A 126,893-nucleotide genomic window follows, 5' to 3' on the forward strand; every position below is an offset into this window, starting at 1 on the left:
CAGAGCTGGGTGACTAAAAAGGCCTACGCCCTGGTTTAACAACGAGACACGTGCTCTTAAGTAGGCCTGCAGGAGACTGGAAGGTAAATGGCGAAAATGAAAATTGGAAGTTTTCACCTATCTTGGCATTTATTGAAATACAAGCGTGCTCTATCTGCTGCAAAGGCAGCGTATCTCTCTTGCTCAATCAATATTAATAAACATAATCCCGGATTTCTCTTTGACACTGTATCTAAATTTACTAAAAAGCAGCCATCGATTAGCTGATCGCCATTCACGGCCCATGAGTTTCTAGACTTTTTCTGCAGTAAGTTTGATGAGATCATAAACAAGATTAGTTCTTCAACTCCAGCTATGTACTCCTGCAGATCCTCTTACCTAATTCATATCTATACAATGAGTCACTGACAGTCCCAGTTATTACAGCCTGTTATGTCTGCACACATCGACAGTGCTGCATTTGATTTGGTGCTGTTCTATTGTGCTGGGATCGATTGGTGATGCCTGCGGGCTCTGGGTTGTTTGATCGGGTCTGCCTGTGATGCTGTGTCAGTCTAAATAAAGAATGTAATGTAGCGGTTGTGTCGAGCGACAGCGCTGTGTCCTGACGTGATTTCTAAATACAATATTGGCTGATATCTCTCTCCCACCACCTGCCCCCTTCCTGGCATTACCTGGCGAGCCTCCGGTACCATGGACTCGCTGGCTACATAGTTTTGAAAATTACATCATCGCCTCAGGCCTCGACGACGTGAGCCAGGCTAGGAAGACGGCTCTGTTGCTACACTGCTTGGGAGCAGAGGGTCATCGTGTGCTCGGGTCTCTGGGGAACGTCACAAACTTTGACGAAGCTGTGGGACTTATGAGCACCCATTTCGCTGCTCCACAGAGTGCCCTCCTTCGGCGATTTATATTCCGTCAGCGACACCAACTGCCTGGTGAGTATGTGCAGCAGTACGTAGCTAATTTGCGAGGGCTAGCTAGCTCATGCAAGTTTGGCGCGCTTCGGGACGAGATGGTTCGCGACCAGCTAATCGAACACACCAACAACGCAAAGGTGCGTGAGACTCTCCTGCTGGAAAAAGATGATCTGCTGCTGTCCAGAGCAATTACCATCGCACTACAGGTTGAGGGAGCAGCTGAGTGTGTTGCTATGCTAAATACACAGCAAGTGGCCACCTCCGGTCAAGCTGCCAACGACTCCTTCCTCTACTCACGACTGCCCCTCGGGACGCAACCCAGCCAGAGCGAGGCGGGCGCCGACTCCACTGAGGACGTCCTGCAACTGCAACGACGGCGTTCTCGGCCCCGCCCTCAACAGTCCTGTGGTAACTGTGGGTCTCGGTCTCATGTTTCAAGGGCTCAGAACTGCCCTGCCCGTGGCCAGACATGCCGTAGCTGCGGTAAGCACAATCACTTTGCCAACGTCTGTCGATCTTCCCCGGCTGGGTCAGAGGGCCACACCCCCCAGTCTTCAACCGCCGTCATTCACAAGGTGAGCTCTGGGCCAGTGTCATTCAAATCATGCACAGTCAACATTAATGATGTGTGCATCCCCCTGCTGTTGGACACCGGTGCAGGCGTGTCTCTCCTGAATGTTGATACCTACAGTCAATTTTTCGGTTCACTGCCACTGTCCGCACCCTCAGCTATCCTCTGTGGGTATGGTGACTCCAAAATCGATCTGGTTGGCTCTCTCCAAGTGACTGTCCGCTATGGAACCAAGCTGGTGCCCAATGCAGTTTTTCATGTGGCACGCCGTGGGGCCAACCTGATGGGCCTGGACCTGTTCTCCGCTCTGGGGTTCTCCCTCTTAGACACAAGGGGGGCAGCAATCCTGACTGTTGCCACACCTTGGCAGCAGAAGTGGCCATCGCTGTTTATGGGGCTGGGCTGCCTCTCCGCCTTTGCCCATCAACCTCTCCTCAACCCTGCTGTGAAATCTGTCATCCAACCACTGCGCCGCATCCCGTTGGCTCTCCGTGATGGGGTCTCCGCCGAGCTGCAACAACTGCTGGAAGCTGGCATCATTGAACCGGTGGACGCGTCACCTTGGGTCTCAAACCCCTCGGTGGCTAAGAAGAAGTCGGGGGGCCTGCGTGTCTGCGTCGATCTACGTGCAGTAAATAAGGCCATGGTCCCTGATAAGTATCCACTGCCCACCTCAGAAGAACTCACTGCTCAGTTCTATGGCTCTGAGGTGTTCTCCAAGCTCGACCTCAGACAGGGGTACTTACAGGTGCCCCTCCACCCCAGCAGCCGAAACCTCACAGCCTTTGTGACACATGCAGGAGTGTTTCGCTACACCAGGATGCCTTTCGGTCTCAGCTCCGCCCCTAGCTGCTTCCAGAAAATCATGGTCTCCGTGCTGGCTGGCATACTGGGCGTGGCCATTTATCTGGACGATATAGTGGTACACGGGCCCACCAGTGAAATCCACGACAAGCGCCTCAACATGGTCTTCGCAGCCCTGTCCAAGCACAAGCTAACTCTCAATGCTGAGAAATGTGTCCTCTCTGTGCCAGCCATCGACTTCGTGGGGTTCCGGCTGTCAGCGAGCGGTGTAACTCCACTACAATCCAACGTGGATGCCATTCAGGCCATCCCTGAGCCCAGCTCGGCCGCCCAGGGCGCCTCCTTCCTGGGTATGACAAATTACTACCTGAGGTTTCTTCCCCAGTACTCTGCGACCACAGCCCCCCTGCGCCAGCTGCTGCGTAAGGACGAGCCATGGGTGTGGTCAAAGGCATGCAGTGACGCTGTGCGTGATCTCAAGACTCAACTGACTTCACCACCAGTGTTGGCTCACTTCGACATCTCCAGCTCCACCTTTGTGACCTGTGACGCATCAGCCACAGCGATAGGGGCCGTGCTGTCTCAAACCCAGAACGGTGTGGAGAAGCCCATCGCCTTCGCCTCCCGTGCCCTCAACCTGACCGAGCAGCGGTACTCCGTGGGTGAGCGTGAGGCGTTAGCCTGTATCTGGGCTTGTGAAAGGTGGCACCTCTACCTCTATGGCCGCTCCTTCACCCTCAGGACAGATCACCAGGCCCTGACAGCGCTGCTGTCCACATCTGGGACAGGCCACAAACCCCTGAGGCTGCACCGCTGGTCTGACCGCCTCCGCCAGTACAACTTCAGCCTGCAGTTCACCCCAGGCAGAGACAATGTTGTCGCCGACCTGCTCTCTCGCTCTGTCTCCACCCCAGCTCCACAGACGGACACCGACTGTGTGGAAAAGGACATTGTCCAAATGCTACACACACCCCTTCAGGCCACTGTCTCTCTGCAGAAGCTGAGGGCAGCCTCCGAACAGGACCCTGTCCTCTCCCAGCTCCGCACCTACATCCAGAACGGCTGGTCTCACAAGGTCCCAGAGGAGCTGGCTGCGTTCGCCCGAGTCAGACAGGAGCTCTCCTGCTGGAACGACACCTGCGTGGCACGTGGGTTTTGCACAGTGGTCCCAGCTGCTCTCCGTGCACGTGTTTTGAATATGGCGCATGAAGGCCACCTGGGCATTGTGAAACTGAAACAGCGCTCCCGAGATCTGGTGTGGTGCCCGGGGATAGACAGAGATATTGAGGCTCTGGTGAAGGACTGTTCTGCCTGCCTTGTGAGTGGCAAGACTGGCCACCAGGCTCCCCCACCCCTGCAACCTCTCGCCTGGCCCTCTCAGCCCTGGGAACACCTGCAGTTGGACATTTGTGGTGAGATCCATGGAGTTCCCCACCACCAACGCTTCATGGTGGTCGCCTACGATCTACACTCAAAATGGCCTGAACTCACCACTTCCGGCACTGTGACCTCACAGATCATCATCGACTTCCTGGACTCTCTTTTCTCTCGCTGGGGCCTCCCAAAGGCCATCACCACTGACAACGGCCCTCAGCTGGTCTCTGCTGAGTTCACTGCTTATCTCGAAAGCAAGGGCATCCATCATATACGCACTGCGTACTACCACCCCCAGGCCAATGGCGGCGTTGAACGTTTTCACCAGTCACTGAAGAATGGCCTCAGAGCACACATGGCCCAAGGGTGCTCTTTCACGCAGGCCGTCCATCACACTCTGCTGCACTATCGGGCCACACAGCACTCGACCACAGGCGTCTCCCCAGCCTCTCTCATGCTAGGCCGGGAACTGTGCATGCCCCTTGACAGGCTCCGCCCCTCCACACCCCAGGCACCTCCCTCTGGGGTCAGAGCCTCAGTCACTCGTCAGCAGACGCGGATGAAGCAACGGTTTGACCAGTGAAAACGAACCAGGGTGCCAGACATCAATGTGTCAGACTGGGTCAGGGTCCGCAGGCCCCACAGGGACAATAAAATGGCTTCATACTGGTCCTCTCCTCTCCAAGTCACCCGTCAGCTGGGCCCAGCCACTTACCTCCTCAGCGATGGCACTCGGTGGCACTCCAGTCGTCTACGGAAGGTGTCAGCTCCGCCACACACAGCTGGTGACACAACCATAGCCATTCCCTCAGCATGGCGAGACGCCCCTGGGGCTTCATGCAGCTCCTACACGGCCCCCAGACATTCCTGGGCCTCAGCTTCCCCTGCCATCTCCCTCCCCACCTCGGCCTGCCCAGCCTCAGGCCGCCCCGCGACCTGTTCGCACACGTTTACGCCCTGGCCACCTAGAGGACTTTGTGTCAACCTTTCATGTTTGAAATCCTGCCGGGGAGGGGGGGTGTTATGTCTGCACACATCGACAGTGCTGCATTTGATTTGGTGCTGTTCTATTGTGCTGGGATCGATTGGTGATGCCTGCGGGCTCTGGGTTGTTTGATCGGGTCTGCCTGTGATGCTGTGTCAGTCTAAATAAAGAATGCAACGTAGGGGTTGTGTCGAGCGACAGCGCTGTGTCCTGACGTGATTTCTAAATACAATACAGCCCCCCCCTTTTTCTCCCCAATTGTACTTGGCCAATTACCCCACTATTCTGAGCCGTCCCAGTCGCTGCTCCACCCGCTCTGCCGATCCAGGGAGGGCTGCAGACTACCACATGCCTCCTCCGATACATGTGGAGTCGCCAGCCGCTTCTTTTCACCTGACAGTGAGGAGTTTCACCAGGGGGACGTGGCGCGTTGGAGGATCACGCTATTCCCCCTCAGTCCCCCCCGAACAGGCGCCCCGCCCGACTAGAGGAGGCGCTAGTGCAGCGACCAGGACACATACCCACATCCGGCTTCCCACCTGCAGACATGGCCAGTTGTGTCTGTAGGGATGCCCGACCAAGCCAGAAGTAACACGGGGATTCGAACCGGCAATCCCCGTGTTGGTAGGCAAGGGAATAGACCGCCACGCTACCCGGACACTCTTTATTACAGCTTTTGAGACTATCTCTCTTGATACTTTGACTAAGCGCGTGTCAGCTTCTAAACCAACTACTTGCCTACTTTATCCGTTACCAGCAAAACTTTTTAAAGACCTCTGGCCTGCTACACATGGTTGATTTATCACTTACTGTTGGCACTGTCCCCAGCAATTTTAAGACAGCTGTGTTTAAACCTCTACTTAAAAAAAAAACGCACCTCGATCCATGGTCTCTTAATAACTATTGGCCAGTCTCTAATCTCCCATTTTTTCTAAACTACTAGAGAGAGTTGTGTATCAACCACTTTCGACCCATATAAAAGAAAACTATCTATATGAACCTTTTCAGTCGGCTTTCAGGGCCTGTCACTCCACTGAAATGGTTCTGACCAGAGTGGTGAACGATCTTCTACTAGTTATGGACTCTGATTCCACGTCTGGGCTTCTACTACTGGACCTCAGTGCAGCCTTTGACACCATTGATTACTGTATACTATTAGACAGGGCAAATTGTAATTTTGGTGTCTCTGGCTTAGCTCTCTCTTGGCTTAATTCGTATTTATATAGAAGAACAGATCGTTTCTGCTATAATAATATTGCATCAAATTTCTCTGACGTTAAATATGGTGTACTTCAGGGCTTGGTTCTTGGCCCTCTACTTTTGTCTCTTTATATTTCACCTCTTGGCCAAATTATATGCAGTCATGGAATAAATGTCCATTGTTATGCTGATGACACTGTGATGATACTGTATGTGCCTGTAAGGGCTGATGGTGATACTCAAATGACCAATTTAGAGGCCTGCTTGGCTGCTGTGAAAAATTGGATGTCACTAAATTCCCTGCTTTTAAATTCAGATAAAACTGAGATGCTGGTCATTAGCCCTAATAGACTCAGACACCAATTTGATCAAGTACCAATAACAATCGAAAACTCAATGATTTCACAAAGTGTGGCAGCAAAAAATCTTGGTGTTACATTAGATCCCAGCCTTTCCTTTGATAAGCGCATTAAATAAATCACAGAGACTGCCTTTTTTCACTATGTAACATTGCTAAAATTCAGTCTTTCCTGTGTATGGCTGACGCAGAGACTCTAATACATGCATTTGTCTCATCCCGACTTGATTACTGTAATGTTCTGTTTTCAGGTCTGCCTCATGCTAATACTAAATGTCTTCAGATGGTTCAAAATGCTGCAGCTGGAATCCTAACTAAAACTAGAAAAATTGACCATATTACACCAATTCTTGCCTCCCTTCAGTGGCTTCCTATCCATGTTAGATCAGACTTCAGTGTGCTTCTGCTGACTTATAAAATCCTAAATGGGCTTGCCCCATCTTACCTGTCTGATCTCCTTAAACCGTACATCCCATCTCGAGCTCTCCACTCTCAAAATACAGGGCTCCTGTGTGTATCCAAAGGTAAGACGAAGTCAGCTGGTGGCAGGGCCTTTTCCTATCAGGTCCCGTTCCTCTGGAATAACCTGCCTGCTGCTGTCAGGCAATCAGAGTCTTTTGAGGCCTTTAAATTCACATTCAAACCTCATCTTTTTGCCTTAGCCTACATTTAGTTGCCTTTAAATTGAATGCTTCACAACCTGTACTGCATGGTGGGTCGGTGTCTGTCTCAATGAATTTACCAAGAACTGTGCTGCCGACGAGCTTATATAGTACATATTGACTATTGTAAACTGTTCTCTTCGCTCCCTCTGAATGATGTCTTTTCCTTTCTCTTCTTCTGTGTATGTGAACGCGAGGGTGGGGGTGAATGTGAGGAGTGCAATGTGAAGCGCTTTGAGGGGTTGGTAGACTAGAAATGCGCTATATAAATGCAGCCCATTTACCATTTATGTGCATGGGGTGATGTGAGTCTCCCTTGTGTGCACATGCAGTTTGTCTTCCTCCCGGGTCTCCATGGTGATGATGGCTGCCACCTGGGCGCTGCTTGTTATCCCCCTCATCAAATTTTATTTTTATATATCTGATAAATCCATGTAATTTTGTTATCCTGTTTCAACGTTATGTCCCTCTCTCTCACTCAGACGTATGAGAATTTTTTCTTTCCTTGTCTCTTCTCCCATGTATATGTGAGTCTCCCCTGTGTGCATGTGTAGTCTGTCCTCCTGTCAGGTCTAGATGGTGATGGTGGTCATGTGGCTCAGGTCCTGGGCTGTTCCGGCGGCATCTGGACACTGCTTGGCATCCTCCTCATCATATTCTTCATTTATCTTATAATTCCATTATAATTCTGTTATCCTCTTTCTTGTGTACTCACAACATCCATTGCACGTCTGTCCGTCTTGGGAGAGAGATCGCTCCCCTTTTGCTCTCCCTGAGGTTTCTCCCTATTTTTTCTCCTTGTTAAAGGCTTTTTTTAGGGAGTTGTTCCTTAGCCGACGTGAGGGTCTAAGGACAGGATGTCGTGTTGCTGTCAAGCCCCCTGAGGCCAATTTGTAATTTGTGATATTGGACCATACAAATAAAATTGATGACTTGACTACTACTGCTACCACTACTACTACTACTACTACTACTACTACCACTACTACTACTATTACTACTACCACCACTACTACTACTACCACTACTACTACTACTACTACTATTCTTATTACTACTACTATTCTTATTACTACTACTACACTACTACTTACTTACTTATGTTTACTTACTTACTACTACCACTACTACTACTACCACCATTCTTACTATTACTACTACTACTTACTTACATTTACTTACTACTACTACCACTACTACTACTACTACCACCATTCTTACTACTATTACTACTACTACTTACTTACGTTTACTTACTACTACTACTACTACTACTACTAGCCTACTACTATTACTACTGCTACTATTACTACTACTACTACTACTACCACCATTCTTACTACTATTACTACTACTACTTACTTACTTACTTACTTTTACTTACTACTACTACTAGCCTACTACTATTACTACTACTACTACTACAACTACTACCATTATCATAGCTATTGCCACTGCTACCACTTCTATTACTACTTTTACTACTACTACTACTAAAGCTATTATTACTGCTCTTGTTACCTCTACTACTGCCACTAATACTGCTATTGCTACTAAGGGGTATTATTATTATCACCATCACAATACATTTTGTCCAGATTTCATTTTTCTCGTTTTTATTTTTCCTTCTCAAAACAGGAAAGCCAAGAATAACCAAACCTGAACAGTACAATAGAGTTTATAAACGATAGAAGGTTGTGTGTGTATATATATATATATATATATATATATATATATATATATATATAACATTGCATAAGAAAATAGGAAGCTTGGATGTGAATGGCATGTAAATAGATACAATAACATCGGCATTGATTTCAACATTATATGCCTGAAATGTTTTTGCTATAAAATCTCCAAGTTGTTTATCACAGAAATACAATAAAATAATAATAACACCCCACATGTAACGTGGCTCTTATAGACGAATTCAACTACAAACTTGTGAAAAATAAAAACAACCAATAAATGAACTTTTAGACTCATATTTGTTCCACCTTCCTTTAAAGGCGTGTCCATTTCCATTCACTGGGACTAACAGGTAATACGCCGCCCCAACAACGGCTGCTCCTTGTTGTTTCAGAGCCATCCAACCCACACCCAACATTACATGAGCCGCAGGTCCAGGACCGTTTACAGCACCCGGGACGCAGATGTACTTTTAGTGTGCATCCGTTTAACGTATGCCTCCAGATTTAGAGGATCCTGCGCCAGCTGCAAAAGAGGACGGTGTCCTCAGACGTGCCTGGGTGGGACGCCTGCCACGGGCCGCGGGCTGCAATAGGAAGCGTTAACACGCGGAACCGGGGGGGGGGCGGGGGCCGGGGGGGTGCCCGCCCGCGCACCCGCCGCTGGGACCCGCCACTGGCCCCGGTGCTTCCGGAGCGCAGCTTCCGAACACGGAGCAAAGCCGGAATCCACCAAGTCCACACACACACACACACACACACGCACGCACACACACGCACGCGCACACCCCCCGTGCGGCGGCGCGTGTATCCAGGCATGTGGTAGGGACAACCCACCGTACCTGCTTCCTGTTTTATCTCGTGTCCATAACTGTGTTTCGTAAGGCGCGCGGGATTTGCGCGGGTCAAGTGAAACCAGTGTTGCCGAGTCACGTTCAGCGTTCGGTGTTGTGTGCGTGCGTGCGTGCACGCGCGCGCGCGAGAGAAAAAAGGCGGAACCTGGTAGGCGGACGCATTCGCCATCGTGACAACCTCCGGAGGACTTCTCCTCTTACAACAACGGAAGAGAAATGCTGTCTGCTGCTCGACCAGGAGCGACAGGGGGGAGAGAGAGAGAGAGAGAGGGAGGGAGCGAGAGAGAGAGAGATTTTCTGGGGGGGGGGGGGGAGTCCTCCGTCGGTGTAGATAGAAACTGAGCGTGCGTGTGTGTGAGAGAGGGAGAGAGAGAGGGAGAGAGAGGGAGAGAGAGAGGGAGAGAGAGGGGGAGAGAGAGGGGGAGAGAGAGAGAGAGGGAGAGAGAGGGAAGGAGGGATAGGGAGAGCGAGTCTGACGAGGTGACGGAATAAGACGCGGTGCAAGGGAAAAGGGAGCGAACTGTCAGTCAGGAGCGGGACGAGGTCTCTTCGTGTTGCCAACGCAGATGGAGCGCCTGTGCGGACCGAACCTCCCATTCTGGGTAAGGCTTGTTGTGGACAGTCGCTAATGCCGTGGTCCGGGTCTCGCCCTCCAGTTCAGACCCACCCGACTGCTCTGGAGAGCTGGCCCGGCCGGTTTTACCCACTGGCCGTCCGGTCGTCTACTACTTTTTTTGTCGCCTTTGTTTAAATACACGGCGTGTGTGTGTGTGTGCGTGTGTGTGAGTGAAACCTGGCACCGTGTGACGGTGGCCGGGCTCTGGCCGCCGGGGCGACACCGCTCAGGCAGGGCTGGTCCGTCTTGTCGCGTAGAAGTCGTATTATTGACCCACCGCGAGGCGCATACCGTGCTGTGCTGGCGGACGATAACGAGGCTGCGCCACCTGAGAGTCTCCCTGAAGGACTTTCCCAACTGTTGGAGGGAGTTTAACGCGAACACCGGGCTGGGTCTGATGTCATGGTTTACAGTACCCAGCCATTCAATGTGATGAAATTATGGCTATTATTGTACATGTAAGAGGATATGGTGATACATGCCCGATGCCGTGTAACGTCCCCAGTTGTTGTTGTTGTTGCCTTTATTTAAACTCGAAAAATCATTGGGGCCTGGCCGCCACGAGCAGCGTATTAAAATGACTTAGAAAGATACAAAATAACAAAAGATACAAAACTAAACAATCGATTAAAACAAGTATATAATAAAAGACACAAGATGCAAAAACAACAACAACAAATCAGTTCGAACAGGTACAAACAGAAGCTGAATGGGTTGCAATCATAGAGTTTAATTAAGCAAGGGTTTCCAAAGTATTAATTTTTAGGGTGCATTGTAAAGAGTTGCAGGTGGTCGCAGCAGTGGAACATAAAGCAGGTCTTCCAAACTCAGTACAAACTCCAGGGACTTGAGAAAGCCAGTCATTAGACTCAGTGTGATGTGGTCTAGAGCAGTGGTTCTCAACCCAGTCCTCAAGGACCCCCTATCCTGCAGATTTTCATTGTAACCCTGCATAGGTAGCCCTGCTTGTACTTACTCGACCAATCACCTCGCAGCACTTAATTATGCAAGGTGTGCAACGTCTGACAAATGTCATTGCTGATTGGTTGAATAACTACAAACAGGTACCTATTCAGGGTTGCAAAGAAAATATGCAGGATAGGGGGTCCTTGAGGACTGGGTTGAGAAACACTGGTCTAGAGGACCAGATGTGATATAAGACGGCAGCTTCCCAATAAGGGTCTTGCAGATAAACAAATACGTACGGCCTATCACGTCTCTTAGACAGCGAGGACCACCCAACTTTTTCATACAGGATGCAATGGCGAGTGCTACAAACATCTCCAGTAATCAACCTAAGGGCAGGATGATAAACAGCATCCAAGTTTAGAGGTAGAGGCATGCCTATAAATGACATCAGCGTAATCCACAGCAGAGAGAAAAACAGCTTCAACAATCCTTTTCCTGTGAACCATAGGAAAATTAGTTCTATTCTACACAGAAAACCAAGTATTTCTTGTAACTGGTTTACAAGATTGTCTATGTGAAATTTGATACATGAAGTTTGAATGTGAGTTTGTCATCTATCCAAATACCAAGGTATTTATACTCCGTAACGCTTTCAATAATGTGTATCATTGTACGGCGCAGATATGAACATTTTATTTACCCTTACCCCTAGCTCCAGATAATAAAATAAACTTAGTGTTATGTGCATTCAATACAAGTTCAAGATCATTAAGTGCAGCTTGGAGAACGTCAAAGGAATGCTGCAGGTTCTCCACAGCTAGCTGAGCAGAGTCGGCAATATGATACAATACGATACGATATGATACAATTCAATACGCTGTGATACAGTATGATACAATTCAATACGATTCGATACGATATGATACAAATGATACGATACGATACAATACAAATATACGATATGATATATGATACAAGTGATACGATACAATACGATACAATACGATACAATACAATATGATACAATACAGTACGATACAACACTATATAATACAATACGATACAATACAACACAATATTGTGTAATCTGCGTATAAATGTGCATGGCAGTTAGTTAAAGATGAAAACATATTATTAATATAAATTGCAAAAAGGACCGGACCCAGACCTGAAGAATTGAACCTTGTGGCTCATCCTTAGTGATAATATTGTTTTCCATGTCACCATGTTATTTTCATGTGAAATACTATTTGAAATCGCCTTTTCTATTATTGTGTCCTTGTTTATTTTCTACCCCATACACACAAAGCTGCCTGATTCATGTGGTCAGGAAACTGGCTGTACTTTGGCTGAATTCATAGCGTATGAGTCCCAACATGTAGCCTATTAAGGTTATGCCCATCGATATTAATTGGTTTTAAAATGCCAGTTTGATCACCCAACAACGCGTCTTATGATCAAAAAGCTGTAGATCCAGTGTTTGGAAAACAATTTAGCATAACGGGCCTTTATCACGCCACCCGTCAATGGGACGTGGCGCTGGGACCAGTTGCAGCAAGTGGTTAAACTTGGCCTTGTTGATTTATTTATTTATTTGAAGTGTGAGCCCTGCACATCTATTAACAACTGACGTTGACTCATGGTTGTGAATTAGTTGTCTTTTGTTATGCTGCAGACAATCTTAATGTTATGGAATTGTAACACGTCTTCCTTTCAAATGAGATTTTGATCGGGGGTCCAGGTGGCGTAGCGGTCTATTCCGTTGCCCGCCAACACGGAGATTGGTGGTTCGAATCCCCGTGTTACCTCCGGCTTGGTCGGGCGTCCCTACACACACAATTGGCCGTGTCTGCGGGTGAGAAGCCGGATGTGGGTATGCGTCCTGGTCGCTGCACTAGCGCCTCCTCTGGTCGGTTGGGGTGCCTGTTTGGGGGGGTGGGGTGCCTGTTTGGGGGGTGGGGTGATCCTCCCACGTGCTACGTCTCCCGGCGAAACGCCTCACTGTCAGCTGAAAAGAAGCAGCACAGGAGGAGGCATGTGGTAGTCTGCAGCCCTCCACTGATCAGCAGACAAGGCCGGATTATGGACCGGGCATGCCGGGCAAGTGCCCCAGGGGCCCGGACCATGAGGGGCCCCAAAAAGTCAGGGGCGATGCTGTGAGCTGCTATTCTTATCTCTTGTTTGTTTTGTGATTCAAAATCTGCGTTGTACTTTGTAGTCGCAATGGGCGCGCATGCCCCGGGGCCCCCTGGTGGGTTAATCCGGCCATGTCGGCAGAGGGAGTGGAGCAGCGACTGGGACGGCTCAGAAAAGTGGGGTAATTGGCCGGTTACAATTGGTGAGAAAAAGGGGGAACACCCCCCGCCCAAAAAAAGGGAGATTTTGATCTCACTGCGACTTAACTGTATAAATAAATATAAATGAAAATTTAAAAAGCGGGGGAATTGAAAAATGCCCAAATCCCCCCCCCCCTCCTCCGTGAATAAGCTTTGTCCCCAATTTCAGAACCGTATTACAGAATAGCAGCGCCCAGCAAATTGAGGGATTAGCATGCAGCACCTGAATCGGACAGCTTTGTGTTTGGGGTGGAGAATAAACAAGCATGGTAATCACCAATGTCCTGGTTGTTTACCGGGTCACCTGAGGTGACCTTAAACAGTTACGCCTTACAAAGTCGTCTTCAAACGGACGGCCTGCCTGTAAATCCCTTGAACCCGGCAGGGCCTGCTGAGAGCCGATGTAGGTCAACAACTCGGGCTGGGCTCGACACGATCGCCCACGTCTGATACCTCGGAGGTGATGAATAGCTTGGTACTACATGGCTACCCCTCATTTTTCTTTCACTGAAAACCAGAAAAAGTCACACCCTAGAAGAGAACAATTGCTCTTTTTATTCAAGAGTTTTTTTTTTTGGTAAAATACCTCCACGGCCTATTCATCATGTTGTGTTAGTGTTATGTAAGTGATATTTCATCCACACTATTGTGTTGAAGGAATGCACTTTAATTTGGCCCCGTTCTATGATATCAAATGAGAAAGCCTATTAATAGTTGGTTGCTTATCACCCCCCCCCACACACACACACATACATACACATGTACACAAACACACAATGAGTCCACAATGACAACCCCCCCCCCCTTTTTTTCTCTCCACAATTGCGCTACACCAATTACCCCACTCTTCCGAGCCGTCCCAGTAGCTGCTCCACCCCCTCTGCTGATCCGGGGAGGGCTGCAGACTACCACATGCCTCCTCCCATACACGTGGAGTCGCCAGCCGCTTCTTCTCACCCGACAGTGAGGAGTTTCGCCAGGGGGACGTAGCGCGTGGCAGAATCACGCTATTCCCCCCCCGAACAGGTGCCCCGACACGGGACGGGGGCGCCCGATCAAGCTGGAGGCAACACGGGGATTCGAACTGGTGATCCCCTTGTTGGTAGGCAACGGAATAGACCGCCACGCCACCTGGGCGCCCCCACAATGGCAATCCTAAATAAGGGGGACCCGCGTGCATTGTGCGTCAGAACTTCAGCGTGCATGTATTCATGCAAACACACACGCACAGCACAGCTGTTAGCAACTAAAGCAGGGCCTTGGAGTCAGACATGGCCGAGCCAGCAGAGGCTCATGGGACGTGGAACCCCGACAGGCTTGCAGGGAACGTGGTGGCTGTCCCTGACAAGGTGTATTCGTCAGTAATATAGCCAGTAATCAGTTTAATCCTGTTAGCAGTACCGTTTAATGGAGTTGCGTTGTTGTTGAGGAAAAGCAAACCTGCGTCGATGAGAGGTGTGTAGCGTTTCCTCTGAGCGAATTATGAGCGAGTTCAGCCTGGTGACAAGAAAAGGTCAAATGGGGACGTCTCTGGAGTCATTAGACCTCATTTGGATTAGTTATTAGTTTTTTGTTTTGTTTTGGTTTTTTTTTGCCAATTTCGTTATTTCAGATCAGATCATTGCTCTCCAGGCGTTGCCGTGCATTTATCGAGGTAAGCTTTGTGACGTTATGTGGTATGATCCGCCGCCGCACTAAAGGGTATTAATGAGCTCATTCTTTAAATCCACTCTGTGGCTGACAACATGGTGCCGTGTGGGACTAAATACCCCCTGAACTCTTCAGGGGGCGCTTCCTGCACGGGGTCCCGTGTGAATGGGAGCAGGGATCGATATTCAGGGAGAAGCCGTACCGCCAATTTCCCACCTCAAGACCAGCCGACGTTTCAGGGGGAAAGCCAGTAAAGCTGTGTTGTGAGTGAAGCGGTGACGTTGCAGGGAAGCGCGCGCGTTAAGGGTCGCGTCAATCTGACGAAAGCCACTCTCGCGCGGAGCGAGCGAACCAATCACAAGACTCCGCTGATGACGTATGGAATCCGGCTGCGTTGCCTCGCGGGGGATTTGATAACTGCGACACAAGCATGGCTGGACACGGGTCAGATCCAGAAATAAGGGAACCGCTCTGGGCCCGTGCAGAGGATGACGTTGATAGGCGGCGGTCTGGAAGAGTTCGAGACCCCATAAAATAGCAGGAATTCTACGTGAGCGCGACGCAATGAGGCAGAAGAGCCGAGTCTCGGGTAAGCTGAAAAGCTTCCTGAACAGCTGCCGGACTGGACCGGCCCTTGCGCCGTCTATCCTGGCTTTGCCATGGCGTGGCATATGTGAAGGGGCGCAAGATTCGTGTGTGAATAGTGGAAATCACAAGCGGTGCCCGAAAGGCTGTCCTGTGACGTACCGGGAGCTGCGTGTGAGAGATCCTCAGTAGCGTCGAACTGGCGATGTGCTGACAACACATGAACAGCGTGATGCTCCCCAACAAGGAACAAACAAATCCATTATTGCCTGCCGTCTCTCTCTCTCTCTCTCTCTCTCTCTCTTCCTCGTTCTTTACCTGAAAAAAGGAAAAAGATGTGGAATAATATTTGTTATCAGTAAATAAAATTCCTGGTTAATCCTGCAGGCTTCCTGTTTGTACAGTGTTTTCAGACCAAACGTGAAATTTACAGCTGTAAACATGGTGGATTTTAAGAGACACTCTATTGTGACAGTGTACTTTTTTTTTTCCAAACCAAAAGGCAGCTGAGTCTGCAGAAAGCTGGAAAACTAGGAAACGAGAGCGGCACAACAACGCTCTAATTTTGATTTCGAAGTCAGGAGGAAATAAGACCTTCAGCTTTTCCCAGAGATAGCAGCCCCGTGATGTCTCCGAGGCGGACGCACGCGCGAACGCACCGACTACACTGGCAAATCTGGCATGAATCCTGTTCGCCGGTATGTTCCAAAAATGAAGCGGTCTATCGCTGATTGTTTTAAAAAGCAAGATGAGGAGAGAGAGCAGGAGGCTGGTGGTGAGGGGGAGCCAACGAGAGGTTCTGATTCAGACGCCACTGATGCTGAAAGTGCAGGCAGGGAGAGACCGACTGATCCAGCGAAGAAGAAGTGCTACTTTCAACCGACATGGCTAACACGGTAGCCGTGGCTGTGGTACGAGGGGAAAGCTATGCTTGTGTGTGTACTGTAGGCAACTCTAACCTGCGTGACCCGAAACACTGAGCCCCTCCTGACTCCTTTTCAGCGGTTAGATGAGAGTAATTGCTCAGTGGAGGAGAACGAAATGGCCACCAAGTCCAACACTGCCCGTTTCACGGCGGAAAAGAGGAACTCCCGGTCACAATCTTCTAATCTTGGCAGTCAAATTCAAATTTAATATTCAGATTAAAATATTTTGCAAATATCCAGTCACTGTCAATCTTTATGTCAATGCAAAACTAGGGTATGCAGATTAGGACAACTATTCATCAGCGTGCAAGATCATTGGTTATCATTGATTAATACCATGCTGTACCATAAAAAAAGAAGAAGAAGAAGAAAGGGTGTGACCAAATCAAGTGCTGGTGCGACCAGCTGAGAAAGTTGGTCGCACCAGTGCTACCAGTGGAAAAGTTGTTCTGGAGCCATGTCGAATGGTTAAGAGATAGGCTGAACCTTAGCAACGTGTGTTGTTCCCTATGTTCCGTGCCTGTATACTGCAGGCTGCTCTGTAATCCAGGACCCTCACAGTCTGCATGGCCTCCGGCACTTCCTCTGTTTTTTGCTTTTCTTTTATTGGGTGGTATTTGGTCGTAGTTGCTGTAGCCCTTGGTCACAGATTGCACAATATAGCCCTCAAATTCCCTCTGCACCATAACCTCATACCCACTCAGGGGAGGAATGCCTAAGAGCCTAACCCATAACCCAACACAACACCAGGATTGTAATGATGATGTGAGATAATCCCATCAATTAAGATCTGTTTGTTGTTGACCAATTGCCCTCACTGGGGTGTTTTACAAAGCTTTACATTCAATTCCAGTATTTATGTATGTGTATGTAATGGACAAAAATCCCTCAAGTAAAAGGGGGAAGCAGGACATGAAGGTCTTGTTGCTTCATAGCTGCCAAGTCTGAATAATGTGGGAAATATGGCTGCTAACAGTTTGACGGCTCCTTCAGTCTTCTCAATTGGTAGGCCTCCCATTGATATTACTCAAAAGCTAGGGGCCTAATGGAGACCATATGGAGTACAGCCTGCGTTGCATTATTCTTTCAAGCCCCCCCCCCCAAAATACAACAAAAACGGCAAAACTGCCTCTTTGCTGATACAGCTGTTTCTATTTCCTCTTTCTCCTAACTAGCTATTATGTGTGACCTTAAATCTAGATTTATTATTTTTGCAATGTCATCTATTTTTGCCAACATTTAAAGTCATGGATTTAATGTGATTCAGCAAGTGTATATTTGTATGCGTGTTGGTTCATTCATTACCATGTAACCGACCTCCGACCCTTTGGGAAATCATAGTTGTCTGGCAACGTTCCCGAGACAGCTAGTCCGAATCTTGTCCCCAGACCGTTGCTAATGAGCAGAATGTCGGTTTAACGTACAGGTCACAATGAAATAAGTCACGTAGTTGCATCAGAGCTGCAGTGTTTTGAACGAGGCTTCCGTCTCTGTTGCATTGAGGCGCTGCCTACCCTGCCAGCAGGCGTCTATGGGGGGGTACCTGTTGATCTGGAGTGGCTTGCGTGGCCTGAAAACCAGTCTGTGTGATGTCGTTGCAGCCCTGAGAGTATTTTGTCAGCGGAAATAGATTGACAAGAAGCGTCAAATTAATCCTTGATAACCCCGCAGGGTATGAGCTATACACTGACCCGTGCCATTAAAAGCCCCATCCAACCCGATAACTAAGAATCTATGTCTACATCAACAATTATTAAGTGTTGTTTGTATGTATTTTAAATAGTCATTTTCACATTTATGGTCTAAGCAGTGATTGTCTCCAAACCAGTAGGCTTTATATTATGAACAACCCGTCAAAGCCTAATGGCTCATAACGATCCCTGTTGGCTTCATTGACTAGCAAGGTGCTGTGCAACGACCCTGCTGAGAGGGGGGGGGGCGTTCACTGGGGAGAAAATAGTTGGAGATTCAAAGAAGGTTGAGAATCAGTTCCAGATGAACTAATTCAACCTCCTTTGATTTTCTTACCTGGATTATGGAGCATGCATTGAGACGTAGCTGGAGATTGTTTGCAGACTGATGAGGTCAAAGAATGTGACCGAGTTATTTATGTTTTCCTGCAGTTGACTTTTCTGTTCTTGCTCACAGCAAGAAGTTCCTGGGTTCGAGCCCCAACCTTGGGGGTCGCCTAGGGTCGTCCTCTGTGTGGAGTTTGCGTGTTCTCCCCGTGTCTGCGTGGGTTTCCTCCCACAGTCCAAAGACATGTAGGTCAGGTGTTCGGCCGTACTAAATTGTCCCTCGGTGTAAATGTGGCGGCCCTGTGATGGTCTGGCAGCCTGTCCAGGGTGTCTCCCCACCTGCCGCCCAGTGACGGCTGGGATAGGCTCCAGCATCCCGCAACGCAAATTCGGATAAGCGGCTTGGATAATGGATGGAATGGATGGACATTTTTGGTGGGTTAATAGGCTTTGTGTCGATGCAGTTGCCCACTGGGGACCGGGGTTCGCACCCCGGTCTCGTCGGATCCGACTATGGCCGGACTCGATGAAGCAGCAGTAATTGGCAATGCTGTCTTCGGGAGGAGGGCAGAGTCGGCTTGTGTTCGTCACATGAATGCGTCTCTGGGGTATGTGTGGGGAAAAAGCAGTGGTTTGGCCTGAAGTCGCCTTGTCACGGAAGTGGCGAGGCGTCTCCTTCGAGACTGCCGGCCGGAGAGATGCAGTTGGCAAACGCATGCAGTACGAGGGTGGGTGTTTGAACTAAAAAATAGGATCGATTGGTCACTAAATTGGGAGAAAAAAGGGAAAAATCAGAAATAAATTAAAAAAAAAAAAGAGTGTTTTCTTTGTCTTATGAGAAATAGGCTACAGCATGTGTTGTGTTGGGACTGTTGGTTGAATGATCAGTTTTAGACAAGTTATCTGGGGTTAAAAAGGCAATTTCAGGACAACAGGGAAAGTATGAGAAGTGCTGTTGTGCCGTCTCGGCCGCATCTTTTTGGAGGGCGTCTCGGGATCGGAGTGTTTTTTTTAGAAATAAATGGAAAACCACCGGAGCGGCGACACGTGAAGAACATTTGAGCGAGTGCCATTTCTCAGGAGCACCATCCGAGAAGCATGGGGACAGTGATCCAAAGCGCACATAAGTGCCGAACAGTATTTGGGATAAAGACGGCAGCTTATCTTCAATGTTCTCTTCCTATGGCTAGCTGCATGGCGCCTGCATTTAACAAAGTCTTAAGTCTGTTTGTAACGACCAACCTTTTTCTTTCTTTCGGTCTTTTTTTTTTTAATGGACGCCCCTCCACTTTTTTTCTCCCTAATTGTATCCAGCCAATTACCCCACTCTTTCGAGCCTTCCCGGTCGTTGCTCCACCCCCTCTGCCGATCCGGGGAGGGCTGCAGACTACCACACGCCTCCTCTGATACATGTCAAGTCGCCAGCCGCTTCTTTTCACCTGACAGTGAGGAGTTTCACCAGGGGGACGTAGCACATGGGAGGACCACGCTATTCCCCCCAGGTCCCCCTCCCCCACAAACAGGTGGCCCGACTTACCAGAGGAGGCGCTAGTGCAGCGACCAGGACACATACCCATATCTGGCTTCCCACCTGCAGACACGACCAAATGTGTCTGTAGGGACGCCTGACCAAGCTGGAGGCAACACGAGGATTCGAACCGGCGATCCCCGTGTTGGTAGGCCATGGAATAAACCACTTACCCTGACGAAACACCAAATAACAAATTCCTGACCAGCACATTGACTTAGAATACAAATATTTTGGAAAACACTGAAACTGACACCGAGTCACTTTTCATCTGCTTCAAAATACCACCGCATGTGTTTTGATTTTGCCGTTTCTTTGAAATTCGTTTATAATACTCAGACGGACGGTGTATTAACACCAGCGCCGTGGAACATGATAACCGAGGCCGAGGCCAAGGTCACCACTGGACTCACAGCACTGGAAGGCGGGGGTGCGAGGCGACCATGTGTTATATCATCTGGTGCACTGAAAATACGGGTTTTCAGGCGTGGACAGGCGCTTCGCAGGGAAGCTGAATTTAGTCGCATTTCATCAGCTGCAACCAAATCTTTGCAGAAAGAGTTTGCAAGACTATTCCCGGTCTGACGTGCAGCAGTTGCATCGGCAAGTCGTCTCCTTTTGACAAGCTGCAGAGAAGTGAATACCTTGCAGAGTATTTCCTCGAGCCTAGATGACGTGACGCACCCGTCGTCACAGCACGCGGTCCTTTATCTCCATTTTATTCCTCCTAGTCAGTGGTCTGGGAAGATACACCCTGTTCTGTAACCCTAATATCATATTGCGTTTATATGGTTTCCTGCAACCACCACATCGCCATCCTCCCGTGTACTTCCTCCTCCTCGCCGGCCTTCCCTGTACTCGCTCCGCCACATGTCCAGTTTGCATATAACCCAGGTGCAATACACCCCTAATGTTATTTGAATGCAATGATCAGTTTTCTCGTTGAGATTCACAGGGGCGTTGCTACTGAGTAGCATCAGGGGGGAATTTTTGTCAGAGTTGAAGCCACACGAAACCCAAACTCCCGTTCTTATTTCCTGTTGCTGAATGAACTGCACTTTGACGCGTCGGTAATGTAGGTCATTCAGCTGCCACTTCCTCTCTCACCATTGCCCCGTAGTTATAAAAAGCCAAATCATTGTGACAGTCTACTTAAAAAAAAAAACCCAAAACAAAGCTGTAAATCTACGTAGTGACACATTTTTGTACATTTCCCACAGTCCTCTTCTCATTTCCTGCATCAGCCGTGTTGTGTGTGTGTGTTGTGTGTGTGTGTGTGTGTCTGCGTGTGTGTTATGCAAAACTGTGAAGGCTGTGTAGTCGGGATTGAAATGGTAATGACTGGTGTCAGATATTTATAAAACAGAGAGCTATTGTAGTAAACCTGACCCAGCGCTTTTTACGGCGTACAGCTGTTTGACCGCTGGAAAAGCGGATTGTTATTGCAGGCCCGTCAGCTGTTGATGTTTGGTTTTTGCCCATTTTAACCATTGCCCAGTGTGCAGCTGCAGGACCGTGAAGCTTTTAAAATCAACCCTTGCCCCGTACTCCATAATCCTGGTCCATACTGCAGTTATAATGTAGCGCTGATTTGATACCTCTCAAGTAACATGATTTTATACGTATTGCAATCCAACGCTAGGTTTTGTTAGACTCTATCTGCTTTTGTTTGCACAATAAGATGTGAAAACTGCAATAATATGCAAAGAGAATCTGCAAAAAAAAAAAAAAGGTGTTCCTTCTCAGCCCTGACTGAACACTCGAGCAACTCAGATTCAGACAGTCAGAGATGCAGAAATCCTCGCATCTCCACGGCGTCCGCTCATAGTGCCTCCATGTCGCTTTTGAGGGGAAACGCTACGATGGTGACGTTGTCAATGCTTATTATCGCGACTGCAGGAAGGGGAATCAGTTCATCTGGGCACAAGGTTTATTAAGAGAAACGTTTCATCGCTCATCTAAGTAGCCATCCATCCATCCTTCCATTATCCAAGTCGCTTATCCTGCTCTCAGGGCTGCGGGGATGCTGGAGCCTATCCTAGCAGTCACTGGGCGGCAGGTGGGGAGACACCCTGGACAGGCCACCAGGCCATCACAGGGCCCCAGGCCCCCCCACCCCCCACCCCACCCACCCACACACACACATAGGGACAATGTAGTGCGGACGAGTCACCTGACCTACATGTCTTTGGACTGTGGGAGGACACCGGAGCCCCCGGAGGAAACCCACGCAGACACGGGGAGAACATGCAAACTCCACACAGAGGACGACGCGGGACGACCCCCAAGGTTGGACTGCCCTGGGGCTCGAACCCAGGACCTTCTTGCTGTTAGGCACCCGCGCTAACCATTGTACCACCATGCCGCTCTCATCGAAGTAATAATAATAATAATAATAGTAATAAATTGAGTTTGTGTAGTGCTTCTCATCTGGGGAGTGAGATCTCAAAACGCTTCGCAGATAAACGATTATCGTAGAAGACAAAAAGAAAAGATTATTAGGATGAGACACCCCTTAGCCAACCAAAATTGGGCGAGGCGTTCTACTACAACCCTGCAATCCTCAGGCTAACTCCCACCACCATCACTATTCTCCTCTAGACATTTTTTCCAAGATGAACGCAGGCAAAGACAGGCAAAAAATAGTGCTTTGTCTTTAATACTATGTGTTAATGGTTGACAGAGAAAATCTTATGGAAAATGTAGTAAATAAAAGTTACACAGTTATTACAAACAGAGAATTTGTACATTTATTTCAAACAGAAATCTAAAGAATTTGAGTTCAAAAAGTGAAATGCCAGAGCAAACATTTACAGACGTGATAAAGGGCTTGTGTAGTACAATAGTAACGCTTCCGAAATCAGAAATGATCACTCGTCGCTCACGTCAAGAAGAAGATGAAGAAGTCACTTAAGAAACCAACGATCGGTTTCATTCAGGGGCCATTAACTAGAGTTTCAATGGCCGTTGTAGCTCTAGTTAGTGGCCACGCTTCTGCGAAGGAAACCGATCGTTGGTTTCGGTCGTTGAGCCACTGTATTGTTTATAAGGGTGGGGATACCTGCAGTCAGTTGAGACTGAAGAAGTCACCTATGCCCCTTTTCCACTACATGGTACTTGCTGAGCTGGACTCTACTCTATTCGACGCTACTCGCTTTACTTTTTGGGATTTCGTTTCCCACTGCAGATAGTATCCCCTCACGGTGAGGCCCTGCGGGTCATTTGTGGGCGTGTTGACTAGTTTTTCCTCCCTTCTCTATTTATATTTAATATATATTTATTTATTTATAGTGGTATTTTCATGCCACCTTTAAGTATCGGCTCAGCTCACTTGGAACCTCGACGGAGGTGGTACCAAAAAAAAAGTACCTGGTACCAGGTACTATCCCTAACTTTTGCTGGGCTGAGTCGAGCCGGTACCATGCAGTGGAAAGGGGGCGTTAGATAAGTGACGGAACGTTTCTCTCAATAAACGTTGTGTCCCGATGAACTGATTCACCTTTCTGTGATTTCCTTACCTGGATTATTGAGCATGAAGACATTATTATCACGATACTGGACTGACACCCCGTGGACCCAACACCCACGGGGATGAGCACTGGGCTAAGATGCAATACAAGCCGGGTGGCAGGCAAAGGTGGCGACTCGGGTCTGCCGACTTCCGGCATCGCAGATTGGCCCAGGAGGACCAATTGGGAGCAGACCCCAGGGTAGACCCAGAACTCGCTGGAGGGACTACATGTCTGTTCTGACCTGGGAACGCCTTGGGATCCCCCCAGGAGGAGCTGGAGGGCGTTGCTGGGGAGAGGGACGTCTGGGGTGTCCTACTTTGGCTTGCTGCCACCGCGACCCGACCCCAGAGGAGCGGCTGATGATGAGATGAGAGAAAACGATATTGGACTGAATCGATTCCCCGCCAACCCCTTGCTGATAATGTTGAGAACTGCAGATGGGACATGGCATTCCTGAGGCCTGTGTACTGCTGGCTGCATGGACTGAGCTGGTGTAACCACGGTGAAGGAGACAGGCTGTAACCGAGGACACAGAATGTCTTTCACCATGCTAAACAACCAAACTCATTATGTAGATTATGTGCAGAATTTAGTTCTACGGCCCAAGCTATTGCTTCTCTTTTTTTCAGATGGGCTTCAAAATGAAGGCAGACGGCCATCTTTTACAGAAATACTGCAAAAATGTTGAAAAATAACCAGGAAACGCTTGAAAACCTCAAATATTTTGGCGTAGTTTGACGTTAAAGTAGAGCACAAGTAATGGCACAATTTGGAGGTAGCGAGAGGCTCAATGTTTTCACAACTACATTCCTCCATTTGAACTCTGGCATGATGGTTCATTAAGATGTCTTGATGCATGCGCAATAACCAGGGAAGGCTGTGTCCAGACGAACTGATTCGACTTCCTGTGGTTCATTAAGATGTAACCCTCCCTTCCTCCGAATTATACTTTGCTAATCACCCCATTCTTCTGAGCCATCCCGGCCTCTGCTCCACCCCCTCTGCTGATCCGGGGAGGGCTGCAGATGACCACATGCCTCCTCTGATACATGTGGAGTCACCAGCCGCTTCTTTTCACCTGACAGTGGGGAGTTTCACCAGGGGGACATAGCACGTGGGAGGGTCACGCCATTCCCCCCAGTTCCCCCGAACAGGCGCCCCGACCGACCAGAGGAGGTGCTAGTGCAGCAACCAGGACACACACCCACATCCAGCTTCCCACACACAGACACGGCCAATTGTGTCTGTAGGGACGCCCAACCAAGCCGGAGGTAACACGGGGATTCGAACCGGAGATCCCCATGTTGGTAGGCAACGGAATAGACCGCCATGCCACCAGGACACCCTAAGATGTTAATTTTACTCACCAGTATGAAGTATATTGTTGCTGAGTGACAGCAAACCGTATCTTTTACATACTCTAACCCATAAATATATATCTTCCTTACCACCCAGGGTAGAAGAAGACAGCATATCAATAAGACAGCATATCATAATGGCTGCCACTCTACATATATTGGTGCCTTTGTCCATTTGCACAATTTCATGATATTGATGGACCGGCACTATGGAGACTCAACTGCCAGTAGTTCTTGTACTTAAATAAATAAAAAAAAATGGTATTATGTTTGGGTCATCTGCAAAAGTTGATCAAATTTGATGTCCAGTCATTTGTAGCCCCTAAATGCATCTATTCTGTCGGCGGTGGCCACAGCGATACGTACAGGCTGTGTGAAAGGAATTAGGAGGAAGAGCATTTCCAAAGTCTCAGAGGAAGCGGGGGGGGGGGGGGGAGGATGCACGTGCACGCTTTCTCTGAAGGACGCATGGCACAACCTGGAGCCCGCTGAAATATTTACGCTCCAACATCACGGCGTTCCAACTGGTCAGTTCACCTCAACGCAGACTCACACTGACAAACATGATATGCATGCACACTGCTTCAGACACGGGGGGGCATACATCCCTCACCTCGAGCACACGCGCACAACCGCACGTGAATACACACCCGCATGCTCGCTAATGGGTGTGGCGATGTCATGTGTGCGGCCGGGTCCGTGCAGCTGTGTTTATCTTCTCTAGTGTCGGCGGGGTGGGCCTCCGACTGTATTAGTGTTTGTCCACGGGAGTAACGTTAACCACTGGCCTTTCGCCGCGCACAGTTTACATTTGCTCTCCCGCCCCGTACATACGTGACGCTTATCTGCTTTACTTACAGCGATGTTGCTGCCACGGCTGTCACCGCCCAGCTGTGGATGTTTGATCTGCTCGCAGCAGAAGGGCCTTAAAGCCACTGGGAGCTAGATAAGCTATATTAGCACTGCGCTGCGGCCACTTGTCCTCCCCGAGTTGCATCGCTCCGTGTCCTTCACCGGCTCTCTGACGCGTTCGAGTCCTTGACATTCATTTAGCCTCGAGGACTCGCCCCAGCTGAAAAACTGCTCTGACAGCAGGTGACATATCGACGGAATGAGCTGATTTAAGCCCGTCAAAACTACGTAATTGCAAGTATAGCTGCAAATGTCAAAGGAGTCAAGGGGCGGATGAGGAGGTAAGATGAGGAGGTAGGATGAGGAGGGAGGGAGGCAGCAACTCTCACTAGTCAGGACAGATATCAATAGGTACAAATGAGACTTATAACTGGCCCAAGAGTCAACTGTGTGTACCCCCCCCCCTTTTCTCCCCAATTGTATCCGGCCAATTACCCCACTCTTTTTCGAGCCACCCCGGTCGCTGCTCGACCCCCTCTGCCGATCAGAATCAGAATCAGAATCATTTCACGCACTCGAACACATGAAATGAAATGAAACGTGGTTTCCCCCAGCCCACAGCAGTGCAACACAAAGACAGAAACACACATCCAAAAACTACAAGAACACATATATCCAAACTAACACATATATCCAAACTAACACATATATCCGAACTAACACATATATCCAAACCAACACATATATCCAAACTAACACATATATCCAAAAAAAAAAAATCACTGTCCAGGAGAACGAACGCCAGCCAGGATGACTGTCAGAACTGCCAGTCTGCATGGGCTAGCAGTTAGCTTAGCCTGACCCGCTTCTGGGTCCTGCCCCGCGGTGTTTCCTCTTCGGGCGCAGCTCCGGTCAGGGCCGTGGTCTTTGGGCCCACAGGAGGTGGCAGACCAAGCTCCCTCAGCCGATCCAACTCCAGTGGAGTTGGATGTGGAGTCGCCAGCTGCTTTTTTTCACCTGACAGTGAGTTTCACCAGGGGGACGCAGCGCATGGGAGGATCACGCTATTCCCCCCCAGTTCCCCCTCCCCTCTGAACAGGCACCCCCAACAGACCAGAGGAGGTGCTAGTGCAGCGACCAGGACACATACCCACATCCGGCTCCCCACCCGCAAACACAGCCAATTGTTTCTGTAGGGGACACCCGACCAAGCCGGAGGTAACACGGGGATTTGAACCGGAGATCCCTGTGTTGGTAGGCAACGGAATAGACCACTATGCTACCCGGACGCCCCTATATGTATTATTATTGTTGCCTCAGTCACCCCCTCCCCCCACCACCTCCACCGATTTATCATTTTACATGTCTTTGGTCACATGGTGCAGGGTTTCCCATGTAAGTTTAATGTGTAGGCGGCCACCCTGGCCCGTTAAGCTCGGCCTGAATAGACGTTTATTATGTATTAGTTTGCAGTTTTGTTTGAGTTGTTGATAAGAAAAGCAGCCGGTACGAGGCTGTGTGGGCATGTGTTGGTGTGTGTGCCGGTGGGGGGGGTGAGGCATGCATGCACTGTTTTAATAGGGAATGTGTCACGGAAACAGAATTTGAAACAGTGCTCTGGAGATGGGAAAGCCTACTTCCACTTGTAGGAAGGCCATGGCATCGTTTAGCTTATTTTTTTGTTCTTCTGACAGGCACGGGTCGATCTAACCCTGTCTCTCCTGTAGCCACAGGCAAACCAAACCATCCACACAGACAAGCCCGACCTGCCGGAGTGTTTCCAGCTGTCCGTCCTGTCATGGCTGCCGTGCATCTACCTGTGGGCGGTGTGCCCCATCTACCTCTTCTACCTGAAGAAGAATAACAAAGGCTACATTATGATGTCCGTCCTGAACCGCTTCAAGACGGTGAGAGGAGCGCTGTGTCAGTCACTCTGACCTCTGAGATCTCCGTCTGTGCCATGCTCCCTTCTCTCTCCTCAGGCTCCCCGCATTTCTCCATTTGCAACTGTTTCTCTCCATCGCTTTCTCTCGCTCGCTACCTCTCTCTCGCGTGCTTGCTCGCTACATATGCTTGATACCTCTCTCTCTCGCTCGCTACCTTTCACTCGCTACTGCTCTCTCTCTCTCTCGCTACCGCTTTGTCGCTCTCTCTCTCTTGCTCACTCGCTACCTCTCTCTCTTGCTACCTCTGTCTGTCTCTCTCTCTTGCTACCTCTGTCTGTCTGTCTCTCTTGCTACCTCTGTCTGTCTCTCTCTTTTGCTACCTCTGTCTGTCTCTCTCTCTTGCTACCTCTGTCTGTCTCTCTCTCTTGCTACCTGTCTGTCTCTCTCTTGCTACCTCTGTCTGTCTCTCTCTCTTGCTACCTCTGTCTGTCTCTCTCTCTTGCTACCTGTCTGTCTCTCTCTTGCTACCTCTGTCTGTCTCTCTCTTTTGCTACCTCTGTCTGTCTCTCTCTCTTGCTACCTCTGTCTGTCTCTCTCTCTTGCTACCTCTGTCTGTCTCTCTCTTTTGCTACCTCTGTCTGTCTCTCTCTCTTGCTACCTCTGTCTGTCTCTCTCTTTTGCTACCTCTGTCTGTCTCTCTCTTTTGCTACCTCTGTCTGTCTCTCTCTCTTGCTACCTCTGTCTGTCTCTCTCTCTTGCTACCTCTGTCTGTCTGTCTCTCTTGCTACCTCTGTCTGTCTCTCTCTTTTGCTACCTCTGTCTGTCTCTCTCTCTTGCTACCTCTGTCTGTCTCTCTCTCTTGCTACCTGTCTGTCTCTCTCTTGCTACCTCTGTCTGTCTCTCTCTCTTGCTACCTCTGTCTGTCTCTCTCTCTTGCTACCTGTCTGTCTCTCTCTTGCTACCTCTGTCTGTCTCTCTCTTTTGCTACCTCTGTCTGTCTCTCTCTCTTGCTACCTCTGTCTGTCTCTCTCTCTTGCTACCTCTGTCTGTCTCTCTCTTTTGCTACCTCTGTCTGTCTCTCTCTCTTGCTACCTCTGTCTGTCTGTCTCTCTTGCTACCTCTGTCTGTCTCTCTCTTTTGCTACCTCTGTCTGTCTCTCTCTCTTGCTACCTCTGTCTGTCTCTCTCTTTTGCTACCTCTGTCTGTCTCTCTCTCTTGCTACCTCTGTCTGTCTCTCTCTCTTGCTACCTCTGTCTGTCTCTCTCTTTTGCTACCTCTGTCTGTCTCTCTCTCTTGCTACCTCTGTCTGTCTCTCTCTCGCTCACTCGCTACCTCTCCCTCCCTCTCTCTCTCTCTCTACTTTGGTAATCAAGTAACTGATATGTAGCCAAAAAAAGACACTTCCCCACATACAGATGTTTAGATGTTGAGTCACTCGCCCATTAGGCACGCCACAGCCCTGACGGACTTAGATCGAGGGTGATGAGTTGGTTTTTCTTTTTTATTGTGCCCTTCTCCTCCCTCTCCCCCATGCCTATGAACACTACGCTCTGTATTCATGTATTTCTTCCCACTCGCTACCTCTCTCTCTTGCTCAATCACCTCCTCTCTCTCTCTCTCTCTCTCTCTCTCTCTCTCTCTCTCTCTCATGCTGTGCACACAGGTATTTGGTTTGGCGTTGTGGATCGTGTGTTGGACGGATCTCTTCTACACATTCCACGAGCTACGGCACGGCAGCACCCAGCCACCCATCTACTTTGTTACACCGCTGGTGGTTGGCATGACGATGGTGAGCACATTTCCAACCTCCGGGGGGGGGGGGGGGGACGTCTGTGTAAACACACCCGCACACGCGTTATGCTACCTCCCGACACGGAGCGCTGCAAAGAACTGAACGCACGTGATCTCGAGCGTGGGCAGATCCTGAGTCATATTCCCATCCGTTGGTTTTACGCGATAATGTGGATTCGTACCGTTAAGCAAACGTCACATGAGCGAGATTTTGCCATTAGGGATCCTAGATTATGGGAGAGCTCATCTGTGGAGCTCAGACTCGCTTCTTTGAGTTTGCTTATCAAGATTTTTACTTTTTCTGACCTTCAACTCTTCCTTCCTCTTTTTGTTTTTTGTTTTTTTGGTTTATATTTTGTAAAGCTGATTCAGAAACTTAGACTTGCTATGAAATGAAAATGATTTTCAATTTCAGCCAGTTTGCTATTTATTGCGGCAGCCTTCAGCGCGTTGCTGCCCAACGTTTGTTGGGTGAAAATGCAAGACAACACAACTTATCACAGCCATCAGAAGAATGCAGGGCTCGAGGCCTGTGGGAAAACCCGTCAACCCAGCAGCAGCTATCTGCAACAACTTCCAGTCTAACTACATTTACAAAACCACAAAGACTCACTCGCCGGGTGTGCTCCAAAATCCGAGCAGCACAGCGCTGGTTTGTGTTAGAAGGCTGTGGTTTCTGCACCGTTTAACCCCGACACCGCCTGTTTTGCAAGTAAAACCTGTGTACGAACAGCAAGACAAACGACTGGTAACACGCCCGTCTTTTACGTGGCTCGGCATGGCTGAATCCAAATGGAAATGTTGTACTGTTGAGACAACCCGTCCTTAACAAGAAGTGCTACGATAACTTCTACCATGTTGTCTGTTGTCGTTTGATAGTCAGCTGGTAGGAAGTCACCGTAACAACCTGCCGCGGCGTTCTCCACTTGCCTGCTATGTAATATACGGCATGCTGCACAGGTCAAATGGAGCGCATCCAATGTATCACACAAACTAAATTCCTCTCTGGCATTTATACAATTACATTAATATGATCAGGGTGTCTGGGTAGTGTAGCGCTCTACTCCGTTGCCTACCAACACGGGGCTCGCCAGATCAAATCCTCGTGTTACCTCCGGCTTGGTTGGGCGTCCCTACAGACACAATTGGCTGTGTCTGCGGGTGGGAAGCTGGATGTGGATATATGTGTCCTGGTCACTGCACTAGCGCCTCCTCTTGGTCAGTCGGGGAGCCTGTTTGGGGGGGAGGGGGAACTGGGGGGGAATAGCGTGAGCCTCCCACGCGCTACGCCCCCCTGGCGAAACTCCTCACTGTCAGGTGAAAAGAAGCGGCTGGTGACTCCACATGTATCAGAGGAGGCATGTGGTAGTCCGCAGCCCTCCCCGGATCGGCAGAGCTGGTGGAGCAGCGACCAGGATGGCTCGGAAGAGTGGGGTAATTGGCCAAGTACAATTGGGGAGAAAAAAAGGGGGGGGGAAATCAAAAAAAAAATTAATATGATCAATGGTGGGTGGCATGGTGGCGCAGTGGTTATTGCGGTCGCCTCACAGCAAGGTCCCGGGTTCGAGCCCCAGGGTAGTTCAACCTTGGGGGTCGTCATGGGTCATCCTCTGTTTGGAGTTTGCATGTTCTCCCTGTGTCTGCGTGGGTTTCCTCCGGCTGCTCCAGTTTCCTCCGGCAGTGCTAAAACATGTAGGTCAGGTGAATCGGCTGTACTAAATTGTCCCTAGGTGTGAATGTGTGTGTGTGTGTGTGTGTGTGTGTGTGTGTGTGTGTGTGTGTGTGTGTGTGTGTGTGTGTGTGTGTGTGTGTGTGTGTGTGCCGTGTGATGGTCTGGTGGCCTGTCCAGGGTGTCTCCCTGCCTGCCGCCTAATGACTGTTGGAATAGGCTCCAGCATCCCCGCGACCCTGAGAGCAGGATAAGCGGTTTGGATAATGGATGGATGACCAATGGGTTCATTAACTCTTAACACCGTCTTTATCGTTAACCAATTAGTATGCCCATGTGGATGTGTTTTTATGATGGCAGGACAAAATGAAAATGAAAAGAAAATGTCTGAACATAAATATGTAGTAAGGGTCAGTAATGAAAACTACCCCATAGTCAACCGCTCTGAAATGGCTAATGGTAATAGTTCTGCCTGTCTTCGAGCCATTGGCGTTGAGTTGATCCTTGTTTCTGTTAGGGGGCAGACTTGTAAGACGGCTCCAGAAGGAAACCTTTTGGATTTTGACTCTAAAACCTACAAAAATTCAAGGGCTTCAATAACTCTGTGATTTATCTCCTTTACTGTAATCATATATCTGAAGGTTTCTGATATGACTGTTTTCCAGTGGAACTGTTCTTGTCTCGCCTTGTATTTCTATGTTGCTGGTGTTTGTGTTACATTGTAGTGTAGGTTGTGTACTAACTGTAGTTAGATTGGAAACTGATACATATCGCTGCTGAGTTGATAGGGTTTCTGATAGACCTCGAACCATGACTTGGTTCCTGATTCCTACCAACACACCCAAGGCTGTGATGTCTGTGTTATGCTCTATATAGTTATCTACTATATAGTAGCTATCGGCTGGCAGGGATATTGTGTGTGTGTTCTCCTGGATCGCCGCCTTGCCGTGGAGAAGCTTGCATGTACCAATGATCCCAAGAGCTATGCTGTCCGGAGCTTGGCTCCTTGTAGGGTCACCCAAGGCGGACAGGTCAAGGGGGAGGTTCCAGATGAAGCGTGATCCAACAAAGACCTCAATGGTGGAACTGGTGGAAGATGTCTCCAGGTCACAACGGCAGTGAAGGCGGATGAAGGCTGCAACAGTTGGTGGTCCCCAATCGTCTTGGTTCTCCATGCCATCAGAGTCTGGCCACCCCCTGCCAAGGACCGAGTGGTGGCTGCAGGTGCATCAGCCTGTCCACGTAAAACGCTGTCATGCACAGGCGTCCTAAAGGACAGTCATACTCGACCCCGAGTGACTGCCGATAATGATGATGATCTGTCCGCAGCTAATCTCGCATACTACTGGGCCTGTCAGCCTAATAACTTTTGTGCACAGTTATGACTGTATGATCCAGGACCTCTTGTGGTTGCGGTGATTCAAAACCTTTGAAAGACCGCTCTTCATTCCTTCTCTAACTCACTTGACCTATGCTGCTCTCTGTCGCTGCCCAATCCAAGTCAACTGTAGATGTGAGTCACGGTTGACTTAGATCAGGCAGTGACAGTGTCAAAACGTTACGTATTTGGGTATGAATCTTGAAACTAAACGAGACGTCGATGGCGTTTTGCAAGTCAGAAAATCATTCACTGCTGATCTCAGCACAGGAGAACTGGAGGTGCACTGGACGAACCAAAAATAATAACCCCTCTCTTTATTTTCATAATATAATAAAGTTGGGCAAACTGTTTATGCTCGCACATGCATGAATTACATCTATAGTTGATTCAGATCAGGCAGTGACATGTGAAAAGTCATTAAAAGAATTTTGACAATCCAAAACATGCGAATGTTATAAAGGAACAACTTCCTCTAGGTTGCAGTCAAAACAGGAAGTGTTGCATAGTCTTGTCGCTGCCGGATCTGAGTCAACCGCAGATGTGAGTCGCGCATGCGCGAGCACAAACGGTTTACCCAGCTTTATTATATTATGAAAATAAAAACAGGGTTAGGGTTTGACCAAAATGGTCACATAGCAAACCTTTTCTTTTTGGAAAGTCCAAGTTCATATTCGACTTCATCACATTCATGTGAGAGTCCGTCTAGGAGGCTGCATATCCAAAGACTGACCGGCTGAACGTTTTTATTAGGTAGATTTGTTAGCTTGAGTGCTGCATATTAAAAACTTTTTTTCCATATTTCTCAATAAATCGACTTGGGCGCTGTGCAGAAGTCTCATAATGGCAGGGAAACCACTGGTTTTTCTGTCCGTGTGTGTGTGCATATCTCTAGCGGCTAATCTCTCATACTGCTGGGCCTGTCAGCCCAATAGCTTTTGTACACAGTTATGACTGTATGATCAAGGATCTCTCGGGGTTGCTGTGATTCAAAACCTTTGAAAAAGCTGTTTTATACCACAACTGAGTGCTAACTCCTCAGCTGGTCTGCTGCCAAGTCTGAGCACCGGTGAAGGGCAGATAATCCTGACGGAGATCTGCACTTTACTTAGTGCACTCTTCCAGTTCCGTTTGTCTTTTACTTTTGTCATTTTATCTTGCATCCAGATGAAGCCTCCTGCCGAAACATCTACGAGTCTGCCATGTTTCAAATAAAGGCGTTTTAACTTCTGCAACAGCAAACTCGGGAGTGCCTTCGATTTCCTTTTGTTCCTGCATGTCAACATTATGGTTCGCTGTTCCCTGACTCCGTTAAAGTTGATGAGGCCACTTGAAAGCGCTGCTCCATTTGTTTGTGTGTTTGCTGAACTATTTTTTATTCGTGTTTAGGCGAAACTGATATTGTTCCACATACCGATTTCGGGGAGATAACACGGTGAAGTGCTGTCATTGGAATTTTATCTTTGCCCGATGTGCGATTCACTATGGCTGCAACAAGAAATGGAGAAGGCTCAACATCATTATTAACGTGCATGATTTCATATGAGGCACGGTGGCGCAGTGGTTAGCGCGGTCGCCTCACAGCAGGAAGGTCCTGGGTTCGAGCCCTGGGGTAGTCCAACCTTGGGGGTCATCCCAGGTCGTCCTGTGTGTGGAGTTTGCATGTTCTCCCCGTCTCTGCGTGGGTTTCCTCCGGGTGCTCCGGTTTCCTCCTACAGTCCAAAGACATGTAGGTCAGGTGAATAGGCCGTACTGAATTGTCCCTAGATGTGTGTGTGTGTGTGTGTGTGTGTGTGTGTGTGTGCGTGCGTGTCAGCCCTGTGGTGGACCGGCGGCCTGTCCAGGGTGTCTCCCCGCCTGCTGCCCAATGACAACCCTGTGTAGGATAAGCGGCTTGGATGATGGATGGATTTCATTTGAATAACAACCCATGATTCAATGTAAAAACAATGTTCCCATGGTTTAATGTTTAAAAGCATTGGCAGTGGCCACCAACAAATCTATAAACAGTTATTAGTTCCTAGGTTCAACTCAATCGTCTACCTTAAACAACTCGAGTTGTGTTTGCCCTCTGAGTTTTCCTGTTTACCGAAGCTGTAAAAAAGGGGCCTTTCCCTTTGTGTTATTGACACATCCTGTGCACAAAATTTATGCCAAACATAGTTAAAGAACCTTTATTAACATTGGCTAAACTGTCACAGTGATGAAAGTATGTTACAACACCCATTACTCTTACTTCACCTGACACAGTGAAGCATTTGGATGGGTTTTCTTTTTAACATAGTAGCTTTAATTAGGCGGCACGGTGGCGCAGTGGTAAGATAAGCGGTTCGGGTAATGGATGGATGGATACATAGCTTTAATTACATCTCTCTCGAGCAGAAGCTCAGAGAAGAATATCAGATCCATGCAGTACACCTGGAATACCCGTGCATTTTATGCATGGCATGTTATTGAGGAGTAGGAAAAGTACACTTTTTAAAGTCATTTTTCTTTCCTTCCAATTTCTCCACTGACTTCCATACTAAAATCAGAAGAGAGCCATTGTGTTGATGGCACATCATCTGTTCTTTGGTGTAAACCCATGAAAGGTTGATATTTTGTGTTTTTCTGAGACATCGAAAGTCAAAGTCAAAAGGTCGAAGGATTTAGGAATAAATGTAATCCTCCAGAGTCGCATATTTTACACACTATAGCATTGTAAATCATGGGGGGGGGGGGATGACCCAGTCAGACTAAGCAGACAAGGGGTAACCATACGTGTCCTGTGATTTCTGTCCTGGCTGACTCATTTCACCCCCCTCCCTTTCCTCCATGTGTAATACCCTCCCACCCCCACCCCTCGCCTCTGTACCCTCTCTCAGTTGTTGGCCACGTTTCTGATCCAGTTTGAGAGGTTACACGGGGTCCAGTCCTCAGGGGTCCTCTTCATCTTCTGGTTCCTGTCGGTGCTGTGCGCCGTCGTGCCTTTTCGCTCCAAGATCCTGCAGGCCTCCAGCCAGGTGAGAACGCACCGCAGCCTTTGTGCATCTGTTAACATGTTCATCAAACCTCTATTCCTCCATCTGGGAGTCTTCTCATCTCTGTTGCCGCTTCATCTTACCCGCCCTCTTTCTGTCTGTCTGTCTCTCTGTCTTCCTGTCTTCCTCAGGGGTTTCCTCTCAGCCTCATTCTTTCCTCTCTTCTCTTCTTGTTCTTTGCCCTTTATTTATTTTTCCACACTCTGCTCATACTCAATGTCTCTCCTCCGCAATGACAAACTCCTGTAGCCCCCCCCAAAAAAAGAACCAAGTGACTGGGTCAGGAGCTTACAGTCTGTTGGATATGCTCTTTGGGGTCAACCCAGGACGTGGCTAATAAGCGGAGAACAGAAGGGGAATAGTGGACCTGTTGTTCCTGAGACCTGTTGACGCCTAGCCTACTTATCGAACCTCCAGAGCTGCAACGAGATGCAGGCCAGATAAGAGTCCTGAGAGTTGGACACAGAAACACGCAACACTTAAATGGGCATAAGCTGGAAATAAAATCATTCCTCAAAACATCATAGTGGATTTAGAAACCCATTACTAACTTCATTTGTCTTTTTTAAAGAAGAAATTGAGCATCGTTCGCTTTTTTTTTTTTTAAGCATTTCTTAGTAGGTCTTTCTTTCTTGGTATAGTGTAAAAAATTTTGAATTAAAGGGTTCGATTTTCTGTGCACACTGTGAAACTCAGCACGGGCAGAGAGACCAAGAGGCGGACAGACAGGACGATGGGCGAGGATTCAGAAGTTCAGTTGGCAATGCAGACAGGCCAGCAGGCAGGCCGGGGGTGAAGCAAAGCCACTACAGCCCTGTGTCCTTTTAATCACGTTGATCCAGCAAATTAGCCCGAATATGATTCAGAAAAGCTAAAGTCCCTCAGGGCCAGTTTTTATCAACTGACCCAAATGTTTCGAGCGGGCGAGAGAGGCGTTTAAAGGGAAGAGGACAAAGGAGTTAGTGATTTTAAAAGAAAAAAAAAATCTCCATTGAGGAATGTCCTCGGAAGAAATGACGGACCTTGATATCTGCGGAGTAATATTTCAGGACAAAAGTGTAATCATGCATGCGTTTCTGGCTTCCTGCGAGTTCCACTATTTTGACAAGCTATCCTCAATCTCTAAACATGGGATGGCCACCACGGACCAATCACAATGTCGACTGGGGATCTAGGACTCTATTTTAGTGAATCTGGGCACAAGCGCAAACACGGCGCACATGGGCACGTCCAGTGTAACTTTGGTAATTTGGTGACTAGTGCAGCAGCCTTGGCAAGAGGTTGGAATTAGGATGAATTCATAATGAGCGGGTGGAGCTGAGGCGGGCTTCCACTTGGCCAATCAAATCGGCTCCTCTCACACCCTTTAAACGTTCTGTGGTGCGGCGTATTGTTATTTTCCCAATGAAGAGGAAAGTCGAGCAGAACCGCTCTGCACTGATGAATGAAATCTGGCCGCGGTAACTGCTTTATTTTTTTGCTTGGATGTTTTCCCCCCTTTTCTCCCCAATTGTGTCCAGCCAATTACCCCACTCTTCTGAGCCGTCCCGGTCGCTGCTCCGCCCCCGCTGCCGATCCGGGGAGGGCTGCAGACTACCACATGCCTCCTCCGATACATGTGGAGTCGCCAGCCGCTTCTTTTCACCTGACAGTGAGGAGTTTCACCAGGGGGGTGTAGTGCGTGGGAGGATCACGTTATTCCTCCCCAGTCCCCCCCCTCTCCCCTGAACAGGTGCCAGAGGCGGCGCTAGTGCAGCGACCAGGACACATACCCACATTCGGCTTCCCACCTACAGACCCGGCCAATTGTGTCTGTAGGGACGCCCGACCAAGCCGGAGGTAAGACGGGGATTCGAACCGGCGATCCCTGTGTTGGTAGTATTGAGAATCACCTTCGTGGTCCTCGTCCCCGGGTCCGTTGATGTGAAGAAAACAGCCACCACGTCTTAGGAGATTAAAATGATTTTATTGAGTACAGATCTGGAGACACACTGCCAATCCGTCGTGTGCGTCTGACTTCTTTGTGTGCCCTGGTGGGTTATATAGACCCCCCTGCTTCTCCTTCACGACACCTCTGGTCTTGATTATCCTATCAATGGAACCTATTGGTGGTTGAGCTTTAAGACGTGCTCATCCTGTTCTACCCTACTGAGCTTAGCAGGGGGTCCTCCTCGTACCAGACACGGTGTCTAGGCCCCAGGGGAGGGCAACCCCCTCCCCTACCCACATTCTTGTGGGAGACCTGCAATATATTTGTCTACATGAATGTGTCTTCTTCACCCTCTGTTTTGGTTACATACATCGGTTACATACAGAGTAATACAAAATACACTCGGATTATATTTAATATCAATCAACAGTAGGCAACGGAATAGATTGCTACGCTACGCGGACGCCCCCTGCAGCAAATTCTTTGCCGGTAACGCCGCTGTCTTCCAATTACGTACTCCATCCCTATAGATCAGGGATGTCGAACTCCAGGCCTCGAGGGCCGCAGTGTCTGCAGGTATTTGTTGCAACCGTGCACTGCGCCACCTGATTAAACTAGTTCCTTTCCCTCCTTGATCCAGGAGGTGAGCTAATTAGTTAATTCAGGTGGCGCAGTGCACGGTTGCAACAAATACCTGCAGACAGTGCGGCCCTCGAGGCCTGGAGTTTGACACCCCTGCTATAGATGGTGATGAGATAAAGTACACATGTGACGCAAGAAGATCATAGTTCAGCTGCTAAGTTAGGTCGAATTGTCCGTGCGTCATGGTGAGCACAAACTCTGTCATGAATATCAAATTCAACAGCCTCATGTGCACCTGGTTTTGTTCCTGGTTACTCTCTTCAGCAGGACGTTGCGTTCACATAGTTGTTGCCATTGGTTTGAGGGTTTATTTCAGCGGCGTGAAATGCATTCGCTAACATCTATTAAAACACCGTGTGGACAGATGCTCCTGTGTGTTCTCGCCTCGACTGCTTCACGGAAAACAGCCCGAGGCACCTGTGTCCTCGCTGAGACGCGGCCACGGCCAGCCGGCGTAGACACAACTGCAAGCCAAAAACGGACACCAGCGCTGTGTACTATGCCAGACAATCGACACTGACACAGCCCACTTATCTTGGCGCAGGCAGGGGAGACTCATGAGCCAGCATGAAAATAGACTCCCATGAATAACTCAACACCAAAACGCCTGTGTGTGTGTGTGTGTGTGTGTGTGTGTGTGTTCTTTGTGTTTCAGAGTGAGGTCCCTGACAAGCTGCGTTTCACCACGTTCTACTTCTACTTTAGCCTGGTGGCCCTGGAGCTAATTCTTTGCTGCTTTAATGAGAAACCTCCTCTCTTCTCCAACGTCGTCACAGACCCTGTGAGTCACTGATATACACTCGTTCCCGCACAAAGCGCCCCCCTGTATTGTCTGTTTGTGTGCATGTGCGTGTGCACGCAAAGCGGTGTACAAACCATCCATGCACATGTGCACGTGTGTGACAAATTGACAGCACTTCCTCTCTTGCAGCAGCGTGTAATACTGTATATCAGTGTTTTGCAGAGACCTTTGTTGGAAGTCTGTTTAAGGGTCGCTACCAAGCGTGTCAAAGCAGGTCATGCACAGAGAACGTGGCTGTTGTGTCCTTATCCTCATATAAACCCCTCTGTGGCCTATTTTCTCCACCTTTTCTACCATTTCTCCTCAGAATCCCTGCCCTGAATCAACGGCGGGCTTTCTTTCTACCATGACCTTTTGGTGGTTCACAAGGTGGGTCTCCGGTGCTTAGCAGAGCTTAGTGTATCTCAACGTCCACATCCATTCCACGTACGTACAGATTTACACGCTGCTGCACACGCAACGCTAACACCCACACGCATACAAACCGGAACGCAGATTGGTGTAGAAATTGTTCGGATGCCCCAGAAAGCCATGTCCTGTTTTTTACTCGAGCCAGATTTGTCATTGACTTATTGTCGTCGCTGGTGGGAAAAAAAAATGAAGCCTCTGAGTTAGGGTTTAAAAATCACACAGTCTCAAATCATATAGAAGGCCAATGAAATGAATATCGTAACATTTTCTAAAAAACGTACAGCAGGTTACCGCTTTAAAGCTGCAATCCATGTTCGAATCCCCGTGCTACCTCCGGCTTGGTCGGGCGTCCCTACAGACACAGTTAGCCGTGTCTGCGGGTGGGAAGCCGGATGTGGGTGTGTGTCCTGGTCGCCGCACTAGCGCCCCCTCTGGTCGGTTGGGGCGCCTGTTCAAGGGGGGAGGGGGAACTGGGGGGGGGGGAATAGCGTGATCTTCCCACGCGCTACGTCCCCCTGGCGAAACTCCTCACTGTCAGGTGAAAAGAAGCGGCTGGCGACTCCACATGTACGGGAGGAGGCATGTGGTAGTCTGCAGCCCTCCCCGGATCGGCAGAGGGGGTGGAGCAGCGACCGGGACGGCTCGGGAGAGTGGGGTAATTGGCCAGTACAATTGGGGGGCTGGGGGGGGGGGGGCTGCAATCTGTAACACATCTCCACTTGTAAATTATTATTTTATCCATGTGGACCATGGAGGCAGGTTGCATAATGCTAGCTGGCGTCTCTGCCACGGTTAGAGACACTCTTTAGTTTCCGTTTACCGCTGTTGTATTTTTGAGCAGGTAGGGCGACCACTGGTGCAGCGACCAACACCGGCGTGTTGGACACAACTCCAGCAGGAAGTAAGATTACAACGTGACGCAGACGTGGCGGGGCTCCTGTCAGACAGACGGAGAACAATGGGACACTGTAGTTTGAGGAATTTTAGACTGTCTGCATTAACTTCGGTTCGAGGATCGCATTTTAATAAGGGTGTCGCACGACTAATCTAATCGCAGTCGCGATGTCAGCCCGTGCAATTATATAACCACCAAAGCCTGCGATTTAATTAAATAACAAAATGTGCGCGCACGGGCGTCCGTTTGTGCGCAGTCTGCATATCCACGCCCATTATTAAGAGCTGACCAATCAGTCTCTGCTTAGGCAGTGACGCGTGTGCAGGCTACGGTCACATGACTATCCGGCGTACTGTGTGCAGGGTAGAGGCTAGTTCCCGTCGATGCGGAGAACGGTCAACTGAGCATGCGCAAGTACTCGTCGCCTCCGTTGTTTGGGTAGGTTGAGGTTAGGGTTAGGGCGGGGTTAGGGTTAAAGTTAGCTAATCAGACGCAGGGTAGGGGCGGGTCTTCCTAGAATCCTAGCGCCTGGGTGCTACGCGGGGCGTGTAGAGGCATTTCGCGCATGCTCAGTTGACCCGTTCTCTGCATCGACGGGAACTAGCCTGTACCCTGCGTGCAGAGGAGAAGGAAGGGATACCGATGACAACGAGCAGGCTAACACTGAAATGCTAACGCTGATGAACTGGTGGCAAAAAACCCCAAAAGAGAACTACAGCTAAACTATATATTGGAATACCGATCGACTGTAATGTTGATTGACCGCCCAACAGAACTGCCACGTCGTCATCACATTTCAAACGGATGAAATAATGCAAAATATTAGGGATTCAGAGTCATGTTTATTAGCCCTGTAGGTGCGCACATACATGGAATTTGACTCCAGTTTCGTGGCTCTCTCAGTGTACCTAACATAGAGTAACAACACTGCAACACAACAATCTTCAGATATCTACGCAAGGATTGCCTTACACGGGTGAAACGAGAGGCGATCAAGTGCAATGGTGCAGAGAATATATCAGAGATGCTGAAATAGATGTTAGCAGGTTACTTACCAGGCACGTGCCCGTGAGCTTTGAGATTGGGTAAGCATGGAATATTTTAATACACTCAATTACACGTTGTGCCAAGCGCAAATGTCATGGGTGAGTGCAGCGTCAAGGAAATGCCATTGAGGAAAACTGATGCCCTGGAACCCCGCTAATAAAGAGTAAGCGGAGTGTTACAGTGGCGGACTTTATGATCAAATTACCAAAAATAAAAAAAAACAAACAAAAATTGCCAGTCGCGATACAATGTTTCAAATCAAGGGCCACACACGTCGCCCAACTCATCTCTCTCTCCAAACACAACGTCAACATCACTGCACCACGCATAGGCCTACATCCAAAAGGCAAAGAAGGAGGTCTTCAAAGAAGTATAACCAGTGCAGCACAGCAGTCACCTCAGATCGCCACTTCACAGCACAAAGCAAACATTCACATGTAAATGAGACACGTCGGTCTTAAATCAATCAAGTTCCAGTGCAGCACAGCAGTTAAACCAGATCACCATCAGCCTATCAGTCTAGCGAACAGTATGGTAGCGAATTCGGGGGACAACGCAACCACAGGAACTGCCGCGGCCGGGAAGCGAACCCGTAGCGCCCGCACCGCAGGAGACATCGCTAACCGCTCGACTAAAGGGTCAGACTCGCCTGCCAGCGGCCAGCGTCTCTACTAATCCATGCACGTTACAGTATGAACCAGCAGCCATCACATAAAGTTATAGAAACATGTTACCTTACTGTACTGGAACACGAAACCCAGGCGTCTCTCCTTGCGAACCAACACCTCCGTGACTTCACGGCGAGTCTCCCGCTTGTCGGAGTTTGGGAAGTCTCTCCTTCTCAACTGAAACCAGGGCCAGCGATGACAGGCGGGACCTTGTCCGGTGCGATTTCGACTGAGGGTCTTCACTCTCTTCCTCGCTGAAAATGACCTCTCAACAGCTACCGTTGTTGCTGGTCTAGTTAAGACTAATTGGAGCGACTTTGTTGCCTCGGGAACGGTTTCAACCAGATCATGCTGAACGAGCCACCCACGCGTCATCATACTCTGCAGCGTGGGATGACGGAGTTCCACGTAGTTGCCCCGGGTTCAAGGAGTCCTCGCCTTCCTCGTCGCCCCGAAATGCTGTTTCTTGCTTAGCCAAATAGCAGGTGGCATCAATCAGTTTGTTTAGGATATCTCTATTCTCCCTAACCTTTCCATTGTGCCGATCGATTGATAATCTCGTTTGCGCATCGAGAGCTAAATCGATACGGCCGAATGTTTTCGATGCCACGCGGCTTCTGCTGTGGACTGCGGTCTGCTCCTGTTCACTGAGTGCGTTTGTCGGGTTCTTCAGGTCCCCGTGGGCCGCCTTGTCCACACGCTGTCATCACCCGCGGAAACAAAGGGCAGGAGCAGCAGAGGAGGCGGCTAGTCGCTGCGCAGCCACGCAGCCGTTTCTTACGTACCAGGCTTGTTGGAATCCCCCTCACGGCCCTTCCCTTTTCGGTGTGAAGGCCTTTAGAAGGTAGCTCGGTTTTTCCCGTGAGATCCAGTTTGCGAAACCCCCGAAGGTCGCTGACCGTTTACAGTGCTACGGTCCATTTTCACTGACCCGCCACAAGCTTCGTTCGGAACTATTCGGCGGCTACATGAACCACGTGACCCTCTCGCGTTCTGACCCCTCATTGACGTAACTCGCTCTTTCTAGGGCTCTGCCCTGGGCCTATTAGTAGTGGGCTGAGGGAACAAGTTCAAAGCACGTGGGATGCATTCTTCTAATGCAGCGTTTCTCAACCGGGGGTCCGCGGACCCCTAGTGGTCCGTGGTGTAATTGCAAGGGGTCCGTGAAAATAAAATATCTTTAAAAAAAAAAGATCCTATGACATTTATAGAAATAGGATTATTTTACTCAAATGTGACTGAGACCTTTATCTACCTAAACTATAAAGGGTAACAGGACTTTTTTCTCTAATTACATCTGTTTCACAAGTGTAATTTATTGTATTTTAATAAGAGATCTCGCTCCCGTTTGCATTGTTAAAAGTTACTGCATAAAAATTCTGTTTTGTTACATATATCTGAAAGTTACTGAATACATATTCTGTTTTGTTACATATATCTGAAAGTTACTGAATACATATTCTGTTTTGTTACATATATCTGAAAGTTACTGCATAAGAATTCTGTTTTGTTACATATATCTGAAAGTTACTGAATACATATTCTGTTTTGTTACATATATCTGAAAGTTACTGAATACATATTCTGTTTTGTTACATATATCTGAAAGTTACTGCATAAGAATTCTGTTTTGTTAACTATATCTAAGTTACAACTGAAAGCTCTTATTTTTGCCCCAAAGAGTGAATAAATGCTATAATGCAATTTAAAATGCAGTTTCTACTGTTTCTATCAAATTGCAACCCCCCTCCCCTAAGATCAGGTGGAGGGGTCCTCAGGGTAGATCAAAAATACGCAGGTGGTCCAGGACCCCAAAAAGGTTGAGAACCACTGTTCTAATGCATCCGAATCGACACTAGAGAGAAAGCAGAGCGAGAGAAAGAGAAAGAGCGAGCGCGAGGGCGAGCGAGCGAGCTTACACCTGCGGGTTGCGCCAAAATGTTAAGACAAAATTAATGACTGCTGCTGCACTGGAACCAAAGATGACGACTCTTTTAATGAAGACAAACAAAGGGTTTATGTTAGCACTTTTATTTTAATATTTCACAGTGTTATTTTTCTTTTTTCATTGGGTGAGCACTGCTTACCTTGCTTATATGGACGGCACGTCCCAGTTACTTCCATATTGTAGCAACCACAGGAACTGCCGCGGCCGGGAAGCGAACCCGTATCGCCCGCACCGCAGGAGACATCGCTAACCGCTTGACTAAAGGGTCAGACCCATCAGCCAGCGGCCAACGTGTCTACTCATCCATGCACGTTACAATATACATGCCTGAGGTAGATGGATGTGACGGAGCATACCAGTATGCGTACAATGTACAGTACAGTATATACAACATGGTTGGATTTATTTGACAGTATTTTGCAGTTTTAATCTACAATCCTGGAGATAGTTTTACTTTCCGGTACATGTGGTGGTACTAGTAAAACACCAGGGATTCATTCGGACTGAGTCAGCTGCACCGTCCCCACAGCAAAATATATTAAAAAAAAAACCCAACAACAACAAAAACTTTGGTTACCTGGGTTCAAGACGCTGATGTTGTAGTATATGTTGGTAAAGTTCTTCCATAAACTTTGTCTGCCCTTTGTTCTAGTTCACCACAGCACCATTGCTCCTCAAACTTGTCATTACCTGCCTCATTCTTCCACGTCTGGCTGCAACACTGAAGATAGAAATCACTATGGGCTAGATCACTTTTTCTGTGGAAAACCCCCCCCAGACAGTAGTAACCATTCAAATGAGCTTCCACACAAGCGATCATGGTTTGGCTGTTGGTAGATCAGCCATTGATAGCATCAAGAAGGACATTTGCTTGCACGTTCGTCTTCAGAATTCTAGCTTTATCTACTTTTCACCACTGGATAAGGTCCTCCTTCTTAATGTGATGATTAATTTGATTTATTTTTATCTCTTTCAGCATGGCCATTAAGGGCTATAAGATGCCCCTGGAGTCTAAAGACCTGTGGTCTCTGAACCAGCGGGACAGCTCGGAGGTGGTGGTGCGCCAGATCCTCAGAGAGTGGGAGAAGGAGCAGGCCAAAGCCAAGAGGTAGACGAGTGGATGGGGGATGGGGGCTTGGGGGGGAGGGCCGGCCGGCCGGCCGCTGAAAGAGGAAAAGGGAATACTTTAGGCAGGAAGAAGGAATTCCACAAATACAGAGACAGATGGATGGGTTGACAGCTGGGTGGTTGAATAGGTGGAAGTACTTACCTGGATGTTTTGGTGGTCTGAGATGAGCAGCGGTTCTTCAGTGAGTCCCGTTTTCCATTACGGTCCAGTCCTTCCTATAGATGTCACAAAATCCTAAAAGGTTGTTATTATTGTCATTACTACTTATATTTTTCATCTCCCCGCCCGCAAAGATGGATATATATATGTATATATATTACAACCCAACTTGAATGTTGGGTCACATTCGTATTCAACTCTGCAATATTGCTGAAACGTTTCCCCGCTGACATTTCATATATTTAGTGTTTCGATGTGTATAAAATGATGATCTCAGTTTCAGTGATCCCCTTCTGTACCTTGTGGAAGGGAAATGGCAGAGTGGCTGAGGTTCCTGACCTCCAGCTGACAACGCTAACCTCCCTGCAGAGATGTTTACTCTGATCCGACGCTTAAAAACGCCTACTCCCCTTTTACACCAAGCACCCGTGCTCAGCCCGCGTCCCACCGCCTGCACTTGCCTTTGCTTTTGTTTAACAATACAAAGCAGAGTCCTATTGTCAGTGTTGTCGGTAGCTCCACCCTCCACTCGCCATTTTCCTTTATCACAGCAGAGGAAATGTGAGGGGAACTTGTCACAGGGTTGGGCTTGGTGTGTGTGTGTGTGTGTGTGTTTTCACATGCTTACATGTATACCTGCTTACTCAATGTGCATGTATGTGCGCAGTTGCGAGTGTTTACAGATTGTCAGATAAGGGTTGATTTCACATTTGGGAGGGGTACCATATAAAATTCACCCAAGTTATCATCGCCACAGATCATTCTGTGGAAGGAGTGGTGGGGAAGCAACAGAAGGAGAACACACTCGCGATATAGCACAGTGACAGAACCAACACCGAGATCATGTCAACCCACCTGCATAGAGGCAGAATTTTTTTTATTTATTTTTTTTATTTAAAGACCCTTAGGCATCCCGGTAGCATGGCGGTCTATTCCGTTGCCTACCAACACGGGGCTCACCGGTTCGAATCCCCGTGTTACCTCCGGCTTGGTCGGGTGTCCCTACAGACACAAATGGCCGTGTCTGCGGGTGGGAAGCCGAATGTAGGAATGTGTCGTGGTCGCTGCACTGGTGCCTCCTCTGGTCGGTCGGGGAGCCTCTTTGGGGGGGGAGGGGGAACTGGGGGGGGGGGGGAGTAGCATGATCCTCCCACGTGCTACACCCCCCTGGCAAAACTCCTCACTGTCAGGTGAAAAGAAGCGGCTGGCAACTCCACATGTATCGGAGGAGGCATGTGGTAGTTTGCAGCCCTCCCCGGATCGGCAGAGGGGGTGGAGCAGCGACTGGGACAACTCGGAAGAGTGGGGTAATTGGACGGGTACATTTGGGGAGAAAAGGGGGGGACCCCCCCCTCAAAAAGACCCTGCGTGCGACTTTCTGTGTGCAGTCGCTGCTGCTGTCATGCATCGTGCATGTGTGCAGGCTAGTTTCTACCGCCTCAGAGTACTGCGTTCAAGCCGGAGCATTAGAGGATTTAACCGGGCCCAAACTGTTGTGAAATGTTTTGCTGCAGAATTTAATTTCGGCTAGTTATAGTCTGCTCCCGGCTGTATTGCGCCCCGCAGCTTAGGCTTATTTAGCGTCTAAAGAAATTAGCTTAATGTATAAACATGTCTGGCAGCCCGGTCTCTGAGTGCTGGCCCCAGCTCCATCATGTGCACCAAGGATTAGTCCTCCAGTGAACGCTCTAGTACTACAGCGAAAAAGGAATTTCTTGTACAAATACGCTTGACTCACATCACAGGAAGTGTGGTGAACTATGACCTCCGCTATTGTTTAGTGTACTTCTTGGGCCTCCCTGCGTGTATGCCTTCCAGTCTCCCTACCGGGCCCTCTGCTGTTAAGGCACAAAGGCGTGTAAAGTGATATGAGGAGGGGCTCGGATTATGCTGCGCTTAATTTGTGGTTTGGAAACCAGTCTGGTGGGGAGCTGAATTCCCTTTCAGTCGCCTTTATTGGTCCTGTTTGGTACTCTGCATGTATTCCAAGGCTCTTTTAAACTACATTTTGCACCACTGTAGGATTATTTGGGGAGTGGGTAGCTCGAGGCACAGATAAAGGGAAAACCCCAGTACTGAAATAAATGGCTGTCACCATCTCGGCACAGACAAACTAGGCAGCTGCCTAGGGTCTAATTGCCACAGGGGGGCCCAGACAGACGGATAAAAACATCAACTTTTAGTCTAAATTAAAAATATTTAACATAGAATATTTTAAACTATAAATAGATAATAATAAACAAAAATATATACCTAACTAATTAACCATAATAACCATGTGGCAGTTAAAAGTAATATTTTTTGTTTTCAAAGTATCAAAATGTGCTTGTTTGGGGGTGGGGGGGGCTAAGAAAAATGCTCTGCCTAGTGTAATCTATCCATTTAGTCCGGCCCTGGCTGTCACTGGATGAACTTGCGATAAAAATCCCCTGTTTGGCGGGAAAATATATTCTTGCATTATTTAATTACAACCGCATCTTGTCATGTAGTTTAGTGACTGCTTAAACGCAGTAGAGCAGAATCTCTCAGACATTTACCGCCCATGTGTCTAAAGTGTGTAGACACAGTGTATGCGATTTGAACTCGCGAACTACGAAAATACATCGGAAAACAGGGAGTCAAAGAGGGAACGACCATCCCTGAACACCCCGGGGGAGGGTGGGGAGGGGGGCTAAGAGTACATCTGTCACCATCTTACAATGCTGTGAGTGCAAACATTCCCCAATCCTCTGTGAATAGTACACACGGCCATTGAAACTCTAGTTAGTGGTCACGGTAATTTGCATGTCCGAAACCGATCGCTGGTTTCAGTCGTTACGCCACTGTATTGTTTATGGGGGGGGGGGGGCTGCAGTCAGCTGAGACTGAAGGGGTCACTTAGATGAGTGAGGGAACGTTTCTCTCGATAAATGTTGTGTCCAGATGAACTGATTCAGCTTCCTGTGATACATCAGAAAGTGATTATGTTCATTCTGCTTCTCTCTCTCTCTTTCTCGCTCTCTCTCTCTCTCTCTCTCTCTCTCCCTCTCTCTATCTCTCTCTCATATTCCCACCCCCATCGCCCTCTCCCGTCTGCAGCGAGCAGAATCCCTCCCCCCTGGCCATTTTCTCCAAGTCCCCGTCAGCGGGAACGACCAATCATGTGGAAGAAGTTGGCCGCGATGAAGACGAGGTGTTGCTGTCCAAGCAGAAAGAGGCTCCCCGACAGCCGTCCTTCCTACGGGCCTTACTCCGAGCCTTCGGGCCCTACTTCCTGATCGGCTCGGCCTACAAACTCCTGCAGGACCTCATCACCTTCATCAACCCTCAGCTCCTCAGGTGAAGGGAGAGGCGCCTGGTTGTCAGAGCGCGCTTTACGTTTGTTCATACTGACCCCCCCCCCCCCACTGAGAGTAACCAACACTGACAAAACTACCATTGTTCCAGTGTCATCCATCTTCCTTTCCAAGGATGTTGTTTTGCATGTTGTGGAGCTTACTCCATCATACAGCTGTCTGATATGAGTTCTGTCTTTGTTCAGGATGCAAATTTGTTTGTAAACGTGTTTGGGTAACAGTGTGCCGAGTATGAGCAACAGCAGCTGTCCTGTCAATCCCTTATCTAGATCTCGGCTCATTTATAGAGACAGGATTTGGATAAAATTGGCAGGAACTTTCCTGTCGCAGAATTTCATCGGGTGGCGCAGTTCAGTAAGCTTCATTCTAGCCACGTTTCCATCCAAATACTAAGCGGACGCGTGAAAAGTTGGAAAAAAAATCTACAAGTTCATCAGGTGCGGTTCCTTCAGCTGATTTTAAGCAAACAAATTATCTCCCCTTGCAAAGGCAAATGAGTTTGCAAGGGTCTTTTTGCCTTTCCCACACGCAAGTTGTATTTCTTGTCAAATTAGGATGAAAACTTGATTGCATGCTTTTTTTGGGGGGGGGGGATTATCTACATTTAATCTTTCTTATTCTCAATCTAAATTCATATACACACACGGGCTCGGAAGAGTGGGGTAATTGGCCAATACGGGCTCGGAAGAGTGGGGTAATTGGCCAATACGGGCTCGGAAGAGTGGGGTAATTGGCCAATACGGGCTCGGAAGAGTGGGGTAATTGGCCAATACGGGCTCGGAAGAGTGGGGTAATTGGCCAAGTGCAATTGGGGAGAAAAAGGGGGGGGTGTTCTGCAGCACTGCGGTCTGAACGTTTGGCTGTCGTCTGATGCAAGAAGAGAGAAGATCCCCCTCAGAAAGCTCCAACCACATCACTGCTGTTCCCCAACTCCACCATTCAAATGGTCAAATTCTCCAGCCTCTATTAGCTAATCTGCTTTTGCCGTAATCAGTCGCACAGTATTATCTGGGGCTATTTTGAAGCCTTTCCAAATATAATATGGTTTAATTTGGCACAGCGGAGCCTTATAAATCTTCCTCAAAACACACAAAAGGTTTGGCGCCGCTGCCGTCCGGATAAGATCGGTGGCGATGCTCGTTTTGGGAAGAACCCTGTTCTCCAGCTGTGAGCAAGCGCTTGACAACATGTGCTATAAGTGGAGCCATGCTTTACATAAATGAGGGAAGAAGTGTTCATGTTGTTTTGGGTGCGGTGGACATATTCACAGTTGGTACATTGTGTTATCTAACGGCTCCGAGCGGTCGAGGAATAGTCTGTGCATCCTGTAACTTCATTTCTGCAGCTGAAATGGTAACTTGTGTTATTTGGACGACCGGACAAGAGAATTGGGTTTCTATCGAGAGTGTGTGCATGTGCACAGAATCGGCTGCATAGGAAACTCAATTTTTCCACCTTATCTCACCGTGCAGTCATTTTGGTGCAGTTCAGTATGGTCACATCCCACCGCGTGCGTTGTCACATGTAGGATGAATCATTTATTCCGTAGTTCACCGACACTGAGTTTCCCCGCTCCGCTCTCGCAGGATGCTGATCTTGTTCGCAGAGCAGAAGGGCGTCCCTGATTGGTGGGGCTTCGCGCTGGCGTTCCTCATGTTTTTCACAGCCTTGCTGCAGACCATCATTCTCCACCAGCACTTCCAGTACTGCTTTGTAACTGGCATGAGGCTCCGCTCAGCTGTCATCGGCGCCATCTACAGGAAGGTATACACACGCACGCACAGGAAGAGAGAAATAATATAACAGCTAGAACAGTCTAATAAGTTCAGCAAATTGCCTCTCTTTGCTGGAAAGCAGCCTTTAAAACCAGGAAAAGGGGGGCGTCTGGGTGGCGTAGCGGTCTGTTCCGTTGCCTACCAACACGGGGATCGCTGGTTCGAATCCCCGTGTTACCTCCGGCTTGGTCGGGCGTCCCTACAGACACAATTGGCCGCGTCTGCGGTTGGGAAGCCGGATGTGGGTATATGTGTCCTGGTCGCTGCACTAGCGCCTCCTCTGGTCGGTCGGGGTCACCTGTTCGGGTGGGAGGGGGAACTAGCGGGAGTAGCGTGATCCTCCCCCGCGCTACGTCCCCCTGGTGAAACTCCTCACCGTCAGGGGAAAAGAAGCGGCTGGTGACTCCACATGTATCGGAGGAGGCATGTGGTAGTCTGCAGCCCTCCCCGGATTGGCAGAGGGGGTGGAGCAGCGACCGGGACGGCTCGGGAGAGTGGGGTAATTGGCCGGATACAACTGGGGAGAAAAGGGGCGGGGGGGGATCCGGAAAAAAAACTAGGAAAAGACAACACTTATGTCATGTCACGTTATTAGGATATCCAGATCCCAGATGATATCTAGTCTCATATCACCATATCCATATGATACTGATTTACTGCCCAGCCCTAACGTTCAATGATGGCAACGGGGGGGGGGGGGGGTCGTAGACATCCTGAAGAAGGTTTTGGTTTTCGCCGATCCTACCCTACAAAAACACAGAAACAAACAAATTCAGTGCAGCATTAACTTTTCTTTCTTTGAGTCCACTCACAACAGAGACCATGAACCCCGAGCCCGATGTCACGTGGTTCCCTCCCTGTCCTTGTCCACCAGGCGCTGGTGATAACTAACGCCGCCAAGCGTTCGTCCACCGTGGGCGAGATCGTGAACCTGATGTCCGTCGACGCGCAGCGGTTCATGGACCTCACCACCTTCCTCAACATGCTGTGGTCCGCGCCCCTGCAGATTGTGCTGGCGCTGTACTTCCTCTGGCAGGTCAGTGTGCTGGCACGTGCAGTCCACAGAGTCCATGAACACACACACACACACACACACACACATTTCCTTTGTGTAGATGGTTTACCGTTTGCTGTTGAGATGTTGGCATTGATTCCTAAGTGTACTGTACACTTTGTTGGGTAGAACCTTGGCCCGTCTGTGCTGGCTGGTCTGGCTGTGATGATCCTGCTGATCCCCTTTAACGCGGTCATCGCCATGAAGACACGAGCCTACCAGGTACGCACACGCACAAATCCCAACATCTAGGCTTGTAGCAACTGGAGTCTGACTGAGTCAAAGTACACCCCTACGGTGTCCGGGTAGCGCAGCAGTCTATTCTGTTGCCTAGCAACATGGAGATCACTGGTTTGAATCCCCGTGTTACCTCCGGCTTGGTTGGGCGTCCCTACAGACACAATTGGTCGTGTCTGCGGGTGGGAAGCCGGATGTGGGTATGTGTCCTGGTCGCTGCGCTAGCGCCTCCTCTGGTCAGTCGGGGTGCCCGTTCAGAGCGGAGGGGGATCTGGGGGGGAATAGCGTGATCCTCCCATGCACTACGTCCCCCTGGTCAAACTCCTCACTGTCAGGTGAAAAGAAGCGGCTGGCGACTCCACATGTATGGGAGGAGGCATGTGGTGGTCTGCAGCCCTCCCCGGATCAGCAGAGGGGGGTGGAGCAGCGACCGGGACACATACCCACATCTGGCTTCCCACCCACAGCCACGGCCAGTTGTGTCTGTAGGGACACCCAACCAAGTTGGAGGTAACACAGGGGTTTGAACCGGCGATCTCCATGTTGGTAGGCAATGGAATAGACCGCTACGCATGATTTGCATTATTTAAAGGGGTTATCGAACTTCTTAGAAACTATGGTACGGACCAGTTTTTTCCCTTTTTCTTTTGACTGTATAAGCACAGAATGGACTTCAGTATACCGGAGTTGCCCTGCTTCACCCTCGCTCTGAGGGTGAAGCAGGGCAGTTCAAGCTTGTTCGCAGTTCAAGGATTTTGGTTCTTTTTATGACATGGAAGAAAAGTTTGCTTCCTGATGCTAACATCTCGCTCTCTTCCCCCCCCCCCCCCCCCCGTCTCTCCTCTCTTCCTGTCTACCAGGTGGAACAGATGCAGCACAAGGATTCCCGTATCAAGCTGATGAACGAGATCCTGAACGGCATCAAGGTCCTCAAGCTGTACGCCTGGGAGAACTCCTTCAAGGAGAAGGTCCTGGCCATCCGACAGAAGGAGCTCAGCGTGCTGCGCAAGACCGCCTACCTGGGAGCCCTCTCCACCATGGCCTGGACCACCGCCCCGTTCCTGGTCGGTCCTAAACCAAACCCCCTGACAGCCATCTTTCAGTCACGAGACATTAGTTTTACTAGGTCACATTCTGAAATCGTACCGAATTCAGCTCACGCCAAAGCGCGTGGTGCGTACACGAGCTCCTCCCCCTTCGTCGAATCCTGTCAAACGAACAGCATCCAACTGCTGTCACAGTTATCCAATCAGAGTTGAGCAATTTCATAACCTCATGGTCAGATGATTTCACTGCTTAGGCAATGCAGTGGTGCGGTTGGATCATTTTTTTCCGCTTTTTGCTCACCGAGTCTTGGCAAGCCCACCAGGCTGCCGCTGGGTGAGCGTGTCGGGGTGTTCAGGTGGGGCGGCTGTGTGACTTGGATCAGAGCGGTGCGTGAAACTGGCCGGGGTCGTTGCTCAGATCTAGTTCAGTGCCCCCCCCCCCCCCCCATTCTCTGACAATGTCCCCTTGGTGTCTCCTCGCCAGCGGCGCTCCTGATAATGACAACTGTAAATCCACGAGTTGTGTATTAAGACGTGAGCTCTTTATTTGTTTATTTATTTTGTGCATTCGCAGGTCGCTTTGACGACGTTTGCTGTTTATGTGAATGCGGATGAGAAGAATGTGCTGGATGCAGAGAAGGCCTTTGTCTCGCTCTCGCTCTTCAACATCCTGAGGTTTCCTCTCAACATGCTGCCGCAGGTCATCAGCAGTCTCGTGCAGGTGGGAGCTGCTACGCCGTCTTTTTCCCCTCCGCGAAAATCTCTCAGAATCAGGACGTCTTCGCAGGTCAGCGTAGGGGGAGGGAAGGTGGCTTTGTGGATTTGGGCATGGAAGCATTTGGGTCCCCCTGCCCTATGGCAGAGTTCAACCAGCAGATGCACAATATTGAGAGATTTATTACAGGAAATGTGAATATCCCTGAATTTGCAAAGGAAGATTTCATCCAGGAGTGATGTTTCTCATTGAGATGAAGCCTTATTTCATTTTTCCACTCGCATATATATATATATATATATATATATATATATATATATATATATATATATATATATATATATATACACTACCGTTCAAAAGTTTGGGATCACCCAAACAATTTTGTGTTTTCCATGAAAAGTCACACTTATTCACCACCATATGTTGTGAAATGAATAGAAAATAGAGTCAAGACATTGACAAGGTTAGAAATAATGATTTGTATTTGAAATAAGATTTTTTTTACATCAAACTTTGCTTTCGTCAAAGAATCCTCCATTTGCAGCAATTACAGCATTGCAGACCTTTGGCATTCTAGCTGTTAATTTGTTGAGGTAATCTGGAGAAATTGCACCCCACGCTTCCAGAAGCAGCTCCCACAAGTTGGATTGGTTGGATGGGCACTTCTTTGAGCAGATTGAGTTTCTGGAGCATCACATTTGTGGGGTCAATTAAACGCTCAAAATGGCCAGAAAAAGAGAACTTTCATCTGAAACTCGACAGTCTATTCTTGTTCTTAGAAATGAAGGCTATTCCATGCGAGAAATTGCTAAGAAATTGAAGATTTCCTACACCGGTGTGTACTACTCCCTTCAGAGGACAGCACAAACAGGCTCTAACAGGTACTATTTAATGAAGATGCCAGTTGGGGACCTGTGAGGCGTCTGTTTCTCAAACTAGAGACTCTAATGTACTTATCTTCTTGCTCAGTTGTGCAACGCGGCCTCCCACTTCTTTTTCTACTCTGGTTAGAGCCTGTTTGTGCTGTCCTCTGAAGGGAGTAGTACACACCGGTGTAGGAAATCTTCAATTTCTTAGCAATTTCTCGCATGGAATAGCCTTCATTTCTAAGAACAAGAATAGACTGTCGAGTTTCAGATGAAAGTTCTCTTTTTCTGGCCATTTTGAGCGTTTAATTGACCCCACAAATGTGATGCTCCAGAAACTCAATCTGCTCAAAGAAGTGCCCATCCAACCAATCCAACTTGTGGGAGCTGCTTCTGGAAGCGTGGGGTGCAATTTCTCCAGATTACCTCAACAAATTAACAGCTAGAATGCCAAAGGTCTGCAATGCTGTAATTGCTGCAAATGGAGGATTCTTTGACGAAAGCAAAGTTTGATGTAAAAAAAATCTTATTTCAAATACAAATCATTATTTCTAACCTTGTCAATGTCTTGACTCTATTTTCTATTCATTTCACAACATATGGTGGTGAATAAGTGTGACTTTTCATGGAAAACACAAAATTGTTTGGGTGATCCCAAACTTTTGAACGGTAGTGTATATATATATATATATATATATATATATATATATATATAAACTTAGCACAAAAAGTAAGGAAATGTGTGTTTGGTAGATTATTTATTTGTTGTAACAATGCTTCTTGGCAATAAATCTTACACTGCTCAAAAAAATAAAGGGAACACATAAGCAATGCAATGTAGCTCCAAGTCAATCACACTTTTGAGATATCAACCTGTCCAGTTAGGAAGCAACACTGATTTGTGACTCAATTTCACCTGTTGGTAAATTGTCTAATTTCCATTTGCAAGACAACCCCTATAAAAGGAATGGATTTGCAGGTGGTGGCCACAGACCATTTGCCTGTCCTCATCTTTTCTGGCTGATCTTTGGTTAGTTTTTCATTTTGCTAGTGCCCTCACCACTAGAGGTGGCATGAGGCGGTATCTGCAACCTACAGAAGTTGCTCAGGTAGTGCAGCTCATCCAGGATGGCACATCAATGCGTGCTGTGGCAAGAAGATTTGATGTGTCTCCCAGCACAGTGTCCAGAGCATGGAGGAGGTACCAGGAGACAGGCCAGTACACCAGGAGACGTGGAGGGGGCCGCAGGAGGACAACAACCCCGCAGCAGGACCGCTATCTGGTCCTTTGTGCAAGGAGGAACAGGAGGAGCACTGCCGGAGCACTGCCGGAGCCCTACAAAACGACCTTCAACAGGCCACTAATGTGCAGGTTTCTGCTCAAACAGTGAGAAACAGAATGCATGAGGATGGTATGAGGGCCCGACGTCCACAATTGGGGCCTGTGCTCACAGCCCAACACCGTGCAGCCCGATTGACCTTTGCCAGAGAACATCTTGGTTGGCAGATTCGCCATTGGCGCCCTGTGCTCTTCACAGATGAGAGCAGGTTCACACTGAACACATGTGACAGACGTGAGAGAGTCTGGAGACGCTGTGGAGAACGTTCTGCTGCCTGCAACATCCTCCAGCATGACCGGTTTGGCGGTGGGTCAGTGATGGTCTGGGGAGGCATATCCTTGGAGGGCCGCACAGACCTCTACGTGCTAGCCAGAGGTACCATGACTGCCATTAGGTACCGGGATGAGATCCTCAGACCCATTGTCAGACCATATGCTGGTGCAGTGGGCCCTGGGTTCCTGCTCATGCATGACAATGCTCGTCCTCATGTGGCCAGAGTGTGTCAGCAGTTCCTGTATGTCGAGGGCATTGATGCTATGGACTGGCCTGCACGTTCCCCAGACCTGAATCCAATCGAGCACCTCTGGGACATCATGTCTCATACCATCCGCCAACGCGATGTCGCACCACAGACTGTCCAGGAGTTGACCGATGCCCTGATCCAGGTCTGGGAGGAGATCCCTCAGGAGACCATCCGTCGTCTCATCAGGAGCATGCCCAGACGTTGTGGGAAGTGCATACAGGCACGTGGAGGTCACACACACTACTGAGCCTCATTTTGAATCGTCTTGAAGAATTTCCACAGACGTTGGATCAGCCTATGTTCTCATTTTCCACTTTGATTTTGAGTACGATTCTGAATCCAGACCTTAATGGGCTAATGATTTTGATTTCCATTGATCATTCTTAGGTTATTTTGCTCTAAACACATTCCTCTGTCTAATAAATAAAGATTTTCAGCTGAAATATTTCATTCATCGAGGTCTATATTGTGTTTTTAGGTGCTCCCTTTATTTTTTTGAGCAGTATATATCAGGCACCTGATTGTCAGCACCTGGGGTACCAGAAGCTCAAAACAAGAGTCAATAGCAACAGCAAAATAAGCTGTTTGGCATTGGCAGAGAACATTTGGAAAATTTTGCATGGGCGCAACCCACATACTCAGTTCTGCTGCTCATCTCACAAATGCATGTTCCTTACCAATGTGGCCCCGTTTAAAAGGGAAATAACCAGGCTTTCCAACGGCATAAGATTTATTGCCACGAAGCATTGGTACAACAAAGAAATCATCTACCAAACACAAATTTCCTTACTTTTGTGCTAAGTATATATATGTATATATATACACTTTTATTTTATTTTTTGGGGATTTTTTTCCCTGCTTTTTCTCCCCAATTGTATCCTGCCAATTAACCCACTCTTCCGAGCCATCCCTCCGATACATGTGGAGTTGCCAGCCGCTTCTTTTCACCTGACAGTGAGGAGTTTCACCAGGGGGAAGTAGCGTGTGGGAGGATCAAGCTATTCCCCCCCAGTTCCCCCTCCCCCATTGAACAGGCGCCCCGACCGACCAGAGGAGGCGCTAGTGCAGCCACCAGGACACACACCCACATCCTGCTTCCCATCCGCAGACCCGGACGCCCCCACTCACAAATTTTAAGTATGCCGTTAATGGTGGCACTGTTAGGGTTTATACTCCTGTCTGTGCCCCTGAGCAAGGCAGTAGGAAAAGAACTGGAGTTGGTCCCCGACGCTGCATGGTGGCTGCCCCCTGCTGCTAGCTACACAGCTAGGATGGGTTAAATGCAGAGAAAGAATTTCCCCACGTGGATTAATAAAGTAGTAATAGTAGTAATATCTGTTTTCTCTTCTTTCAGAGTGCCACTGTGTGTTGTGTTTTCTTTTCACTGACGCCCTCTTTGTAATTCCCAGGCCAGCGTCTCTCTGAAGCGGATTCAAGCTTTCCTGAGTCATGACGAGCTGGACCCACAGTCGGTAAACAGAAAGAGCGCCGCCACAGGTTAGACAGCATACAGCTGCTGTTTCTGAATGCTCTTCATTGTGCAGCCTTTGTAAACCACACAAGTACCGGCCCCAATCTGTCGGAAAGGCGAAAGGTCATTACACTCCCTTTCATTTCTTTAACAGAATACTCAGTGACGGTTACCAGTGGAACGTTCACGTGGACTAAAGAGGAACCTCCTGCCCTCCACAAGTATGTTCATTATTTTCAGATCAGTTTCTGCGTCGTCAGCTGTGGATAAGCTGACTTGAAGATATTGCAAACACAAATAGACAGCCATGACTACCGTGACCTCTGTAATGCACGGGGTTTTTCCTAATGCCCAAGGCTCTAGTGCCTCATCTCACTCTCTTGTGTTCATGGTGTACACGCTGGCTGATGCTGATCTGATTCTTATGTTTCCCTAGCATCAACATGATGGTGCCTCAGGGCTCTCTCCTTGCCGTGGTGGGGCACGTCGGCTGTGGAAAATCCTCGGTGATCTCTGCACTGCTGGGGGAAATGGAGAAACTAGAAGGCGACGTCTCCATACGGGCAAGTGCCGAGTTGATGTTATAACCTGTAGGAGAGTATTGTGTGCCTGACAAACCACCAGCGAGCCTTTTTCCCCAAATCTTTTTTTCTCCTTCATCTTCACTTAAGGGGAAACAATCACAGTTATCCTCAATATTATGTCCGTATAGCTATGTAAGAAAGCTACACTCGAGCATTGTTATTTGCATTGTCTTATACAGCTCAATACAGTATGTAACAAGAAAATGTCAGTGCATGTAGTAATTTATGAAAGTTTATCAATTATTCATTTGTATTTATTAATAAATTTATTTTATTAATGTAATTTATCGATCATTCTTAAATTACATTATTTATTAATTTATCAGTCAATGCAGTTTATTAGCTAACCAGGAAGTAAGTTTCCACATTCACAGATTTTCCACCGGTGGAAACAATTTCGGCAGCGTTTCGATTATTGTCGCTTCACATTATCACCTACCTGCGAACTTTAAGATGAGGACTTCCTGTACGCTACGAACCTGAGCACAACCTGAACTCCTCACTGGGCTAAGGGCTATATTTGACTGTATTCTCTCCCACCATGTCCCTTGGCTCCTGCAGCCTGTCCGCTCACATCAGCCTCAACGCAGTGTCCTCTGAAACGACTCCAAGAAATACACTTTTACTGAGTCTTTTAATCTTCCCCTAGTGCTTAAACTGACTCATATTGTCACAAAAGGTTATAACTACTATCATTATTTTTGTGTTCCATATTTTTCTTAGGAAATGTGGCGCATGAGAAGAGAAAATAAAAACCAGTTTAACAATGAGAATCACATTTGAAACACAGGTGACGATAACAGTAGAATCACAGTACTGTGGCTCTCAATGGATCAAAAGAAAAACCAGCCACGTTTTCTTTTGGTGTTTTCATATTGTGCAAAGTTCAAACACAACAAAACAAAGTAAACTACAGATAAGTGAATAAGTGAATAAATTACTTAACTAATTGAAACAGACAAACGAACCAGAAAAAAAAAAAGAAAAAAAGGAGTGGGGCATCCAGGTAGCGTCGTGGTCTATTCTGTTGCCTACCAACGCAGGGATCACCGGTTCGAATCCCAGTGTTACTTCCGGCTTGGTCGGGCGCCCCTACAGACACGATTGGCCATGTCTGTGGGTGGGAAGCCAGATGTGGGTATGTGGTGCTGCACTAGCACCTCCTCTGGTCGGTCGGGGCACCTGTTCGGAGGGGGGGGGGGACTGGGGGGAATAGCGTGATCCTCCCACGCGCTACGTCCCCCTGGTGAAACTCCTCATTGTCAGGTAAAAAGAGGCGGCTGGTGACTCCACATGTATGGGAGGAGGTAGTGGTAGTCTGCAGCCCTCCCCAGATCGGCAGAGGGGGGTTGAGCAGCAACCAGGATGGCTCGGAAGAGTGGGGTGATTGGCTCGGTGCAATCGGGGAGAAAACGGGGGAGGAAAGGGGGGGGGTCTGTCACTCAGAGGACAGAGACTGAAGAGAGTTGAAGAACCTCAGAAAAGATTGTCATTTATTCTAGAAGTTACCAGAATCAGCTGTGACTGAGTAGCTAGTCTCCTCCAGCGTTCGAAATGACATGAGTGCTGGAGGGAGCTTTGGTTGACTTCCAGTGAAGAAGAAGAAGAAGAAGAAGGCGCCTTGCGAATAAGGAAGTGAAAGTTAGAATATCTAATTGCTTGGAGGTATATCGGTTGTAGTCTTCTGGAAACCCAAATATGGCAATATGGGGAGAGACATTTATAGTTTTTGAAAGTATTTTTGACATGGTATCGAAGTAGTTCTGCCAAAAGCAAGATAATAATGGAGAGGAAGAGAACATATGGGTCAGACTGCAGGATGAAGCGTGACATTTGTCACAGCTGCCGGTAATGTTTGGATAAATTTGTGACAGTCTAGCTTTGGAAAAATGAATCCCAGACAATACCTTGAACTGTGTGAGTCTGAGACAAACACAAGTTGAGCTTGAGTGAATTTCGTTAAGAGCACTGTCCCACCGGTTGTCCTCCAGGTTCAGGTCCTCAGTTCACACTCCCAGGTAGTCTTGACTCTGGTAGCTGCTGAACTGTCATAGGACCGGAGTTTGTCATAAACCTTTGACATGGGTGACTTTTGAAGGGGGTCGGAGCTGAGAAACTCGTCCCATAGTCGAGTCGGAGGTGAGGAGGGGACAAGTTGGAAACAAAGATTTAACGCAGTGTCTAATTTGAAAATATCGAAAGAGATGAGAGGGTGGGAGATGAAATATGCTTGATATATCTGCAAAGCTATGAGAAATACCACCCTTAAATTTCAGCCCTTCATCATGCCGTACAGAAAAGGTGGAGTCTGTAAACATGGATTGAAATAAAGATTCCTCAGTAAGGGAGCTGAGGTGGATGCTGAAATAAATTTGAAATGCTAAATACTATTATTGATACTGAAGGGGTGATGTGAAGAAGTTTCCTCCCTTTTGTCCTCAGGGTTCAGTTGCGTATGTGCCGCAGCAGGCTTGGATCCAGAATGCCACACTGAGAGACAACATCCTGTTTGGGAAAGCCTTCAATGAGCAGAGGTATCGCTGTGTGCTGGAAGCCTGCGCCCTGACCCCGGACCTGGAGGTGCTACCTGGAGGAGACCTGACTGAGATAGGAGAGAAGGTACTGTACATTAGGGGTCCTGCTTGAGCTTTAGGCTATTTATTTCTCAGTGACTCTTGGTCTCCACTGGACTCTTTGCGGAAGTAGCACGTCTGCTATGTAATCCGTCTAGATACCTCCACTTTTGTCCGAACTTTCTCCACTTTTAGCCATGCACTGAAACGCTGACTGTTGATGCATGAGAAAACAACTGCACTTGCTACTTGAACTACAGGGCAAGGTAGGCAACTGTTGGTCTACCCTATAGGTCTGTAGTCTTATGTTTGCAAAATGCAACGAGTCATTTAGGAAGCACTAAGATTCTTTGGGCTCGTCCGGGTAGCATGGCGGTCTATTCCGTTGCCTACCAACACAGGGATCGCAGGTTTGAATCCCCATGTTACCTCCGTCTTGGTCGGCCATCCCTACAGACACAATTGGCCGTGTCTGCGGATAGGAAGCCAGATGCGGGTATGTGTCCTGGTTGCTGCACTAGCGCCTCCTCTGGTCAGTCAGGATGCCTGTTAAGGGGGGAGGGGAAACTGGGGGGGATAGCGTGATCCTCCCACGCGCTACATCCCCCTGGCGAAACTCCTCACAGTCAGGTGAAAAGAAGCGGCTGGTGACTCCACAGTATCGGAGGAGACGTGGTAGTCTGCAGCCCTCCCCGGATCAGCAGAGGGGGTGGAGCAGCGACGGGGACGGCTCGGAAGAGTGGGGTAATTGGCCGGATACAGTTGGGGAGAAAAAGAGGGAGGGAAATGTTCATGTAAAACGTAAAGAAAAACGGTACTAATGAGCGTCCATGGAAATGAAGGACCAGCATTAAGTTTCTGTTCTCAGACATCCACACTGGTTTGCTTTCTGCAGACATTTTTGGTTTCCGTTTTTCCACCGTAGGCACGAGACACCTGTCTAGACGTCTCAGCTGAAAAGGTGCTAGACGGTCTGTCTGTGTCTTCCTTTAACCGGTGTCTCGCGTTCATCCTCCAGGGCATCAACCTCTCGGGTGGTCAGCGGCAGAGGGTGAGCCTGGCCAGAGCTTTGTACAGCGAGGCCGACGTTTACCTGCTGGATGATCCCCTGTCTGCCGTCGACGCCCACGTGGCCAAACACATCTTTGACAACCTCATCGGCCCGACGGGGGCACTGCAGGGCAAGGTATGTGGGCAAGGTGTGAGAGAGAAACTCTGTCCCACTTTTAATGACAAAACCGCTGCACCCGACGAGACTAGGCTGTAACTGTGTGGTTACCCCATCACTGTACATGCTGCAAACAGGACTTCTGTGTATAGGAGTGATCTATGCATGGTCAGCCTTGCTGGGAGGAGGGGACCCCTAATATTTTTAAATTTCCCACTGTGAATATCAGTAAGATACAAGAGTATGAGCCCACTCAGCATTTACCAGTGCACAGCAAATAATGTTAAATATCCCCGTGCCATGTCTCACGGAAAGCACAAAAGCCGCATTCGGGCAAAAAAATGTTATCAATAACTACAGTAGACTTCAGACTTTGGAATATTTACTTCACGATCATAAAGCTTCTCATCTAGGCATCCGGGTTGCATGGCGGTCTATTCCGTTGCCTACCAACATGGGCATCACCGGTTCGAATCCCCATGTTACCTCCGGCTTGGTCGGGCGTCCCTACAGACACAATTGGCCATGTCTGCAGGTGGGAAGCCAGATGTGGGCATGTGTTCTGGTCGCTGCACTAGCGCCTCCTCTGGTCGGTCGGGGCGCCTGTTCAGGGGGGAGGGGGAACTGGGGGGAATAGCGTGATCCTCCCACGCGCTCCGTCCCCCCGGTGAAACTCCTCACTGTCAGGTGAAAAGAAGCGGCTGGCGACTCCACATGTATCGGAGGAGGCATGTGGTAGTCTGCAGCCCTCCCCGGATCGGCAGAGGGGGCAGAGCAGCGACCAGACCAGCTCAGAAGAGTGGGGTAATCGGGGAGAAAAAGGAAAAATCCAAAAAAAGAAAAGAAGAGTCAGCTGGGTATGAACTTGGCTCACATAAGGTGTGTGTGTCTAATCAAAGATCTAGGTAAAATATCATATAACGAATAAAAGATGTTGAAGTTGAGAAACTTATCATCCTGCCCCCCTATACATTTGCTGTAATGACATTTGCACCAGCTCACTTATCACACGTCTCTTCCCTAAGTTGTTGGCTTCACACATCCATCTTTTCTATTTTTTGACTCAATATCCCCATAAAAAAGGTTGTATTCCTATTTTGCTGCCATCCGGCAGTGAGGGGCGAAGCAGAGCCCAGTGTCTAGCGAACTACAGCGAAGCGTTGTCATAACATGTTGCCGTGCAATAACATTTTTGAAGCGTACGTGTCAGTTTGTGTGTGGGTGTATAATTAGATATGGTCATAATTAGATATGTGTGTGTATGTCTGAGACAGACAGTCAGTCACATGTGTATAATAAAATGCATCTATTATTTACACTCCAGACCCGTATCCTGGTGACGCATGCCATCAGCTTCCTGCCTCAGGTGGACAACATCCTGGTGATGGTGGAGGGCCGGGTGTCGGAGATGGGCTCCTACCAGGAGCTCCTCAAACAGAATGGCACCTTCGCGGAGTTCCTCAGGAACTATGCCCTAGAGGACATAGTTGAGGAAGATGAGGCAACTGGTACAGCTGGTCCACTGCATTTCATTTACACGGTCAAGACACATGTTGGAGCTCATTTTAATAGCATAGAATTGTATGACGTGTGCAGTGTACTAACAACCTTGCCTTCTCAGAGGACTTCGTGGAGGATGAGACGTTATTCCCAGATGATACCTTTAGCAACCACGTAGACATGGTGGACAATGAGCCGGTGGTCAACGAAGCGAGGAGAAAGTTCATGAGGTACTGCGAATAAGTCCACACTGAGCCGTGACACTTTCCCGATTCATCATCTTCATGTCGATTTGTTGATTCCAACCCTCCTCTTGCAGGCAGCTCAGCAACATCTCGACAGACGGTGAGAACCCCAGGAACCGCTCGGTGAGGAGACACGGGTGCAGCCTGAGGAAGCCCTCCGATTCTGCACCAGAGAATAAACCGCAGCGGCCAAATATGGAGAAACTCATCCAGGCGGAGACCGCGGAGACAGGCCGGGTCAGTCTCTCCTCTTTCTGTAACTCCACCCCTTTTCCTCTCCAGCCACGACTCCTCTTATTCCTCTCCTACCCTTTTCTTCTCTTCCACCCCTGGGAATACTGGCGGATGTTTTCATAATCCTCACAACGTACTTTCGGAGTGATCAGAGAGGAATTGGTGAGATGAAACCGCGGTATCTAAAAGGTTTTCCTAATGGCATTACCCGGTGCCACGTAACCCATCTCATCCCATCGATCACAATAGTGACCGTAAATAAACGTTTTCAATTACAAGGCTCTAAAAATGTTCCTGAATGATGTATTAATGCATTTCCAGCAAATACTGAAAAATGTTAAACCTTTATTTACCCAGGGTAAGTAAGTAAGAGTTTATTCATATAGCACTTTTTTAAAAACAAAGTTACAGAGTGCTGCACAAGATAGAGAAAAAATAAACCACACACACATACAAAAAAGTAGAAATGACAGCCACATTACAGGGAAGGCAAGTCAGTACAGATGGGGTTTTGAGAGGTTTTTAAAATCTGTTTACAGACTCAGCTGATCTAACGGGGCGGGGCTGTTCCCGAGGGTACGGCAAAAGCACAGTCACCCTTGGTTTCTGGAGGAGCAGGATATAGATACTCCCTGCTCGGAAGATCTGGGTGGCCCAGAGGTGGAGTAAGGACGCAAAAGTTCGGAAATGTATAACGGGGCAAGAACATGTAGGGCCGTATATGTGATAAGCAGTGTCTTGAAGTCTGTTCTATAATTTACGGGGAGCCGCTGAAGGGATGCGAGGATTGGTGTGATGTGGGATCTAAGATTGGTAGCGGTTAGCAGCCTGCCTGCAGGGTTTTGCACGAGTTGCAGGCGGGACAGGGCTGCTTGGCTGAGACAGGAGAAAAGAGCGTTGCAGTAGTCAAGGTGAATCCTTGGTGATTCCCAGCCAAGGTGAATCCCGGGTGATTCCCAGATAGCCAAGGTGAATCCATACCAAATTGGGGTATGGATTAGTAATTCAAGATCTTTGGTTGATAGCATTGAGTTGATTTTTGTGATGTTCCGGAGTTGGAAAAACCAGGTTTGCACAAGCTTGTTTATGTGTAGGTCGAAATTCATATTTTGGTCAAAGAGTACACATAGATCTCTTGAGGAGGGTTTAACATTGGTGACCAGAGGACCGGTACAAGGTTTCACTTGTGAGACAAACTTATTCAGACCAATAAGGAGAACCCCCGTTTTGTCTGAATTGAGCTGAAGGAAATTGAGTGACATCCATGGCACGGGGCCCAGTGGTTAGCGCTGTCGCCTCACAGCAAGAAGGTCCTGGGTTCAAACCCTGGGGTTCAACCTTGGGGGGTGGGGTGGGGGGGTCATCCTCTGTGTGGAGTTTACATGTTCTCCCCGTGTCTGCAGTGGGTTTCCTCTGGGTGCTCCAGTTTCCCCCACCATCAAAAAGACATGCATGTTAATAATCCTGTCTGTGTCCCTGACCGAGGCATGGTAAGACGAACTGGAGTTGGTCCCCGGGTGCTGCACGGCGGCTGTCCACTGCTCCTAGCCACACAACTAGGATGGGTTAAATGCAGAGCGTAATTTCTCCACAAAACAACTGCAATACCCCCACCATGACCAGAGAGCTTAGGGAGATCGAGGGTCTGGTAATTGGGAGGACAGAACTCCATCAGAGGGCAGCAGTCCCTGGTTTTAAGCCAGATCTCAGTTAAAAGTAAGAAAGACAGGCTAAGAGATAAAACGAGATTGTTAAGAATAAAAGTCTTGTCTAGCAGCGATCTTGTGTAAACAATACAAACACTGTTGGAGTGAACGGCTTGACTGAGAGTGAACTCTTGACAAGAGATCTGAGAAGGGTTGCTTGTATTAAGAGCAGACTGACAGTGTTTGACATGTTTTGGTGGTCTATTGATAATTACGACAGATAGGATGGACTGGAAGAGGACCAGGCTCAGCCAGAGAAATAGAGGGCTGTATCCTGTCAGAGGGGGAGCTAGAGGTACAGATAGATACACAGTTTGACACATGATCTCTGCATACAGCTAAATGTCAGGCTGAAAAAGCTCTACAATGTATGAAGTTATACATCAGTTGCTTGACCCCCCTCACCGTTTGGGTGAATACCATCACTTTTGTAAAAGTCTGTCCTATGCCAGAATGAGTCAAAGTTATTAATGAAACCATGGCCTGTAGCGATGCAGACTGAAGAGGCGGCTAAAGCGCTCTGAGCTCTCACCCAGGGATGGAATGGGGCCAGACGGCACAGGATTTGCCCAGGCTCTCTAAAGTTAGAGTGAGGGACTTGACATGTCGTCATTGGTTCTAACGTGCACGATAACAGTGTGGACAGTTGGATGGCAATCAAGTATGGCTGGAATGTGTATAGAGACATCAGAAACTTTACATCCAGAGAAACAGTAAGTTATGCTGCCAGGGAGCTTAATGAACCTGGAGATGGAACCGCCAATCACGCCGATTTCAGGTTGACCATTGAAGCATCCTCCATTGTAGATCGTCAGCTTTCGATGATGACAGTCGCCACACCTGCTGCGGTAGGGAACTCGGTGGTGGTGGTGGAGGGAGAGGGTAGTTGGATAGCTGAAGGTCGAAGGGATGGTGGTGTGGATTTGGTGAGCTCGACTCGTGAACGCTTGGTCTTGGGGATGTAAAGTGAAGAGCATGCCAAGCTGGGTGTTGCAGGACATTTCCTAATCAGTGGTGTAGTTCTGTTGTCGACATCAGCCACCGGGGTAACCAAGCTGGGATGTATTGTCAGCAAGCTCTTGTCAGTGGAGAGAATGAGTTTGCCAGGGGGAGATGAAAGTCAGGATCAAACAGGGGGATAGAGATCCATTGCTTTCCCTTTACCACTGAGGACAAGCTGTGAGAAGGGACCCAGACTGTCAACCAGACCTCCGAGCTAGATCCATCCAGACCATCCCGACTGGACAGCAACTAACCGAGAGTATACTTGAGCTTGGCGATGTAGGAAATCTTCAGTCAAACGTCTCTATAGATTGTAGTACGCTAAGCATGTGTGCGCTTTTACAGCAACGCTTTTCTACACGTTCACACAGTTCCACACATTCGGACCTGGGAGCTGCCCCGTACAACCACAGTCTACACTGGGGGCCACTGAGCAGCAGGTTGGGAGGTTAAGTGCCTGGCTCAAGAGCACACCAGCCATGGCTATTGAGGGAGGAGACAGCGCCGTTCATTCACTCCCCCCATCCACATTATCCTGCCAGTCAGGGATCGAACCAGCAACCTTCTAGTCACAAGTCCGCCTCTTTAACCTTTAGGCCACGACACCAGGTTTATTAGCCATGGTTAATAAAGGGTCTCAATGAAATATGTGCAATGTCACATGTTTAGTGTAAATTGTCACGTGACCAGAGCTGTTTACTTCCTGGGTACACCATGAGAAGAGGATGGCTGCGTCAAAGCTGCCAAACGAACGGTTAGCAAAGTCTTGTAATGGAGGAGTTGGATGCGCCTTCCCAAAAAAAGAATCTCTTACTGTGGTGCTAAACCCCAAAAAATATATACTTCAAAAACCACATCCAAGGATGTAGGGTAGCACTCACCAATTTGAAAGAGAACAGGGGCAGTGCCTCATTTTCACCAATTTATTTTGGCCAGCAAAGCACGCTAACGTTTCGGCCTACTGCTGCTGGCCTTCATCAGAGCACATGCTCTGTTCCAAGAAGACACATACTAGACTGGTCAGTTGACAGTGATGTACACAATGAAAGCGTTTCAGATTGCAATGACAATTCACTTTTGTTTTGGAAAATGTTCCCCCTTTTTCTCCCCAACGGTATCCGGCCAATTACTGCACTCTTCCAAGCTGTCCTGGTCACTGCTCCACCCCCTCTGCTGATCTGGCAAGGGCTGCATACGACCACATGCCTCCTCCGATACATGCGGAGTCGCCAGCCGCTTCTTTTCACCTGACAGTGAGGAGTTTTGCCAGGGGGACGTAGCACATGGGAGGATCATGCTATTTCCCCCAGTTCCCCCTCCCCCCCGAACAGGTGCCCCGACCGACCAGAGGAGGCGCTAGTGCAGCAACCAGGACACATACCCACATCCAGCTCCCCACCCCCAGACACGACCAATTGTGTCTGTAGAGACGCCTGACCAAGCCGGAGGTAATATGGGGATTCAAACCGGCGATCCCCATGTTGGCGGGCAACGGAATAGACCACTAAGCTACCCGGACGCCTCAACGACCCATTTTTTTAAGGTTAAGCCCATCTTCCCCAAGCTCAATACAAAGTCATGCCATTTCAGGAATGTCTGTCAGTGGATGGGAGCATGATCCCATACGATGGCCAACATGAATGTAAGCAATTCATAAGGGGTAAACCATTTCATTTTGGTTACAAGCTATGGAGCCTTGTCTCACCCAGTGGTTACATATATCACATGGAGCCATATCCCTTGCAGGGCAAGTTCAGGTGCCTCAGGGTTGCAAGTTCTTTCATGACAACTTCTTCCCTTCACTAGCACTCTTTGATGAAATGACAAAAACAGGACATGGGAGCTCTGGAACGATGAGGCTAAATCGTCTGTTAGATGTTATGTTCCATGCAAGCCACAGAAGGACTTCATGAAGTTACCCACAGGAACTTCTGAGGTTTTAACCCGAGGAGACAAGTTGCTGGTCCGTTGGAAAGATGATAGCATTGTCACAGTGGCAACAAAAATGGAGGAGAAATACAGGGAGACCTATGTTAAGAGATGGAACAAGGAGCGCCTTTCACAACGTCCCACAACCCGAGTGCTTCAACCAATACAATGAATATTGCACTAAAGTACAAGTTCAAATGTTACAATAAAGTGGCGTCCGGGTAGTGCAGCGGTCTATTCCGTTGCCTACCAACATGGGGATATGTCCTGGTTGCTGCACTAGCGCTTCCTCTGGTCGGTCAGGGCGCCTGTTTGGAGGGGAGGGGGAACAGCGTGATCCTCCCACGTGCTATGTGCTCCTGGTGAAACTCCTCACTGTCAGGTGAAAAGAAGCGGCTGGCGACTCCACATGTATCGGAGGAGGCATGTGGTAGTCTGCAGCCCTCCCTGCATCGGCAGAAGGGGTGGAGCAGTGACCGGGACAGCTCGGAGAGTGGGGTAATTGGACAGGTACAATTGGGGAGAAAAGGGGGGGGGTTTAAAAATTACAATATTAATGTTTAAATACATGTTGCACTAACGTAACAATGTTGCAATGTGTGGTACAACAAAGTAACAATGTTGAGATACACTGATGGTTGTTGTTTTGTCTTTGCCCTCAGTATTCATGTCGGTGTTGTATAACGGTTTTTGATATGTAAAACAGTCACACTAGAAAGTGATAGAGCACTCTAGTGGCACTGCTGGCGACTGCCAGTGACAAGAGTTGTATCGACCGACCATGAAACACACTTTTTCCATCTACTTTTCCATGGGGGGGGGGGGGGGGAAAGAAGAAAAAAAAAGAAGATGATTGATTATTTCAAAGGGTCACCAGCGACGCACGATTTGGATATTTTCATGTCTGGGGAAAGTTTGGGATTAAATGGGTTAACTGTTTAACTTTCACTTTGAGTAAAATGGCGATGTTGAAATCCTTTGTAGTAAGTTGGAGTGAGATTCCATTGCCACTGAGCCTGACTGTGAAGGAGGGGAAGCCCAGGCACAGCGCCAACTGCAGATCAGGCTAAAGCTACTTTGATGGATATTCAAGCCCAACTGCCACCTGCTGGTGAATTACAAGGATCACAGCGGGCACCGGTTGAGAACTGAACTTGTTGAAGTACTCTCGACTCCAGCAACATCAGTTAAGGCTCTTATTCTAATCTCTCCTGTCCTACCAGGTGAAATTAAATGTGTACTTGGAGTACGTCAAGGCGGTGGGACCCCTGCTCTCTGTGATTATCTGTCTGCTGTACGGCTTCCAGAACGCCGCAGCTATTGGAGCAAACTTCTGGCTCAGTCAGTGGACCAACGACTCCAGGCAAAATCAGACTCAAGAGGATGTTAACATGAGGGTGGGGGTGTACGCAGCATTGGGCATCACACAAGGTAAGAGTTTTGCTGATACCAGGCAAACTGATAGGAAACAAGGCACGGTGTCGACGCCGGATGTTTTTTACACAAACTGGATAGTCAGTCCTGATGTCACGTTACCCTGCCGTGTCCAGCATTCTTACTAAGGCCTCGTTTATACCGTGGCTTCAGAACCGTGTGGTTTGAGTTGTTTTGAGTTGATATGTGCAAGTATGATTTTTTTTGTGCACTTAAAATAATTCATACCATTGCCCGTGCCACGCCAAAAGCATCATGAAACAGCCAGCAGTCATTCATTTTCGATGAGATGGTCGCCATGGCAACAACCTGATGCCAGCATCCAGAACATAGATTTGAAGTTGATGAGCTAAGGTTAACTTCCTTGCCACTGTCACATATGTACTACAAACTTGACAGGTTATTGGGCACAACTAAACTTGATCTCAGCACAAAAACTGCAAAAGCAAAGACTGCTAGCCCACTGGTGCTCACGACGTTTTTGTTTTCAGTGCAGGGTAACACGTCGCGAGCAGCGGCTCCGTGTGATTTTGCTCGCTGAAATAACATGAAGTGACTTGTCATGGCGTTGCATGCTGTTTGTGAGGAGTTATAATGATTGGTTTGGATTTGTTCACAGAAGATGTACCGTAGAAGAGAGGGCATCCCTAAATAGATTTAGTGTCCTCAGAGTATCTGCTGCTACGAACTTCGTAGCGCCGGGTATTTACAGAGCTTAAAGGGAAGCAATCACACTTTTCAGCATTGTGTCTCTCTCTCTGTATATATAGATGTATATGTGTTGTAGGGATGACACTCCCATCTGCAGCCGTGATGCTGAGCAGACATCGGTGTGTTCCTCAAATACTGCTGGAACTGTGCGGAAACATGTCCGCCAGTAACATCACAGGCGGACAAACCGTACATCACCATCTTCATATGGCATTCGGTGGCATTTTCTAAAACAGCTGTATGTTGTCTTATTTGCATTTTCTTAAGACTGTGAGAGAAAGAAAGAAAGAAAGCCACTTTATTCGACATTGTATACCTTTTTCCCCCTTTTTCTCCCCAATTGTATCCGGCCAATTACCCCACTCTTCCGAGCCTTCCCAGTCGCTTCTCCACCTCCTCTGCCGATTCCGGGGAGGGCTGTAAACTACCACATGCTTCCTCCGATACATGTGGAGTCACCAGCCGCTTCTTTTCACCTGACAGTGAGGAGTTTCGCCAGGGGGACGTAGCGCGTGAGAGGATCACGCTATCCCCCCCCCCCCCCCGCCCGGAGGCGCTAGTGCAGCAACCACGACACATACCCACATCCGGCTTCCCACCCGCAGACACGGCCAGTTGTGTCTGTAGGGACAGCCAACCAAGCCGGAGGCAACACGGGGATTCGAACCGGCGATCCCCTTGTTGGTAGGCAACGGGATAGACTGCTACGCTACCCGGACGCCCTCGACATTGTCTTCTTACAATGAATGTGTTCTCTGCATTTAACCCATCCTATTGTATAGGAGCAGTGGGCAGCTGCAGCGTCCGGGGACCAGCTCCAGTTCTTTTTTCCACTGCCTTGCTCAGGGGCACAGGCAGGAGTATTAACCCTAACATGCATGTCTTTTTGATGGTGGGAGGAAACCGGAGCACCCGGAGGAAACCCATGCAGACACGGGGAGAACATGCAAACTCCACACAGAAAGGACCTGGAATGGCCTGGGGTTCGAACCCAGGACCTTCTCGCCGTGAGGCAACAGCGCTAACCGCTGGGCCACCGTGTCGCTCCTATGTAGCCTATTTAGATGTAGCACACAAGGTGGTGGCAAACCAAGAAGTGAAAGTTGTAGTTTTTACGTTCAGGGGTCCGGCAGTGACATCACCGGCAGACACGTTCTACATCATGTCGGCGGCGTTTCGGACACATGCGGAAGACTGCTCAGGATCACGGCTGCTAATGGAGTGGTCCAACATATATGAAAGTCATGTTTGTTTCCCTTTAAGGAACAAAAGCATTTCACTGAAGAGTAGGACTACATATACCCCTACAATTTACTATTAATATTTCTTATTACAGACTGCAGTTCCTGTTCCTTTACAGAAAAATCCTGTTTCTGGCCTGTGAAAGGGCCTATCATTATGTTTACTAACACCTTTGTACTTTTACATCCAAGAGAGATGCTGGAGGTGTCTGCCGACAGTCCCACAGCCTTCTCATTACACTCATTCCTTTTGTATCTGCTGTCCTTCCCTCTTTCCCTGTGGCTCAACCCTCCCTATCTCAGGTATCCTGGTCATGATCTCCTCATTCACCCTAGCAACGGGAAACATCGGCGCAGCCAGGAAGCTGCACTTTAACCTGCTCGAAAACAAGCTTCACACGCCCCAGTCTTTCTTTGACACGACGCCCATAGGACGCGTGATCAACCGGTTCGCCAAGGACATTTACGTGATAGACGAGGCACTGCCCTCCATTGTGCTCATGTTCCTGGGCACCCTTTTCAACTCCATCTCCACCATGATAGTTATCGTGTCCAGCACTCCCATCTTCGCCGTGGTCATAGTGCCCCTGGCTTTCATGTACATCTTCGTCCAGGTACTGGCCCTGCTGTTGAGGCTGCGGGGGCTGTGAGGGGGATAAGATCCTTCCCATTTCCAAATAACACTTTCCTTCTTCTTTTCATGTTCCCATGTTGACTCGATGCATGTTTTGAAGCCGAGCTGCTTTTTCTGCCAGTTCAATGTTTTGCTTCTTTACCTCTTCAGCATCCACTTTCGCCTCTCAGCCGACTGTGTACTTCCTGTCCTGCTTGCAACCTGATCGCACACACTTACTTGCACACATAAACACACTCAAACACACGGACTACTGGAATTTATGTCCGCAGTTTCTAAACATAAGCATCCAGGGATACAAAAAACTATACAAGTCACCCCGCAGATGTGATATTATCATAGGCAGCCGACACAGGGGCCGCCTGTAAGCCCCTTCACCACACGTCTTCTGTGATTACCAAATATAAACACTGGCCGTCCACGTTCAGGCCCAAGCTGTGAGGTGGCATTTAGAAGAGGCAGATATTTTTGGTCTTTGTAAGGAGAGCCTCCACCGGACTGCAGTTAAAAGTATAACCAACTTTCAGAACCGCTCTCTGCAACACCTGGTGTATTTTCTGCCATGTTGGAAAATATAACAGATATATCATTTGTATAGCTTAAAATTTAAAAAAAAAAAAATAAAAAGAAGTTTTTTAATTAAAAACAAAATAAAATTTACATTTAAATTTTTTTAAAATAAAATGAAAGATTTTGCCAAAGCATTATGTGGATTTGTGGATTGACAAGATGGAAACTATCAAATCCGCTGTGGCGACCCCTGGGAAACAAGCCGAAAGAAGAGGGTCTTATTTGTATAGCTTGAACCTGGCAGATGTGACATGGGAATGTGTGCAAGACGTCATCACAGAACTTAAGCTTAGAGTCCTGCATGTATTTTAGGAGCCAAATCCTCTCTTGCCCACAGCTGAGGTGTTGATCTGTTGCAGCCACAGAATCAGGACGCCTCCTGTGTCCCTCCCTGTAGGGAATGAAGCCCAAGAAGAGAGCATGTGGCTCCGTGTAGTGATGCGTTACTCCTCTCACGATGCCAAAGGTTGAACAGGGTACTTTCCTGCCCCTTTTTCAGGGATAATTCACAAGTGACACCTTCTGTGCCTGGTAACACTTGGGGCATCTCATACCCATCACTTCTTTGGCAAGTATATCTTGCCAAAGAAGTGATGCTCACAACGTGTCTCATCGCACTGCGTCCTATATCGCTTACCAAAACATCGATATAGGATTTTCCACATCTATATAGAAGTGTACTGGGTGTTCAATAGACTCCAATGTTAAACCTCCTGCAGAAGTGTTTAAATTCTACAGCGTTTCTGCACAGCATGGACAATTGTACCCCTACAATAGTTGGGCCTAATCCTGTTTTATGTATGACATTACAGGTTAGTGTGGTCAAGTTTAGGGTTAAGGTTGGGCAGTGGTGGGTGTCCGGGTAGCATAGCGGTCTATTCCGTTGCCTACCAACACGGGGATCGCCAGTTCGAATCCCCTTGTTACCTCCGGCTTGGTCGGGCGTCCCTACAGACCCAATTTGCTGTGTCTGAAGCCGGGTGTGGGTATGTGTCCTGGTCGCTGCACTAGTGCCTCCTCTGGTTGGTCGAGCTGCCTGTTCGGGGGGGGGGGGGACTGGGAGGAATAGCATGATCCTCTCACACGCTACGTCCCCCTGGTGAAACTCCTCACTGCCAGGTGAAAAGAATCGGCTGGCGACACCACGTGTATCAGAGGAGGCATGTGGTAGTCTGTAACTCTCCCCAGATAGGCAGAGGGGGTGGAGCAGCGACCAGGACGGCTCGGAAGAGTGGGGTAATTGGACGGGTACAATTAGGGAGAAAAGGGGGGGGGGATTAGGTAGTGGTTAAGTTTAAGTCATGGTATGTTTAGGGCAAAAGTTAGGTAGTGGAGGTAGTGGTTAAATTTTGGGTTCAGATTAACTGCATGGGTAAATCTTGCTAACCGGCATGTCTCTGTACAGATGCGGAAGGGTACCTTGCACGTCCTGTATCGACACTACTGATAAAAGCATCAATACATGATGCTGTGTGATGAGAATGGGCTCATACTCGCCGGGTTGTGTGTGAAACGTGAATGCTTTTTGTTGTGGCTCCGTAGAAGTAGTGCGTAGTTAGTAACCGCCTCATTCCAGTCATCAGGTCGAACAGGTGGGCTGGGGATTCGGTGGAGCCCGTTGACGCGCAAGCCGCCGGTGGCGTCCTGTGTTAACGTTGGGGGTAAACGGGGCAAACGGCGGGCGGGGGGGGGGGGGAAGGCAGGAATGTGATTAACGCGGGTGTTGTTGTCACCTCTGCCCCCCTTTTCCCAGGTGTGCTGTTGCTGGGTAACTGCCTGCTGAGCCGGGCCTTCAGCATGCTGCGCGCGGCCAGGCTCATACACCTCAACATGCTCCAGAGGGTCCTGCGGGCGCCGCAGGCCTTCTTCGAGAGCACCCCCTCTGGGCGGATCCTAAACCGCTTCAGCAAAGACGTGGACACTATAGACATTCACATCCCAGATAATATTGACATATGGATGCGCACTTTCTGGTACACTCTGAATGTGCTGCTCGTATGCTCTGCCCTCACCCCAATGTTCCTCATAGTCATAGCCCCGCTAACGGTGTTCTATTGGTGTGTTCAGGTAAATAGGACACAAGGCTGCTAACTCATTAATACAGCATGCTGTCTGAGAGTGCTGTGTGTGTGTGTGTGTGTGTGTGTGTGCGTGCTTGCACGCGTGTGTGCCTGCATCCGTGCATGCATGCATGCGTGCGTGCCAGCAGATTGCTTTTTGTTCGTTATAACGCAACGATCACGTCTCTACTGGTGACGTAGTGGTTTGGTCTCTGGTAAACCGGTAGTCTTGATGTGCTGCGACGGTAGCGGGTGGACGGTTGCCCCTCCACGGGGCCGTGGCCGGAGCCCGTAGTGCGTTACGACGGCTGGGCCTGCTCAGCGGCACCACCCAGGAACCGAAAATTTCCGGCACGATTGGAATGAATTCGCTTCGAAAGAAACGTTTCAAAAAGAAAAGAAGGGGGGGGGCTTCAAAATCCAGCTTCCTGTGCCGCTGACGGTTTCCGGTGTCACCGAGTCAGTTAGTTGTCCAGTAGCAGCTGGTAGTGAGTGACGGTGTGTGTAATGAGGCTGTTTATTCTTTTCTCATTTACTTCATTAAGTGTCTTTGTTTTGGTTTTTTTTTTACTCTAATGATTCAACGGACTTCAAATCATCCAGCGCTCATCTCACCTGCGGCACCCAGAACGACTAATTTCCTTGCTAGTTTTGGCTCTCTCGCTCGCTTAAAAAAAATCAAAAGATGGATTATGATTTATTTATTTGCTGTCGATCATTTTGAGCCCACGTGCGTTTGGTGACGACAGATCTGTGCAGCCACGACGTCACTCTCTGGTGCGTCAAACACACGAGCCGATCCCTAATACGCCCTTCACGAGCCGCGGCGTGTTTCTGGCGCCATTTTCTAATTTGCGCCTTTTAAAAAATCTCCTCTCTTCCGGCGATCAGCGGAAAGGGAGCCAATCGCTTGATCGTGCTGAAATTTACTGTCATTTCTTTGGAAATAATCCTGCATCTGGCCTCAAGGGGGCATAGTTTGTATGAGGTATAACTTGGCCTGTGGCGCTGGGGTTTGCAATCACGTCAGGTTTACACAACGAGGAGCAGTTGAAACCCGCGCGAGCAGCGTGAGAATCAAACCAGCTTTAGAGCAGACGGCTGAATCGGGGGCTCTTCACTAACCCTCACTAACTGGGAATTCCCCAAATTCCGGCTGCGAACCGGCAGCTCCATCGGCCCGCTCTCCCCCTACATCTTCACCCCCGTCTTCTGGCTTTGCCTTGGCGTCCTCCTTGCATGGCCCTGTGATTCTGGCTGCAGCTTCTTTGTCTGTGATTTGACTAACACGGCCGCTCACACCGACGCTTCAGTTTGCACGCCACGATTTTGCCCCGACTTGTGACGCTCGCACAATGTTGCCGTGTACTTGTTCAATTGCCGTGTGAAAAAGTAACTCGCTACATGTTTAGCGTATGGTTTGATGTGATTTGTGATTGCTGTTTCTTAGGTTGTGTGTCTGAAAAACACCTGCAGAGCAAGACAGAGCACGTCTCCAGAGCCGCGCTGCACGTTTCAGTGCGGACAGAACGACTTTCACTCGATAGTATTGATGTGTAACTCTCTGTCACTATCACGAGAGACTACACAGTTGAAAAAGAATACACTCAACAGCACGCTGTAATACTGGACTCGCTGTTGAAATTCTTCAAGTATTTGTTTTCCTAAAAAAGACCCAAGCCAGGAATTGTCTTGTGTCCGTTTGTGTCTGTTGTAAAACATGTGCAGCTGTATTGTGTGAGAAAGGAGCCCCCAGATAACTTCCCCTCACGTCCTCCACCGCCATAACCGCAGACTCAGGATCGTTGGATTTAAACGAGATGTAGTTGTAAATATAAACACCCAGACACTGACACACAGACAGACAGACAGACACATAAAAAGACAGACTGAAACAGACAGACACATAGACACATACAGACAGAAAGACAACACTGAAAATAGACACACAGACAGACTGACACATACAGACAGACACATAGTAAGACAGACTGAAAACAGACACTGACAGACACACAAACGGACAGACACTGACACAGACATGATAGACAGACAGACACAGACTGACTGACAGACACAGACTGACATAGACAGACACACACACACACAGACAGACAGACAGGCGCATAGACAGAGACAGACATAGACAGACTGAGTGACAGGCAGACAGACTGACGATAGACTGAGTCATAGACAGACACACACACACACACACACACAGACAGACAGACAGACACATAAAAAGACAGACTGAAACAGACAGACACATAGACACATACAGACAGAAAGACAACACTGAAAATAGACACACAGACAGACTGACACATAAAGACAGACACATAGACAGGCAGACACATAGGAAGATAGACTGAAACATAGACAGACACACAGATCGACACAGACAGACTAACACATACAGACAGACATGTAGTAAGACAGACTGAAAACAGACACTGACAGACACAGACACACAAGCAGACAGACTGACACATAGACAGACACACAGACACAGACACAAACGGACAGACACTGACACAGACATGATAGACAGACAGACACAGACTGACTGACAGACACACAAACTGACAGACACAGACTGACATAGACACACACACACACACACACACACACACACACACACACAGATAGACAGACAGACAGACATAGACAGACTGAGTGACAGGCAGACAGACTGACGATAGACTGACAGCTAGACTGAGTCATAGACAGACACACACACACACAAACAGACTCACAGAAAGACACACTGACACAGACTCACACACAGACAGACATACAGAGACTAGACACACAGACAGACAGACAGGCGCATAGACAGAGACAGACTGAGTGACAGGCAGACAGACTGACGATAGACTGACAGCTAGACTGAGTCATAGACAGACACACACACACACACACAAACAGACTCACAGAAAGACATACTGACACAGACACACACACACAGACAGACAGACAGAAAGAATCATTCTGTCAGGCAGATGTGTCTTTTTCCTCATTTGTACTGGGACATTTATTTACATGTTGAGACAACCAGGTAGTGAGGTGACAATTATCGCCCAACCGCCCTCCCCACTCCTGGCACCACTGCTGAGATTTTGACTTTAAGTATCATAATGAGATTAGAACGATTAAGGGGTTTACCTGACCCTTAATTGATTAGCCTTAATCGCTTTATCATAATAGCTGCGTTGAGGCGGGTGGCTTCACGTGCACATGACTCTGCTCTCTTATTTCCTAATGGGACTCAGGACCGCGACGTGTCACATCCGGCGACGTGACACGTCGGCGGTGTGCAACAGGTCAGCAGCCTCGTTTATACATCACATCAAATCATGCTGAGGTCAGATGAGCACTGCAGGTGTTTTTGTGAACACTGGCTTCATCGCTCTGTGTGTGTGTGTGTGTGTGTTTGTATGCATGCACATGTTTGTGTGTCCTTATTTCTGCTGTTGATACATCCTTGCATATGAAACGTGCCGTTCGATTCCAACACTCCTTGTCTCTCTCCCCCTGCGATGCTTTTAGAGGTTTTACGTTGCCACGTCCCGGCAGCTAAAGCGGCTCGAGTCGATCAGCCGCTCGCCCATATACTCTCATTTCTCCGAGACCATCACGGGCTCGAGCGTGATCCGAGCCTACGGCAGACACTCCGCCTTCGTTCTGATGAGCGACATGAAGGTGGACGAAAACCAGAAGAGTTACTACCCTGGTATCGTGTCCAACAGGTAGGTGTCACCCCGCCACCTAAGCTGAGGAGAGCGGCGGGCTGTCTTCCAATCTTCTCCGCGGGACGCTGCCTCTTTGGGCACCATGAGCCCGTGACCTTTTGGACTCCGCTTGGCGCTTTAAGTCAAGCGAAGTAAAACTTGCTGAAAGTCGTTAGTTTTGAAGGTTGGAACACAGCCAATGACAGGTGTTTTTGTTGAAAACGTACATCCTCAGACTGCTCACCTGACAGTAGGCCAATTCAAAGGATTGTGTTCGACGTCATATAGCTCGACGACACAAGGTTTACTTGGCATACATTTCACACGTGAGCTAAGTCTTAGCTGATAAACATACTTGGCAATGCAGAAAAACTCAGGTCTTATCCATTCCACATAGAGTTGGTATCACATGTTAGCCATGATTTCTAATTTTTACCCCAAAGCAGAGCTTTCATCCTTTTTCCTGTGCAACCTAACCCAGTGGCGGTGCTGCTGTAACGCTGTCTTGTGTTGTACAGGTGGCTCGGGGTGCGAATTGAGTTCATTGGGAACTGCATTGTATTGTTTGCGGCGCTCTTTTCTGTGATTGGGAAGGAGAAGCTCACCTCTGGGTCGGTGGGACTGTCGCTGTCCTATGCTCTTATGGTACGTGAGAAGTTTTCTAGGAGCTCATAAGTCTATTTTAGTCTGGTCGCTCTATTCTAGTCTATATTCTAGTCTGGTCTATCTATTCTAGTCTGGTCTATCGATATCTATTGTAGTCTATATTGTAGTCTGGTCTATCTATTTTAGTCTATCTAGTCTACTCTGGTCTGTCTATTCTAGTCTGGTCTATCCTAGTCTAGTCAATGTATTCTAGTCTTCCCAGTCTATTCTAGTCTAGTCTTGATTGATCTATTTTATCTATTCTAGTCTGTTCTATCTAGTCTAGTCTATATTCTAGTCTATCTATTCTAAACTAGTCTATATATCTATTCTAGTCTGGTCTGGTCTATTCATTCTACTCTAGTCTATCTATTCTAGCCTATCTATTCTAGTCTATCTATTCTTGTCTTGTTTATGAGTTCTAGACTATTCTAGTCTGGTCTATCTATTCTAGTCTATCTATTTTTGTCTTGTTTATGAGTTCTAGAATATTCTAGTCTGGTCTATATTCTAGTCTATCTATCTATTTCTTTGTACTCTGTGCAATGACAACAAAGGAATTCTATTCTATATCTATGTGACTGAGTGGACTGACAAGCTTCGTTTAAATCTATTCTTATTCCTACCTTAGATTTGTAAGAGTGCAGGGCTATTGTTCAAGCTGGGAAGATCACATGATACGTACACGCCCTTTTGATATAATGCAGCATTTTAAAGTACGAATGATGTCTTTCCTGTGAGGCGCTCTCCAGTTCGGCAGCGTTTCTTGACCCTACAATGTGCTGTGTGCTGTGTAGGTGACCATGTCTCTCAACTGGATGGTGCGGATGACTTCAGATCTGGAGAGCAATATTGTAGCAGTGGAGAGGGTTAAGGAGTACTCAGAGACCAAGACAGAGGTATTTTGTGTGTGTGTGTGTGTGTGTGTGTGCACGTGCATGTTAAATTGGCACCTAACAAGTCTTTTGTTTGGATTCAAAGGAAAATAATGTTTGCTTTTTGTTGGCGAGGAAAAGCAGATCATTAAAAGCAGGAATTTACACAAATTCTGGAAGAAGAAAAAAAATCAATAACAAAAACCCCTTTCTGCCAGGTCATGTTCTCTAACAAATCAAAACAACATAAGACTAATAAATTATAACAAGATCCATAAATGTTATACTACCTTTTGCTCCACGAGAGCCCCCTAATACATAATATCAATGGGGTATTTGTACTATACACACCATATCTTTTTCATTAACCATTACAAATAAGTAGAGAATGTCCCCATTCACCAGGGCAGTATAGTATTGGGCAAAATTCTTGGCTTTGAGGCAGTATTTTTCCGAGATGCCCCTGGGGATTAGTGTTGGCTTGCCAGCTCTGGCCGACTCTGCACGCAGAGGGCTCCAACTCTTTGAGCGCTCGATATAATATCCAAATAAGCCCCGATAAAAACCAAGAAAGATAACGACTTGTCCAGGAAGTTGTCATCACCGCTGCCCGAAACGGTGTGTTTGCATCTCCTCAGGCTCCTTGGGAGGTGGATGACAAGAAGCCTCCTCCTGACTGGCCCCCAGAGGGGAACGTGGAGTTCAAGGACTACAGCGTCCGCTACCGAGAGGGACTGGACCTCGTCCTCAAGAACCTCACCCTCACCGTCAAAGGAGGGGAGAAGGTGAGGAGGTTGCGAATCCACAAGAGATGGTGGGGTCTGTGGCCTCACCATGTGTACTGAACCGAGCTGTGCCGTACGAGGGTCACGTATACGTTTGTGTGTGTGGTATTTTGGCACAGATTGGAATAGTGGGCCGTACGGGGGCTGGCAAGTCCTCTATGACGCTATGCCTCTTCCGACTGCTGGAAGCCGCTGGAGGGGAGATCACCATCGACGGGGTAAAGATATCAGAGATAGGTCTCCATGACCTGAGGTCCAAACTCACCATCATACCACAGGTATACCCCCCCCCCCCACACACACACACTTGTTTACCTATCCTTGTAGGGACCAAAAATTATGTTGAAGCCAAAATCCTATCTCCCGTACTTCAAAATCAAAAATTAACCCTAACCTTCACCCTTTCCTTAAACTTAGGCCTCATCCCAACCATATTCTTAATTTTGACCATAAAACGAAACAAAAAAAAGCCTCAAAATAACTACAATTTAAATGTAAGCTTTTTTTTCTAACAGATTATTTTTTTGGCTTTTTTACCTTTATTGGATAGACGATAGTGAAGTTGCAGACAGGAAACACGGGGAGAGAGAGATGGGTACGGCATGTAACAAGGGCCACTGGCTGGAATCGAACCATGGACGTCGCGGTTATGTGGCATGCGACCTAACCTAACATTTAGCAACTGGGGTGCCATTTAAACGTAGCCTTAACCCTTAGCATGTTACAATGCTTAACATTAAGCGTTTTCACACAGAGATCCCGCAATATGTAGTGACGGGGCCGGGGCAATGACAGGTCGCCACAGGTGTCTGGTGACACACATGCAAGAAGTTGCCCCCACCGCTGTTTGGAGTCACTGCGTCATCCATTGATAGGCCTTGGCGGCCAAGAAGCTGCCCGAGGAGCTGCATGCCGTACTGGGCGAGGCAGTAAAAATTATGAACCTGATTAAGTTGCGGGCTATGAATGCTCGTCTGTTCCTCCATCCCCTGTGATGAGGCGGCCGCAAGCTTCCGCCAGATACTCCCAGCACTCTTAGGTCCGCTGGTTGTCCCAGGGCAAGGTCCTCCCCTCACCTGCCTGTGTGACTTGCATGAGTAAGTCCTCCTCTTTCTCACTGAAATCAACTCTCCATTGGTGAAACACATGATGGACATGAACTGGGTGGCAAGGCTGGCCTACTTGTCTGATATATATATTAGATTTTTGGATTCTCCCCCCGCCCCCTTTTCTCCCCAATTGTATCCAGTCAATTACCCCACTCTTCCAAGCCATCCCAGTCGCTGCTCCACCCCCCCCTCTGCCGATCTGGGGAGGGCTCCAGACTACCACATGCCTCCTCCGATACATGTGGAGTCACCAGCTGCTTCTCTTCACCTGACAGTGAGGAGTTTCACCACGGGGGTGTAGCACGTGGGAGGATCACGCTATTCCCCCCAGTTAACCCTCCCCGCATAATAGGCGCCCCGACTGACCAGAGGAGGTGCTAGTGCAGCGACCAGGACACATACCCACATCCGACTTCCACCCACAGACACAGCCAATTGTGTCTGTAGGGACGCCCGACCAAGCCGGAGGTAACACGGTAATTCGAACCAGCGACCCCTGTAGTGGTGGGCAACGGAATAGACCGCTACGCTACCCGGACCCCCCTTTGTCTGTTATTTTAATGTGCTCAACATGTCTCTGCAGGGAAAGAAGTGCCATGTCTTTTTGGCACACGATAAAGTCTCTGCGTTCAGGAAAAGGTTGGAACTGTGGTGTGCTCGTGTGGAACAGGGCTGGGTGGAAACGTTTCCAACCTTGGAGGGTGTTTTGGAGAAAGCAGGACTGGCCGTTGCCTCCGTACAACAGGTGGCCACTGTGCATTTGAAGGGGTTGCGCGAGCAGTTTGGCGATTATTTTGGGAGAGGAAACCATAGCGAATCAGTGGGTTAGAAATTCATTCAGCTTCCCAGCAGAGCCCCGTGATGGACTGAGCATCCAAGAGGAGGAGGCCCTACTCAACCTGAGCTCTAATGTGGGGTTGCTTGCACACTTTTGGCTGTCTGTGGAGACGGCGTTCCGGTGCCTCTCCATAAGGGCTATAAAAGTACCCATCTCTTTCACGTCCACTTACTTGTGTGAGTGCGGGTTTTCTGCCTTGACGGGTACTTGCTTTTTATAAGGGTCAAGGCTGCAGGTGGAGGGCTACTGGCACTTGTTCCTGTCATCAGTACAGCCCTGCATCCACCCTCTGTGTGCAGACGGACAGCTCCTATTAAGGTAGAGAAGGCTATGCAGGCTATCCATGGAAGGGTTAAAAAGAGTGAACAGTGTGTATTTTTCCCATAGCGCATTTTAAACTTAACTTAATAGGTCAGACTAAGCCCTTACACATGGTGTCGGGAAGCAGCATTGTGCATCAGTGGGTTGTTTACATTTTCATGTTCTCCGTTCTGTTTGTTAAAAGGTGACGGATATGTTTCCAAATATATATATATATATATATATATATATATATATATATATATATATAAAGTAAAACCCTTTATGGTTGCAACCCTTTATTTTAAAGCAGTGGATTATTATTATTATTATGCCTTTTATTAAAATGGGGAAGGCTACGGTGACTTGATGTTCTCTGAAGGGAGGCTCACTGTCTTACACTTTGAAAACCCCTGCTCTAGCTTATACTCTTGACTTTACTCTCCTTATGGGGGACACTTGGTCCCCACGAGGACAGATAAATGAACACACACACACACACATACACACACTCTTGTCATCCATGTTTCCCACAGGATTTTGTGAGACTGTGGTGGGTGGACCGGAAGAAATTTGTGTACATTTTTAAAGTTAACTGAATCAATGTGGTGCACTTTGAGAGCAAAATTAAGAGGCTAGATCTATGAATAAGGTTGTGCTCTTGTAAACAGTGTTGTGCTCTGGTAAACAATTTAATCATAAACACATTGGCGGTTCACAATGGGTCAAAACATAACGTTGACTAGAGCAGACCACCTGTGTAGAACTGGTGGATGAGGAGGGCATTGTCATTTCCCTGTTCAACATTGTAGTAGAAAGATTTAAGCTTTCAGCCAAAAACTGACCTATTTCAAGGGGCTAAACCAAACTGTAGAAGTTAATGAGTGATCTCAGGATAACATTTAGCAGCTTTAAAAGTCCATATTTCATGCGTGGGGGGCTTTAACACTGTAGCGAATTCGGGGGGCAGTCCGAGAACCGTTGCCACAGCTGGGACGCAAACCCGTGTCTCCCACTCCGCAAGCGACGTTAACCAGTTGACTAAAGGGTCCGACCCGTTAGTCAAGCAGTTAGCGATGTCTCCCGCGGTGCGGGCGATACGGGTTCGCGTCCTGGCCGCGGCAGTTCCTGTGGTTGCCTCCCGAATTCGCTACAATACAGATTTAATGAGCCGACTTGCTTCTCAGATGCAGTGAATAGTTATGCTGTCAGAGCCGCTGGTAGTCACATTAACACTAGATAGGTAGCTAACGTTAGCTAGCTAGATATAACTATACATATGTTATATAGCTAACGTTAGGTAGCTAGATATAACTATACTTATGTTACACATTGTTTTTCACGACAAGCAGCCGGATGTGTCAGTAGACAAGGAGACTGAGAGCTAACGTTGTTAGCTAACGCAAATGTCAGCTAACTTAGCTACCATTAGATTAACGTTGATTATCAACTGCTGCAGTAAAGTTATCCGTTTGCTGTCGTACATTGATGATAAAATTGTGTTTGGACAAGTGGATGACCACAGTGGACACTGTGGCGTCAGTTAGCGTTACTTACCTCAAACGACCGTGTCCTCAAAATGTCTGGGGGGGGGGGCTGACTGACAGAGTGAGAGATGCTTTGCTGAAACAACGGCGCATAACAGATCTTATAAGTTATTATGAGAGGTGCAAAAATATTTTTGGTTCAACAGTGTGTCTCTAGAAACCAGGATTCTTAAATCTGCAGTAGGCAACATTGAACATTCCAGTGCAAATCCTTCTGACTCTCTCTCTCCCTCTGCTACCTCGTATCACTCCGCTAAGCCCCTCCCCCAAATGACCCCTGCATCGCTCTTCAGCCCCCTACACTCGTATACAACCAGGAAATGTCAAAGCGACACTCGTGAAACTTGTATTGTAGTTGATAATCCATCCATCCATCCATCCATCCATCCATCCATCCATTACCCGAACCGCTTATCCTGTTATCAGGGTCACGGGGATGCTGGAGCCTATCCCAGCAGTCATTGGGCGGCAGGCGGGGAGACACCCTGGACAGGCCGACAGGCCATCACAGGGCCCACACACACACACTCCTAGGGACCGTTTAGTATGGCCGATCCACCTGACCTACATGTCTTTGGACTGTGGGAGGAAACCGGAGCCCCCGGAGGAAACCCACGCAGACACGAGGAGAACATGCAAACGCCACACAGAGGACGACCCAGGACGACACCCAAGGTTGGACTACCCCAGGGCTCGAACCCAGAACCTTCTTGCTGTGAGGCGACCACGCTAACCATTGCACCAGTTGATAATCTATCCATGTAAAAATTGTTTTTTCAGTGAATGTCTTAGTTTCACCAATACTGTTCATGTGAAGCAGCCATTGAGTTGGTCTTGTTGATTTTTAGGGTTACAACCACTGGCAGCACGGTGGTGCAGTGGTTAGCGCGGTCGCTCACAGCAAGAAGGTCCTGGGTTCGAGCCCTGGGGTAGTCCAACCTTGGGTGTCGTCCTGGGTCGTCCTCTGTGTGGAGTTTGCATGTTCTCCCCGTGTCTGCATGGGTTTCCTCCGGGGGCTCCGGTTTCCTCCCACAGTCCAAAGACATGTAGGTCAGGTGGATCAGCCATACTAAACAGTCCCTAGGTGTGTGTGTGTGTGTGTGTGTGTGTGTGTGTGTGTGTGTGTGTGTGTGTGTGTGTGTGTGTGTGTGTGTGTGTTGGCCTTGTGATGGCCTGGTGGCCTGTCCAGGGTGTCTCCCGGCCTGCTGCCCAATGACTGCTGGGATAGGCTCCAGCATCCCCGCGACCCTGAGAGCAGGATAAGTGGTTTGGACAATGGATGGATGGTTACAACCACAAGTGACCGGCGGGGCACAGCGGATGCGAATTGATCTGTAAAACAGCCAGTAGGAACGCCCTCTCTCTGAAATGACCCGTGATTGGCTAAAATCTTCTGTCCTGGACGAGATTTCTTTTCTTCTTCTTTTTTAAAGCCTGAATACAGAGCTAAGAGGAGGTGCAGGAGTCTAGTTTTCTCTCAGACCACTTGAATTACAATATGCTGAAAAGTTATCACGGAACTTTTGCCCACTGGCACCATGAAAAAACTACCTACCCCAGCTTCCAAGGGTTTTTCTTTCTCTTCCACAGGAACCAGTGCTGTTCTCGGGTACACTGAGGATGAACCTTGACCCCTTTGAAAATTACAGCGATGATGAGGTGTGGAAGGTTATAGAACATTCTCACCTGCACAAGTTTGTCAGCAACCAGCCCGCCAAACTGGGGCTGGAGTGTGCAGAGGGTGGAGAAAACCTCAGGTAACCTCCCCAGAGAGCAGAGCATGTGACAGAGTACAGGGAACAGAAATGCAATGAAGAACAACTTTTGGATGATCCGCCTTTGCTGATAAACAAAACTCCTTTGAAAAGCTTCCATCTTAAACTCGATGTGTCAGCTAATCCATTTTTTTCCCTTATACCAATCATACTTTGTTGTAAAGCCTGAGATTGGATTTGAAGGAGCTGTCGCAATTAGTCATGTTTCACGGTGTGTGTGTGTGTGTGTGTGTGTGTGTGTGTGTGCTGCTGTGCACATAGTGTGGGTCAGAGGCAGCTAGTTTGTCTGGCACGGGCTCTGCTGAGGAAGACAAGGATCCTCATCCTGGACGAAGCCACAGCTGCAATTGACCTGGAGACAGACGACCTCATCCAGTCCACTATAAGAACACAGTTTGAGGACTGCACCGTCTTCACCATCGCACACAGACTCAACACCATCATGGACTACACGAGGTCAAACGCGTGGCTTTGCATCAGCTCGCAATACAACTCGTGCATGGGCTTCATCTCTTTCACTCTTGTTTCTTAACAGATGTACAGATCTTAAAATGTCTCCTTTTTATCTGTCCTTGCAGGGTGCTGGTGTTGGACAAGGGACAGATTTCTGAATTCGATACTCCGACAAACCTCATGTCCAAGAGAGGGGTGTTCTACAGCATGGCTAAAGACGCGGGCCTGACACAATAGCATCTCTTCATCCCGGTCTGCTAAATCAGGATTCAGGATCAGCCCGTTTCAACACAGTCCAGTCAGATTTACATCCAGGAAGTGAAATATAGATCACAGGATGTTAAATTTCGAATTTTTCACTTTTTACAACTACTACAGGGCACTTTCTGACTGTTTTGAACTGAGGCTGGGCCCAAATCCTGACCCTTTTCGGCAGATTTGCATCAAATAGCATTAGCAAAAAGATTGTAGTGGTTATCTGATGCTGCGGTGAGTCTCAGTCAGTCAGTCCACAGTATGTCGGTCACATGACTGACGCATTTTCTTGTGATTGTCTCAAAAAACAACTGACATTGTTTTGTTTTTTATAAGACGACATGGCCAACACCGTCCATGCAGCGCCTCAGCAGGATGCAAAGAGACGTGAAGTGTATTTGCAAGCGCTGCTTGACCCAAGTCTGCTCTTTAGTGCCTTCTGGCAACGGGAGGAAGTGAGCTCGTGAATGTATCATTTCCTGTTCCGCTGTCTGCGAAAGAGAAAAAATAAAGGAGGAACTTTTTTATTTTGTTACTTTTTCTACATTAAGATATACTGTGCCACTGTACTAGAGAAGAAGCTGACAGTTTTGGAACGACGCCACCTATTTTTGTACTGTATCATTTTTTAAGCTACTTTGTAAAAGAGCTGCCTCTTCGTGGGAAGTTTGTTCAGCAAAGCGTGTGATTCCTGTATGAACCAAATCTGTAAAAACTTGAATTATGTGCTACCAAAATGTGGAATATGGTGATGCTGTTATTAAAAAAAAAAAAAAAAAAAAAGGAAGCGGGGTGCTTTGTTGTTTTGAAATGATAGATGATGAGAGAGGTGAAGCGTATCAGAGCAAGCCCGGTTGCAGAACTGTTATAATTTGGTCATTTAATTATGCGGTCCATCTTGTTGATTTAATTGATGATTAAATACAGAATGGAAATGGCTAAAAGCAATTTTATGTAGCGGCCTTCTGCCCGGCAACGGCTGAAAAACTGGATACATGATACAGAAAGGAACACACACACACACACACACACACACACACACACACACACACACATATATATATACACTCACCGGCCACTTTATTAGGCACACCTGTCCAACTGCTCGTTAACGCAAATTTCTAATCAGCCAATCACATGGCAGCAACTCAATGCATTTAGGCATGTAGACATGGTCAAGACGATCTGCTGCAGTTCAAACCGAGCATCAGAATGGGGAAGAAAGGTGATTTAAGTGACTTTGAACGTGGCATGGTTGTTGGTGCCAGACGGGCTGGTCTGAGTATTTCAGAAACTGCTGATCTACTGGGATTTTCACGCACAACCATCTCTAGGATTTACAGAGAATGGTCCGAAAAAGAGAAAATATCCAGTGAGCGGCAGTTCTGTGGGCGAAAATGCCTTGTTGATGCCAGAGGTCAAAAGAGAATGGCCAGACTGGTTCGAGCTGATAGAAAGGCAACAGTAACTCAAATAACAACTCATTACAACCGAGGTATGCAGAAGAGCATCTCTGAACGCACAACACGTCGAACCTTGAAGCAGATGGGCTACAGCAGCAGAAGACCACACCGGGTGCCACTCCTGTCAGCTAAGAACAGGAAACTGAGGCTACAATTCGCACAGGCTCACCAAAATTGGACAATAGAAGATTGGAAAAACGTTGCCTGGTCTGATGAGTCTCGATTTCTGCTGCGACATTCGGATGGTAGGGTCAGAATTTGGCGTCAACAACATGAAAGCATGGATCCATCCTGCCTTGTATCAACGGTTCAGGCTGGTGGTGGTGGTGTAATGGTGTGGGGGATATTTTCTTGGCATACTTTGGGCCCCTTAGTACCAATTGAGCATCGTGTCAACGCCACAGCCTACCTGAGTATTGTTGCTGACCATGTCCATCCCTTTATGACCACAGTGTTCCCATCTTCTGATGGCTACTTCCAGCAGGATAACGCGCCATGTCATAAAGCTCGAATCATCTCAGACTGGTTTCTTGAACATGACAATGAGTTCACTGTACTCAAATGGCCTTCACAGTCACCAGATCTCAATCCAATAGAGCACCTTTGGGATGTGGTGGACCGGGAGATTCGCATCATGGATGTGCAGCCGACAAATCTGCAGCAACTGCGTGATGCTATCATGTCAGTATGGACCAAACTCTCTGAGGAATGTTTCCAGTACCTTGTTGAATCTATGCCACGAAGGATTAAGGCAGTTCTGAAGGCAAAAGGGGGTCCAACCCGGTACTAGCAAGGTGTACCTAATAAAGTGGCCAGTGAGTGTATATACGTATATAAAAAATGCATAGGGCGGCACAGTGGCGCAGTGGTTGGCGCGATCACTTCACAGCAAGAAGGTCCTGGGTTCGAGCCACGGGATAGTCCAACCTTGGGGGTTGTCCCGCGTCGTCCTCTGTGTGGAGTCTGCATGTTCTCCCCGTGTCTGTGTGGGTTTCCTCTGGGTGCTCCGTTTTCTTCCCACAGTCCAAAGACATGTAGGTCAGGTGAATTGGCCGTACTAAATTGTCCCTTGGTGTGAATGTGTGTGTGGGCCCTGTGATGGCCTGGCGGCCTGTCCAGGGTGTCTCCCCGCCTGCCACCCAGTGACTGCTGGGATAGGCTCCAGCAGCCCCGCGACCCTGAGAACAGGGATAAGCGGTTTGGATAATGGCTGGATGGATATATATATATATATATATATATATATATATATATATATATATATATATATATATATATATATATATTTATATATATATATTTATATATACATAAAGAAATGCATGAAATCGTGCCACATGGATCACTGCAGAGATAACATAGACGTTGATATTAGATATAACTACATATTTAATCATGTTGGCTGATTATTTGATCAATTATTTGACCAAAAAAAAAAAAAAATTAAGTCAAGGATTACCAGCCCGGTCATAATGAAAAGCAGTGATTATAGCCAAACATAACAGACTTGACACACTAACGTACTTAATTTAGTTATCCACTAGGGTGGGCTCTGCTCTCACTGTCAGCTGTTCCATTCATTTTCTACACAACCTTAAACCAGACATGGCGTCTATCCCAGCAGCCACTGGGAGGGCTGGGAGACACACCAGAAACACTGGTCACCACTCCGTCACAGGGACCCACATACCCCGCTGCACACGCAACTACGGGCAATTTAGTGTCGCCACTTTATCCACCATGCATATATATTTGGGAGGAAAAATGCCCAAACTCCCCGCAGAAGAGCCAGGATCGAACCCTGGAGCCTCCGGCTGTGAACCACTGAGCTGCCCGCAGTCGACTACTGATCCTCCCTCATACATCAGACATGTAGTAATCTGCCTACTGTCTTTTCACCGAGGACAGTGAGACGGTAATGTGTAGGACTCTTCACTGCCGCTGTCCATCATCTTTACCCTGAAGCTGTATCAACATCTCTCTGAAGTCTCCTCCAGTTACTAAACCTGCATGCAAACTGGGGGAACCAGCTTGTTTCACTTCTTTAAGATCTGTCACTTATGTGCCATCAGGTCATCAATTTACACACCATGACGGATTAATAGTGCAGGAACAAACCCTCAAAAAGGGCCTACCTGTGGCAGAACAAAACATGACTTTGACATGTCCCGTCGATGCAACGGATGGTAATCATTTTTCTTTTTACTGCAAAAGTCATTAAATTAATCGATGAAGCAATTCACCACATAGGCCAAAAAGAAAAAAGAAAAAAACCTTCCCTGAAAGAGCGAGTACCAAGTTAATCCTATGCCATTTTCTACGTACTGGTTGTATTTACATCATATTTGCACTGGCAGTCTGCTGATGGTCTATAGGTTTCATTATGCTAGAAAGCAACCAGAATGTCACAATATGGTTCTATTGTGACTCAGGATCCTTTTATATAAGGCCTTATTATAGGCAGAAATATCAAACAGTAGATTTTTCTGAGAAAATCTCATTTCTAATCTTAATCCTACTGTAATAATACTGCTATCTATACCCAATTATGCTAATAATTCATTTCAGGTACTAACTAACGTTGTCTCATCAAAAGCAAGAAGTGATAGTTTGCCGCTGAGCACTATTATTCTGACTTTCCAGCGAGTATAACCCAAAAAATACAAAAAATGCCTGCCTTGTAACAGAGAATACCAAGTTGATCCCATATTTTTCCCCCACTGGTCTTATTTACATACTTTATATTTGCACTGAAGGTTCTCAGGTAGTGTCTCTAGACTTCAAAGAATGACAAAATATCGTTCTATTGTGAGTCAGCAGCCTTTCACATGTAGCTAATAAGTTTGGGCGGCATGGTGGCGCAGTGGTTAGCGCTGTCGCCTCACAGCAAGAAGGTCCTGGGTTTGAACCCCGAGGTTGTCCAACCTTGGCGGTCATCCCAGGTTGTCTTCTGTGTGGCGTTTACACGTTCTCCCCGTGTCTGTGGTGGGTTTCCTGCGGGTGCTTCAGTTTCCCCCCACCGTCAAAAAGACATGCATGTTAGGGTTAATGCTCCTGTCTGTGCCCTGAGTAAGGCATGGCAAGACGAACCAGAGTTGTTCCCCGGGTGCTGCACGGCGGCTGCCCACTGCTCCTAGCTACACAGCTAGGATGGCTTAAACGCAGAGCGTAATTTCCCTACGGGGATCATGAAAGTATATCAAAATAAATAAATAAAAAGTAGAAATCTATCTATCTATCTATGTGTGTGTGTGTGTGTGTGTGTGTGTGTGTGTGTAGTAGTTAGATGTTATGTAGATTATTAAATGAAGGCAAAGCCCACCTGACTTCGACACTGTGCCTGATGTGATGGTAAACACTGCAGCCGGGCAGCTGGCATCAGCTCGAGATCCAAGGAGTTGTCAAACTTCACTGAAGACGGAAAGATGCAGAACATGACGTTCATCGAACAATGGCCGCTTAAAAGAACAAGAAGTTTCTGGGCTTCAGAGACCAGAACGTGTTCAAGTACTTCTGCTGATATGAGGAAACCATTAACATCTACGGAGACAGAACAAATTGCAGTGGATTCAGATATCCTCCTCAGAAGATTGCTGGCAGTGGCTAAACAAAGACAAATGTATTAGAGAAGGTGTCAGCCCATGAGCCGGCTGCTCCACCACCTTCTCTCTTTCACAATGATGGAAGTATGCGGGAAACTATAAAAGCAACACTGGCAAAGAAACTGGGGGCTACTGTTGGAGAAGGAAATCACTTGGCTGATGGTGCATTACCATCTGCTTATATTATAGATGGCATGGTCCTCTTGCAGAGTTTGAATGATTCTGGGTTTCCGACTTTCAATGACCTTCGCGAGTGTTTGTTGCAGAAAATTCTCTCTCTACTGAATGGAAGTCAAAATGTAAACTGTGTCACCATAGTTTATAATCACTATGACAATCCACAGTCAATTACGCATCTTGAGGATGAGAGAAGACGAAACAGACGAGACATCGTGAAAAGCGATGATACAGACGTACTTGTGTTGCTCATTTACTATGTCAGTCGAGGACTGCTGTCATGGCGATAGACAACGGTTCATTCCAGTAACCAGCATTTCAAAGACATTGGGAACGGCTGTATGTGAGAGTCTCCTGTATGCCATACATTGACCGGATGTGATACAACAAGCACACTGTTCAAAATAGGCAAAATAAATGCTTTTGACAAACTCGAGAAGCACATAAATGAGCTTCGGGGTCTGAGAAACTTTGGCTTGCCTGACTGTCTCTCAGACGCTTTGCCAGATCTAAGACAATATGCTCTTCATCTCTATGGCCTGAAAAATAGGGCAAAAGGCCAGCTCTGTACCAGTCTTGATGAGTTCGTTGCATTCTTGCATCAACAACAGACATGCCTGTCTCACATCTGCCTCCCACTGAAGATGCTTTTGAACAGCATGTCCTACGGGCAATGTACCAAACTGGTATATGGTGCCGCAGTCACGTCCTCCCTTCTACGGGATCCTGTCGGGAAAAGTTGAATACTCAAAGATGGCACTTTACTGAGCCCGTCCTTTAAAAGAAAAAAGAAGAAGAAAAAAGCCTGCACCAAAAGCAGTAAGAGATGTCACCCATCTCTACTGCAATAATAAGGACTACAGTCAAACTACGAAGTGCCAGTATGTCTGTGGGATTGCACTGCACAGACTATTGCTCCCGCATTTACATGGACTGTCCTAATGCCTGTGACTGACTCACCCTATGAAAAACAATAAAAAATATGAAAAATAAACTGAGACATTTCCCCAGATTTTGTTCCATAGTTTATATATGTAAGAAGTTAATGCCCTCGGTTTACCTTTTCTTGAAATAGTGACAACACATTTACATTTGAAGTTGCACATTGTGGTTTTGGTAATAATAATGATATAAGACAACAGCCAAGAATGTTTTTATCTGAACAACACAAATTCAGACTTGGCACATGAGTTGGAAACGTCACCAATTAGTCAGGGGAAAAAAAATCTTTTGTTATAAATTAATGATTTCACTAATGCCCGGTGCACACTACAGGATTTTCAAATCTTAAAGAGCCCATATCATGCTATTTCCCAGTTTAGTATATTAATTTTCGTGGCCTATTTAGAAACATTTGAATTTTTTTACGGTCAAAAAGCACCCACTTACAGCTGTACAGGCTGTGTGTGCAGCACTTCATGCTCACTCAGCCTGAAATAGGCTGTTTTGGCTTCCGGTCTCTTCTGTCTCTTTAAGCCCCGCCCCGCTTTTCACTGTGCCAAACCCACTCTGTTGTGATTGGCCAACCACAATTTTCATATGCTATTTTATCATTAAATTCACTTTTGAGAAATTTCGAGGCGAGAAATTAACTGCGTAGATTTCGAAAATTGGCGGTTTTATGAAAATGTGATGGTGAATCAAAAAAATTCGCTCCAACGTTTTCGGAGTTGAGAAGCTCCACAAACCAGGCGACCAGCCGGCCTGTCACGCTAACAGATCCCGCTGTGAGCTAGCTGGAGCTCTCTCAAGAGACCGTTCTCATAGACAAGAAGTGTTCTGGTGTATTGTTATTATTATTATTAAAACTGTGTCTGATAAGTCTCTTGCAAAGACAATCGATAGCCTCTAATAAATAAAATATGGCATAACCGAGCAAATTTCCGCCCGCTGCGGGATTCGATCCAAGGTTGTACTGCACCACGAGACGACATCGCTAACCGCTCGACTCATGGGCGGCGATAGGCCAGTGAGTGTTTTTCTAGATTACAGAAGTCACCCTATCCCGGAAGCGCGCTTCGTTATTCCCGCGCTCCGAAGAGGCTTCTGGGGATCTGGCGCCTCATGTCTCAATCGTTACTATGGGGCAAATTTGTGTGTACCCACCCATGGAATTTTTAGCCCTTAAGTTTGTCTGACAAGCAGCAGCAAAGCATGATGGTTATTTGTAATTCCTTCCTCCTAACAGCTATTGTCTACCTATTGCAACGAGCAATCACCCAGGCCTGCAAAAGGCATCAGTGTTAGCCAATCGGTATCTAAATTCAGGGGTTACCCAGGTTCTATTGTCTCAAGAGACAGGTTCTGTAGAACCTGGCTAACCCCCGAGTTTGTCTCAAATATAACTTGAGACAAACTTCTGGTCTAAAAAAACCCTCATGGGTGTGTACGCACAAATTTGCCCATAGTAATGATTGATACATGAGGCCCCTGCACGTTTCCGGACACTTCCGGATCCCACCGCTGCCATCAGTGTAACCGAGCATATTTCCGCCCGCTGCGGGATTCGATCTGATTTATACCGCACCACGAGGCGACCTCGCTAACCCCTCGACTAAAGGGGGCCGATAGGTGGGGCGCCCCTACTCCAGGGCAGTAGCAACTCCACAAAATGTATAGAGATCATAACCCCTAAACCTACCACAGATGAAACACGTTTTAGTAAAACAAAATTGTTTGACAGTTTCTCAATAACACAAAGCTGGTTTTATAAAATAACCCACTTTCGCCAAATTGCACCAAAATGAAAAGAACATGCAAACACTTCCTTAAGTGTCCAATACTAATTTCAATTCGGCCGTGTATTGTAGCGAATTCGGGGGACAATGCAACTACAGGAACTGCCCCGGCCGGGAAGCGAACCCGTGTCGCCCGCACCGCAGGAGACATCGCTAACCGCTCGACTAAAGGTTCAGATTCGCCCGCCAGCGGCCAGCGTGTCTACTTATCCATGCACGTTACAGTATTATTATTTTTTTACACACATTTCGTCAGTATCTTCTCACCAGGTCTCCAATCACTAATATAAATCAGTCTTAGTTGTGATGGTGGTCTTCCCTCGAATTCCCAGTCACAGTTCAGTCAGAGAAAGAAACATACCTCAGTTTCTGATGAAGGTCAAAAAACATAGAAGTCCAAATGGCAGGCCACGTAGGACGGGTCGGGTAACTCACGCCACGCACAGCAGGGTGAATCGCTGATATGACGTCTGGATGGCAGCGACTCTTCTAGCGTCTCCCACCCCGCAAGCAATGCTTTATTACCGGGTTAGCCGTCTTATAGCTACGCCGACTTCCGTTCGACAAGGGGTTTCATTTAACCGCACTATCGAAGGCCTACACTGCCGCCTTCTGCTTCGCCCCCCCCCCGGCCTGCCGCTGCACTTATACGCGTCAGACAGCCCCACCGTTGCGCTGCTAGCCGCTACACCGCTAGCCTCCCGCCCGGAACACTCTATGGACCCCCTTAGTCCGAAATCCCTCCACTTCGCGTCACTTAGCAGCCGAACCGTCTTCCCGCACTGTATTTATACCACAGCCTCGAGCCAGGCACGTCCTTCCTTTTCTCTCCTTCCGCTTCCTCCTGCGCGCATGTCTAGCCCCGCCCCCTCAAAGTCAAAGCATCTTTATTGTCCCTTGTAGGGAAATGAGTTTGCAGCCAGTGTAAAAACTCTCACACAAAGACAAAACATACAAACACCAAGGCGGAACTGACAACAGGACATAGTGGGCAAGGAGAACCAAAGTAGGTCAAATATCAACTATACAGACCAAAGAAACAAGCAAATAGGCCAACCTGCTCTGAGTGCGATAAGCAGGCCAGTAAACAATAACCACTATCTGTACCCCATGGATGTATAGTAGTAGAGGATGCCGGATCTAAAAATGGCGCCTGTTCATTCCTATGAGAATTGCTCGCTCGACTGGCGCACAAGCCGAAAAAGTTTCTGGCTTCCGGGTTACTTCCGGGTACATGCCCACTGAACATGCGCGGCCGTGACGTCATTCCTCTAGGCTATGAGAACTACTGGTGTATTGGCTCGTACACAGCCGTGACGTCATGCAGGGGAAAAAAAGATTTTTCTGGGCTTTGGGATTTTTTAAAAAAAAGGATTAAAAAATATACAGTACAAAGAGTAATAATTGACCATGATTATAGCTGCGGGTGTCCTGTCAACAGGTTTACAGGCATCTGTTTTGCAATGACGGTCTATGGGGGAAATGCTTTTGGGGTCGCAGGGGATTTTTCGCCGCAATATCGCGAATGACTACTGGGAAAAAAAATGGCTGCAAGGCTGAGCGGCGGCGCCGTATCCAGTTCTACTACAATACATCCATGCTGTACCCTTACAAGTACCCGGTCTGTCCGGCTGCCCGATTCATTCTGCACCTGCGCAAAAGTCAGCGCACGTGCAGAATTTAACCGCTCCCTAACCCTAACCATACTACGCATGCGCTGATTTTCGCGCATGTGCAGCGCTTGCGCAGAACGGGTTGGGCAGCCGGCACGGTTCAGGTACCGACAAGCAGAAAACGCTGAACATTTTTGACGCATAACATGTGTATGACTGTTTCAAATTGTGGGATTGAACACAGAAATAAAGACTCATTTGCGAGCAAACCCCCCCACAGGAACGTCTTCGTTCCCACATTTTTAAACATACACATCAAAAAAATGTTCAGCGTTTTCTACTAAATCGGATGGTACCAGGGTCGAAGCAATCTGACCTCTACTTTGGCGCTACGACCCTCGGAGCGTCTAGGGGTACACTTAGGGGATACGTAATTTTGCACGACACCAGCTTCCACTCTACCAAACTTTGTTTGGCTTCCCGCCTCCGGTCTACCTGGTCTCCGGCCCGGTCTTTGTTTGAAGGCGTGCCAAATTAGCCGGTAGGCGGGCATTATGCCGGACTATGAAGGCGTTTCAGGAGCAGCGTTTTCTGTCGGGAGAGGATAACTCCCTAGGCGTGGACTTGGTAAGTCCACAGACATCCATTATTCAGCCATTACCCAAACCGCTTATCCTGCTCTCGGGGTCGCGGGGATGCTGCTGGAGCCTATCCCAGCAATCATTGGGCGGCAGGCGGGGAGACACCCTGGACAGGCCGCCAGTCCCCCCCCCCCACCCCCCCACACACACACACACACACACACTTTAGTACGGCCTATTCACCTGAGCTGCATGTCTTTGGACTGTGGGAGGAAACCGGAGCCCCCCGGAGGAAACCCGGGCAGACACGGGGAGAACATGCAAATTCCACACGACCCACCAAGGTTGGATTACCCCGGGGCTCAAACCCAGGACCTTCTCGCTGTGAGGCAACCGCGCTAACCACTGCGCCACCGTGCCGCCAATTGGGGTCCGTGCAATTGGGGTGGGTGCAACGCAACATATAAGTAACCCCAGTCCCCATTTAATTAAAACCAACCAAGTGTTGTGTGTCCGACTGGGCCAGGCGAGCGGGCTGCCGGCCCACTGCGGTCGGGTATTAAATCTGTCAGCCTCTCTTTCTCAGCCAATTACTTTTGGTCCGGTCCAGTCTAACGTTTCGTGGGCCCGCTCCGCTCCGCTCCCGTCTCTGTTAAGTGGCGACATTTGGATAAATAGTGGAGTGGGGCGAGACGGACAAACAAGAAGAGAGAAAAACGTAAAGGTGGCGCTGAAAAAGCGGAGAGAGGAGAGGTTGAAGCGCCGCCGCGGCTCCGTTGAGGCTGATGCAGCCAAATGTTTTAACATAACAAATTATTCATTTGGCGCCGTTTCCCGTCAGTCATCTCAGCCTCGTGAGCCCGAAGGCACTGGCAGCAGCAGAGCGGAGCGGAGCGGAGCGGAGCGGAGCAGCCCACTCAGCCCAACTCTGCAGGCTTCTTACACGCAGTTCCTAGTAACGCTTAAGGACACGGGAGAACCCAAGACGCACAATATGGGCTCTTTAACAGATTCTGTAACTGTCGGAGACAACAAACACAATGACAGATTTAAACGATTCAGTTCAGTCAAGACGCAGGAACACACACTCGGTGTTTATACTAAACGATTTAAGAGTGGTGCTGTTATCAAACTGGAACATGGACTTGGGTGGCGGCACGGTGGCGCAGTGGTCAGCGCGGTCACCTCCCAGCGAGAAGGTCCTGGGTTCGAGGCCCGCGGTAGTCCAACCTTGGTGGGTCGTCCCAGGTCGTGTGGAGTTTGCATGTTCTCCCCGTGTCTGCGTGGGTTTCCTCCCACAGTCCAAAGACCTGTAGGTCAGGTGAATCGGCCATACTAAATTGTCCCTAAGTGTGAATGTGTGGGCCCTGTGATGGCCTGGCGGCCTGTCCAGGGTGTCTCCCCGCCTGCCGCCCAGTGACTGCTGGGATAGGCTCCAGCATCCCCGCGACCCCCAGGATAAGCGGTTCAGATAAGGGATGGATGGAGTCCAGGGACTTGGGCTCTCACAGAAACTCACGTGATCAAAGGTGGCTTCAGAGCAACATGGAGGCGGACCGTCGTCATTAGCTGGTTGCGCTTGTGTGCGCTGTTTTTACCAAAAAACAAAGGGGCCCCACCATTACCACGAGAAGAGAGAGAGGGAAAAAGCTGTGGATGAAGTCATGGCTGAGGAGACGGAGTCATGGCAACATCTGGCTGGTGAGGCTTCCCGGCCAGCTCGCTCTCATTGGCTACTGCGGGTTTCTGCTCAATAGTCCGTCGCTGTTCCTTTCACACTACAGGATTTCAAGATACTGGATGTTGTAGCGAACCCGGGTCTCCCGCACCACGGGCGACTACAGTAACCAGTCGACCAAAGGGTCCGACCCGTTAGCCAAGGGCCAGCGAGTCTAGTCATTCCACCCACTCCCTCCCTCTGGGAAGCGCGTCCCCGCGCTTCAGCATACCAGCTCCCTCGCGCCTCTGGGCGCACGCGCCTCTGAGGGCCTCACGGTCTCACCATCCCACTCTGACACCAATGTGGCGAATTCAGGGGGCAGCCCGGAAACCGCCGCAGCCGGGACGCGAACCCGGTCGCCCGCACGCGGTAACCAGTCGACTAAAGGGTCCGACCCGTTAGCCAAGGGCCAGCGAGTCTAGTCGTTCGTGATCGTTAAAATATTTACGATTCGAAATCGAGGAGACTTCGATCGGTAACATTAAGAGTGTGTCTGTAAAGCCCTCACACTGCAGGATCATGTGGACAGATGATCGGGTCAGACCAGACCAGACCTAACATCTGCCCAATCATCCTCCGGTGTGGGGCGAGCGTGCTCGCGAAACAGCTGTTCTTCGGAGGCGTGTCTGTATGACGTCTCCACCTATGACTACGCTTCATGTTGCTGATTCACAAGAAAACCATATTTGGACATCGTGGCTGCTTTAAGGTTATTTTTGAGGTCTAGAGACACCACCTGAGAATCTTCAGCGCTAATATAAATACAACCGGCGCGTAAAAAACAAATCATGGGACCAATGTGGTATTCCCTGTTACAAGGCAGGCATGTCGTGTACTTTTTTGGGGTTATACTCACTGGATAGTCACAATAATGGTGCTCAGTGGCAAACTATTACCTCTTGTTTTTGACGAGACTATGTCAGTTAACTACCTGAAATACATTATTAGCATAACTGGGTAGGGGTTACAGTATTATTAGACTGGGATTAGGATTGGAAGTGAGTATTTCTCAGCTGTCTGGTATTTCCGCCTGTAAGAAGACCTTATATAAAAGGATGCTGATTCACAACAGAACCATATTTTGGCATTCTGGTTGCTTGGTAATGTAGGGACACCTATAGACCGCCAGTGGACCATCGGTGCAAATATGATGTACATACAGCCAGTACGTAGAAAATGACATGGGATGACTTTCTACTCCCTCTTTCAGGGCAAGCCTTTTTGCTTTTGTTTTTGTTTTGTTTGGGTTTCTCGCCGTTTTTTTTGCCTTCGTGGTGAATCCCTTCATTGATGAGTTTAATGACTTTCAGTGAAAAGAAAATGTATCACCATCCATTGCATCAAGTGGACACGTCAAAGTTGTGAGAAAAAAAACAAACGAGGTCCTGTTGGGTGGAACAACAGTTTTTGGATTTTGTTCTTGCACTATTATTATTAATGGCAAATAATACCACCCTATGCATGATACCGTGCATTCTGTAGGTATGAACGGTAATTATAAATACCAACCACTGGGGGCGCCCGGGTGGCGGTGATCGCCGGATTGAATCCCCGTGTTACCTCCGGCTTGGTCGGGCGTCCCTATGGACACGATCAGCCGTGTCTGCGGGTGGGAAGCCGGATGTGGGTATGTGTCCTGGTCGCTGCACCAGCGCCTCCTCTGGTCGGTCGTGTTCAGGGGGGAGGGGGAATAGCGTGATCCTCCCACGCGCTACGTCCCCCTGGCGAAACTCCTCACTGTCAGGTGAAAAGAAGCGGCTGGTGACTCCACATGTATCGGAGGAGGCATGTGGTAGTCAGCAACCCTCCCCGGGTCGGCAGAGGGGGGGGGGAGCAGCGACCGGGACGGCTTGGAAGACTGGGGTAATTGGCCGGATACAGTTGAGGAGAAAAAAAGGGGAGCGGAGGAGGGAGGGGGGGGGTAAATACTAAACACTATAAATTCAAAACAGTCGAGTACGTATATTCGGGTAGTGTCCCCATAAACAGCCTAACAAAGATGTTGGGGCAAGCCCCCACCCCTGTATTGTTTTTCCTTTCAACAGACTCCTTCCTGTATGGTTGATCCTTGAGATGTAGTTCATCTCAAAGTGGCCAAGAATTTGAAGTTGCCCAGCTTCAAAACTGATTTAGGATTAAGAGCAACTGGGATTAAGAGAAAGTAAGGTAATCCAAGATCAACACACTCAACATAACGGGACTAAGGAGAGGAGTTTATCCTCGGATATCTTGCAGCAAGATGCCTCTCGCCCCACACCGCAGCCTGATGTTTTAGGGACAACTTGCGGTCGGCACTTTCTTGGCAATGTTTTCTTCCAGTAATTGGCGATCTATTCATCATGTCACAATGTTCTGCCCCCGCTTCTCTCTTCTTCCCCCCCTTGGTATGCCAGCTCTGGCAGATGCTGAAGGCCCGGGATGGATGGAGGGCTCGGTTGCCAGCAGTCCTCTGTAGATCCTTGCCTATGGGCAAAGCCACATTAAACAGCGGTGCGGATAGGCTCTGCCAGTCTCCGGACTCCCCCCCTCCCCCTCATCAGTTTACGCTGCAGGCGTAGCAATCAAAGGAAAGGTGGAGGGAAGATTGAGAAGTTCCTCTGCAAAGCCAACATATCCCACCTTGTTTTTCTGTGGGCTCACTGTCTGCTTTGTCAGGGTGTTGCTCAATATTATGTGTAAGCAAAACTTTGTTGGCCTAGTGGAATTTTTTGCCTTGCATCTTATATGATCCAGATACCCACACTCTGAAAAGTGTACGTTCCCGATTATACGTGTGATTTTTTGGGGGAAACGTGTTTGATTCAACAATAAGTGATGATACGGTGTTTGTCTTTAGCACATCTGGTTCGAATCAAAAGTAAAGTACCTTGTAATTCAGAAAGCTTGTTGGGGGTTAGTAAACTCGGTGATGAGCTCAGACCCAGCTTTGTTGCCCTTTATTGTTCAAAAGGGAGACTTGTTGTTGATGTCTCGCGCCGCCGACCCGTTCCAGTAAGGTTCCTCCGGGAAGTCCTGCTTCTACTGTAGAGGACCATACTCCAGATGTACGCCCCATGCTACAGTAAGCTCATTACCGCCTGCTTAAAGGTCCCATGTCACTACACTTGAGCCTACAGGAACGCTCAGGTTGACAATGACCCCAAAAACTCGGTGACCAGTCGCATAGCTATTTTTCAGTCCAGCCCGGGTTTGGATCGATAAAGAAACAGAGACTGCCGTGAGGCCTTCATCTGGAAAAGTCAGAAGGATCCAGTCAGACAAAGCCAAGGTTATGTGTAGCTGTTACTTTTTATGGAAGCCTGAATCCTCAAATAACCTCTTGCCAGAGGGCATATCATTTAATGATTTTGCACTATTTGGGGGTTGCTTTCATTCCATTTTAAGCCTTGTGTGTTTATCTTTTCATGCCTCGAAAAAGAAATCAGCCTATTATTATGTATGTATTTGTAGCCTCGAGATCTATCCGTCTTCAACAGGTTTGACAGGAGTTTATTAATTTCGCCTCCACATGAAACACTTCATCTATCAATGACAGATAGTGTTCAGACTGCGTAGAGGGCATGTAAGGTGAGCTGACTTCTTTCCTGTCTTGGGTCGCTGACAGAAAACGTTCTGTGATGTCGAAGTAAAGTTTCATATGCACCTACCACGCAAACACACCATGATCTCATCCTGGACCTGGTCATTATGACTCGACTTTGTAGCCCTTCACGTTAAGGCATACTTTATAAAGGCTTCACAGGTGGCTGCTAATTATGTCATTAGTTCTGAATAACTCATTAATAAAAGTGTTATAAATCAGTAGTAGGGGGTTACCAAAAATATGCTTTTGGGGTTTTCAGGTTGGGAGCCCATGCGGGGAGAGTCTTCACAGACGTTCTCTCAGAGACCATTATAGCCAGACGAACACAGACAAACACCTACCACTACTTAACCTAACCCTGAGTTTAAAGGGAAAATACACCAATTTTCAACTTCACCTCTATCTATCTATCTGCAACAGGGATAACGTATGAAATACATCAACGGGGGGCGTCTGGGTAGGGTAGCGGTCTATTCCATTGCATAGCAACACGGAGATCGCCGGTTCGAATCCCCGTGTTACCTCCGGCTTGGCCAGCGAGACACAATTGGCCGTGTCTGCGGGTGGGAAGCCGGATGTGGATATGTGACCTGGTCGCTGCACTAGCGCCTCCTCTTGTCGGTCGGGACGCCTGTTGGGGGGGGGGGATAGCGTGATACTCTCACGCGCTACGTCCCCCTGGTGAAACTCCTCACTGTCAGGTGAAAAGAAGCGGCTGGCGACTCCACATGTATCGGAGGAGGCATGTGGTAGTCTGCAGCCCTCCCCGGGTCGGCAGAGGGGGGTGGAGCAGCGACCGGGACGGCTCGGAAGGGTGGGGTAATTGGACGGATGCAACTGGGGAGAAAAAGGGGGGGAATAATAAATAAATCAATCAATAGATGGCATATGACGACACCCCTACCACTTTACAATATGGCAGACTTTATAAAAAGTTTACAAGTGGTAACCAATCACATCATTAATGATTATTAACTAATTCGTTACGCATTACAAACCAGTCATCAGATGTTTTAACCCGCCGCTGAAAGACGTGTTGGGTTGCTGGTAAATGCAGCGCATTTATATAGCGCTTCTCCAGCTGCAGCAGCCACTCAAGCGCTTCGCAGTAAACGAACTCAAACACCGGCGGCCTTGTCGGCCATGCCAGCTTAACAGCCAGCTCACCAGGAGCAGCTGGCGCTTAAGTTTCTTGCTCAAGGACACCTCGACATTTTTGCAAAGAGGAGCCGAGGATCTAACCAGCAACCCTCCAGTTAGTTACCGGACGGCTTGCTCCACCTCCCGAGCCCCTGTCGCCCCACTGGTAGCCAACAGTTCATCAATATGATGGAGTCCATAGAAACCATTTGCCTGACAAGGGCCGCAAACTCCCTTTCCCACAGCGCCAGAGCCTTTACTACAGCGCCTACATGTACCAGAATGCACTGGGGGCAAGCGTCTCATCCTCTGCGCTAATGCTGTTGGATATCATTTCCGCAATATTTCGTCATTCTCTCTTAGCCAAGTGACTGTGGGGAAGGAAAAAATTGTATAACCCCACTCTTCCAAGCCGTCCCGGTCTCTGCTGCACCCCTTCTGCCGATCCAGGGAGGGCTGCCGACTACCACATGCCTCCTCCGATACATGTGGAGTCGCCAGCCGCTTCTTTTCACCTGACAGTGAGGAGTTTCACCAAGGGGGACGTAGCGCGTGAGAGTATCACGCTATCCCCCCCCCGAACAGGCGTCCCGACCGACCAGAGGAGGCGCTAGTGCAGCGACCAGGCCACGTACCCACATCCGGCTTCCCACCCGCAGACACGGCCAATTGTGTCTGTAGGGACGACCGAACAAGTCGGAGGTAACACGGAGATTCGAACCGGCGATCCCCATGTTGGTAGACAACGGAACAGGCCTACTGGTGGACCCTGCGTTGAGACAGGCCCAGCAGTTTAGAGATGGTTGGATATGGACTCGGAGGTTGGACACCATACTGGAGAGACCTCACGTTAGAGACTGAGCCTGGAGACTGGTCCCATACTGGAGAGACCTCACGTTAGAGACCGAGCCTGGAGACTGGTCCCATACTGGAGAGACCTCACGTTAGAGACTGAGCCTGGAGACTGGTCCCATACTAGAGAGACCTCACGTTAGAGACTGAGCCTGGAGACTGGTCCCATACTGGAGAGACCTCACGTTAGAGACTGAGCCTGGAGACTGGTCCCATACTGGAGAGACCTCACGTTAGAGACTGAGCCTGGAGACTGGTCCCGTACTGGAGAGACCTCACGTTAGAGACTGAGCCTGGAGACCGGTCAGGTTAAGTGCTGAGGTTGTTTTTGTAAAGTGTGGTGCTGCTAATCATACATAGCACATACCTACTTGGCTGTTTGTCAAACAAAGTAAACAAGGGGGGGGGGATCCTGCTTATAAGCTTAAGGGGCGCAGCTCTCGAAGGTTTCGGCGGAGCGAACATTCTGCGGGTTTTTAGTTATTTTCTCATCATGCACACACAAACCTCGTGCATCAAGAACAAACAGCCTCCCACAAACACTTCGACACAGCATGGGCCCGCGGTTATTACCCTGGAATCCCGTCCAATAGCTTCCCTGTCCTCAGCTGACCTACGCAGGAAAGAGGAGGGGACGGTGTGATTTCACAATAACATGCCCATTCACTAAAGCTTTTACGTTGTATTACCCCCCCCCCCCCATGGTGGACCTCCGTGTATCACTTCGGCGGGAGGGGGAAGGCATGGATCTGAGAGGGCCGGAATACATTATGGCTCGTACGGCCCCTCATACTTTGGGGTTTATCCTTGCGTCCTCCTTTTTAACTTGTCCTTATTTCACCTTCGGCGGACCCGCTTGTTGCTCTAACGTCCCTAAAACGCCCCCAGTCAACATCGACCCTCACGCGGACTCGGGTGTCTCTGCAGGTTCTCCTTCATAACCGTGCTGGGAAGGTCTCGCGAAGCTCCGTCAACGGACGGAGAAAGGGAGATGTCGTCTGTGTATCGCGCTGGTCCGCGACACAGAGGCAGGCTTTGTGAGGCTCGGCATATGTAAGGCTGAAGAGCGGGGGGGGGGGGTGCATGTGGATGAGAGACTTGAAATGCTTGTGCGGTGACAGCAGCGTAGCCCGTGTCAGATGTGACATATGGACAGCACATTGTCCAAACAGGAATCATCACACGCGCCAACACCAAAACAGCAGCAACTGCATTGCAACCGCGCAAATTCTAATATCAAAAACTCCACCAAAAAAAAAAAAAGGGCACGGTTTAAAAGAGGCCGGAGCAGGCTTCTGCAAATACCATTAACATTAAAACGCATTAGGCTTCCATCAAATCACATCATATCTGTCTCTCCAAGTTACTGCTGCCCTTTGTAGGCAGTTAGAGCACATTTTGCAAGAACTTATCTGCCAAGTAGCAGAGGTGTTTAAGAGTCACGTCAGGCTTTGAATGGGGCAGTGTGATAAGACTTTTGTGTAACTGGTGCGCACATGTAATCTGTAATAATAAGCGTCAGCTGATCTCCCGCAGAAGCAGACGCGTGAATCACCCGATGTCCCGAACGAAGCTCACCCTAGATTATTCTCTACAGACCAGCATCCGCATTCAGCTGGACTCCATACCTGATTTAGCCTCCAAACAAACAAGTGTTTCTGCAACAGGTTGCAGGGACTACATGAGATGTTGTCCTCAAGCACTCGTATGATATGTTGGTTGAGATACTTGGGCTACTTTGGATGTTTTGTCCCCCCCCCCCGCCGTCTTCGTTAGTGTCTACGAGTTGGACTGGACGTGTAGAGGCCAAGCGATGCGTTGTCTGTCACGCGTCTGTAGATCGGATAACCGGGACCAGGGTATGTCCCGTTTTATCCGAGGTGCTGATAATTTCCCCCCCAAAACGGCGACTTGACGAACAATCTTTCCGCAGACCGTCGCCAAACTGACCCCAGTATCAAACTGACAGACTCAACATATAAGAATATAAGATGGACAACTGTTGATAAATAGACTGAGACGGACGTGTTTTACGTCCCCTGTCTAAAGAGTTGGGCAGCCTTTTCCGTTTGGTAGCGACAGAAAACGGAGCGGACGCATGAATGGACGCGCGTACATCCAAGACTTTGCGCACACGCAGGAATCCAACTGCCGCGACTCAACGATACGCAAACTCCTAACGACTGCACCGGCGTGTCGTTTTAGACGCGGAGAACACTTACCGAACTCAACTTATGTGCTCAGCATTAAAATAAATAAATAAACAAATAAATAAAAATCGACAATGACAGCCTCCAACAGAGTAAACCGATGTCAGTAGTCCATTCCTGTCTGCGCGTAAAGTTCCCTGCAGGAACTCACGCGAAGGCGCGCTCCCGCAGCTCGCAAAGGGTTAAATGGGGATACCAGCAATCCATTTAACAGGCAGGTGCCCCGCCAGTCCCAGCCCAAAGCCTACCACCGCTTTTTTTTCAAGTTCTTTCAACATCTCAGAGGTAATTCATAACTGTCATTTACGACTTACTTGCCGAGTTATGTTAACAGTCGTTGCGTTGGTGGTTGCACATTATATTTTTTTTTGTGTGTGTGCAGCGCACCGTATAAATAGATCATCCTGGCTGCGGAATTGAGGTACAACAAACTTGAACCTCGGCGGTGATCAATGAACTGAGATAACCCGTTTTGAACTGCAGCCTCCGTCCAGGTGGACACGCGATGCGCTCTTGACTCGTTTTAAACGCCTCTTCTGACTTCGACCTCCGAGCCCCGGGTTGCAGTTCACATCGCCTGCAAGCTCCACGCCGGATCTCAGAGGTCTGCTTCTTCTGCCGTTTGTTGAAATGCACTTTGCTCTGGCCATGTGGTGGATGTTGTTTCCTCGGTGGATCTGGTTCTTGGCTTGCGTCTCAGTGTGGAAAACTCCCTGCGCCGGAGCCATGCCCGCCAATGGAGCTACTTCGCATGCGGGTATCTGCCCAAATGAAATGAACCCCAACCTGTGGGTGGATGCTATGAGTACCTGCACCCGGGAGTGTGAATCTGATCAGGTGCGTTAACTGATGTAAAGAGATATTTCACAGCTAAAGTTGCATTTGTTCTTATCCAAGGCATTGTCAGAGCGCAATTATTCAATTCTGTCATATCCAGTGTAAGTGAGAGCATGCTTTAGGGTAGTGTGGATGATGTTAATGAGGATAATTGCCAGTGTTCTCCACTTCACTGTCACAGAGAATATTTTTTCTCGTTTCTCCTCTTACAGGAGTGTGAGACTTCCGAGAAGTGTTGCTCCAATGTGTGCGGGAATCATAGTTGCGTGGCAGCACGCAACGCAGATGGGAAGAAGGACCTGGTGGTCATGCCCAAGGAGGCCACGTGTGCCAGCTTCGTGTGCACCCAGCAGGGGTCGGAGTGTGATATCTGGGATGGCCAGCCGGTCTGCAAATGCCGGGACCGCTGCGAGAAAGAGCCCCATTTCACCTGCGCCTCCGACGGCATGACCTACTACAACAAGTGTTACATGGACGCTGAGGCGTGCTCCAAGGGCATCACCCTCTCCGTGGTCATCTGCCGCTTCCACTTAACCTGGCCCGACACCAGCCCCTCTTTGCCTCAGCCGACCACGTTTCGACCCACCACGGCTCCTCTTCAGGCAACCATCCCACCTCCGTCTGTGCCTCAGCCACCCGTCTTGGTCAGCGGTCCCACGCACCAATACGTGAACCTGGGTGACACGGCCAGCTTCCTGTGCGACGTGACAGGGCGCCCGCGACCAGAAATCACCTGGGAGAAGCGGCAGCAGGAGGCGGCGGAGAGGGTGGTGATGCGGCCCAATCACGTGCGAGGCAATGCGGTGGTGACAAACATCGGTCAGCTGGTCATCTACAACGCCCAGCCGCACGACTCGGGCGTCTACACCTGCACAGCCCAGAACCCCTATGGCGCCACCCAGGCCGACCACCTGCTCACCGTGCTGCCCGCCGAGCCCCCAAAGATCACCGAGCCAGCGAATGTGAGCCGCTGTCTGCCCGAGGAGTGTCTGAAACCCCCCGATGGCGGGGAGGACTGCGGCAGCGAGCAGGAGAGAGTAAGCTGGTTCTACGAGTCAAAGAACAACAACTGCTTCTCCTTTACACACTGTCACAACAACAACAATAACAACAACAACAAACAAAGGAAGGTGTTTGACACGTACGAGGAGTGCATGCAGTGCTGTGGTCCAGAGCTCTCGGGCCCCTGCAGCCTCCCCAGCCTCCAGGGACCCTGTAAGGCCTACGAGCCTCGCTGGGCCTATAACGCCGCCCTGCGGCAGTGCCAATCCTTCATCTACGGTGGCTGCGATGGCAACGTCAACAACTTTGAATCCAAGGAAGCCTGCGAAGAGATGTGCCCCTACCCAAAGAACCACCACTGCAAAGCCTGCAAGCCCAGGGGCAAGATGGTGACCAGCTTCTGCAAGAGCGACTTTGTGATCTTGGGCCGGATGACGGAGCTGACCGAGGAGAGGGACTCGGGCAGTGCCCTGGTGACCGTGGAGGAGATCCTGAAGGACGAGAAGATGGGCCTCCGTTTTTTCGGCCGGGAACCCCTGGAGGTCACCTTCCTTAACATGGACTGGAGCTGCCCCTGCCCCAACATCACTGGCGCCGCGGCCGAGGGCCAGGTCATCGTCATGGGCAACGTGAACGAGGGGAAGGCCATCCTCCAGCCGGAGAGCTACGTGGGCGCCTCCAGCCCCCGCCGCGTACGGAAGCTCAAAGAGGTCATCTCAAAAAACACCTGTGACATTCTCAAAGACATCACCAACAGTCCCCAATAGGACATCTCAGTCTTAATCTGTTCACAATGGTTAATTCTACTAAAAAGTTAAATAAGTAAGAATAAAGCAATGGCTTTTTGTTTTCTGGAAATGAATCTTATTTTCTGGCAAGTTCTAGTCTCTTCCTGTTTTTGACAGATTTCAGGACCTCCGTATCAGGAGCGCGTCATCCTTTTGACACTGCATTGTTCCGGGGTCTGCTAACGGCGCAGCTTCTCTGCAACGGCTGGGTCATTTGGGGGTGTTTTTAATTGAAAAACCATGTATGTGAACACCAGAAGACATCCATCATGAGCCTCTTTTTTTACCTTAATCCCCAGACTCCTGTACCCAACCCCCCATGCCCTTTCACCCCCCCCCCGCCCAGAATGGAGGTTGCAGACTCACATTAACGTGAGTCTGACACGCTAACGTCTGATTTGCATGTGTGTAATTTCACTCTTGAAAAGCGATTGCTGGATTTGTCGGCCGTCTGTATACTTGCAGCTTTCAGCATCTGAGCCTTGATATAGTTTTAATTTTTCATGTTGTGTGTTTCAAGCACACCCACAAACAGCTCCTGTGATGTCTCCAGCACATATACTGTGTACAGTGTGGCTAGATGCGTGAGAAGTTTTGTTTGTTGCACATAAATAAGTTATAATATATTTTATTAACCGGCCCATTCTTCCAGAATCGCTTATCACCTTGTCTGTTTTTGTGCTATATTTTAGTTGTGGATTTTCCCCTACATGCGCCTCTTCTGGGTTTGTTTTGTTATTTTTTTCTTCTTCTGCTATTTATTATAATGCAACTTTTCCTTTCTTTTCTGGAAGCGCTTTTGTACCTCCGCACTTGAGGACTTTCCGATTACTTGGTTTCCATAAGTTTACATTTTTATTTTTATTTTTGGTACACTGTAAATTTTGCTTAAAAAAACGAGTAAATGTGTGAAATGATGTGAAATGATTTTGGTGAAAATGAGCTCACACAACTTGACAAAAGTAAGCTCATTTACTCACTTTCCCCAAGGTAACCGGTTTACTCATTTGTTTTTAAGTAAACGTGAGAATTTACAGTGTAGGAATTCTTGATACTAGATGATGTTCTGCAGAATTTTGTGTAATTGTGCTACGAAAATAAAGACGTGGGATTCTCTCCGTGGTGTGTCATTTTATTGAATGAACCACACAACACATCCTGCTATATTCATCCATAAGAGAAATATCTATACACTTTGAGGAGGACCAATCACTTCTGACTTGTATTAAAGATATCTAGCGCTCTCTCTCTCTCTCTCTCTCTCTCTCTCTCTCTCTCTCTCTCTCTGTATATATATACTAAAGTCACTATGTAAGCCTTTAAATGAATTCAGGCGGGGTTGGGACGGGGGGTGGGGGGGGGGAGTCATATGAGCAGCGGTATAAAATCCCTGATGGAGGTTATATGAGGCGATGTGAGCGGCTATCACGGCGTGTTGTGATATGTAACCCCCGAGGTCGAGTTCAGCAGCACGTCTCCTTTACCTGCTGTGCACCTGGGTGGTTTTCTGACAGGCGGTGATGAAAGACAGAGGGGAATAGCATGTCCCCGGCCCACCCTGATCGTCCCTCCCTCTCCTGAGCCAAGGAGCCCTGACTCGCCCTCACACACACCCCCCACCCCCTTCCCCCGCGCTCTCCACTGAAGAACCCCCTCCCCACCCCCCACCCCACCCCACACACACACACAAAACTTCACCCGTTTTCGCTTTTGCCTCTGCAATCGGGTCTAATTGAGGACAGAAAACTCGAGCCCGTAAACCTCAGATCCACTCCCATACAGGAGCGATGCGTTTCATGTTGTGCCAGCAGACATCCCCGGGTGGCTGAGAACAGCCCCCCTCATCTCCCCATCTCCCCCTGAGTTTGAGCTTCAACCAGGGTGGTTCTTCTTCCCAGATGAGGGGGTTCTGTTTCTCCCATCCAGGGCAGGGAGGGAGGGAGGGAGGCGAAAGGCAGGGGATTTACCTCGTGTACGGTGTTCCTTTACAGGCCGACCCCCCCCCCATACCCCCCCTCCTCCGCCCCGGGGGAGCGCAGCCTTACACTCCAGCAGCTGTTGGAGCTCTGGGGCAAAGAAGACCACTTAATGATGTGCTGCGCCGAAGCAGATTGTGTTGAAAGAGAATAACTGCCGAGCATAGTCTGACAGTCTTCAAGTCACACAGAAATGTTCTCTCATCTATTTTCAAGAATCATTTACTCATTGAGGACTGACTGTGTAAGGTCAATTATCATGATTCTGAGAATATCTCTTGTGTTTCAAGAAATTCTACTCAGTTGAAACGGCTCACGTTCACCGTGGGTTATTGTGCTTGTTTCGGCAGGATTCCTCCTACTTGAAAATGCTAAATTCGGCCTACGTTTTGACATTTTCTTGCAGCGTAGATACAGTTATCTACAGTTTATCTAAGATTTTACATTCCAGAATACGTTTTCATGACTATATGAGCTACAGAGGATTCTTAATCTCTTGGATCTCTTGAATATCTGGGCTAACAGTGTGTTACGGCGAGAATGCCGTCGATCCAAGTCGCATCTAAAAACAGATTCCTCGGGTGTAAATGTTAAACATAAAATGGTAAATTTATCAATTCAAGAACTTCAAATGTATTAAGAATATATACGCATAAATGAAAAAGGCTTTTCTTTTTTTTTGTCCTTATATTGGACTAGCAACCTGTCCAGGGTGGCTACCCTCTGCCTAAAGTATGTTAGATGGCTTCTGGGTTGTGCAATGTATTTCTATTTTATTTACCTGCATACCTGTACTTGGTGGAATTTGAATGAAATTCAGCATGAATGCTCAAAATGCATGTCTTGACGCAGATTTATTTTTTCAAAAGTGATTATCCGAAACATTAGGAGTTTCTAAGGTATGCGGTTACGCATGGAACCATATTCTTTGGCAGACTGAGCAAAGTTATTTTCAGATCAGATCCAGAGATATCAGCTTTTTGCATGTGTTTGTACCCGGTATCGATCACTGGATTGAATACTCGCGTTCGTATTAAAAGACAGATGTAGGCTGGATGGTGTCCAGCCTGGTCGGCATTAGAGGAACCTCCAATATTGCAGCAGGGGAAACAAGTTAAAAAAAAATCAAACCAGCAGAATTACAAACACCATTAATACTGTTTGTGTGCCTCCAGACCTCCAGACTAAGTCAGTTTAAATAACTCGTTTAAAAACCTATGTGTTGCTTTGGGTGTAGAAAAAAAACACAATTTACTATCAATTAAAATCACGGTTATATGAAAAACATGTGTGAAACTTACTTTTTTTGAAGTACTCAGACCTTATTTTTTCTCTTTTATGTCTTTCTAATTAGAGTTGGGCAAACCAAAAGAGTGCAATAGTATTTTTTTTATATGCTTTGCAGAATTTTCACTCCCATAGCAGGCTTTTCTTCTTCAAAGGCTTTGTTGATTCAGGGAGGTCATTGCGTTCACACAAGGCACAGTCGAATGGGTGTAAAGCTTAAGTCTTATAAGACAAACCTAGACGTGCATCTGGCGGTCCTTGACCTCTTGCGAGCGCCATTCGGCTCTATATGTTCTGATCTGTTGTTCTATGCCGTGCTTTCATGTTGTGTTTGCCAGAGGAGATTGTACAGTATACACCTGTGGAACAGATCAGCGAGCCGGGAGGTTTAGGGCCCTCTGATTCATGACCTGCATCTGTTATGGCCGTTATGGCATTTGCAGCGTCTATTGCAAAGATACAGTAGCCACTCACACGCACTGACCTGAGATAAACAGGCCTCCATGGCAATATATCACTTTGGGCCAGAACCTTGACGGTTTAAATCCCTGTACCATCTAAAGAAAAAAAAATATAAGGGAATGGGATACATCATTGAGGACCCCTCTATCAACAGCTATCGTTGAAGTTCCGTTGTCCAAAATGCCTAGCGTCCTAATTCTCAAATTCTTTTGAGAGAATTGAATAAGTAAGGTATCCTGGTTGCAGAATTACCATTGCAAACTGGACCTGAATGGCTATCAACTTACAGATATACAGTGTTCGATTGAAGCCGTCATCATTCATCGAGGTGGACGTGATGCATTCTTGATTTGTTTTCACGTTTCTTCTATTTCAAACTCAGGTGTTGGGGGTTTAGTTCACATCAGCGACAGCTAACTGAAGGCCAGCAGTGAAAGACTTACACTTTTATGTCTTTTACTGGTATAGTGACAGACACAGGCACAGGCATCCAGCGCTTTACCTGTGCCCCCGTCCATAGGGTTTGTGACTGTGTTAGGAAGGGCTGACCTCAGAGACATAAAATTTTGCCAAATCATTATGTGGATTGACAAGACCGCCATCGGTGCTGTGTCCTCAGGTTACCGATGGAAACTATCAAATCCGCTGTGGCAACCCCTGGTAAACAGGGAACAAGCCAAAAGAAGAAGACTGGTATAGCAACCGGCATGGGCGCAGGTCCAAGAATACGGGGATGGCATCCAGTGCTTTACCTGTGCCCCCGTCCATAGGGTTAGTGGTTGCGTCAGGATGAGCATCCAGCGTAAAACTTTGCCAAATCATTATGTGGATTGACAAGACCATACCGGATCGGTCAAGGCTCCATACGGGATTGTCTGAGGTCCGGGTTCACAATGGCGGCCATTGGTACCGTGCCCTCACAGGGTACTGATGAAAACTGTACAATCCGCTGTGGCGAACCCTGAAAAACAGGGAACAAGCTGAAAGAAGAAGAAGACTGAAAAGGTACATAATGAATGAAGGCCACAGGAAAACTTAAGGAAATTTAACTGGAATGAAAGCCACAGATCAATTTGTTAAAAAAAACACATTTTATCATTGTATACAGTACCTGGGGTGCAAGGTAGGAAGTGTCGCCAGTTTATTGCAGGGAAAACCCACTCACAATTACCCTCCAGTTGATATTGATGGGCAGTTAAGTGTCTTCGATTGAAAAGCGAAAACCCACACAAACACAGGGACAGCACCCTATATCCCACAGAAAGGCCAGATCAAACCCAAGGCCCCTTTTCCTGAACCACAGCAATACTAGCCACTAAAGCCACCACAAGTACAATCCATTAGATTGATGATAATTGAAAAAGAGCTCCCAGAATTGAAATTTGCTATTCATTCACAATTGAAATCAAACTTCAGGAATCAGGAACATTTATTTGTATAAAGATCGCTTCCACCAGCCCACAGCAGTGCAACACAAAGACAAAAACACACATCCAAAATACAAGAACACATATATCCAAACTACAAAAAAAAAACAACCATATATCCATGCTATAAAAAAGAAAAATTCACTGCCTAAGAGAGTGAACGCCAGGATGACGATCAAAACTGCCGGTCTGCATGTGCTAGCAGTTAGCTTAGCCTGCCCCACTTCCACGTCCTGTCAGACCACCCTCAGTGTTCCCTCCTTGGGCGCAGCTCCAGGCAGGGCCATGGTCCCTGGGCCCACTGGACGCCGCAGACTAGGCTCCCCCGGCCGATCAGCTCTCCCAGCCAGACACCTTCAATACTCCTTCATGCACTCCACATGACGACACCAAAAACACAGTCAAGGCTAGGGGAGGTCACCGCCAGACTGCCCTCGGTATTATCAGAACTGCTGGTCTGCATGGGCTAGCAGTTAGCTTAGCTCGCCCCACTTCTGCATCTTGTCAGACCGCCCATGGTGTTTCTTCTTCGGACACAGCTCCAGGCAGGGCCGTGGTCCCTGGGCCCACAGGAAGCAGCAGACCAAGTCTCTCCCAGCCGATCCAGTGCCAGCTCTCCCAGCCATCAAACGAAGACACAAACGTAGATGCAGACGTGGACAAAGAAACTGCATGGACGGTACTAATTGAGGCCTCCGCAAACATAAGTTCGCGCCGCCACCTTCCCACACCGGTACTGATGCCGCTGCAAACGTGAAATCGCACCGCCATCTTCCCACACCGGAAGCAGAAAGATATAATAATAATGTATTTAAAGATACAATCCACAACTGATGCACACAGCGGCTGTCCGCCACATTTGGCGCCATTTTTTTGGTCAGACTTTGTTCGCTTTAATACTTGCGAATGAAACAAAACAAAACAAAAAACAACTAGTGCCGCAACGCTTTCAGTCACTTATGAGGCTTTCAAGTGTCTCCATTTCTCACAATGTTGACCCAATGGCAAGATTATGTCATGTTTCTTGTCAGCAGAGCACTTGTGTCATCGGCATACTCCACATAGCCACGGCGGCGCATGCCATTACGGATTGTATCTTTAGCTGTACATACTCCCGGTCCGCCCTATATGCTGAATATGCAATTGTGTGGGGCCCCGCGCATCATTTTTTTTTGTAATAAAGTAAGTCTCTGGGAAACATAATGTGGCTAGCCGGCATGGAAGAATGATAGTGATCTCTTTATCGCAACTCTCATGTCCCATACACCGCACGACCCCGAGAGTGCTGTTTAATCTTAACACACCGCCAGATCCGAACGGACCTGATGGGAAAGGAGAGGCAAGAGGCAAGACCTCTTTCTCAAACCAAAGGACGCAAAGAATGGACTTGTGTCCTTGGGGAGAACATCCTTGCTAGTTGTTCTTGGAAGAATGAACTCGCAAGTTCACAAGCACACAAAACGTTCGGTTGACAATTTGAGACGATGCGTTCTTCCTGGTTTTGCGCAATATCCCCAGCACAGAGGCCGCCGGAAGTGCTCCAAATCAACAGCTGGGCTTTATGACCCAAACAATTGATGTTGTACAATACACTAAACTCAGCTGATTACTCCACAACTGTACACTAACAATGCAACGTCTATTTATAATAATAAAGCAATGTCAGCCCCGTCATACTACTTCTGTTGTTTATTTTTTCCCAAAGTGCTTTAAATTGAATTTTCTGTATATCACGAGCCAATATTACTGTGAATAACACAAAAATTGACAGAGACTATTGATTGTGATGTAGTTATTGTATGACAATGCAGAAATTTAGTAGGCAGTATTGCACTTTGGTGTGCATGGCAGTACATGCATGCAGAGAATAGTTGAGTGACAGTTCTACAAATAAGTTATCATTATTGTTAATGCTAGCAGTATTAAAAATGGTGTTAAGTTGATAACTACATCATAATTGTCACCTGTGCTATTTCTTTTGCATGTCACTAGTACTTAGCACTGTTTGATATCGCACTACAGCCCACTTTAAGTCATATCTATTCACCAGACTACAATTTACACAACTTCTTTGATTCCTAGGGTAATATTTACTTTCTGAACTTTGTAGTATATTTTTGTTTCTTTCTTTTTTGATGCATCAAACTTTTCAAAGAGGGTGGCAAGTGTGACACAACTAAAAACACCAATCGACCACCACCCCTGGCTAACAAACACACAATAGGCATACTCACTCCCATCCATTTTTGGAGGTATTCCTCCGACAGCTTGAAGGACGAAAGGAACCCTGGGATATGTGTGTTGACAAGTTCATACAAGTTACCAACCGATGTATCCTCGGTAAAATGGGCGTGTCAAGAACACTTCCGGGAATTTTAACCGTTCTTGGCATAATGCGAACTTGTGTAATGGGACAGTACTTGGCCTGCAACTGACGACGTTTTACAAGGACACAAGAACACAAGCACTGACAAGAACGTAGATTGAGAAAGGCCTAAGGATTCAGTTTGAATTGCAGCTCCTGTGTCCCATACACCGCACGACCCCAGGAGTGCTCCTTAATTTTGCCCCTCCCCAATGGTTGCTGAACAATGGCTTCCCATAACAACGTTATTATTGAAAATACAAGTCTTAATTACGGTCCTACAGTCAGTCAGTCAGTAAAATGGTCGTCTATAGTTTGAGTCGAACATCCGAACAACAACACAACAACAATTGGAACATAAACACAGCATTAATAAAACAATGATCTGAACATGATCGAAACAGTCCTATGAGCCTTGTGCTTCCCCAGCGTATAGCCGTCATCAGTCCAGTGACCATCTTCCCCGATCGCTACATAGCCCCCGCCTGAGGGGTCAGTTGTCCTCGACGACCCCATCACCCAGGACATGGTCCTTCAAATGCCCAGGGGGCTGTCTCTGGTGAACAGGCCGCCCAAAGCACCGTGTGTCATAGGCCCTCTGCTGCTGCTGCACTCCGGAGCTGGCCCGAGCCCAGTGGGTACAGGAGTCACAGCAGTGCATGTGCAGCTCAACATCAGATCGACATCCAGACCAGTAGAACTGCCCCCGGAGGTGGTGGAGGGTCTTGGCATTCCCATAGTGCCCTGCCTCCACTGAGCCATTGACCATCTGGAGAACCTGGGGATGGAGCACACGGGGCACCAATAGCTGCAAGAGGCCACTCCCTCATCCGGGAGCTTGCCACTTCCAACCCGTCCACCAACCCATCATAGAGCTCAAAGCTGACCCACTGCGAGTGGTAGGCCTTTACCTCGGGCCCCAGCGCTGACACCTCTGTCCATTCGGGGTGCTGCCCTGTCTCCAGCCAGCCCTTCACCAGCGCAAGGGCAACGTCTACCTCCTGCTGTTGCGAGGTCAACGGGAACAACCTCTCCTTGTTACTGCTGGTCTGGACAGCTACCACCGTCAGCGTCATCTGGCTCTGCTTCTCCTGCCACTGGCAGCAGCAGCACTTCAATGCCGCACCGGGGCTGTGAGCCTGCTGAACGGCGGTTGCCCGGCGACTGGCTTGCTGGCCCCTTTCCTCCACGGGCCGGACTGGAGCGCCATGGTTGTTGTGCCGAGGGTGATGGTTGCCTCTGACACATTAACATGGGCTCCCCAGTGGGTCAGCGGGTCCAGGCCAATGATACATGGGTCCATGATGTTGGTGAGCCAGAACTCGTTTGTCACCTCCTGGTCTCAGACCCGGACTCGCAGTGACTTCCTCTCATCTCAGCCTTTTTCCCCGTCACCGTCATCCAGCTGGGTGTTGGTTGGGGACCATGCTACTGAGAGTGGGCCGGTGGTGCCCAGGAGGACGCCAGGCTGCACCAGGGAAATGGTAGACCCTGTGTCTACCAGAGCTCTACAGGATTGACCGTCGAGTTGGTAGTCCAAATATAATCCTTTGGTGCAACCTAGGCAGCCCACCACTGCACATAAGCCGTGAAGGGGGGCTGGAGACTGGAGTGAAGTCCCTTCACTAGACCACTCTGTCGTCATTTCCCGTTGGCTGGTTGGCTCTGGCCTTTGGTGCTGGTGCTGGGCAGTCGCGGGCTATGTGACCAGGCTTGTCACACCGGTAGCAGCGGTCAGTTGGCCGGGATGGACCTCGCCTGGATGTTGGGGGCTGTCGATGAGACCACTGTGGTGGAAGCCAGACCTGGTATACCTCGTCTGCTTCCTCCTCTTCATAGTCGGCCCCCCTAACATGCGGTCAGAGGGCAGGGGTCTTCTGCTGGAAAGGTTGCATGGACAGTACTACCTCAGCCTGTTCAGCTTCGCTGAGAGCCCTGCTGAGGGATTGGGGCATGGTGAGGCTAACATGTTGGTGCAGATGTGAGTCACCGAAGTAAAGCGTACAGGGCCAGCTCCCCTTTATCAGCTGCAGCGAATTGGAGGTAACTGTGCTGGGCATGTAGCTGAACATCTGCAGCGAAGGCACCCAGGCTCTTTCCTTCTTAGCGGCGGCAGTTGGCTAGCTGCTCCCTGCTCTAGTCGGTGAGGGGTCATCACTCGAATTGCCTGTGCAGCACCATAGTCAGGGCTTGGAGGTCCTTCTGCTCGGCTGGAGGGCTAAATCCAACAGCATCTGCAAGGCCTTTCCCTCCAGTGCTAGATGGATGACAGTCTCTTCGTTACATGATCTGTTATTGCACTTGTGAGAGGTATAGCTCTAGCAGTGTTGTCCCACTGTACTTTGGCAGTTTGGCTGTGTTCTAGGCGCTGTATCTCTGCTACTCACTAGGGGGCGATCGGCAGTGGCAGGCAGCAGGCGTTCCCTATCGCTGGACCTTCGGGCCTCCAGGGGGTGATCAGCAGCAGCGGGTAGCGTTTGCTCTCTGGCGTTGGTTCTCCTGGCCTCCAGGGGGCGATTGACAGCGGTTGGAAGCATTCGCTCCCCCAGCGCTGGCCCTCCTGGCTTCTAGGGGGGCGATCAACAGTGGCGGAAAATGTTTCCACCCCAGTGCTGGTCGTCCGGGCCTCCAGGGGACGGTGGGGCCATAGTGCATTGGAGCCATCAGGTTGGGCTGGAAAACTTCCATCTCTAGCGGGCTCCATCTTTTGCCATGCCAGGTTTTCCAAGATCCAAAGGGTCCGCTCGATTTCCCGCTCCAGTCTCTGGACCTCTCTCTCCATTCTTTCACTCATCCCACTTCTGACATTAATGTAGCGAGCCAGCATGGAAGAATGAGAGATAGAGATCTCTTTATTGCAACTTGCATGTCCCATATACTGCAAATCCCCCAGAGTGCTGTTTAATTTTAACACACCGCCAGAACAGAATGGAACTGACGGTAAAGGAAAAGCAAGGATTCAGTTTGAATTGCAGCTCCTGTGTCCCATACACTGCACGACCCTAGGAGTGCTCCTTTATTTTGCCCCTCCCCAATGGCTGCCGGACAATGGCTTCCCCCAACAAGGTTATTATTGAACACCGAAGTCTTAGTCATGGTACCACAGTCAGTCAGTCATTAAAATGGTCATCTACTCAGTCTGAGTCAAACATCTGAACAACAACACAACAATAATTGGAACATGAACACAGCATTAATAAAACAATGATCTGAACATGATCGCAACAGTCCCATAATCCCTTGCACTTCCCCAGCGCATAGCTGTCATCAGTCCAGCGACTGTCTTCCCCGATCGCTACATAGCCCCCACCTGAGGAGTCAGTGTCAGTTGTCCTCGATGACCCCATCACCCAAGACACAGTCTCTCAAATGCCCAGGGGGCCATCGCTGGTGAACAGGCCGCCCAAAGCACCGTGTGTCATAGGCCCTCTTCTGCCGCACTCCGGAGCTGGCCTAAGCCTGGTGGGTGCAGCAGTCACAGTAGTGCATGTGCAGCTCCACGTTGCATTGATAGCCAGGCCAGTAGAACCGCCCCTGGAGGTGGTGGAGGGTCTTGGCATTCCCGTAGTGCCCCGCCCCCACCGAGCCATGGACCATCTGGAGAACTTGGGGACGGAGCACATGAGGCGCCAACTGCTGCAAGAGGCCACTCCCTCATCCGGGAGCTTGCCACTTCCAACCTGTCCACTAACCAATCATAGAGCTCAAAGTTGCCCCACTGCGAGTGGTAGGCCTTTACCTCGGGGCCCCAGCGCTGACACCTCCGCCCATTCGGGGCACCGCCCTATCTCCAGCCAGCCTTTCACCAGCGCAAGGGCCACATCTGCCTCCTGCTGCTGCGTGGTCAACTGGAACAACCTCTCCTTGTTGCTGGTGGTCTGGACGGCTACCACTGTTGGTGTCATCTGCCCTGGAAAAGTCAAGGCCTGGATACATCAACATGGAATCCTGCCTCGAATCCTCTGGCCTCTACTAATCTATGAAGTCCCAATCACCATCATGGAGGGCTTCGAAAGGAAGATCAGCCAGTTCCTGCGCAGGTGGCGTGGCCTGCCGCAGAGCCGAAGCAGCATCGCCCTTTATGGGCATAACACCAAGCTACAAACAACTTCCTCTCAGCAGTCAGGCAGAAGAGTTCAAGGTCACCCAAACCAGAGAAGTCCTGCTCCACCGAGATTCCACTGGCACCACGGTCTCCTCTGCGGGTATCAAAGTCGGAACAGGAAAGAAGTGTCATGTTGCAGGAGGCAGTTAAGTGGGCTGAGGCGAGATTGTGGTACAGCATCCTAATGGCCAGTATGGCAACTGGTCGGGCCAGGCTCAGGAGCAACCCAAGACCTTGCTACGGTAAAGCCTGAGGAAAGGAGAGGCAAAGCTGATCCAGAGGAGGTATGGCAGAGGTGGAGGAAGCTCCCGACAGCAGACTGGTGGGTATTTGCAAGCACGGGGCCTGGACCAAGTAGGAGCATACAACCGGCCGAAAGATCACCTGGGCAGAACTCTGGAAGGCGGAATCACACTGATTCAAGTTTTCCAGTCAGTATATGATGTCCTCTCATGTCCTTCCAACCTGTTCAGCTGGGGCCTGGCAGACTCACCTGCTTGCCAACTTTGCCAGAAAAGGGGATCATTGGAGCCCACCCTGAGCTGCTGTCCAAAGGCCTTGTGAGAAGGGTGGTATTGTTGGCGCCATGACCAAATTCTGCAGGTAGTAGCAGACACCATCTGCACTGGGATCAGCTACAGCAAGCAGCAACACCAAACAAAATGCACCATCACCTTTGTTCGAGCAGGGGATATAAGCCCCAGCCCAAGCTAAAGGCCCAGGGTGGGCTGCTCACAACAGCAATGGACTGGCAGCTCCTCGTCGACCTAGGGAGACAACAGAGGTTCCTAGACACCATTGCAGCTACCACACTCAGGCCTGACATTGTCTTGATGTCCGTGGCAACCAAACAAGTAGTTTTGCTCGAGCTAACTGTCCCCTGGGAAGATCGGATGGAAGAGGCGCAAGAATGGAAGACAGCCAGGATTGCAGATCTGATAAGTTGAGTGTTGGAGGAATGGGTGGAAGGCTCACTGTGAGCTGGTTGAAGTGGGCTGTGGAGGCTTTGCAGGCCAGTCTCTACACCAGGTCCCTGGGACTCTATGGGATTTGTGGGCTGCAAAGAAGAAGAACCATTAGGAACATGGAAGCCACTGAAAAAGTTTCCCGTTGGCTCTGGGGGAGTAGGGGTGACGCATGGCGTAATATGCTACTTGGGCACAAGTCGGGGTTTGATCACCCTGCGAGGGTGTCTGATGTTAAGACCTGAAACAACTGATGACCCCGGGTTCATTACTGATGATATGTCCAGGTTGCACCACATGGTGTATCAAAGAACTAACATACTGTCATACTTCAACATACCAAAATAAAGTGACAGATGAGCTGATTTGATAATGTAAAGCTAATAGTTTCACAGTTGATTTTTTTCCTTAAAAAGACAATAATGGCAAAAAGTCATAACTGAGACTATGTGTATGATGATGCTGTATTATACTTGTTAAAAATGTATTGCACTGAGATTATGCATGCAGTAGAACTAGAATAGCTGCGTGCAGCAGAACTAGAATAGCTCTGACATGCAGCAGAACTAGAATAGCTCTGTGACATGCAGCAGAACTAGAATAGCTCTGTGCGTGTGACTGTGATTCATGCGCATGCATGTCAATGAGCAGGTCAACACACACCCAAGTTCACACAGGGCCTCGACGGCCTGATACATACCCAGGGCCATCGCAGGCCCAGGGTATGGAAACCACAGATGGCAGAGTTTATAAAGATGAACGTTTCCACCATTTCTTTTAAGATGTTTTGAAATGTTTTATTTTCCTCATCTTATTTTTAGCCCAGTTTCATGTTTGGCCATAGAAGTTATGAATTATATCTTGGATTTATTTTATTCCTTTTGTTGGGGGGGGGGATTTCCCCCCCTTTTTCTCCCCAATGGCACCTGGCCAATTACCCTATTTTCCAAGCCGTCCCGGTTGCTGCTCCACCCCCTCTGCCGATCCGGGGAGGGCTGCAGACTACCACGTCTCCTCCGATACACGTGGAGTCGCCAGCCGCTTCTTTTCACCTGACAGTGAGGAGTTTCGCCAGGGGGACGTCTCACGTGGGAGGATCACGCCATTCTCTCCAGTTCCCCCTCCCCACCGAACAGGCGCCCCGACCGACCAGAGGCGGAAGTGCAGCGACCAGAACACATACCCACATCCGGCTTTCCACCCGCAGACACGGCCAACTGTGTCTGTAGGATGCCCGACCAAGCCGGAGGTAACACGGGGACTCGAACCGGCGATCCCCGTTTTGGCATGCAACGGAATAGACCGCTACGCTGCTCGGAGGTAACCCCCCCCCCGCCCCCATGTCTTGGATTTAACGTCGACACTGTAGATATCGGAAGTTTATCAACAGACAGTCGCGGTGATGCAACGTTTTGTGCAGCTTCTGTTCTGCCACTTGCTGAGCCCACAGCATCGTAACTAATCTAGTAACAAAATGGAATCTGGTTTCGTTGTTTGTCACACTTGGCCACATGTTTCTCATACATTGTATTCGGGTATTTACAGCGTATCATCACGAGTAGTTGAGAGCCCACTGAGCTTAATTAAATTCCTCCAGTCAGTCTGGCAGTTCCACTTAAAACACAGTGGAAACCTCTTTTCTGTGCACTGGAAAATATTCTGTTTGTGTCTCAAGGCAACTGGTAAATCATCTTATTGGAGGAACTACAAATAACATCTGTGAATAAAAGAATGTTAGTTTCCTTCATATTGTTCATTCACATCTCAAATCAGTTTTAATGTTAACAGTTTTAATTTTTCTGTGTTGAGTGAACTTTGTAGTCATTTCAGATTCTTTTAAATTGTATGACTGCTGTTGAGTGTTGGCTGGGTTGTGTTTTTTTTCTGCCAACATGCCTGTCGTCAACAGTTGTATCACCACCATTTTTTGTTGACAGTTTGGAAAGACTTTGTGCATTGAGGATGTTGCTGAGATCTCTGGTTTAAGTTCTGAGGGCACAATTCTTAATGGACATCTATTGAATGAATGCATGGTTACTACAAATGCGTGTACTGTAGCGAATCCAGGGGGCAGCCGGGAATCCGCCGCAGCCGGGACGCGAACCCCGGTCTCCCGCACCACGGGCGACCGCGCTAACCAGTCGACTAAAGGATCCGACACGTTGGTCAACCGGCGAGTGAGTCTAGTCATTCGAGGTCGTTGAACTACCCCCCTCCCCCGGGAATCGTGTCCCCGCGCTTCAGCATACCAGCTCGCTCGCGCATCTGGGTGCACGCGCTTCCGATCGCCTCACGGTCTTACCATCCCACTTCTGACACCAATGTAGCAAACCCAGGGAGCAGCCGGGAACCGCCACAGCCGGGTCTATCGCACCACGGGCGACTACGTAAACCAGTCGACTAAAGGGTCCGACCCGTTAGCCAACCGGCCAGCGAGTCTACTCATTCATGCTCGTTACAGTATCTTGTGTAATAACGTCATGCAAGGATTACGCCCACTTCATAGACTGCAGGAATGTTCTTACCACATTGTGGTAGTACAATATCAAAGGGTTGTCATGTTGTCCTCATAGAACAAACAGTGGTTTTATATAGTTATAGATCCATATAAAGCTAAACTATAGTTTATCGTTTTATTTCATAGCTCTCGGTTCCAGGCAAAATACGTAGCCCCCAAAGATATTCTGGCCTAGGGCCCCCTGTTGTCTAGAGCCGGGTCTGCTTGTACACTTACCCAGTAAATTTACGTTTTTAAGTTGTTCACCTGTGTTTCTGCGAGGATTTCTTTCCTCTAAAACCCTTGCCTTTAATTTAAAGCCTGTATGGATAGTAACATCATTATATCAACTCACTGGAGCCTACACAATCCTAGGACAGATGCTGTGACTCAAAAACTGCAGCGATTGTCTGGACCACAGCATCCTCTGGTGTTGGCCGCAGCTCCCGAGTTTCAATGAGAGAAGGATACAGTTCGGGATTTGAATGAACCGGTTCTCCTCGCCCACCTGCTGCAGGCATATACATTTGCATAGCTACTGCCAATGTATCCAGTAAACCAAACGAAATACATTATTTATAAGGGATCCTGAGGCTGGAACATTCTCACAGAGGTGATGTGGGGTAAGCCCACCCAAGCTCACATTTTGTTAGCGTCAGTCCGTAGACCCAAATGTGGGGGTCCGTGCAGTGTGTGGGGACTCGGGGCTGTGGGCGAGATCGGTGTTTCTTGTGTGTCAGAACGCGCCGCTCAACCTTCTCCTGGTGTCGTAGTTTAATCATACACTGGGGATGGAAAACGTCAACATAACCACCACCATAGACGACTTCTCTCCCGGCCCTCCTCTTTTTACTTCACCCGCGGTGCTGTTAACAGCATTTCACGTGTAGAAACCCACAAGCAAAGCTGATGATGCGCCTGTTGCAGCACACATACTACATACATAGTGTATTCCCGTATGGCGTTTAAAAGGCAAGCGTGAAATGACAGCTATGCTCCACTAGGGGGCAGGACAAGCTCACACAACTCACTAGACGCGCGGGTTTAATGTTCTGCCATGCACTTCTGCAGCCGGGAGGTAGAACGCTGAAGGTTCGTGACATTGTTTTCTTGCATCGACCTTACGCCATTTTCTCATAGACCTCACGGCGAGCTTAAACAACTTCAAACCGTGGAAGCGGTTTCGGAGCAACACCATTCGCACTGCGGAAATGTCTGAAGGGGGAGGATTTCTGGCATGGATAAATCATTCACCGGTGAGAAATCCCCCCGCTAGTTGACCACGTATTAAGGATAATAACGGTCCACCCAGGGTGTAGGACCCTTGCTCGTGTCCAGTGAGAGGATGGCACTGGTATGACCTCCCCTCTGGGCCAGGGGTCACCTCCATATCCACTGCTGCTGGCCTTATGTAACCAACTGGCCGGCACAGGCATAAACAAGCACATGCACATCTATAAAGAAGACGCACAGATATACTGTATGCACACACGCACGCACACACGCACACGCACACACACATTTGTCATCCATCTAGCATGAACTAGGAGGAGCTAGAGCAGAAACAGTCACGCATTCCTGATGTTTTTGTTTTGTTTATTTCTTCCACAGGAATCAGTGTGTACACGCGTGCGCAGACGCACACAATCACGCATGCGCGCGCAAATATCCACACAAACACAACTTCCACAGCCAGGAGCAATGACTGGTGGGAATGTGTGTGTGTGTGTGTGTGTGTGTGTGTGTGTGTGTGTGTGTGTGTGTGTGTGTGTGTGTGTGTGTGTGTGTGTGTGTGTGTGTATCTGCATCTTCACTCCGTTTCCTCCCATATGTAGCGTAAATAAAAACCCTGCCTCTCCGACCATTTCAGACGTAATTGAGTGTCCTTGATCCGGACAGACCGCAATATTGCATTTTTGCTCAATGGACTCCCCCCTCCCCCCCCCCTCAGACATGACGTATGTGTACGGCAGTCCCGGGAACAGACGACATCAGCAGACGTTACATAACGTCACCATGTATTACGCTTTCAAACCAACCAAACAAACGGAAGCACGCAAAATGCCACGCACCTGTCACGCCTGGTAGCGGGGGGGGGCGGGGTCAGACGCGTGTCGGAGAGCGCGTGCGCTTTGTTCGTGCGCGTGTCT

The 126,893-nt window shown here is 48.5% G+C and overlaps 2 protein-coding genes across 2 annotated transcripts; both read left to right on the forward strand.

Annotated features, from left to right (window-relative positions):
* The first annotated feature begins 9,861 nt into the window (after window positions 1-9,861).
* Window positions 9,862-88,113, forward strand: abcc3 (ATP-binding cassette, sub-family C (CFTR/MRP), member 3). Its single transcript, XM_056297666.1, has 31 exons — window positions 9,862-10,021; window positions 27,437-27,616; window positions 29,259-29,384; window positions 35,298-35,435; window positions 38,681-38,806; window positions 39,135-39,196; window positions 44,773-44,904; window positions 48,163-48,402; window positions 50,006-50,183; window positions 51,069-51,230; window positions 51,378-51,470; window positions 52,346-52,549; window positions 53,106-53,252; window positions 57,388-57,475; window positions 57,604-57,670; window positions 57,886-58,012; window positions 60,476-60,652; window positions 61,625-61,792; window positions 63,099-63,282; window positions 63,396-63,504; window positions 63,594-63,756; window positions 69,614-69,821; window positions 72,080-72,390; window positions 78,590-78,789; window positions 79,290-79,416; window positions 80,214-80,315; window positions 80,930-81,076; window positions 81,196-81,354; window positions 86,461-86,627; window positions 86,907-87,101; window positions 87,224-88,113. The coding sequence occupies exons 1-31, from the start codon at window positions 9,986-9,988 to the stop codon at window positions 87,333-87,335; spliced, it is 4,635 nt and encodes a 1,544-aa protein (XP_056153641.1). The 5' UTR covers window positions 9,862-9,985; the 3' UTR covers window positions 87,336-88,113.
* Window positions 88,114-107,680: 19,567 nt separating this feature from the next.
* wfikkn2b (WAP, follistatin/kazal, immunoglobulin, kunitz and netrin domain containing 2b) lies at window positions 107,681-109,638 on the forward strand. The gene is made up of 2 exons (XM_056297651.1): window positions 107,681-107,869; window positions 108,082-109,638. Exons 1-2 carry the CDS (start codon window positions 107,681-107,683, stop codon window positions 109,636-109,638), a joined length of 1,746 nt encoding a protein of 581 aa, XP_056153626.1.
* Window positions 109,639-126,893: the final 17,255 nt, after the last annotated feature.

Source organism: Lampris incognitus, chromosome 17, assembly GCF_029633865.1.
Source record: "Lampris incognitus isolate fLamInc1 chromosome 17, fLamInc1.hap2, whole genome shotgun sequence".
NCBI classification, from domain to species: Eukaryota; Metazoa; Chordata; class Actinopteri; order Lampriformes; family Lampridae; genus Lampris; species Lampris incognitus.

Coding starts and splice junctions, on each gene's coding strand:
- abcc3 (XM_056297666.1), top strand. CDS start 9,986: ATGGAGCGCCTGTGCGGACCGAACCTCCCATTCTGG. Junction 57,671..57,885: donor GAACCTCCTGCCCTCCACAA/GTATGTTCATTA, acceptor ATGTTTCCCTAG/CATCAACATGATGGTGCCTC. Junction 63,505..63,593: donor GCGAGGAGAAAGTTCATGAG/GTACTGCGAATA, acceptor CTCCTCTTGCAG/GCAGCTCAGCAACATCTCGA.
- wfikkn2b (XM_056297651.1), top strand. CDS start 107,681: ATGTGGTGGATGTTGTTTCCTCGGTGGATCTGGTTCTTGGCTTGCGTC. Junction 107,870..108,081: donor GGGAGTGTGAATCTGATCAG/GTGCGTTAACTG, acceptor CTCCTCTTACAG/GAGTGTGAGACTTCCGAGAA.